Source organism: Pangasianodon hypophthalmus, chromosome 5 (assembly GCF_027358585.1).
Source record: "Pangasianodon hypophthalmus isolate fPanHyp1 chromosome 5, fPanHyp1.pri, whole genome shotgun sequence".
In the NCBI taxonomy this organism is placed as follows: Eukaryota; Metazoa; Chordata; class Actinopteri; order Siluriformes; family Pangasiidae; genus Pangasianodon; species Pangasianodon hypophthalmus.
This window is the reverse complement of record NC_069714.1, coordinates 21,543,934-21,688,112: the sequence shown is the minus strand read 5'-3', so window position 1 is coordinate 21,688,112 and position 144,179 is coordinate 21,543,934. Positions and strand designations below refer to the sequence as shown.

The following is a 144,179-nucleotide window of genomic DNA, read 5'->3' as shown; positions in this document are numbered from 1 at the left end:
ATACCCATTACAAAATAACTTTGTGATTCAATTTTAGGATAATTTCAAAGAACTGAACTATAAAGTGCTTTGTTTGTACAGAATGGCCAATAAAACATTTTAAATAGCATAACTATTTAAATAACTGGCTAATATGGGAAATTGTAAAATGTCTGTATACAGTATATACAGCAAAATAACTTTTTCTTTCCTCTTTCTCATTTCTTTCCTCCTCTTTCTTTTTCTTTCCAGCCTGGAAAAGATAGGCCTTCTTTTGTTCATTAAAATCTTTTAAACATCTGGGAATTTACTTATACATGTCATTATTTGTAAACATACAAATTGCAAAGGCACTTTGTCAGTGCTTCAGATCAAGCTAGTTTTGACTGTATAAGGTTTGATAATCTATAAAATATACATTCAGTGTGATTTCCAAGAACCTGACATATAAAGTACCTTTACGTTTTACAGTTGGAAATAAATACAGATTTAGCACTTCTGATTTGTCCCAATGCCCATGTTTCCTTCAGTCATTAAAATAATTTCTACGGCATTTTTTAACCTAACACCAATAATATTATTGGTAATAATACCTAACCGATAATATTTTAGTCATTTTATCAGATAAATAAGTCAAAATTCTTGTCAGTGGTAAAAGTTTATGTACTACACGTGGTGGTTAAAGATCAAGCTTGACACATTTACTACTTAATATTACTGATAAAAATGAAAGCTACAGTGCAAAGATTTTTTTTTTTTTGTTAAAATAAAAAAAAGGAAATGTTGCTTGGGTAAAGCAGTAATAGTGATTAACAGACCTGTTTCGGGCGGCTCAGATTGGATTGGCCATTTTCAAGGTTTTCAGACACCCATTTCAGTTCAGCTTCATGCACAGGCTTATAAGGAGGGCCCTAAAGGGACTCCAGCACAAAAAGTAGGCACACTCTTAGTGGGCAGCTCTCGGAGACAAAGTGTGTGCCCATTTCCAGAGCTTGCTCGTCCACCTCAATGTCACTCACAGTTCTGTGAGGCTGACGGAAAACCTCCACAGTACTGTCCATAGTATTGTCTGCCTAGACTAGTACATATGACCCCCTTAAGGGTTCCTAGAAATGTTGCAGCTTTAGCTACACAGTTGTCTTTTTGAAAACAATGATTTGCGGATACTGAGGCCCTTTCATTTATCTTCCTTTTGTTTTCATTTTTTTTTCCATACACCCCAACTCTCTACTGAACTACTAAAGTGCCTTTTCATTGTGTCTCATCTTTGATTAGATCAAAGTATGCTAATAAGATGTTCAGGTTGCATGTTACCCTTTTTCATTCCAGCATAATGTAAAATCTCAGCTGAGGCAATATATTTTTATATTGTCCTTTATATACTATAAATGTGAGGTAAATCTGTACTATGGCATCACAGGTAACCAGTAGGTGTGAGGCACAAACCTAAAGAACAATTTAAAGGAGACAAGGGTGGGGATTACAATCATATCAAAATCTTCAGTTTTGTGAGAATAAACAGCATGAAAACAAATGATTCTGTTCAGTTTAAACTGTGGTAAACCATGACATGGAAAATAAACTAGAGTTGCCATTGCGTCTTCCAGTTATTTGCATTGTAAATACAGATGTAATGAAAACTGATACATCAGTTGTTTTCATAGCTCAGGGACATGAGCTACTTTACGTAATCATTCGATTTCATACATTACCATTGCATCCAGAGAAGACAAATGAAAATTGGGGAATCTGCAGAGAGCATAAAAGACACATACCCATTGCAATTTAGAAAGACAATACAAGCAAATCCGCTCTATTTGATGCTCAGAATTTTTTGCAAGTACCTTGATGGCTTCTTTAGATTTTCTGCTATACATTCCTGTCTCCACTGTTACCATTCTTGTAAATATTTTTTTAATCTTCTGTATGTGCTTTCAAGAGCAAGGGACAGAGCATCTGAAACAACCTCTTAATGTTTTACTGGGAACACTTGTTGGGTGCAACATCACTTTTCATGTCTGTATTTTTCTGTTCAGCATTGTTAATCGCTATTCAGGTTTTTTGGTTTATGTTGTTATAGAAGAAATACTCTTTTTAACTATGAAGACCAGTGCAACCTCATCCCTTTGGCTGAATGTCTTCTACTACTATCAGATTGTTCCTGCTCAGTACTCTGTCTTCATCTATTTGAAGAGAAACATCCGATTGTCCATATACTCTTTTATGATAGCAGAGAAAATTTTCTTCCTCTTTGGATTCTCTGAAAATATTGCATTTTGTGCATTTTTTGATCAGCTGTATAACAGCGAATTCTTCACAACACAATGGAATGAAACATCGGCAAAACTTGACAGACTGTATGATTGTATATTGGTAGACACGTGGTTAAGGTGTGGATACTTATTGCTCTGTCTTTGTGTGATGTTGACATCAAGCTGTGCGACTATTCTTTACCTGCGGAAACACGTGAAGAGCATAGAGGGAAGCAGCAGCTCCTTTTCATCTCCTCGCCTCCAGAGACAGATGAGAGTGACACTCACAGGCATCATTCAGACTTTCCTTTTCTTCCTTTGCTTAGTCTGGATGATAGTGAGAGAATTGTTTGAATTGTTGGGTAATCAAAATATTGATTTTTATAGCTATATTGGTTGCACTGTAGTCTGTTTATATTCTTTTGGAACAACCATTAACTTGTGTGTTGGCCAGACAATATTTCGTAATCGTGTTTTTAAAGTTTGGCAAAAGTGCCGTCAAACTGTTACTTTGTTATCTAACTGAAACAGTGATAGCGTCCACCTTTCTTATAGTTGACTATGTTAAATAACTGAACAGTCAAATCTCATAATGAGAAATATTAGTTAAATATATTCAGTATATTACATTATATTCAAGATATTTTCACTTGATGTCTTTTGTTGCAGTGTCCCTGTTATCTACTATAAATGAGCAAAGAATAATTAAAAATAGAAAAGTGCATGTATGAATGTTTATTCTCACAATTAATTTTCACTGACATATTTGTAATTCTGTTTCATTGTATGATTTCATAGAATTATGAACTGTTAAATAGGAAATATTGGGAAATTATAATATCAAGATTGTTTAGAACAATCAACTATCTATTATTTGGTTTGTATTTTGTAATTTTGTAAATAAAGGAATACATATCATATATTTTTAGAAATTCTGGAATTTCCTGGGATCCTGATCTCTTTTTCATGCTTGATTTCTTGGATGATTTGTCCACGAAACTTGTGCATGTGGACTGCCCTCTTCATTTCACATCAAAAATTTTCAGTAGGGTTTAAACCTTGCAACAACGTGTTATCTTGAGGGTGATGTCTAATAGTTTTGACAACTCCAAGAAAAAGGATATATAAGTGTAATATATAAGTTTACTTTAAAAAGAGCAGGGTTTTTCTGCTACTCTTCTTAAAACTTCAGGAAGCAATGAAGTACCGTATAGCCTATACCAGAATTGTAGGCTGTATTACATGTATGAACATTGTCAGGAATGTGGGGATGGTTTCATGTAATGTTAAGAATAATTTTATTTATATAGCAAGTTTAAATTATATAGCACATTTCTCAAGTTCAAAGCTGCTTTACAGAGTCCAATAAGAGTAAACCGATAAATTACAAACAAATAACCATCACACACAAACAGGACATAACAGAGAAAAGAGCAATTGGATAATGATATCTTGAGCTGTAAGAAAACACTCAGTTAAATTAACATCATAAACAGTAGTGAAGATAGTTTTTAGGATTTCACAATAAACCACATGATGTCATGGTCACTCAGCATTGTAACAAAGCTAGAAGTTTGAAAACTGAGCAAAAAAAAAAAAAAACCCAGATATAAAGTTAGAAGCCTTTCTGTACGTACTCCTTACTTCTTTCTCTCTCTCAACATTCAATCCCTCCTTTTCTCCATTCTCCCTTTACAACTACCTTTCTTAATGCTCCATACCTCTGTCTTTTCAAAGATTGTTTGCTAGCGATATTGTTTATGTTCTGCAAATCCATCCCTTATTCTTTTTACTCAATGAGGCACCAAAGCTATTGTGTCTGATTTTTAACTGGAAGATTTATACACTGCTTTACGTAGAGTTTTAACAAAGATATAAAAAAATATCCTCATGTCAAAATAGTAATACAAAGACAAGGTTTTCTCTTTTTTATTTACATGTTTATAATAAAAGAAATTCTCTATGTTTGATTAGATTGAAGTCCTAACTCATACAGGATGCCTCAATTTAGTGTATCAGAAAGAAGAAACCCCCTGACCTCTACTGAAATATTAATTATAGAAAAATAACAGAGTACAGAGTTGTTATTGGGGGTAATTAAGAGAAATCTGCCAGTGATGTCATATATTCCATACTCTGCCTATAATACAATGCTGGACAAATAGAGTGTACTGTGGGGAAAAAAACAGTTCCTCCAGATCAGTGCAAATCCTGTTAGGACATGACTAAACATAAAGGTCTACTTCGTCATTCTACAATATAATTTTTAACTTATGGGTGCGCCTGTAGTAACCAGCTTGTGATAGGCTCCTTTCTTAGCCATAAGCTCTTCATGTGTTCCTTTCTCAATGACAATGCCTTGAGACATCACTGCAATGACATCAGCAGTTTGAATGGTGGAGAGTCTGTGTGCAATCACAATGCAGGTGCGGCCACATCGAGCTTCATCCAGCGCTGCCTGAACTGTCTGCAGGAAGTGAAAGGGTTAATTGTTAACTGTGTTAGAGGGAGTTCAATAATCACTTGTCCTCTGGTGATATGTTTTATCTTCATTAAATAAGTAATGTATTATAGATAAAGCAAAAAATGTCCAAAGAAAAACCCAGTAAGCCAAACAGTTAGTTTGGATATGGTCTTGATACCTTCTCACTTTCTGTGTCTAGGGCAGAGGTAGCCTCATCCAGCAGCAGGATTTTTGGGTTTCTGATAATGGCACGAGCAATCGCAATACGCTGCTTCTGCCCTCTAGAAAGCTGAGAACCCTGTGCTCCAACCTGAGTCTCATATTTCTGTGAATCAACCACAGTGAAGACAAGAGGGTGTCATTTTGTTCATTAGGATGTCATTATTTTATCTACTGTTCAGCACAGATCCATTCAAACTGTCAGTCTAACATGCAGGTTTCAAAATTTCCACCTCAAAATTTCTCCTCACTGTTTAACTTTTAGGTCACGTCACTGCACATGTAGAAGAGCTTTTGTTGTTTATTTATTAACAAATGTTTAAATTATGGCCTAAATTATGATGTGCTTTTATGCATGTGATTAGAATAAAAATGATTTTTGTTGTACTCACATCAGGTAGATTCATCACAAAGTCATGCAGATAAGCCTTCTTGGAAGCCTCTATGACCTCCTCCATGGTGATGGACTGTGAGTTAGCTCCATACTGGATGTTTTCTGCTATTGTACAGTCAAAAAGCACAGGCTCCTGAGATACAATTCCAATCTGAGACCTCAGGAACGGTATATTAATTTCATGGGAAGGGTTTCCATCTATCAGCTGTCAGAGTAAGGAAATATGCATAATTGTCAATTAGGTAATCAGATATTTTGTTGCTAATCTCAACAACCTCAAAAAAAAAATGCTGAAATATTTCAAGCCAAGTCCTGGACTGCCAAAAAGGAATATCCTGTACAAAAGTAGAGCTAGGTGTATGCAAGTCTTGCTGAGCAGTAAGTTTGTGGGTTCTCACCACTTGGCCCTGGTCTGGGTCATAGAATCTTTCCAGGAGTTGAACGCTTGTGCTCTTGCCACAACCGCTACTGCCCACAAAGGCAAGAGTCTGGCCAGGGTTCACTTCCACCTCCAGTCCCCTCAGCACCTGGATGTTAGGCCGGCTTGGATAAGTAAACCTGCAGTTTTTGAACTCAATCCTACCTTTAAAGTTATCCTGCAACAGACAAGGAGAGGATATTAACTTATATATTACAAAATGGCGTGATGTGACTGGCAAGAAAAAGGTATGTGACTGGAAAGAAAAACGTGATGTGACTGGCAAGAAAAACGTGATGTGACTGGTGTGTTTTTTAGAGGTTGTGGCAGAAAACAAACATTTAGAGACCTTGGAATTATAAGGTTCTCTCTGATGTTTTGTTGTTGTTGTTGTTGTTGTTTTTGTTGTTTTTTTTTGAGCAAAAATGCATGCTACAGAATATATGTGGATATATATATATATATGTATGTATATACTGTATACTATATGGCCAAAGGTTTGTGGACAGCTGTCCATCACACCCATATGTGCTTGTTGAACAGCCCATTCCAGATTTATAAAGTATGTGGACATCTGACCATGACTCCCATATGTGGGCCTTCCCCAAACTTTCACCACAAAGTTGCACATTATTTTCAAGAATGCCTTTCTATGCTATAGCATTACAATTTCACTTCACTGGAACTAAGAGGCTCAAACCTGTTCCAGCATGACAATGCTCCTGTGCACAAAGCAAGGCCCATGAAGACATGGTTTGCCAAGGTTGGTTTGGAAGCACTCAAGTAGCCTGTACAGAGCCCTGACCTTAAAACCATCAAACACCGTTGGGGTGAATTGGAATGGTGATTGCACTCCAGGCCTCCTTTCCCGACATCAGTGCCTGAACTCACTAATGCCTTTGTGGCTGAATGGACCAATCCCCACAGCCACACTCTAAAATCTGGAAAGCCTTCCCAGAAGAGTGGAGGTTATTATAACAGCAAAGGGGGGGACCAACATTAATGCCATGCCTTTGGTATAGGCATATACACTACATATATCCAAAGGTATATACAGTATTTTATATTTAGTAATATAAATTTAAAAAAAAATCTCAATTAGTTATTAACCTATAAACACACAGAGTATATAAAGAAGACTCTGTATATCTATATAAAAATATACAACATCTCTTTATTTCTTACCCATCTTCTTCCCTCCATCTGACTAGTGCTGATTTTAGGGACTCTGTCAAGTAATTTGAAGAACTGGGCAGCAGCAATTTTGGCTTTGGCATAGTCTGGAGTAAAAGATGAAGCTCTTCCAAGAGCTGTGCCACTGATTACAAGGGCAGTGATTACTCTAGGAGATTAAACACATGGGCTTAATAAACATGATTGACAATACATATTTTATACCTTTGATTATATAAAGTACAATATTTCAGTGCACGTAACCTATACCAACTACCTAAGTTACAATAACAGTAACACTATGAACAGGTTATAGTGTACATTGTTAATATTTATTAGAACTCACCTGAAAACAACCACATAGTGCAGACCCTCAAAATTAACCAAATAGCCACCATATCTAAATGAGGCTGCATATGCCATGAAGATAACACACTGGGCAAAGGCAAAGCAGATGGCATAGACGTTAGCCTTCTTCTTGGCTGCTTTGTAAGGTGCATCCAGCTGCTGCTCATACAGAGCCACAAACTGTTTCTCTTTAGCTAGTCCTGCAACGGTCCTGATGTTGGCCATAGCTTCACTGGACACCTGTAGTATCAGATAGACCCACAGTCATTATATACTATTAGTCAAAAAATTTTAACACACCTGAAGCATTTTCTTCATTTTTACTATGTTACTATTCTAGAATAAAAATAAAGACATTAATACTATGAACAAGTCAAATGAGTTTGTGCAGTGACCAAGAAAACGGTGAAACAAATCAAAAATATTTTGTATTTTAGATTTTTAACAGTTATGGATGAAGCTGTTGAAGCTCTGCACACTCTTGTTAAGGCTAAATGCTAAGTAAGTGCTACACATTATTATTGGTACTTTACCTGTCCTGCCATCTCCATTGCTTTCTTATCCTCATTAGCGAAGCCAGTCAGCATTTTAGCTTGGAAGACACCAGAGAGGCCAATAAGAGGAAGGAAGCATGTCACCACCAAACTTAGCTTCCAGCTGAAGTAGTATGCAATAATAAATGAGGCTCCAACGTTTGTCAGAGAGTTCACAATCATGCCGATCTGAGAACCAGTAGCCTGAAACAGATAGGATATTGTAATTCATTCATTTTTTGCATTCTGTGTAACCTGCAATATGTTGTATTGGGTTGTATCCATTGTGGTGACATCCCTTCTTAATAAAAAATAATGCATGGCTACAACTCATTCATGTGTGGGAATGGGATCCTAATGTGTGGCCATGACTTAGTAAGGCATGAGAACGATCAATAAGTCTAGGAAATTATAAGTTGTGACCACACACTATTTTTATTAAAAAGGGATGTCACCAGTGGGGCTCTGTTGTGCTGCAAAAATGTTATTGAGTTATGCACAAAGCAGGTCCAGCTAACCTAGCCCAGGCTTTACAGGGTTTCTAGGCTTTCGCAGGCATACTAACCCCTTGCACCATGGATGCATCAGTAGCCAGTCTAGTAGTAAGAGCTCCAGGGCTGTTAGTAGGATCATCAAACCATCCGATTTCCTGTCTGAGCATAGCCTGGAAACCAATCTTCCTTAGCCTACGAGTCAGTAGCTCACCAGACTTAGCAAAAGAATACCCCTGCAAAATATACATACACTTTAGCTCAGAAAAGTAGATTTCATTTATAATGTAATAAAAATATTATATGATTCTCATATGACCAGACATAGTATCTTTTATATTTATTTTTTATTTATTTTTTTTAAAGCATAAAGGGTTCAATAAGTGTGTATACAATAAATAATATGTACATAAATAATAAAGACAGAAGAACCATACTTGCAGGAACTGTGAGAAGAAACTCATAACTCCCACAGAGACAAAGAGAACACAAATCCCATTAATTTGTTCTCTTTGTTCATCCAGGTCTCTTATACCAAATGTCTGCATAAAAATGAACGGTATTATTTACATGAACACAAAAGTTTACAACCTCAAAATGTTCTTTCCAAGCATTTAAATAGTCTCTCACCCCTATAATCTGGCTGAATAAGAGGGCGTACATGGGGTTGACAGATCCATTTATGGCTGCTGCTAAAGAGCCGAGCAACATATACGGCCATTCAGGCTGGTTGTACTTCAGAATTCGAGCCACTGATGCTGATTTAGTCCGCTTGTCCACAGCATCATCAATTTTCTATAATAATAATAATAATAATAATAATAACAATGTAGTGCAGAACTTCTTGCAAAATATACAACTCCTTGACAAATTTATTTCATTATAGTTTTCATTACATACCTTTTCTTCTCTCAGTGCCTTCATTTCAAGGCTGTTAGAATCAAGTTTAATTGCTCCAGATATAGCATCAATGAAGTGGTTTGACATTTGAGACTGTGATCTCATTCGCAAGGATTGCCTGCAGACATTTGGATTATTTTTTTTAAATTAAATACACAGAATTACTACTACAAGGAAGCTAAACAAATATTTTTGCCATTTAAAATTCTGAGAAAAGATTATGTTTGATTGTTTTGTACCTTAAACTTGACTCATAGCCTTCTCTGCTGAAACTTGTTATCTGCTCAATCCTATCATCCTCAAGATTGCTGGCTTCAGATGCTAAATGGAGTATCAAGAGAACCAACAGGACTTATACCACCACCACCACCACCAACAACAACAACAACAACAACATATAAAATATAATCACAGATTAGGAATCACATATATAATCTACTCACTTTTGTCTGTTTGGGGATTGGATGCTTCACTTTTTTGCTCCTGGAGTGTAACAAGAGTGAAATAGACTCCCTGTCTGTCTATTAATTCTTTGTGTGTGCCCCTCTCCACTGCACGGCCATGTTCAAAACCCACAATAACATCAGCATTACGGATTGTAGACAGACGATGAGCAATAGTGATGGTGGTTCTGCCTATGCGGGCCTGATGAACAAAAATGTGTCAATATCAAAACAACATTCCTTTGCAACAAAAGAACTGCCTAAACCACAGATACCACTGAAAACGTGTTGCTACCTTGTCCAGTGCCTCCTGCACTACAGCTTCACTCTCATTGTCCAGGGCTGAGGTGGCCATGTCCAGCAGAAGGATTTTGGGGTTTCTGACCAGTGCTCGAGCAATTGCAATCCTCTGCTTCTGCCCACCACTCATCTGACCTCCACCCTCTCCAACCAGTGTATCAAAAGTCTGCATCATGAAATCAGCAAGTCATGAAAAAAATGCTATGTATCCTATTTCCTTACGAACCAGAATTAAATCTATTTTATAACAAATAATAATTTACTACTGTAAAGCTGAAGAAGGTTTTAATTGTAGTTTCAACAATACACATTGAAAACTGTGACTGTTTACAATAAGTCTACAAAAAAATCAAAGACTGGCATTTCTGCGTTAGCTTACTAATGTAAGATAAAGCTATCAGAGAAATGCACGTGGAATAGTCTTAACTAGCCATTATCTCACTATCCATTAGTTCTTTTGCACACAAACTGCTATACTACTAACTTGGAAATTATCATGTGTGATTGTTTAGGTACCTGTGGCAGGTCCATGATAAAGTTATAAGCATTGGCCTCTTTAGAAGCCTGTATAATCTCCTCCATGCTGACACCTGGTCGGCCATAACGGATGTTCTCTGCAATAGTTGTGGCAAAGAGAACCGGTTCCTGCTCTACAATGCCTATCAGAGAACGCAGCCACTGGATATTCAAACTTCTAAGGTCATGGCCATCCAGGGTGACCTAAGTGTGATGACAGTTCAGCTCACAAACACCTAGCTTGTCTACATACTTATGGAAATAATCACTCATATAAATGTATCCATTAAACAGGTGTGAATTACCTTTCCTTGTTGAGGGTCATAAAATCTCTGAATGAGTTGGACTGCTGAACTTTTTCCAGATCCACTAGGTCCAACAAATGCTGTAGTCTCCCCAGCTTTAACCAGTAAGTGTAAATCATCTAAAATCTACAAAAATAGAAATGCAATGTAATATAAAGACTGTAATTTATATATCAACTGATCATTTTTAATAGCTGAGAAAGCGATATTTAAAAAAAAGGGCAAAAATTGAGGTGTCTGACCTTTACTTCAGGCCTGGAGGGATAGTTGAACTGAACACTATGGAATTCAATGTCACCTTTCACTCTCTCTAACTTGTGCCCTTCTTCAGAGAAACAATCAATTTTTGGGACCTGGGTGAGCAGAAAAGTTGGCAGTCTCATCATCCTATATAGCCATAAGATTGTATCTTATTCCTTTTGTGAACAGGAGTTAGCTGTTTGTGTCCCTGTGTCTTTTACCCTGTCAATGGTATCAAAGATGCTCTTGGCTGCAGCACGACCAGAAGCGAAGGCCTCTAGACATGGAGAGGCTTGACCCAGGTTCATGGCTCCCATAAGGACACCAAAGAACACCTGAAAATACAATATATGCAGACCTTTTGCCAAGTTTTTACGTAAAAAGTATTGAAGTTAATGAAGGTGGCACAGCAGCGCAGTGCCGCTAAACAGCTCTAGGTTTCCCAGTTTGATCCTGTTTGTGTGGTATTGCAGAGGCAGTGGTAGCTTAGTGGTTAAGACATTGGGCTACTGAATGGAAGGTCATGAGTCCAATCCCCAGCACCACCATGCTGCCACTGCTGGACCCTTGAGCAAGGCCTGGATAAGGGCATCTGCCAAATACCATAAATGTAAATGTATTTTGCATGTTCTCTCTGGGTCTGCAGGGGACTCCTTTGGGTTATCCGGTTTCCTCCCACCTCCGAAATACATGCAGTTTGCCCTATGCCCAGGCTCTGGATCCACTGCAACCCTGACCAGGATAAAGCCATTGCTTAAGATGAATGAATGAATTAATAGAATAAATAAATAAACAATCATATGTACAGCAAAAAAGCCAGTGTTTCACCCTACACGCATGCAAACAACAGTGGGTCAAGGTGGTTTGATATATGAAGGAATCGTTAATAAAATGTAAAACTCCTGTACTATGATTTGGCAATATAATACATTTTTGTGAATTGCTCATACCTGGATGAGGGTTCCAGGTGTGAGCTCCTTAGTATCAATGACAAGCTTGGATCCATACCAGAAGGCAAGAGCATAACAGAGGAAGATGATGCACCACAGATAACCCTGAAATACACCAATGATCGTTCCTTTCTTCACCCCCCAGGTCTGAGCCTCCTCAAGGTTTTTGTCATATCTGAAGATAACACAAACTACTCATACCACGTGATATGCTTATTGATATGCTTCATTGAGTGGTTTATTAGTGTAGGGATAATTGTAAACTAGCACAGGCTAGTCATTTGAACATTTGAAATTTGTCATTTGAAAGACAGTGAGATACTATACCTTTCTGTCTCCTTGTCCTCTCCTCCAAATGCTGCGACTGTTCTGATGGCAGAGAGGACTTCATCAGCTATAGCTCCTGCTTTAGCATAGGCCTGCAACTCACGACCTGTCAGCCTTGCAACTGCCTGCAAACACACAGTTTATGAATATTACAATGATAAGAAATGCATAATCAAAACTGTCCTGTGTTTAGACTGTGTTGAATGAATAATAACTGACCATGGCCATGAGTCCTGCTGCCAATCCAATCAGAGGGCTTACTGCAATCACCACCAGTGTTAGCTTCCATCCTCCAACAAAGCCCACCAGAAAACCAAAGATAAATGTAGAAATCCTCTCAGTAAAGATGGCCACTTGATCTGCTATAGCATTGTTGACTTTGTTAATATCACTGAAACAAAATACACAGAGAGAATAAGTGTAATTATACCTATGGCGGCAACAGGTACATATTACAATCTAGATGTTAAATGATTAAAAAGTTTTGGTGACTGGCTAGGCCTTAAGTTCATGAAGACATGACACCTCTCACCCATAAGGGCCTCATCATTTCTGATGTATGCTGGGAAATCTGGGCTGTGCAATCATTGTGACACCATGAAATAAACATGATGAGTGAATTGTGCCAAAACTATTGGATTGGTAAGCAGGCACTAGATGGTATCTATGTTCTCTCATCCCTATACGTGGTTCATAGATAGTTGTTCCATTTTTGTTTCTCTGTCCAGAATGCAAAGTTGTTTCTCAAAGTAGTTTCCCTTGTCCCTTTAGGTGCAGTTGGACACTTGAGGTCTAACCTGAAATATTTACCCTCTGGTTTCTCTAAGGTACAAATCTGTTCAATCAGTTGAATCTTGGTGCTGGATTTACAAAATCTCAACTCATGTAGCTATAAGCATGTGACACTTTTCCCAGATGTCTGCACTCCTTGCCTCTGGACTCAGAGCTGGTGAGCACATTTTAGCCTGGATTTGTTGTCCTCTAATCACTCCTATCTTGCATTCATATGAGTGGTGGGAGTCAAATAGCAAATACTGATCTGTGTGAGTTGGTGTCCTGTAAACTTTAGTGTCTAAAGTCATTCACTGGAATAAAATGTTTCATTTACAAAATTTAAACAAAAATCTATAATACTCAGATATTCTTGTGTTCAGCTCTCCAACAGAATTGCAGTCAAACCATCCGATTTCCATGCTCATGATCTTCCTGAAGTATGTTTTTCGGATTCTCTGTGTTTGCCTTGCAGCTGCAGTGACCCACAGAGCAATCTGAAATGGGCAGAAGATGCATACTGTTGACTTGAAGGTACCATGCTTAAAGGTATTTATCATAACAACAACTACAATATTATTATTATTATTATTATTATTATTATTATTATTATTATTATTATTATCCTCGTAATGTGGATATGTTTCCTTTTGTACCTGAAAATAACTAAGAATTAGCACACCCACTCCAATGCCGACATAATAATAAGCAAACATGGTCATCTGTGCCTCAATATCTACACTGAAAGAAATAAAAAGAAATATTTATAATTAGATTAATCTGTCATTCATTCATTTATTATTATTATTATTATTATTATTATTATTTACTCTTATTATTATATTATTATCAACTTGCTTGCTTGCGTGAGTCAAACAATACTGTAGCCCGGTATATACCACTTACCCACAATACACAGTGGTATTATCTCCCTGCTCCACTACAGTCCCATTAGTCCAGGTGACAGTGTTATTGATGCAGATTTTGTTGGGATCAGCTAGTTCCTGAATCTCCAGCTCATAGGCTACAAAGGTGTTAGTCATCTTGCTGTAGATTAGCAGCATGAGAGGGGAGGCGGCACCATGGACAAGCGCACACAATCCTCCAAATACCATCATCACAACATCTAGCCATGTAGCAAAGCGAAACAGTTGGAAAAAGCCAACTCTCAGGGCCTTCTCTTCTTTTTTGTCACCACCAGTTCTTGAAATGTGAAGATTACAACTATTAATACTTTTGCTAGCACTGCTCAGCTATACACTCTCAAACATCTGAACTCTTAAGTGTTCTTCAGCTGACTCTGGGGGAACATTTAATGGTCCTACAGAACCCTACAACAAATCTCTTCCTAATAGAAATGATTCCTAGTAGCTAAGAAACTTTAATTATCCAATGAACCCTTAAAGAATTTTTTTCTAAGAGTGTATATACTGGCATCATGTATAGGAAAAGCTTCATACTCACCTACTTTCAGTGGCTGCCATATATCAAGAAAAAGAGATTACATGCATTAATATTATATAATATTATATTAATATTATATAATAATATTGAAAGAGAAATATAGTTTTGGAAATGTGGAAGCGTTACCTTTATCATGACATTTTTCTGTATGTTCCTGATCGGTGCTCAGATTAGTGTTCTTCATGTTCAGTGATCAATATCCCTTATGCATATCAGTCTGATCAATATTCCTACTGATACAAAGACCAGCATCATACATACAGTTAAATCAACAGTTAAATCATTTTGTGTATCCATGCTAAATATGTAAAACTGTTCTTGTGTCAAAAGTGCTGGTCAGAGATAATGACACAAAACACCAAACACAAAATATACATTATACACAACCCCAAGGCCAAAGCTGTAAGAAAAGATATATAAGAAAAGAAATATAGCTTTGCTGAAAAAGATTTTAGAGACTACAGTATGTAGGTCTTAATTGTGTGCAGTACAATCCCATATTTTGCCAGTAGATGTCAGCATTCCATAAAAATGGATTTGGTACCACTGATCATTCTAATTGGTGTTAGTCAGCATTGCACTTTTTTTTAAAGACTTTTTGTTACAATGTCATAAAGTCTTAAAAAAAGACTTTATGAAAGTGAACAGTAAATGGTGGGAAGATTTTTAAATGATATACTTGCCTAGATTTCTTTGTGTTTGCCAAATATATTTTACCTTCTCTACCAGAAAATAAAATGTCCCATAGCCCCCTATAAAATTTACAGTAATCTCCAAATGACTTTAGTCTTGGAGACATTAATATTTGTTTGATTTTTTTTTCCCAATAAGGTCATAAATACGGAAAACACTTCTTTGTTGACCCCTAGAGAGTGAAAATTGATTAACAGCAGTAACCTCAGTCATATTTCAAGGAATCATATATTTTTATACATTTAAAAATATTGCAAGCAAACAATGTGGATTCACTTTGTTTCATAATAATTGGTCTATGTCTCATACTCTTATAGTAACTTTATGTATTAATATTACATAAATTACACATTGAAAAGTGCCTCATAGAAAATTGAATAAGTTAAAGCATTGTATAAGTTAAACCAACCTCTCTATGGTAATTAACATTACTAAGACGACAACAAATAAATTACCACTGACTTTCTATGGATCTCTGTTGTGTTAACATACACCACTCAAAAGCAAACAATACTGATTTATGTATACTGGTCGAATCAAGATACCAGGAGCAATACTATAATCTGTTATATGTAACAGTGTGATGAGATAGATGAGAAGAAAAATATTCACCTGTTTTTGTATTTCCTCTGAAGTCCTCAGCAGTGTCTGTACAGACTATGGTCACTATCAGTGACTACAACTCCTTAAGACTGATTTGTGCAATCAGTGTCCTATAGACACCTCCCTGACTATCTACCCCACTATTAGAGTGATAACAGATTACCTCTGTTAAGCTATAGATAAGACCAAAGAGTTAACTTAATGAAAGTTTAAATGGGGTGAAGTACAGACCGTATAAATATACTGTATATTACACTTACATTTACTAGGGATTTGCACTGGGATTATATACTGGGATATAGTTCTTTCCAGTTACTTCCCTCTGGTAGACGGTATAAAGTGCCTTTAGTGAAAAGGGCCAAGTATAAGAAGACCTTTATCCCAACTGCGATTGGTATTTTAAATAGGATCTTAAAATGAATTTTTTATGTATTATTATAGTTCTGGTGTATGTAATGTAAAGTGTTGTTGTGATGATTATTTGTATTGTTTGTGTGTTGAGCCTTTTGTCTAAAGACAATTTTCTACCCTATTTGGGATAGACAATAAAGCTTTTGAATTAAATTGAATTGAATTAATTTATCTTACCATGTCTTACTTGAGAAAGATTATATGCTTTATAGTGGCTTATATTTGTCTGTAAATGATTTTGGGAAAGAGAAGCTCATCCTTCCAAACTTACATACATATAGTATGTATATATGTGGTTTCTGTTCTACTACAAGTGTCAGTTACTGTAGTGGAGGTGTGATAACACAGAGTTATCACACCCTTTGAGGTTGTGGCGTCAGTGAAGATTTGAAGAACTGATAGTTTTAGATGGACTTTGACCTGATGTTCTTAGGAAAAGCATTAGTTTAGTTTGTGTAGCATAGCCTTAATATTGATTTTATCTCCAAAGGATGAAAAATAGGGTAATTTTTGCTTTATTTTGGTGTTTATTACACATACTAAGTATAGAGACCATGAATGGCTTTTCGACTTGTAAACTTCCGTTGGAGGACAACAATGGTCTTATTTGTGTTAATCACCAAAGATAAAACATCCTAATATGAGTTTAAACTGGCTGTATGATGTCATATGGCCATAAAAAGCTGCAAACATCAAATAGTACAGGGTGAGGCATCATGTGAACAAACTGCATACAAAAAGGACTTTTTGAATGTAACTTTAAAGATATTTAGAGTTAATTGGGGTAAATTAGATATGCTAACATTTATAAAACATGAAATTGTGGTATGGCTAAAGAATGAAATTTTATGACTAAAATTGTAATCATGTATTTTATGTTACCACGTAAATATTCCTATTCAGCAATGATCTAAACTAATGGCCTTTAGGTTACTGAACTCATTTTATGATGCCCCACTTTAATAACAATGTTTAAAAGGAGGGTCAAATTAATAGCTAATCCAGCATGACCACATTCTACTGGTATTTACAAATGTGTGATCTGTGCTGTAGGATTAGTCTACAGACAAAGTAATGAAACCAAATGCCACCAAAACAGAACAAGAACCAGGGCCATATCTACAGACTCAAAAGAATAATAATGCAATATTACACAGTGTTCTATTATTAATATTCTATATATTATATAAATGTACACATGGTGGATGATTATTCACATGGTGGACCTATAATGCTATCCACTGCAATGTTACACGAGATACATGATTATTTTTGCCCTGCTCTACATGGGGAGATCAGAAATGGTTTAAAACAATGAATTAAAGATTCAACTCTGTGAGAAAAATGTTTTACAGACTGACATGTTGACAAATACCTTGGGGTCAATGCTCGCGTGGTCAAAGAATATCTGCTCATTTGTCAGTTATTATCATTATCAGTTATTAATCTGCTCTGCACTTAAACTGATACAAGGACATCTTGATTTTCTCATCATAAATTGCGTCATACTGGCTTGGCCAACTGCTTAAAGCTTCCCGCAGTTCTTTGTATTAGAGAATAAAACTTTGTTTAGGTTATACACTATATGTAGAGAGAGATGGAGTTTGTATGTGAAAATTGCAGAGCAGTACACAAGTTTCTTGAAAAATAGGACAACCTCTGATTCAATATGATACAATATGTTTCACATTATACAACGTCTGTACATTGGCCTAAAGAAAGTTTCATATTATTTAAAAAAAATACTTCTATAAATCTATAGTGCGTAAGATATTTTTTGTTAAGACACATGACAGAATAATGTTAATCAGCATTATCCACATCAGTATCTTTTTCATCACCCGGGGTAAAAGTCACTCAAGATATTGTAACACGAGCCATATAGGTAAAATATATGTGTGCTTTCTAAAAGGAGAAATACAGTTGGGGTCATAAGTTTATACGCAAAATTTGCAAAATGTTAATAATTTTTTTTTTTAAATGAAGGCTCCAAAAAATTATATTTTGTTTTTTATTTAGTACTGCCCTGAGTAAGCTATTTCACATAACAGATGTTTACATGTAGTCCACAAGACACAATAATAACTGAATTTACACAAATAAACCAGCTCAAAACTGTACATACGCTTGATTCTTAATACTGTGTGTTGATACCTGCATGATCAGTGACTGTTTTTATGTTTTGTGATAGTTGTTCATGAGTCCCTTGTTAGTCCTGAGAAGTTAAACTGCCCACTGTTCTTAAGAAAAACCCTCCAGGTCCTGCACGTTCTTTGCTATTCCAACATCTTCTGCATATTTGACCCCTTTCCAACAGTGGCACTGTGATTTTGAGATCCATCTTCTCACACTGAGGACAACTGAGGGACTCATACACAACTATTACAAAAGTTGCAAACATTCACTGATACTCAGGAAAGCAGCACACGGCATTAAAAGCCAGGGGGATGTAAACTTTTGGACAGGATGATCGGTTTAAATTGTTATTATTTTGATTAAATATCTTATTTTTTCATTTAGTACTGCCCTTCAGAAGCTACATAAGATATTTACATGTTTCCCAGAAGATAAAAAATAATGAAAACCATTATTGGGATGGAAAGCAAATGCATAATAAAAGTTATGTGAAGAATTGATCTTTTTTTTTATTAGTTTTAAAGTTAGGTCACATTTTGTGGGCACTGTTGTGGGCGCCCCCTGTGGTCTTTTTAGTCCAATACACACGCACACTGCAAAGCTCCATGTGAAACTTTTACTGCCAGAGAGAGAGAGAGAAACCTGGTGGAAAGGCGCGTGAGAGGCAAGTTAATGCAACCTTGCTGAAAAAAATAATAATAGAAACTCTCATAGAATTTGTAATGGTTTGAATGGTTATAATGGCAATTGTAGAGCTTTTAATGCAAACTCTAATGGCCCCTGTAGGTCTCTACTGGTAATTTGTTGCCTTTTATTGGGGACATGTTATGTCCTTAATACGTCCTAGTACGTAATGGAAACCATTTGTTCATTTTTTTCTCAGAATACCTCTAGATGTCGCATCTGGCACATTTCAGAGTCTGAGGATGGGCAGGGTGGAGAGTAGAGAGAGGAAATCCTGCTCTTTTCAGTGACTCAGCGCTGAATACTTAACCCTAATGAACCTCTGCAAAAAGAACCGACTCTTTCGGCTCCTTGCCTGCCATCAGCAGCAGTTAACCCCACATTATTCACTGGAATCTTACTGGAATCTCCACCAGCCGACAAAACAGCATGATATTTAGCATTCTGCTTGTTATGAAATATATGCAAATAAATGTAAAACTAAAAAAAAAAAAATTCTTAAATTCAGCATAAGCATTAATAAAAGCATTAACATGTTGTTCTTCTGGGACTGCATTAAACTTTCACTAGAAGCAGAATTCAATGTCACATCTTTATTTATAAAAATGTATTATATATTTTATTATTATTTATGATTATAAAATCTGAATTTCACTTAAGCAAATGCTCAGATGTCCATAACCAGATTAACTATGTCACATCTTTATTTATAAACATTTATTATATATTTTATTATTATTTATTATAAAATCGGAATTTCACTTAAAATGAGTATCGCCACATTATTACAGTATGTTCGAGTCCAGAGTTGTATCGAGAGCTGTATCGAGTCTAGCGCGCCGTTATTTGTTGCATAGTGACGGGTTTGTTCAAGTAAGCCACATATGCGCACATTTTGCGCAATAATGCTGTATTTAGTACCGTATACCGGCATACGAGTTGAGTATTTGCGCTAAAACTGCGCAGATTTGGCTTACATGAGCTTTACCAGGAAATTAACGAGTGAACATTATTTATAAAAAGTAACCCGCCAGATTGGCTAGTGATTTGACAACTTTACCCCCCACAGCTGATTTTTCTGTGTTAATTTCAAACCCTGTATATATATTACATTACATTACACTCATGATGAATTCTAGGCACGCGAGCAGGCTCGTAGTTCACTTAAGAAAACCGACTCAAAGAATCGACTCATTCGCAAACAACTCTATAGAGCCGTCTGATGGATCAGGTCAGTCGCAAAAGAGCCCACAGGAAGGTGAAGAGAAGTGAGTGAACATTGCTGCAAATCGTAAACAGATCGTGGGGAAACAGCTCGTTTAAATAAGGACACGGTGGAACGGAGGCAAGTTCATCTGTAAAGCTCTCCCTGCAATTAAAGTAAGTCATTTCTATTTTCTACCAAATCATAGTACCACACCTCAGCCTTCACTGTCTGCTTCTAAAGCATAAGACTTCTACCTGGAAGCACATGGTCACCTGCTCAAGTCAGGTAATTGTTGACTGGTGTGTGCTTAACAAGGGGTACCCCAATATTACAAATATTATTAAAATGTACCATGTATTATATACAACACCACAGCTGCAAAAAGGCACATGAGGAAAGGAAAAACAAATGTTGAAATTTAAGCTCACACATCACACACAAAGTGCAGTGCAACTGTTGCTCAAAGTAAAAATAGCAACAGAATTGAGGATGTAGTTATTGCTTTCACATGTTTTGTGTGACCTTTATATCAGATCTCTTTTTCATGTTTAACAGAATGTATCCTGCACTTTTCTCTTCTTTTATCTTCCTCTTATCTCAGTTTAGATTTTTCTTTGCTTAAACTCAATTGTTTTTATCAATTTCTTTTGGTTTGTTTTGGCTGTTTTTTGTCCATCAGTCTTACCTCTTGACCATCAAGTGTTATTACCATTATAATTAGTAGCCACAGAAACTTAATGTAGAAGAAAAAATATCATTGGATACTAAGGATACTTCTACTGATGTAGGGTGGCAGACAGTAAGTGTCACAAACTCCCATCTACTGTGTTCTGGGTTCCTATCCAGGGTTCTCGGGATAGGCTCTGGATCTACCATGACCAATGATATTTATATATTCTATACTACAAACAAAACCACATAGCTTAACATTCTTATAAAAGGGACAAAAATAGTAAGCATGCAATATATGGACATTTTATACATAACAATGAAAATTTCTTTAATATATAGACAACTGAAAAAAGGTGAGGCCACCATCAGTTTGCTACTTACGTGAATACAGACACGCATGGTGACAACTTTTGTTTTGATTTCTGTTTTTGGTCCTGTCTACATGCCCATCTTGTTATTAGATTATTTTCCTGGTTGTGTTCGCCTGTTTCTTTTTCCACCTCAGTTAGTTTGAATATTTATTTTGTGTTACCCTGTTCGTGTCTAACTGAAAATGGCTTTGAATTTTTTCCTACGCCTTGCTTACATTTAGCCAGTTTGTTTGAATCTGAGGTCTGCCTTTTTGCCTGTATTTTTCGTATAACTAGAAGGTTTGGTGCAGAAAGGGGTAATGAATCTGAAGTATGCAAAGCAGTTGTGGAGTAAGAGAGACTGCCTGGAGCATTCAATTCAATTCCATTTTATTTATATAGCACTTTTAACAATGGATAGTAATCCAGATCTAAAATTTAAATAAAAATTTTATCAGAGAGAACTGCTTTGTGGTGGTTCAACCATAGAGAAAGTACTTAAGGTCTTTCGACAGTTCCCTGGCTCCTCACAACCTGATCCTTTGCTTCTTCACCCAAGACTGAATTTTGGCTAAGTCCTAGGGTTTTGGGCAAATAGCCAGCTTGCTCATGTTTTGAGCTCTGCCTGTTTGACTACTGCACCCATCTGCTATTATCAGTCTCATATTTCCACAACTATAATTAAAAAAGTGAAAACATGTTTTTTTTTTTCTAAAATTACTTTCTTTTACTCCTCTACACAGATGTTTCTATATATCTTAGGGCTGATGGCCTTATTCTATGTCTACCAGTGGTTTAGAGAGCTGAAGCAAGTGCCAAACAAATCAGAGAAATATGTCTATATTACGGGGTGTGACACAGGCTTTGGAAACCTTCTGGCCAAACATCTGGACAAAGATGGTTTCTGTGTTATTGCTGGCTGCTACACAGAGAAAGGAGAAGTTGAGCTGAAGAAGGCCTGCTCAGCCAGACTCTCTACTGTTCAATTAAATGTTACTGATAATGATAGCATCAAGAAGGCTGCAGGCATCATTAAAACCCTGGTGGGAGACAAAGGTAAGGGATTACATCTGTTTTATTTCCCTACTACAGTAAACTATGACTATTTTACAATTTAAACTACCGGGTATAAACCAAATTTTTTCTTATGCTGGGCTCAATCTAGTGCCTGCATCTTCTGACTAATGAGATTGAGCTGTCATACATATCTAAAACTAGACAAGTCAACTGCCAAATCTTGAAATGGCTTGCATTAGTCTTGTTTAATCAGATATTGTCTTTTTGATTAGGAACAATTTAACATATTCATTTGTACAGACATTATTATCATTCACTCAGCAAATACAACAGTGTGCTTCTTGTGTGTGTGTCTGTGTGTGTGTGTGTGTGTTTGTGTATGTGCATGTGACATTTAGGTCTCTGGGCTGTTGTAAACAATGCAGGAATATCTCAGCCATCAGGGCCCATTGACTGGATGGTTATTGATGACTTTAAAAACATGATCAATGTGAACCTATTAGGGGTCATTGCTGTGGCTATGAGTGTGTTACCCTTCATTAAGAAAGCTAAGGGCCGTGTTGTCAATATCTCCAGTGTGCTTGGAAGAATAACTTTATCTTCAGGACCATACTGTGTCTCAAAATATGGAGTGGAGGCTTTCAATGACTGCCTGAGGTGAGTCATCATCTGTCATGTCAACGCACTTATAAAATTAATGCATCACACTGACACTAAACCAGTACAGAATCATGCTAAGTCTGTGGTTATTTGATTGTCTGGGTGGCTCATTTAGATTGTCAACATTACCTGCATGAACACCTTCAAAGTTGTCAGGTTTTTCTTGTTCTTGAGGCAGGAAACTTCAGTCAAGTTTTAACAACCCTCCATAAAAAGAAGCACTTGCCCTTAAGGTTGAAAAATATAGACATAGAAATGACATGGCTATAGAAAATACAGACAGATGAAGACAATCATGCTTTATGGTTGAGATATACTCCCAGGTGTAAAATGATGCATCATAAAAACAATCAGAACAACACTAGTCATAGCCAATAATGGGCTCATGTATAAGGCATAAGCACTTTCTACCAAGAGTCAACTGCACTGAGTAGTATGATGCAGTGGCTGGCTTCACGTTTCTCAGAGGAAGTGCATGCCACCCTCCCTGTTAGCTGTCATGTGATAGCTTGAAGATAGACAAATTACCAGAATTGGGAGACGTTTTGAGAATATATTGATGCTGATTGTCATGAATAGTCCTAGTCTTAATCATTTGCAATTTCTGAAAATTTATTTCACTTTAGGAATTGAGGTAATTTGGTACCTACAGCAACAGAAATCATGATCTGAGAATCTGAAGAGTGAAAAGTGCTGTTGGATATTGTGATTCATACGAATATCCCATGGTGTCATACCTTTATGTAATGTTGACCTCAAATAGCATTCCAATGTTTTATGTGAATTTACATGAATTTTGGGTTAAATATTTTTGTTACAACAAATTGTCAAATGGTGATGCTGAATGATTTAATTCAGCTCATTTCTTGGATATATCACAAGAAAATAACACTTGCATGCAATGCTTAAGTCTATAGTTAATGCTTAACATCTCTGAATACAAATGATCTATTGTAAATTGTAATGTTATCATTTTAACTGCTGTCCAAACCAATAATTCAGATAACTTATGTTGTCCGCTTTTAACAGGTTGAACATGATACCATTTGGAGTTAAGGTAGTGTGCATTGAACCAGGATTCTTCAAAACAAGCATGTCAAACACTAGTGTTTTACAGGACAGCTTTCAGAAATTATGGGACAGACTGCCACAAGATGTCAGGGATGACTATGGAAGTGACTACATTGATCAAGGTTAGCTGAACACACACTGTAATAGAGAAATCATTAATATCTTGCGTTCAAATAGACTGAGCGATTACAGACTACTAATGAATATTTTTAACTCTTTATGACTTGGTACCTATAATGAGCAACATAATCTAAAGGAAAAGTGAAGTGTATTCTTGTTTTACTAAAATATAAGCTGGAGTGTGACTGTCATATAAAAGCCTTTTACTACAACCTGTTTATCTGTATTTTTAATATCTTTTTCTTGTTAAAGCAAACCATATATTTAATCAGACAGATTTGGCTGCACCTGAAAAAAATATGGACGACACAATGTAGGAAAAATTGAAAATTGAAACTGACATACTTACTCTATATGCAAAGTATACTTATAATCATTTGGGGGGAAAAAAAACATACAGTGAACTGCAGTATAATAGGAACCTATTAACAATTTACCAAATGCTTAAGAGAAATAATACAATAAGTCTCATACAGCATGTCTCACCTATTTTAGTGAAAGTAAAGCTGTCGGAGGAGATGGAGAAGAAGGTGGATGGAGATCTGATGAAAGCGGTGAGCTGTATGGCACATGCTGTCTCTGCTGTCCATCCTCGCACCCGCTACTCTGCCGGCTGGGACGCAAAATTCTTCTGGCTGCCTCTGTCCTACATGCCATCCTTTATCTCTGATGCCATACTATTAAAACACAGTATCAAACCTAAGGCTTTCATTTAATATGCCACATAAGTCTTGTACAGAGATTGTATTCCTTTTCTAATGTCACAAGACGTTAATCACTAAAATCTACAAAATAATCAAATGTAATATTACATGTCAGTAATTCTAATACTTATTAGTAATAAATAATTAGGATAGTTTGGTTCGAGAGTGAGACGGCGCCTGAGGGGCAGAGCAGCAAGAACATAAACTGACTGGATGAAAAAATTTGTAAAAATTATTCTTTCCTGTTAACGGGTTGTTGGTAATTATTGATTGTATCTACTAACTTACAGTATACATACAGTAATGAGACCATGTAATCAATTATTTTATACAAATACCATTGTCATATGACTCGGAATGACATGTAAACATGACTGTTTATAGAATCACAGTTGCACATGTAACTAGCATTTTTCACCCCTTCAAAATGTTCCATTGACTAGTGAGAGCACCTGTGGCCTCGGTGGCAGGAGATTGATTGAGGAATTGCTGCAATGTGGGCAGAATCAGTATTAGAGGTGGGAATAGAGTAGCCTGTGAGGCCAGTTATGGGCAATTGTCATCTGCTCTAGAGGACTGTCCAGCTCCATCAGATTGAACCACATTGATGTGTTCTACTCTCACACTGGGGCTCCACATGCCTACTGTGCCTCTTGGGCATCACTCTGCTCCTAGAACTTGAAGTAGGCATCCATGGGGACTATCTCTCTCCAAAGTGACACCTTTTCATGAGACAAGCCTTGTTCTCCAGTGAGTTACAGCTGAAGACCCACCTGCTGAGATGTGGACATGTCTCTGTCTCTGGCGTTTAGTGTTTGGTTGCACCCTTAGTTATTTGTGGCAGCAGTTAACAGTTCTAGCACAGAATATATCAACCTGGTCAAATGTGATTGGTGAATGCTATAATTGTCTGTCACACATTAGGTTGACATTGAGCATTCTCAAGTATTCAAGCTTCCTGCCGATGTGGCAGGTGTCACAGAGGGCTGTAATATGCCTGAGGACAGTGGTCTTGTCTCCGATTGTCTACTCCTTGATGGGAGCCAGTCATCTAAATACTGCGTATCTGGCCATCAGAGGCAACAGGGCTGCCTGTATGCATCTTGAAAATACTGTGGTGCTAGAAATTGCCTGAAGGGTAGGACATGAATGAATCAGAATGCCTGTTCTTGTCAAGCAAACCTAAAAAAGCATTTCTATTCTATATAAATATGCATTGCCCAGGTCCACTGACATGAAACTGAGGTGATGTTTTGTGGCTACCCAGCATGAATAACATGATAGCTTTAATATACAGAACAAGAAGGATTTTAGGAGCTAGTTCCCTCTCATATCTAGAATACAAGAGGCAACAAACTTCTTAGAACAAGGCACTGAGTCCCAGTGTGTGGGAGTGCTGTTTACAAATGGGGTGGGGCACTCTAGTGCCTGTTAGGGACCTGAGAGCATGACTCTTGCAATGAACAATGAGCCGAGGGGGAAAATCGCAAATATGTATGAGAAATGATATCAAGATACTAAAGGATGATTTTAAGTGTCATTGAGCAAGAAGGTAATGGCCTAAAACAATAAGAATATGTATCCCAAATTCCCACATATATAGAATATGATATAAATATTTCCTTAACATGTTGATAGTAATTAGCTTGAGGATTTCAAAAATGTACAACGTGTTGGGGTATTTTGTTTTATTAACGGCAAGAAAGAGGTTGAATTTCAAAAAAAAGATTCTAAATTTATCTGAATTCAGAAATTCTGAATGATTTCTTATGGTCGCAGACTTGTATTTGACATTTCCCCTAGACTACAGCATGTTTCATACAGAATGATCCTGCTTTAGCACTTAATGGGTATTCTGATTCTGTGGCTGATTTTTCTCAAGCTCAGCAACAGGTCTTGATCACTAGCGTGGTTGCAGCAAAGAAGATTATTCTTAATTGGAAATGAATTTAAAATCAGCACTGTTTTGTTTTAAAAGATGTTTGTCTAGGCTGACATGTAGTGCAGATAGAAAGACTGAGACGTTTTGTAATGAAGGCACAGTGGCATTTCTGCTCATTTTTTTTGGGCGGGGGGTGGGGAGTGTGGTTATTCTTCTTGTGTTTGTGTTTATAAAATATCAAAAAAAGGCATTTCAGATATTTCTATAAGTCTGATGGTTTGATTTCAGTTTGTATCCATACACCTTTCCTGGAGCATTCCCTCTGAATGTAGATTTTTAAGACAAATATTTGATTGCAGTAGCCTATTCTGGATGAGTTATATGTACAGGAATTGTATGGAAGATTGAATAAATTTTAGGGAAGCTGGAAAACTGTGACAAAGAATTTTTTGTTTTGTTTTTTTAGAATAAAAAAAAAATTAGAACAAAAGCTGTATTGAGAAAGAAGTAATTGCAGAAATAGTAGGCATAATGCTGATAACTATTATGGCATTATAAAATTGAAGTGAAATTATATTTGCAATTAGCAATACAAATATAGAGGAAATATATAAACATTTTTATGTGGTATTATCAGTTCCTGACATGTGACCTGGTAAGAGAGCAGGGGATAATGGGAATATATATTCTAGGTTCTAGTATTATATGGGTTTTATTTTTACAGATATTTTGGGGATATTTGATATGAATACATATGACATACATATGAATACATGATATATGAAAATTGCAATGATCTATATTAAAATCTTTAACTAGCTAGCTGTCACAGTGATGTGTTAGTTGTCAGGAGGTTGGGGGTTCAAGCCCCAACACCACCAAGCTGTCACTGTTGGGCCCTCGAGGAAGGCCCTTAACCCTATCCATTCCAGGGGTGCCATATTGCTGACCCTGGAGAGAGCGCTAGTCATTCACTCCCTCCACCCACAATCCCTGCCGGACCTGAGACTCGAACCTACAACCTTCAGGTTCACCTTCGGGTTGCAAGTCCGACTCTCTATCCATTAGGGAAGCACTGCAAGACCATTCTAAAGTCATGAAATAATTATCTGTGTCCTTCCTGAATGACTACTATCTTGTGACGCTTATACCAATCATAATATAGTCTTTGAGATGCTAGTCTTAGGCACATAAAGATCAAACTCCCTACACTGATGAATGCCCTGCAGCTTACATATCAGTTAACTGATGGCTCCATATGCTTCCTCTTGGCAAAACTTCAGTTAAGCGTTCAACACAATTCCCACAGGTGGTTTACTCATCTTTGCAAAAATTTGTTGATGATCCTGCTGATCCTGTTTTTTAGTGTTAACTCCCTTGTCCTATTTTTATTTTATTATGCTGCATGTCAGTTGTTTTCTGGAACTAGTTAAACATGTATAGGCATGTATGTGGATAAGTGTATATGGATGGAATGACAATAAAAATCCACTTTACTGCACAATTTCGAACAGGCCTATAGTACTACCTCTAATCAAAGAAATATGAAGCTGAATTAATGCATTGGAAATAATACAGCTCACAGCGTTTATGGCACAGTTTGAATGGCAGTGCTCTATGATACTTGATACTTTGATACTTTTCAGTAGTGTAGTAGTAGTAGTGTGGCTGTGGTTTTTTTCTCTATGGAAAAACACTGGGCTCAGACAGTGGGATAGCTGAATAAGATGGTAGATTACAGATTACTGTGCATGTGTTAAGTTTATTTTTTTATTTGCAATACATTTCATGATCACTGTAGCCACAATGGACAGAACTTGTTAAATGATTGATAAGTTGTGCTTGTGTCTGGAGCTTACCATGAACACTATATCACATCTAGGGACAATTTATAGCAGGCAATTCACCTACTGGCATATTAATGGGAGGTGGGGGGAAAACCAAGAATTCTGATAAAAAAAATAAATAAATAAAAAACAAACAAACAACGAAAAAACTCCACACGAAAGGTCAGGATTGAGCTGGAGACCCTGGAGCTGTAATGTGGACCTGCCTGATCCTTCCTGACTCCCTACATCTGTTTGGAGTTCTCATCACATGAAAATCACTCACTGCTGCCTAAAGATATCTATGATTGATAGATAGATAGATAGATAGATAGATAGATAGATAGATAGATAGATAGATAGATAGATGGGCAGTCTAAAGATCACCATATTACGGTGGATGGAACTATTAGAAACCATAAAGATGACTGTGGATGTGCCTCCATTGATAGCCTTAGGACTGCAATTACTACAAACAGTTTTGCACTCGAGTCTCCATCGTTGAACAGTTGATAACTTCAACACAGTAGACTTCAAGCTAAAACTATAATGAATTCAGAAATGACTCTGATGCTCATACTCATCAGTTGCTCATAAAGCTCATACGTTCCTGTTTACACAACTGCACTTTTTGACTATATAGTTTATAGTTATAGAAGGGACTTATTTATAATCCAATTCTTCTCAAGGGTTCTTCGTCAGGGAGATTTTCCTTGCCACTGTCACCTCTGGCTTGCTCATTAGGGATAAATTTATAAATTTTACATTATATATTATTACATTATATAAAATTATATATAATAAATTATAAATTATATAAAAAATAATATATAATTATTTATATAGCCGCTGTGTGACAATGTCCATTAAAAGTGCAATACAAAATTTTTTTTTGCATTTCAGGTACAAAAAAATTGTCAGTAGTTAACGATGTCAATTCAACAGCCGAAACTGTCATACACAGTCCTGAGTAGGGATGTAACTGAATATGTATACGCTATTCGGACTGAACAGATAATGTGTTCTAAATAAAATAATGTGTTCTACATAGTCTCACTTTGGTCAAAATCAACAAACACAACAGGTGATGGACTAGGGCTGAGTTAAATGTAAGTATATATTGACTAAAGTTCACTATAAATAGACATTCACTATAGATGTATAGACAAATAGATGTAAGGGCATTTTTTCTTTATATAACATTCTTTAGTGTTACCATTTGCCTTTTAAAAAATAGTGATTTAAAAGCACTGAAATGCACAGCTTTGTTAGGAACCTCAAAAGGTTCCGTTTAAGGCCAGACACACTTCCGGTTTAAATCCAAAAACAGACACACCACTGTTTTATTACACCCATAGTCCTGAGACACTAGAGTTAGTTTAGCTGCCTCCGTGATGAACCTTTAGTAGGCCTAATTATTTGACAACTGCACTCTAAAAATAATCTATTCAAAAAATATTATTTATAGTACTGAGTAAGTTCATTTAAACTTAATGATTGTGGAACACCAGGTTTCAACCGAAACGAGTAAAAAAAAATGGCAATGTAATTTTGTAATATTTACGTAAATAACAGTGGCAAGGATGCAATGTGTTGTTAACTAGAAGGAAATGAATAAACATAGTTTTCAACTTGTAATTGAATTCTAGTAAGGTAAGTGTAACTTATTCTGTTATTACAAAGCACATATTAAGTCTACATAAATGCTAAGGTATATTCAATGCTCAGTAATATATTGATCTCACAAAGGTTGTCGGGAAAACTACATCCGAACCACTGTTTTCTGGATTTTATTTGTGTGTGTGTGTGTTGATTGAAAGCATTTCTACTAAACTAGAATGATTTAGATTTATGTACAAGGTGGGTATTCCACGAAATGGGCTAACTCACTAAGGCAGGGGGGTATTCCATGCTTCATGAAGTAGATTTCTATTGCTGAGCAGCTGCTAGATCTGCAAGATCACCGTGTGAAATGCTAAGCATCAGCTGGAGTGGTGTAAAGCATGTTGCCTCTGGACTGGAGCAGTGGAAACAAGTTCTGTGGAGTCATGAATCATGCTTCACTATCTGGCAAAAAAGACAAATCTTGGTTTGGCGGATTCCAGGAGAATGCTATGTTCTGGACAACATAGTGGTAATGTTTGGTGGAGGAAGGATTATGGTCTGGGGCTGTTTTTCAGGGTTTGGTCTAGGCCTCTTAGTTCCAGTCAAGGGTAATGTTAATGCTACCGCATGCCAAGACATTTTAGATAATTGTATGCTTCCAACTATGTAGCAACAATTTGGGGAAGGCATGATTCTCATTCTGTTCCAGCATGATGACGCTTTGCCCCTGTGCGCAAAGCGAGGTCCATAAAGGCATGATTTGATGAGTTTGGTTTGGAAGAACTTGAGAGGCCTGCATAGAGTAATGACCTCAACCCCAGTGAACACCTTCGGGATGAACTGAAATGTCAATTGTGAGCCAGGACTTCTCGTCCAACATCAGGGCCTGACCTCAGAAATGCTCTTTTGACTGACTGCACAAAGTTCTATAGACACACTTGAAAATCTTGTAGAAGGCCTGTGGAGTCTGTTATAACACACACACACACATATATATATATATATATATATATATATATATATATATATATATATATATATATATATATATATATATATATATATATATGCCAGTTTAAGGCTGTATTCTATTCAAATTCACAACCCGTGCAAATACCACCACCAGATGGTGCTCGTAGAACACAATCTCTACGAAGGTGTGTTTACATCAGAGCAGATTGAATAGAAATATCATGTCCTTTATTGCACAAATGAAGAAGCTAGTGCTTCTTGAAGGTTTCCTTGAAGCATGAGCATTAACTCTAGTAGTGGCTTCCAGCCTGGTGTTTTTTTTTTCCCCTTCTATAACACACACCTGATCTAGTGAATCTCCTAATTAGCAGTTAAGTGGCCTGTATAAGGCAGGGTGGGCAGGGGTTCTCCACCACCAGGAGGGATTCTACCAGGAGGGGATTCTACCAGGAAGGGATTCCCTCATTCTTTCCTGTGCTTAAATAAGTGGTGGTGGTGTGTACAGCTTTTAGACATGAAGTTGAAATGGGGCGCAAAAGCAAACTGAGAGGTGGGACCACCTAATTATCTAAAGGATTATCATATTTCCTTTCTTGGTGCAAAATGAATGACCAGTTACTACATTACTGTACTGATTTAAATAAACAAAAGCTATATCCTATGCACAGATGAAATACATACACACACACACACACACACACACACATATATATATATATGGAATGGAATATACCTAACTTAAGAGATGTGATTTGACGTCAGAGGTAAACAGGGTGCCAGAGCTAATTTGCATGGGAACCTGTATTCTTATTAATAAACATATCATTTGATGTCTAGTTTGATCTCTTCCTGTTTATTAATTTCTAGTAAAGGCTATATAATTTATAAGTTTATTGTACACATGTACAAAGCTCAGCCTGTGTGCATGTACTTTCCAGGGGAAATCACAGCAGGGTTTGCGCAAGCAGTGAGAATAGCCGAGCTTGGACTTAGCAGAGCCGGTGACGGAGCGCTGGAGATGCAGCGGCGTGAGCCGGGGAGAGCGGGGAGACGGACCGGTCAGGGAAGGGGTGTGTGTGGGTGTGTGTGGGTGTGGGTGTGTGTGAGGGGTGAGGGTGTGGGTAGGGTGGGGGGATATAGGGAGGAAGTGCCAGCTCGAGTCAAGCACAGCGAAAGATAACGTGGAGATACGACCATGCTTTGACCACCACACGGCACTCACACCACCAAGCCATAAATCTGCATTTTTTAAAACCCTGCATAGACAGTGAGCATTATAGACCCAGAGGAATATTTCACTGAGCCTTAACGGTGCATCCTAAGAGCCAGGTATCATATGTATATAAACACATATAAATACATAGATACTCTATATATTATATAAAAATGGGTACATACATATATATATACTACTATACAAGTGTATGTGGACACCTGACCATCACTCCCATATGTGGGTCTTCTCCAAACTGTTGCCACAAAGTTGGAAGCATACAGTTACATAGAATGTCTCTGTATGCTGGAGCATTACAATTTTACCATCACTGGAACTAAAAGGCCCAAACATATTCCTGCATGACAATGTCCCTGTGCACAAACCGAGCTCCATGAAAACATGGTTTGCCAAGGTTGGTGTGGAGGAACTCAAGTGGCCTGCATCTCAACCCCACTGAACACCACTGGGATGAGGTAGAGCGCAGACCGTACCCCCAGGTCTCCTCACCCGACATCACTGCCTGACCTCACTAATGCTCATGTGGCTGAATGAGCAAATCCCCACAGCCATGCTCCAAAATCTAGTGGAAAGCCTTCCTAAGAGAGTGGAGGTTATTACAAGAGCAAAGGGGAGCTAAATCTGAAATGGGATGTTCAAAAAGCAAATATGAATGTGATGCTCAGGTGTCTGCAAACTTATGGCCATATAGTGTGTGTATGTGTGTGTGTGTGTGTGCGTGTGTACATATATATATATATATATATATATATATATATATATATATATATATATATATATATATATTTATATATATATATACAATTTGTATTACTTGTTCTACTTCTTTGTAAATGCCCTATTCTATAAATATACAGTATGATCTGATGTTTAGCTCTAAAAATTGCCATTTAGAACTAGTATTTAATATACATAGGACAAAAATAGCATTTTAGGCAAAAGACATTATAAAACAATACATTTATTTTAATTTTCTCAGCAGCATTTGACAAATTTGTTTTCCAGTTCAAATATGTTCATTTCCTTTCATTAACATACAAAATCATTCAGTAATATAGAATTTATATCTTTATTAGGTTAGCCAATAGTGAAATTATTGGCCAAAACCAAAGAGTATACATACTACATGCTACACCACAAAAGTCACAGTTTAATTTATTTCAGAATTTTGAAAACAGTGTGTGATATTAGATACCATTGAAAATCCTAAATATAAATCATTAATGATAAAGTGTTATTGTCTGTTTTGATATCAGTCCCTTTCTCCTAAATAACAGGAATCCTCTCCAGGTACTACTGAGACATTTCCATATTCACCTACCATAACAAAACAACGAATAGATAATGGCAAGTCATTTACATGACAGACCGGTTTAATGATCTTTTAAGCATGTGAAATATCCTCAGTTGTTTTAATACAAAATCATACCTATAATTAAGTCAGGTATGCTTGGACCAATCTTCTTTAGCAGTTCATAAATCTATAAATGACAGGATTTGTAATATTCATGTAGGTTGATGTAATATTTATATGAACAAAGATACTGCTGAGGAACAAATTGTGAACAATGGACCAAACCAGAAATTGGCTCTTTTTCACTGTGTTGGCCAGTCCACAGATGAGGTATATAAATATGCAGGATGAAATTTTTTGATTCCACTGGCAAATATTAAGTAAAATTTTTATGCAAAGAAGCATCAAAGCCCTGGTAATAAATCACAGTGCAGCGTGCATTATCTACACACTACTATGTTCTTCTGTCACTTTGTTTATCTATAAGAGAAAGCATAATCTGCTGCACAATACTCTATCAGATATCACCAAAAATCTTTAAAAAATTTACAAATGTACAACATATTCATAACATTTTTTTTCTTTACCATCAGTAGTATCAGTGCAAAGATATACATATAGTACATCACAATAAAAAAAAATCATAAACATGAATTGGCATAAGAAACAGCAGAAGGCATAGTCTCCATAGACTTTAATTCTCTGTCATAAAAACATCTTATCTAGTGTTCTCAAAATAATCTTAAGTTTCATTTTTGTACACAGTCTGCATATAAAAATAGATTCTGTGCAAAGAGGGACAGAGTGTGTCTTTTTCCCCTTGTATCTGTGTTTGCGTGTGTAAGAGAGAGAGAGAGCGAGATGAGGGACGGTTATATGTCACTGTCCTCTTTGACCAGGTTGGCCGTGTCTTGGAAGGAGTCTTCTGTGGGTGAGTACATGCTAGATTTCTCTCGCTTCACAGGCTTTGGCGGCAGCATTCCAGGAGGCGGTTGGCTGGTTGAAGTGTCCTCTGTACTCAAAGCAGTCTGTTTGTCCTGCATCTAAAATCATACAAAAAAACTTTTGTCAACTTCATAATTATTGGCACCCTTCACGATAATGAGCAGTGATGAATACATATGGGCATGCTGTATAGTTAGTAGGTAGTGCAAATTTCCACCTGGTCCAGACTTGAATCCTGTTATTATGACCCTGATTGTGTTTAATATTGTTTTTGACTACTTAAGTCTTTCTTAATGTATTTTAGTTTGTTCATTTAATACAATCATGTATGCTCATCCCTCTCTCAGAAGGTGAAATTAATTTTAGAGTTGACTGTGAATTGCTGATAGGAAATGTTTTTAAATCCCTGTCCCCATTTAGATTAGTACTGGAACTCTTATGATTATTATCTGCAGTGTGTTGTGAAAATGGCTTACCTCTGAGTATGTTGGGTTTTCAAATGTTGTACCTGGTTTTAGTTTTTTCTTGAAGAAGTTCCACTTGGACTCCTAAAACATAAATAAGCAATAATAAAAGATACAGGCTACAGCCTTGAAATGTTTAGCTACTTTGGATCTGCTCTTACCTGTGTTACCTTGGGGTCTGTTGGAATATTTTTCACCTCCACTGCCTGCTGCTGTTCATTGTACATGGGATTCGCAAATACATTCTCTGTTGAATCGCCACTTATATTCACAGTCACCTGTTCGAAAGTAGAAGTAAAGCAGCTTCTGTACCATCTGTCTTTGCTTTGAAAATGCAGGCCACTGTGTTGTATTAAAGGGACAAGCTTTATACATGAGGTGGTATGAGTCCTGTCCTGCTTTACCTGTGTGGCGTGTATGACTGCAGCATCACCAGCTGTGCCTGTTGCAGTGGAATAGAGAGGATTCTCAAATGTGACAGGTTCCCTTCCAGCATCTGCAAAGTTCTCATTCTGATAACACAGAAGAGTTAGAAATCAGAACAAACTCACTAATTCAACATACAAATACATAAATTACATTATTTACATCTAATTCTTTATTTAAGGATACATTCATTCTGCTTTCATAATACATTTCATAAAACATTTATAAAGCAATGCTGGAGGATTTATGAAAAAACCTATGTCAAAACCTGTCATCTGACATGGGAAGTTTTATATATGTCTTCATCTTTAGAGAGAAGAGAGAAGAATTCTCAGTTATCACTATGGCTAGATTGTTCATGCTTACTGTAACTGCACATTTTCTTTAATTTATCCTTACAGCACATTCACAAAGCTCTGAGACTCCTATTAAGTACACATTGTCATTCAACTTATATATATTTTGAGTAGGTAGACATTAGTTCTTCAGATATATGTGCTTCTTAGATAAGTGAAGTTGTAAAAGCTATACACTACATTGCAGTGGTTCTTCACAATAGTTTTTAATCCAACTAGATTAATGCAACTTGGGCAGGCTGCTAAACAGGAGAGAGTGAGATACCAGCTGAAATGATAATTATTGCCTTAATAATGATAATTAAAGTCTTCTCATATATAATATAACTAATAAACAAAGTCCTATACTACATAAAATCTCTAATCCCATCTCAGGAGTTTTGACATAAGCCTTTCATAAATCCTCCAGCATTTCTTTAGAAAACATTCATGCAATGTTAATAAATGTGAAATGAAAGCCTGTTGTAGGTACCTTTTGAAGAAAATTCTCCATTTGGAATAAATGCAAGGAGGATTGAATACTATAGTTCCCTTGAAATAACCCAGTAAACTTGGTGAAAGACTAATTCATGTGGACCTCTCAGTCATGTCAAAAATGTGCTTGTAACATTAAAACTCAAGTCAAACTGGAGGTTAACCTGGGAATTAACAGCTCATCCTTATGACCTAAATGTGCTGACTGTGCATTTAAGAGCTGACGCTCCAACACATAGTGTTAAATTAGGACAGAGAGTTTAAGGTTTACCAGCTGCATGGCTCTATCGATGAACGATACCCCCACAGTCTGAGGATCCATGGTGACATTGTCCCCTGAGCGGAAGGAGACGCCGTTTCCTGTGTCACTTGACTTGGCCAGGCTGCTCAAGCTAAACAACATAGAGACAGAAAGAGAGAGAAATAGAGACAGTAACAGAAAGACACACACACACACACAGAGAGAGAGAGAGAGAGAGAGAGAGAGCAGGTTTGCTATAATAATTAATGCGTTGCTGTTAGCATTACCAATAGCACTTGAATTACCATTCTGTTCTGCCACAACTCAAATGATTTGTTTGTTCATGAGTGACAAAGGCTTACCAATGCAGCAGTAACTCTACTCACAACACTAATAGAGGATGAAAGCAAGCTTGTTCTTTGTATATATCTCCTCCAGGTCAAAGAAAGCTGAGGAGTTTGAGTGCTGATAAATGAGTGTAATGGAGTACCTGGGTAGCTTGGGCATTGAAGGGATGAGTGAGCCTGTGCGTTTGTAGTTCAGGAAAAGCCCAATGCCGAGAGCTCCACTTAGGAGAATAATAATCACTGCCAGCAGCACAGCGACTGCTAAATCGAGAACAGGAGAGATATGTGTGAGACACTGGATATCTGTGTCTCAGGACTACACTCAGTTGAACAAAATGTTAATGCTAATCCTGTATTTTATTCACCTGTGCTGAGTAATACAGTATCAATAATACAGTAGGAACATGGGATTAGTTAGGACATTCAGTTAGAGCCACTGAACTGTGACAGTAAGTAAAAAATAATATGAAGGAACCAAGATGTTAATGAATAATCAATCATGCGTTCAGCAGCTTTAACCGAAATCAGCTAAACACACACTTTGTGTATGTCATTAACTTGTTTCATTAATGAGTAAGGCAATGGATAAAGACACTACATGGCTAGTCTTAACTTGTTGGGGAAGTGAGAATAATCTTGTCACCTGTTCCAGCAGGTGCTCCTCGGGACTTTCCTATTTCACAGTGCCTTCCTGAATAACCATACGGACACCTGTAGGGGGCAGAATAGCATCAGATTGTAATAGGTAGCAAACATATTTGATATTTGACCCTGATTTACTCCATTACTCAATCCTTCATCCATTAAAAGTACTCTTTACTGGAATTAGGTTTGATAATGTTTATTGCTGCATTCCTCCTGTTAGACTCACTTGCATTTTGGCAGGCCCGGCTTGTCAGAGGAGCATGTTCCACCGTTAATGCATCCGCATTCAAGTGGCATGGCTACCTCTGGCTGGCTGGCTGTAAGGGCAAGAGTCAAACACAATATTACAAAAACGCTGAAGCCACAACAGTATCAGTGTAGAGTGAATACAATAATAATGCTCCAAAAACAAACACCACCACCAATAATAAAATTATCAATAACAATAAAATATCAGTAACAGCAGCAACTACAACAACAACCACAACAATAATAATAATAATAATAATAATAATAATAATAATAATAATAGCTGGGTCACATTATTCAATTTTGTCACAGTGTCAGCAGAAGCACGAATCATGTATTTGGTTGACATGTAATGCAGACTAACATCATTATCTAATATTAAAACAAAATAATGTATTTTATTTACAAAAGTATATATATAAAAAGAAAGAAACCTAATACATGGTAAGCAAACATGAATAGTATTTTAAATCAAGAACTTCCTACAGATAAACATACAACAAAGTAGGAGTACACTATAACTATCAAAAGGCTGATATTTAAAAATAAAATAACTGAGTTTGTTTGATGATATATAATTCTCATGGTGATGTTTGTATGCTATCCAAATAGTATAGTTAAAGTGTGTCATGATTTTTTGGAAGTTGTTATATTGAATGACATTTCAAGGAGTGAATTTCCTGAATCCCATTTTTTAAACATTTCTTAAGTATAATAACAAAATTACACAGAACATCTCAATGGATAGATCAAATTAATTTATACTGCTTTTTCATATTTGAACTGTATTAGCTTGTAGAGTAAAGTGTCTCGCACCTGCATCACACTCATTCTCACTGAAGCTGATCGGGAAGGAGCCTTGTGGACAGGCACAGGTGTATCCACCAGGTCGAAGCAGACACAGATGACTACACACATCTTTACAGGGGTTCAACACTGAAACAAAAGAATTACTGTGATTATTATATGAAACAGTGGTGCAACATGTTATCATGAATTATTAATTAACATACTAGCTGTAATCACTGGGTTAGCAACTGCTTCTCACCTGAGCGGTTATATCTGTGCTCATGATAGATGCGGACCTGAGTCAGCCAGGGGTTTATGGTCAACACCTTCACTTTTTCCCCCTTCCCAAACTTGTTAGCCTTCCACACTTCACCCCTGACCTTTGTCGTCCAGTACACATGGCCTTCAAACACATCCAAACTGTAGGGGTTTCCAATATCTGCAAACAAGACCAGTGTGATCAACTCTAAAACAAAAGTCCTAAAGAACATTATATCTAAAATACCTGATATAGGCATAAATTTCACTTTAAATATCAGATTTGTATATGTGGGAAATTAAATTAAGCCAAGGAAACAAAACGTAAGGCACGAAATTGATCGCTGCAATAACTCTATATAATTTGAATATGTTAAACTATGGTGTCCAACCTCCTGACATGACGATCTTCCTGTCTGTTCCATCTGGCTTCATCGACTCAATAATGTTCTCTTTGGAGTCACAAAAGTAAATCCTGTTTCCATTAAGGTAATCTAGAGTGAGTCCTGTCGGCCAGCCCAGATCCTCGTCCAGCAGCACCTGTCTGTGCTGGCCATCCATCCACGCTGCCTCAATCTTTGGCCTTCTACCCCAATCAGTCCAGTACATCATACTGAGTGACAACAAAAAACAAAAACATACACAAGATGTTTAGTCAGAAGCACATCTGGACCATAGAAACGGGACTTAGAGCCTGAAATTTGTATATATGTATATATATGTGTGTGTGTGTGTGCATACGTACATATTGTTTATACATATGTGTACATATGTATGAACAATATTTTTGTATTCTACTATAAATACAGGGCAATTAAAATGGTAAGGTTGTTACCCAAGAGCTGGGTTGACAACTATTGCAGCTGGTTGATCTAGATCAGAATGGATTAGCCACTTCCTGTACCGACCATCCAGCTTTGCCACTTCAATACGATTGGTGCCAGCATCTGTCCAATAAATGTGTCTAAAATATAAAACAAAGTAGGCTTAATCCAGGTAAGCAAAGCTATCATTTCAAAAGGAATATCAGAGAGAATGTTGAACAATACATGCAAAATAACTGAATACACAAGACGTAATTTTACGTACCGCCCAACCCAGTCCACAGCAATTCCATCAGGACTGGAGATGTATCTAAGGTTGAGATCTACATCCTTCATTTGGTTACTGCCATGGTCATCAAATGTGGTCATATATGCCCTCTTTATGGAGCCAAACTGACCACCATGACTCAAAACGGTCCAGTACACAATACCTAAGAGTAGATAAGTATTTAGCAATACAGGGAAATGTCCATTAAACATGCACTCTGCTAATTATAAGATCGGTCATGAAAACAGTAAGTAATCCCTCAAGAATAGAAATATGGCATATAAAATATTTGCTTTAAAGATACACTAAGATATGATGGGGTTTCATTAAACAACTAAAATGAGCTAAACTCAGATAAATACATTCCCCAATGCACTGTTTGACTATAGTTTCTAGTTAGTATATGGTCTTACTGAGCCCTTGGTCCTCTGGGTCCCAGATGTAGTCCAGAGCTTGAATGTGTTCAGCATTATCAACATAGTCTGAGTACTGCTTAGACGACAGGTTGTAGCGACGGATACGCACATTATCAGGCAACAGCAGCACTGGAGGATTGCCTGAGACAAAGAATGGACACTTTGCATCACAGAGACTGTAAAAGTCAGACAAAACACTGACAAGGGTAAAAATAGTTAATATTATATTATATAATTGCTATTTAAAAAATAAGTACATCCACCTAAAGCAGTGTCTTATTTTAGCACACCTGAATGAATGTATTTATTCATTCATTCATTCATTCTTCTTCTGCAATCACTTTATACTGCTCAGACTGGTTGTGTGGCAAGAACACACAATGGATGAGACGTATGCCCATCACAGGGGGTGAATATGTTGTTGTTGTTGTTGTTCCCCTTTAGGCTGCTCCCGTTGGGGGTTGCCACAGCGGATCATTGGTCAGCATATTTGATTTGGCACAGTTTTTAAGGCCAGATGCCCTTCCTGATGCAACCCTCCCCAGTTTTATCCAGGTTTGGGACCGGCACTGAGAGCACACTGTTGTGCACAACCCCAGTAGCTGGGGTTGGTTCCCTGGCCAGAAATCAACCCCGGACCGCAGCAGTGAGAGCGCTGTGGCCTAACCACTAGTCCTCCAGGGACCCATCACAGGGGGTAAATATAACTTAGCAAAAATAAGTCAGACTCTGAGGTTGCCTTTTGTGCTTCAGGTTTAAGCAGAACACAACACTGAGACATCCACATTCCAGAATGACAACTGTAATGTGCATAGAGCCAAATCTGTGTGTGACTTGTTCAACAAGCATGACGGAGCACTGGGACCCTTTGAGCAAAATCACAGACACAAACAGCAGCAGGGATGACATCTTAATCTCAAGAAACTGGTGGAATCCTTACCTGACGGGACTGCTGATGTTAGTAAGCTGAGGGAAGGTGAAACCAAGTATTAGGAAAGAAAGGACATGTGACTAATTTTTGCCCAGGAAGCTAGCACTAAAGTTCATTTAGATTTTTAGGTGAATATTTGGTGTTTCATCTGCTGTTCTAATCCCACTAATGTCTATAGGATTGCAGTCCAGTGATTTTGCAGGTGAGCCAGTGGTCCATCATGCTTGGCAAACAGGTCACACACAGATTTGGCCGTATTCACTCGACATTTGTCTTCATGAAATATGGGAGTTTCAGTGCTGTGTTTGGACGTGAAGCACAAAATGCAACCTCAGAGTCTGTCCAACAACTGACGATCCTATTGTATGCTAAGTTAATATTCATGTAGGTGTGCAACCCATTGACATTGTACAATAAGGCTGCTATTGGTGAATGTCACCAACTTTTTCCATATTCAACATAGAGGAAATATAAATTAAGAACAGATATGGAAAGAGAAACAGAGTGAAAACAATGACGAGTGATGTTAACTAAACAAGTAGTTATCAGCTCCATTGCTCACCTTCAGCAGCGCATTCAGTCCCATGTTGCGGTCCCACAGAGCGGAATCCATCAGCACAGAAACACTCATAACTGCCCTTAGTGTTTTTGCACAGCTGGGGACAAGTGCCATAGAGCTCACACTCATTCACATCTGTAGAGAGACAGATGGAGACAAAGCATCTTAGAATTCAGAGAAACTATTGCATTGACTATGATGGATGCTGCCGTGTTTGGGAAGCATTTCCTACAAACTTCTACAAACTAAATCACCAAAGAATATTATAACAAAATATCACTGCCTTTATGCCCTATTTCCAGTTATACCACACTGCTGGTATCTCAATTCTGATTGGTCAGAAGGTGGGGATTAATCTTCTTTAACAGCAGCTCTGACAGTAGTACCAGTTGCAATTCAAACAACGGGTTTATATTAATGCACTCGTTCTAATATGTTATCATTTCTATAGTAACAGCTAATTCATAGGGACTTTGACAAAATCTAAGACTATGTGTTTAGATGTGTTTTCACATTTTTAAAAAAGTAAATTGTATAATTGTTGATATGGTGAAGTTTTCTGTAAGGAGATGTTTATTTAAGATTTATGGAAGGAGTCTCCTGTGTCAGTGCTTTGTTCCTTTAGGTTTTCTGCCACAGGAGCGTCTTCAGGCGGATGGATTTGCAGTTGCGCCAATTTTTTGTTTTTTGTTTTTTTGCTTTCAAGAGAGAGGAAAAAAGAGAGGCTGGTGCAGGAATGACTGTATATAGCTATAATAACTTATTTTGAGGATGTTCCACAACATTAAACATTTAAGTGTTCCACCTTTTTGCCACATTCCAATATGAGACCAGAAGATAATAACACTAAATAGTACATTTTTGTTGAACTCAGGCAACCTGTAAAAGGCACCTGCTTTACTGCTTCAATACTTCCACTTATGTGGTGTTAGCTTTGGGATTTGTACAGGTTGTACAGCTTTCCAGCTCTCCGAGACTTTTTACAGTATCAACACTGAGGCATGAGCAACATTTAATGAAAAAGGCAGTTACATTTTTAACTAGAATAAACTAAATAACATTAACTGCTAACTCAACAGTATTATCATAACCTGTGGGCTCATAATACACACAAGAATAACTAAACTAAAATAATGCAGTTTTGAACTGTTTTTTAAACCAAATGATCTGTTGTCCACTCAAAATGGAAAAATCAAGCACTATTTAGCAGTTTATTCAAAATTAGGTACATTTCAAACGTTTCAATTCATTTTGAAAGCATTTTTAAGACTTTCAAGCATCTGTTCAAACCCTGTACATGTACTTCATCATTCTGCACTGCGCTGAGCTGTTAATTTCATGACCATTAACTTTAAACCCTAAGATCAACATTTGGTAAGCTATTATCTGGGCTTTAATAAACCTATTACAATTGATTGATCAACATACTTTGCTGTTTAAGCTGTAAATAAGCACTTTATACAAGGTTTAGAAATATGAATATGAAACAATGAATAATACAGCCAGTCAAATTATTTACACTGTTTACATGGACTTCATGCTTCTCTCAGTTTTTACAAATATTCTGTCAGGATAGACCCTCGAACACCAAGGATCTGTCATTTACCATACCATACCATGGTGGACAAATACTTACAGGTGAGAATGACTCTCACAGTAATTTTAGAAATAGATGTTCTGCCGTGAGTGCTGTTGTTGTTATGTGTATGGATAAATTTACACACCCTCACAAGAGTTCCTGTTGTCCTCTCTGGCTTTGTAGCCTTGCCTGCAAGAGCAGATAAAGCCTCCACCTGTCAACTCAGTACAGTTATGTTCACACAGATTCTCACTGCAAGAGCGCCCACTCCCACTGTCTAACACAGGGAAAAACAGAAAAACATATACCTTAGTATTTACCATATGACAATGATATAGTATTTGATAAAAGGTCACTGGGATTCTTGCCACTTAACATAATGTGTTAACCAAACAGACATCATGATTGAGGATTGAGTGTGATGCAAAGGCTGGTTTGTAGCATGTGTATATGTGTGTATGTGTGTATGTGTGAGTGTGGTTGGGGTGGGAGGTTGGGGGGGTTGATGGTAATGTTACGCACTACAGCCCAACTCATCAGTCTGGTCTCCACAGTCATCATAATCATCACAGACGTACTGCAGAGGAATGCACTGGCTATTCCCACATTTAAACTCATCAGAAGTACAGGGCCCGTGAGTGGGAGTCACGCCTGAAAGCAGAAGAGGAAATCATGATGACCCATTACAGACATCTCTACTGCATGGAAGCATGTAGGAAATATAGGGCCAGATTTACGGAGTTGTAGCATTACATGCCATTGTCTAAAACATAGAAGAGTCAACCTGCTATAAATAAAATGATCTTCCATAAAATAATTCAACATCAGAAAAGGTTTATGTAGATTATTAGATCATATGATGTGTGTTTTGCAGACAGAGACCCCTTTAACTGTAGAATAATTCCATGGACCCTCTCAGTACAGATTCATCTTAAGTCATAGTCCAATATTCAAATATTTTACGTATATATAGGTCCATAAGTATTTGGACAGTGACACAATTTTGGTAATTTTGCCTCTGTACTCCACCACAATGGATTTGAAATGAAACAATCAAGGTGTGACTGAAGTGTAGACTTTCAGCTTTTCAACTTTTCAAGAGGTTTAACAAAAATATTGCATTAACCGTTTTGGAATTACAGCCTTTTTTTTTTACAGAGTCCCTCCATTCTCCCAGGCTCAAAAGTAATTGGACAATTGACTGATAAGCAGTTTCATGGCCAGCTGTGGCCTGTTTCCTCCTTATATCATGATAAATTAAGGAGATAAAAGGTCAGGAGCTGATTCCAAGTGTTGAATTTGCATTTGGGAGCTGTTCATGGGAACTCTCACTATTGCAGTCCAAAAAGGTGTTGATGCAAGTGAAGGAGGCCATCATTAGGCTGAAAAACCAAAACAGACCTATCAGAGAGATAGCAGCAACTTTAGGAGGGCCATATCAACAATTTGGTACATTGGAAATGCACTGGCGAGCTCAGCAACACCAAAAAGCCTGGAAGACCACAGAAAACAACTAAAGTGGATGATCACAGAATTCTTTCCTTGGTGAAGAAAACCCCTTCACAACATCTAGCCAAGTCAAGAACACTCTTGAAGAGGTAGGCGTATATATATATATATTCCAATACCACGAAACATTTTCGACCACTAAAAACTATGTTGAAAACAAAATTTAACAGTAGCCAATCCTTTTTTAGATCCTGTTTTGATTCACTAGTTACCATGTTGTTTTACTAAAAGTTTTGTCTACTAAAAAGTCTTTGCCCCTCTGTACTTAGTCTGTACTCACAGTGCTCCTGTTTTTCGTCTGTTCCATCTCCACAGTCATCCACTGAGTTGCAGAGTTCGTGGCTGTAGATACAGCGGTTATTGTCACAGCGGAAGCGGAAAGGGGGTTCACACGGGATATCCACTGAAGAAAAATTCATTCATTTATCTTAGTTACTATTTTCACTTCTTGAACACATTAGTTCATGCTGAAATCAGAAACTCTGTAAGGTCTGTAAGGTCGATATATATGGTCTCTCACAGCAGAGATGCAGCTCTTCATCTGATCCGTCTCCACAGTCGTTGTCCCCATCACACCTCCAGTGCTGCTGAACACATACATGATTCTTACACTCGAACAGGAAGGGAGGACAGTACGTGCCATTCGGGTAACGGGTTGCTGCAAAGGGCACAGACAATATCATTATATTTACAGACTTGAACTGTTTATTTAACTCTTTATGATATATATGTGTTTTATTGAAAAAAGAGGCCTTTGATGTTTCAGATCATAGGTTCTAATTTTAGTTGCTAGTTAGTTCTAATTTAAAGTTTTTTTTTGCCTAAATATGCCTTGTCACTTGATATAGGAAAAGGGATCTGAATAATGTAATTTTTTATTAAAAATCATTCCAGTTCATTTCCTTGACTGAATTTCATATGCTCTTGTGAGTATACAATTGCACCAACTTCTAGCACACCATTATGCATGTCATGCAGTGAGCATATATAGTAAATAGGAAGCTATTTGGGATCCAGCAATATTACTGTGTAAATAAAAAATAATAAATCTAAATAGTTTATTATACAATGATGACATTGCCAGAATATAGAAGAAAGCATCACAGTCTTCACCTTCTGTGGCTTATGGTATAAGAATATACAGTGGAGAAATACATTGTAAAAGTTTGTTCTGGCTGTGATAGTATAAAATAATTAGAAATTAATATTTGAAGTAATCACCATTCAAATGGATTTTTTAAAAGAAATACTCACTAAGTGAGATTAATGGGAAAGGAACATATTTGCATGAATCATGTCAAAACAGCACTGCTATTACTTATAAAAAAAAATTGTATTAGATACGGAAATGTTGGGATGGATATTTTCACAAGAGTGTGTGTCAAAACTACACATTAATAACTCAGTGGTATCTGTTTGACTAGGGCTTCCAGCCAGGATTTGTGTATGCATAAAAGAAAGAGGAGGAACTCACGGCAGGACGTCTCATCAGTGAAGTCCAAGCAGTCTGGACTGCCATCACATTTGAAGCGCTCAGAGATGCAGTGACCACTATCACATTGGAAGTATCCAGGATGGCAGGTCCGCAACTCTAAAGCACAGTTACAGCAAGAAACATTACACTTCACACACCAGTCTCCGGTCCATACAAACAGGATAAAAACACTGCTTAGGCAAGCAGGAATGGATCACACAGTCTGTGCCATTTGCCTTGCCCTGTTAGACAATGTTCTCATTGGGATAGAAAGCTGGCAGCGTCCTTCTCTCTCTCGCAGGAAGTGTGCGAGACCCGTGTGGCAGAGCTGAGCACTTAGCATTCTTCTTCAAGTAAAATGAGACGCTCAGCAATGCTGTGGAAAGCCCTGCTGTAACACTGGCCTGGCTAAATAACTAAACTCTGGAAACATCACAATTCTGATTTTGTTATCAATCAAGTAAAATTCTGAAGTATATTTGTGAAGTTTTATATTTCAGTAACATATTTGTTTATTACCTTTACAGCAATATTCAAAATGCACAAATAGTGGCAAGTTTTTAGCTGAATAATGGGCTCTTTTGTATAATTCCCGGTGAATGCCTCATGGTTAATGCATTATCATCACCCAAACTGCGTTCCTTTGTAAACCCAGAATTCAAAAGTGCTCAAGCATGATGCAACATGATTCGTAAGTAAATAATTATTCAGCCATTAATTATATGGCACGTAAAACCACTAAAAAAACTGATAAAAGATGGTTCTGCATCAGCAGTTCAGGAGAAAGTTTGAGAATGAGGCTGCTACGCCCCCCACTGTATACTCCCTCCAGGCAAACAAAGAGGCTCTGCTCACCACAGTCCCTTTCATCCGAGTTATCCTCACAGTCGTTGTCATGGTCACACACCCAGCGTTCAGGAATGCAGCGCAGGTTGTCACAGCGATACTCGCTCTCTGTGCATGCTCGAGGGCCTGCGGATGCACAAAACTGTGTCAGTCTCCCTCTCTCTCTCTCCCAAACACACACATACTCACACAAATACTACAACAAGCTCATTTTTTTCTCTGTTTATGCTATAGTTCAATGTAAAACTACAAATAAAGTGTAACTTTCTGAGTTACAATTCAGTATACAATTCAGGCATGTTCATTAGTAATTCAAGTTTTGAAATTTAAATTTTTTCTGTTTCTCTTTATCATTTTACTAAATCATGCTTAAATCTTGTATTGTTTCCTTTACACAGTACAGGCTATAACAGTATCTCCTGATTGGCTGCACAATATATGGAAATTATTGAAGTATCGCATATGTAAATATCACGATATGCATGTCACAAGGGCTTGCGATAACTGAATGATTTTAATACTTCAAAAAGGTTTAGGGTGATGCAGATAGCAGAGAATGCTTTCTTTTCCTCCAAAGAACATGAAACATGTATGTTGGTTATGTCATTTTCAGTTTTTAAATATATATATATAAAAATAATGTACATTGATTTTACACAGTTATAGCATTATCGTACTGCATATCGCATTATTTAACAAGTTATCGCATATCGCATTTTTCTTCAATATTGTGCAGCCCTACTGAGGATATAAAATAACAAAAAAAAAAAAAAAAAACCAATTTGATCAGTATTTACGCACTCAACGTGCACCCATAACCACAGAATGCAATTTAATACAGGCAATAAAAAAAGAGTCCACACAAAGTCCTAATCTCCATTTACACATGCACTTTTTTCAGCATTTAAACAAGTAGAGGTGAACTATGAACGCAAGCCAGGGTTGAAATTCCAGGAAAATGTAGGTAATAATATGTTTATTAGCCTCCTGATAATTTCCCAGGACTAGAACTGGGACAAGGCCTAGTAAATAATCAGGAAGCTCATCTGAGAACAGAAGCCATGCTGACACACTTTCAGGTGACTGATTTACCTCCTTAAACTCCCAGTTTATTATTCATTTACTCCTAAAGCACAGTATTCAGCATAATACTATGGATTATCCAGCAACTACAGCGAAACTAATAGAAACAGTCGTGTGGTTATAAGAGTGAGGGATAGGTCTACACCCGCTGACATGTCCTGGGAGCTGAGAGATTAACAAGGAAGTCCATGAAAGCAGTACAGCAGGTGATGCAGTCATTCATAAGCCAATCAAGATGAGGGTGAGCTCAAGTATTTGAAATTAAATCCTGTGTAATGGGACTTCATTGTTGTAAATGTGAATGCAAGCATCCCAGCTTGAATGCCAGAAAGTTTAAAAGACAAATCCTGAACATCACCAATAAAGATATGCTGGTAACGTCCCCTGTTTTGAACGTGAAAACATTATAACAGATATGAGGTATTATTCTAAGACAGTAATTAACACACACAGCAAATAACCAGTAAGTATTTAAATGTTAAATACAGTTTAAGGGCAAAAACCACAAAAAAATTGCTGCAGTAAATCTCTACACACAACAGCCAAACATTTAACACCGATAACAGAGTTGGTTATGTTGTGTTTTGCTATGTTACAGGATTAAAGGGTTATCTAATGAGCCACAGGTTGTTTTTCACAGCCTGCCACAGTTATAAAGAACCCCCCTCTGTTCTGAGGGCCATTTTTATGAGGTGAGTTCATAGATGAATTCATTAGGAGGAGTGAAGCTGTGCACTGCAACACGGCAGCTCCTGTGTGGGGGGAGAGACAAGTGCTGAAAAAATCAGCACCCCTTTCAGTGTAAAAACTCAGTGATTTAGCGCAGGCTCCCATCATCCTTTCACCCAACTCACAACCCTCATCATAGAGCTTCATCTCTTCCTGCTTGTGCTCCATTTTTTCTGCTTCTCACTGTCTAACCTCCCTTCACTCTCCCCTCCTGTTTCTCCACAGGTTTTTTTCTGTAAAGCTGACACATTCACACACAGAGCTGAGAACAAGGTAAATGTGGTTAGGGTAGGTACATGTTTATTACATATTCAGCTATGATCCTGCCACAGATTAACTATGGTATCTTATGGTAACTCTGGTTGTTATACCCTTCACTGCGACGTCACCATGGCTTTACTTAGGTTAAGTCATTGTTAAATACTGGGTTTTTATGTAATATGGTAGAAGAAACCATAGTTCACTATTTTCCCCAACTTGCCATGGTTAAGCCTTACTCAATAAAAGAAAAAACTATTCAACTATGTAACCATGGTAAGATCTTGATCATTTGGGGCCATATTCAGAGTTGAGTTACGCATTTGTAGGGAGTAGTTAATACCAAAAGTGTGCACACTAGTATTCAGACATCGCATGTAACTACAGAATTAATCACTGTTACAATTTCATGACTTTTTTTGTTTTTAGTGGCTTTATATTAAGTTATGTACACAATTAACTGTCAGTGTGCAATCTAAGAAATAAAATGCAAAATAATAGGATGTGCCGGATCAAGCACTATTTTATAAGCTGCTGAATAATGAAGGTCAATGTCATGTTGATAAATTAAACCAAATTTGCAGTGACTAGTGTAATAATTACTATAGTACTACTCATGTAGCAATATACTGGCATTATACCAGACTTTTATTTGAATGCTTGCCATGATTGCATTCTTATATCATTGTTTGGCCTTTTTAACCCCTTTTCCATTTTTAATTGTCTATTGCTTTTAAGTTACATCGTATTACATTTGAAGGCAAACAAAATATAATTTATCTGCTTCTTTAGTCTGCATTTTCTATCCCCCATTTTTTTTATGTTAAAGGCAAGTGCTTGTGATAAAAGGACACGGTGTAGACACTACTAAAAAACCCTGTCTCTGACAATTCTACTTGAGAAAAGTCTGGCCGTCTTAGAGGCATGAATTACATGTAGCTGATTTGTGCAATCTGAATTCGACTCACAGAAAATTGACTTTTACAGTGAGTAACCCATCTCTGAATACAAGTAACTTTCCCTAGACACCAACCTTATTATATGATGCCATTTTGTTAAAAACAAAAAAAGCCTACAAAAGCCTAATTGGTGTGGCATAAGCAACTGCAATATGTGATATAGTGAAGTAAGTGTAAGTGTAATTGTACACTGCATTTATATGTCACACAGTAAACTGTGCTGTTATTAAATATTTCTGCAAGTGCACTTATATATATCCTTAGCTTAATCTGTGTAAATGGGTATCATGTATTTTGCAACAGTTAAAGTGCAGGGCTTGACTGAATTTAAATCAGGTCTATTGAAACTTTTTAGAGAAAAACACTTGACCTCACTGACATATCATGGTCAAAGAAACTATTTTCTGAGACACAAGATAGAATTCTGAGATGCAAGCTACTCACTGCAGTTGCGTTCATCTGATCCATCTCCACAGTCATTGTCTCCATCGCACTTCCAGCGCAGAGGGATACACTTGTGGTTATCACAGCGGAAATCTCCAGCGGGTTCACAGGTCAGCTCCTCTATAAACATGACACAGAGGTCAAGTTTTAATACACACTTACTCACAAAAAGGGTCATACGTTCATTAACTATATTTAATCAGATAGGTTAATGGAGGGCACATCCTATTTTAATGACCAGGTCAGCCCTTTTACAAAATAAATAAATAAAGAGCTAAATGATACCTAGATACACAGAGTCTTATTTATGCAGTAAAACACACACACACACACATTGAACACACTAGAGAAAAGGGTAAAGAATATATTGTTTGTTAATCATGATCACAGTTCTGAACTTAATATAGAAACCTGCAATATGCGAATGAGCCCACGAAAAATGTATATTTATATTGTGTTCTGTGAACATTCTGAAGACACAGCGTTTAAAACATGACACTGAACAAGCAACATCTCTCACTTGTCCAAATTTATTATCTGGACTAATTTTACAATCCGAGTCTGCAGACACAAGAGATAACTAAGACATTATTTAGCACCTTGTGGCATGCTGTTTAATAAAGACATGATGATAAATGCAGCACTGAACTTTGAAGGGAGAGAAAATACTGGATTTAATTACAGCTAGGATGAAAGTAGTAAAGGGAGTATAGACACCCCCCTCAATACAAACACACACACACATACACACACACGTATGCTGACCAGTGAGTCATAGCAGATACGGCACAGCAGAGATCTGAGAAGTGAGGAGAGGAGAAGAGCAGACACTGCTAAACATACAGATGCGCGCACACAAACGCACACACACACACACACACACACACACACACACATGATCCAAGAGGTGCCCCACCTGGCATTCTTACGCTCAGATTAGGGAGATCTCTCCTCTCTGTGCAGGATGGCACTAATGGAGTGGGGGGATGCTGATAACACTTGGGAGGACTGGAGTTGTGTATTTGTGTGTATGTGCGTGTGCGTGTCAGGGTCAGACCACAGAACACAGAGCTCAATCTACACTGACAGCTTGCATAAGAATTTTTATATATACATGCATACTGTATTTGCATAAACACACTTAGATATATACGTACATATGAATAGTGCTGGGAGCTAATCAGATATATATATTTAACAGATATTGCACTTGAGTTAAATCTGAAAATTCAATATTAATGATAGTTTTACTGCAGTTGCATCACTAGTGTTCTCATTGAGTGCAGCAACCAGTGGAGACAGAGAGAAGGCACGGGTAACAACATCTTAAAAAAAAGTAGTGGCCTAGTCTTGTTATTAGAAATTAACTGAAACCATTCGATTTACTGATGAATTACTTATCCAACTGCTGGTCTTTAATTTCTCTGCATATTATTCTCTTTAATAAACTTATTGCATTTAATTATTCACTTACTGTGTCAGCATCAGAACAAATTCTTACATATTATCATCATACAATTAGGATATTATGAGATTTTGCTAAAATATTTTTTTATAATCGCACAGCTCTACATATGGTGACACAAAACACATATAATATATTGCTCCTATTCCATTTAAAGACGCACACGTAGGATTAAACTGGTGCCTGACACAGAACTAGACACACAAAGACCATAAATCTATGGTGTGTCTCAGACTGGGGGGGGGGGGGGGGGGGGGGGGGTGTTAAAGGGAGAGGTCAGAAGGAGCCATTCATCAGAGCAGGCTCTTCTCTTGCTAATGTACAACTGAAGTGTGAAGGGATGAAAACATAATCATCTCCAACATCACCACACACATACTTCACACACTACATGAAATTAATTCTCCTAAATTAAAACACCTATTCCCGTTATATTAGCATATTCTCACTCTAATCTCTGCACAAATTAAGCTCACAATATTTACACTGGTTTAAGCTACTCCAATGTGTCTGGAAAGTTATCTTAAAATTTAGCTCATGAAAGGATCACTTGTAAAGGAGATTTTGTGTACAACTGGTGCTTTAAATTAGACACATCATTTTCACTTATTCATCTGATAGGTGGTTTTATCCACAGTGACTGAAAGGTGAGGCAGGATGTAATCCAAGTACATGGCTGACCAGTTGAGCGTTAAAGGCCTTGTTCAAGTGCACAGCAATGACTCTAGCAGATTTAAACTCACAACCTTTCAGTTACTAGTGACGAAGCTTGCTGTGTGTTGCACTCACCACAGTTCTGCTCATCACTGTTGTCCCTGCAGTCGTTTTGTCCATTGCAAACGGCCCACAGGGGTACACAGCGGTAGTTTGTAATGCAGTCAAACTCAGTGTGGTTATCACATCGATATGCCGGACCCACTATAAACATAACACAAAGCAACAATCAGCAACACAGTGCAATATACAATCAGATAACTAATTCAAATATGCCAGATCACTATAAAGATAACTCTGACTTCCACCTCACCACATTCTTGTTCTCCAAGCTCTCTCATCACCCATACTACCCATTAAGCAGTACTATAACTAAATGATACACTATTTATTATAAATATTAGCATTACAATTGCTGTGCAATACACACCTGATTTAACATCCACTGACATGTTTTTGCGCTAGGCTTACTTTGCATCTATGGCCTACACCTCACATTGTGTTCCTTCAATGTTTGTCATGTTCTCTTGTAATGCCTGATGTGCCAGTTTATTCTTATGACTTGTACATAAACTTGTGGCATTGTATGAATGTTAGAAATGCACCAATCACACCAAAACATTCCAGTATATGTCTGAGTCTATTCCCATAGGCCCTGATGTACTAAAAGTTTGCATGTGAAAAAATGTGGAAACTCAACACCACCTGCAAAAGCTGACTGACTAACAGGGTCTATGGAGGATTGTGTCTTTCACATAAAGTAAACAGAATGTCTCGTCCATGTAAGCCTGAACAGCAATTGCATGCTCAAATTTTGTCCATGTAATAATTTTGCAGAATCTAATTTTGCAGACAAAATTTACCATTTGCTCTTAATAATGAAAATTTTATTTTAATCTTCTTATTTTCTATCTTTATCTTAATAAACAGAAGGTCTGTCAAATTGATGATGTAATATTACCACGGTAAAGCTAGTTTCATATTAGATCCACTACACATTCTGACAACAACAGCCTCGGAAAGGTTTCACTCACATTTAGCTTATTAACATATTGCACACTCATGTCCACACTCTTTCATTCATTTATTCATAATGTATATTGAACAGTTTTTCAGCATGTCTCACTGCCTGCAGTCAGTGTTTTACTTGAGTTTCAAGATCATTTTAATTCTTCTGGGCGATTCTCCAAACTTGTCGCAGCTACTGGGAATTTTAGCGCATGGTAAAACCTAATTTATAATATTGGTTCTTCCCCTGACTTGGCATGTGATGTAATTCATGTAGTTATTATTTGTAACTCACACCCAATACATGCACATGCAATTTATCCAGTTACACACTCATTATTTTGAATCTTACTAAAACAGAGGCATACTGTTCATTGATTGCTCAATAAATGCAACCTGCTTCAGAAAACTATTGTTTTGGTTCAAAACGCTTTTTACCAGAGGATAAAAAATGGAATTTCCGCCTGTTTTGGGGGTTCCCCTTGATCAGCATTGAATTTATTTGTGATGTCACACTCCACAGTAGTTGTTAATGGGTCAGATGAAATTAGACACACAGGGCTTCAAGAATTTGAACTCTTTACCAATGTTATTATGGAAAGATGTGAATTATTTGCCAGCAGGGGGCTCACACCCCTCCTCTTTCCCATCGCCCTGCTCACCAGCAGGTGAACACAGAGTCACGATACTCTGCACACAGAAACCCAACAGTGTCCTGACTAATCTTATAACAGACTTGCAGCCATAAAATAATTCATTTGTTTATACTGACTGAAAATGTCCGATAAGTTGAATGCCAGTGTACTGCGAGAAAGGGTTGAGAAACCACACTATCTGAAATGAGCAAAATTAAAGTAAATTTTTAATGTTGTTTATAAGCATGTCTATCATGCATGTGAACCCCCTGATCAAAACACTACCTGAAAAAATACAACACAAGCCTAACAGATTTTATACTCACTGCACTCATCGATGGGCTCGTCTGAGTTATCTCCACAGTCATCATCTACATCACATTTCCAGGTCTGAGGGATGCAGCGGCCATTCCTGCACTTAAACTGGCCGGGACGACACGTTCTGCTGGAGCAGTGTGAGGGCTCCTCGTCTGAGCCGTCTCCACAGTCGTTCTCCCCATCGCACTGCCACGCCTCCGGGATACAGCGCTTATTACTGCACTGCCACTGGTGCGACTCACACTGGTGCGTTGCTGAGAGAGGAACAAATCAATTCACAGTGACACTGTGTATGTTTTTACTGAATTTCTATCCAGCACATCTGTAGCATATGAATGATGACCATGAACAACTGTTTCGCTACATTTTCTTAGAAAGCACTGGAAAATCTGTATAATCGAAGTCTAAGGGCAGTCATTGGGGTGGTCAATAAATGTTGATACGAACCACTTATTTTGCTAAAAATGTTTTTGTCAGTGAAAAATAATGGTAAATTAAGCTCTGTGTAATTTGTCCTTTTAGGTTGGAGCTACTTTTCCAAAGAAAAGAAAATGTAAATGTTTCATCTGGTTAGAGCATGGATACATTACACTTTGGGGAAAGTATAGGTAACTAGAATTACTGGTACTCCTCTTGGGTGGCGCAAAACACAGCAGGTAACATTGCTGCCTCACAGCTACAGGGAGCCTGGCTCAAATCCTGTGCATGGGATACTGTCTGTGTGGAGTTCTGCATATTGCAACCCTGACCAGGTTAAAGTGGTTACTGAAAATGAAGAGAAATGAATGAATGTATTGCTCATGTATTGTCAAGATGGATAAAACCATGCTAAGATTTTATCTTGTGTCTGTCTCATCCTAAGACATTTAAAGTTATGGTTGTAGATTAAATTTTTTAATCTACATATTTTATTTATTTTTTACACACTTTAAGTGAGTTTCAAGTAAACTGGTTTTTCATTCTATTCCCAGTAAAGGATGATGTTTCTAAATGACTGCCAGCGATAGTCATGCATATGATAGATAGATATATAGATAGATATATAGATACAGATATAGATATATCCTCAAAAGCTTAAACAAATGGTCCATTACAACTTCAGCATGGTTTAAGTTAAAAGGATGCTCCAAACAAGACCCACAGAAAAACTTCAGATTTAATTAAGTTTTTCCATACCACACAGCACAGTGTCCTCATCAGATCCATCAGGACAGTCGTGGTTTGAGTTACACAGGAAATGTGAGCTGGTGCAGTTTCCATCATTACACTGGAACTGGCCCAGTCTACAGTGGCGTAAGGGGCATGTGGATGGCTCGTCAGAACCGTCCCTGCAATCACGCTGCCCATCACACTTCCACCAGATAGGGATGCAACTACACAGAGACAGACAAAGGACATCACAAGCCCTCAGTTAGGTCTCATAATGAAACAACAAAGAATCACACAAATCACACCGAGGCCAGACAGAGGCAGAGGTCTGAAGCGCTCACCGCTCATTGTCGGCACATCTATACTGCGTGCTGGAGCAGCTGGGCAGGCAGCGGGCCACGCCCCCTATTTGCACAGTCAGGAAGTGGTCAGGGCACTGACAGGTGTATCCCCGCCCTCCAGCTTTTAAGAGACATAGGTGAGAACAGCCGCCGTTGTTCAGTCCACAGGGATTGGTTACTGAGGACCAGGAGAGAAACTGTTACACCACATGCACTTACCACAAAGAAACAGAGGTTGACCTCCCTCCTACAGAGATAAGACAAGGGTATCTAAAGACCTCAATCTGTCTTGGGAAAATACGTGATTGATAAAAGGGATTGTCTTTCCTGGCCAAAGAGGGGGAGGAGAGAAACACTTGCGGCATTGTCTTTGTCTCTGTAAATATTGGCACATACTCGAAAATGGCTTAAGTAGACATTTAAAGGAAGAGATAATGATCAGAGATAATTGGTATAATGGCTCCAAGAGGATGAAAGCCGGCAGTAGAGCTTGTGATTACACCCCGCTTGAGTTCCTCTGTCCCAGGCTCACCTATGGGCTGACGATATGGGTGAAGCACGTGGATATCAAAGGGTCTGTGAGTGGTGTTGACAAGAGCTTGGCGCCCGGTGCCGTTGTACTTATTGCCTTTCTCCACTGTGTGAGTGTTCCAGTCTGTCCAGTACACAGTGTCCTCAAATACAGTTATGGCAAACGGGTGAGGAAGCACACCATCATACACAGCGTGGCGGTGACGGCCATCTAGGTCAGAGTACCTGCAGAACAGATGGCATTTTGAAAGTGGTGAATATATGTTAGAGCTTTGTATAATTAAGAACCTTATATTTATAAGGTGACAGTTAAACACTTAAGAGGAAGTCCATGGTTAATCATTGCACTTACTCAATGTAGTTGAGGTGAGCATCAGCCCAATAGAGCATATCATTGGTGTAGTCAATGGTAAGGCCATTGGGCCACTCGATCTTAGTGGTAATGATGGCAGATTTGTTGTTGCCATCCATCCCAACACGGCCTATGAAAGCTTTATGTCCCCAGTCAGTCCAGTACACATATCTGCAAATAAAAGACAGAATTCATTTGAGATCTTACTGTACTATTTTATAAGACAAGAGCATCTGAAAGTACACATAAGACAAGACTTTTTAAGGCGTAGCAAATTGCATTAGTGACATGCCAACGTTCTCATTTCTCAGTAACTTACACAGTTGTAACATGTCAAATGTGTTACAAAATTACATAATAGTATGTTATGATATTTATGTCTCTGCCTCATAGCAAATTAAGAATAGCCAAAGGAGTCTACAAACTGTTTTCAAACTAAACCCAAATGCTCGAGTTCATATCCAGGATTGACTCTGGGCTTGTTTAGATGAAAATGCAAATCACTGGATGCTTATTTTCATACAGAAGGATGATGCAGATCAATTACTATTTCATATATCATATCTAATTTGTGCAGCCTCTTTACAAAAATTGATTTTTACAAAAAAAAATATTTTTGCCAATATTACATAAAGATACCTCCCTTTATTGGTATTGAGGTATTATATATTTAATTAGTGTTTCTTTATATAGCAATAATTCAGTTTTTGCTGTAGTCACTGTAGTCAGATGTTCAGTTATTTCTTCATTCAATTTATCTACAAGGCAATCTGTTTCTGCAGACCACAAAATTCCTTTCCATGCCATTTTAAAACTCAAAATGGGAATAATGTGAAGGATCACTTTCACACGTGGGACGGCCTGAACCAGAGTTCTCCTTAAAGCAAACCACTGATCACCATTTCCAAAACTGCACACAAATTTGAGTACATCTTTTGAAGTTTGTGGTACCAACTGTACCACACTCAAGGCGCAAACAAGCTCAGGCCCAGGGGAAAAAGTGTGAAAACTCCCAAAGATCGCACAAATTTGGTTTTAACACTTGAATGCATATAGTATTAAGGCCTTTCATTGTAATATATGTAATAACTTAAGACTGTACAAGGACCTGCTGACACTCTGCAAAGAAGACTTTTCTAATATTCTAAAGAGAGAAAGATTAAATACCAGTCACTCACCCAAATTTTGGATGCACCACAATGGCTCTTGGATTCTCAAAGCAGTAAGTGTTGTTAGCATCCACACAGTGCTCAGCCAACTTTCTAACAAAGCGTCCGTCTAGCTCAGACACCTTCAGACAGTCTAGAAAGCTGTCCACCCAATAAAGCTTCCGTCCCACCCAGTCCACAGCCAGGCCTTCTCCATGCATAACGCCATTCAGAACCACCTCTCTGCCTGTGCCGTTGAAGAACATCCTCTCCACCACACGACGGCTCACATCGATCCAGTAGAGACGCTTGTCAACACGGTCGAAGTCCAGAGCCACGACGCTGCTGAGGCCCTGCAGGATGAGTGAGTAGGCCCCTCCATCTGTAGATAGGTTGCGCAGGTAGTAGCGGTTGCTGAAAATCAGGTACGGGCTGATGTTGCTGTTCTGCCGGCAACGGCGTCCATCTGGCTCCCGCAGGAAACCTGGTGCACACTTACACACATATGAGCCCAGTGTGTTCTCGCAGATCTGACTGCATACGCTGGGCGTCTCTGAACACTCGTCTACGTCATCACAGCTCTTCTTATCGGACATAAGGCGGTAGCCAGGACGGCATGTGCACACAAAGCTGGTGGGGGTATCAGTGCACTCGTGGTCACAGTGGTGCACAGATGGGTCTGTACATTCATTAATGCCTGAAAACAATATCAAGTGATTACTACTGCAGCAGCAGACCAACTGAAGTTATAACATATCCTAAATATCCCTTAATGACAAGTCATTAGACATTCATTACCACAAGGAATACTTTAGTGTTCAATCCTGAAAAACAACATTTTCCGTGTGTTAATTGTATTGTTTCTTTTCGTGTCTGCTCACCACAGCCTTTCTCATCACTGTTATCATTGCAGTCATCACTGTGGTCACACACTTGGCTGGACAGCACACAGTTTCCATTGTCACACCTAAACTTCCCAGGAGGGCAGGTAGGGGCTGGAGTGTGGCACAGGTGCGGCAGCTCATCTGATTCATCACCACAGTCATTATCACCATCACACTGGAAGTCCTGTGAGATACAGCGACCGTTCTGACAGGTGAACTGGTGCTGTTGACATGCCTGGTACGTACAGCCCTGCTCATCGCTGCTGTCTCCGCAGTCATTACGCCGGTCACACCTACCACACAGAACAGATGCAAAACACTTGTTTGTAAGTGCGTCTAAATCAGTTATTCTTTACTGTTGGACCTTCCCTTGTTCACTTGTCACAGATGTCCTTACATATGCATACAGTGACATATTTATATATATACAGTAAATATGTTTATTTTCTTCATACATTTATTCATATAAACTACATGACCAAAGCTGCAGTATTAACATCCCTATTTTTCATGGTAAGTATATAAGGACAGAAGTACTAGTTCTGACCTGTATGCGCTGCGGATGCAGAGGCCGTTGCTGCAGGTGAACTCGCTGGCAGAGCAGGACCTGCGTGTGCAGTTCTGGTGCTCATCATACGCATCTGAGCAGTCTGCATCTCCATCACACACCCAGTCCTGGGGGATACACTTCCTTTGTGGGGGTCGATTATTCACACAGGTGAACTCCAGTGGTGAGCAGGTTCGATTAGCTGAGAATTCAAAACCCACCAAACTGATTAGAGAAATACCACTCAAAATCTGCAAATTATTATATTTTATATAACACTTAAATTGATTGAAACACATTGATATCATATTTTATAGCAAAATGGGAATCCATGGCACAGTGCTGTCACTTGTTTACCTTATAGAGCATTAAAAATAGTTTGTTGGCTTGCAGTAAGGAAGCCAACTGTGGCAATTTAGAGAAGACACCCTTTGTCAGCTGATGTTAAAATACAACAAAAGAAAATAAAAGGTCACACTACTCTATCACTTAAAGAGACAATTGCAATTATTAATGATTGCCTTATTAATGCAAGGCTGCCACACTGACAGATGAACTGTATTAGAAAAAAGTCAGCTCTCACCACAGCATATAGGCATGTGGGATTTCCAAATCCTTATCCATTATCCATTTTTATTTGCCAAATGGAAGTATACACATATCAGTTAAAAATTTCCAAAAGAGACTTGCTGGAGTTACTCTTTTCTTGCGGCTGAATTTCACTTGAACTTCTATTGGGCATACAGCGCACTACGCTGCTGAAACACCATTATGTTACACAATAAGAAGACAAACTATATACTGTACAGAAAGCCATTTGGATTTCAGCCTAAAACAGAACCACTGAATATGCCAAATAGCTTTTTTAATTATAATGCTTGAAGTACACCTGCTTTTTTAATTACTTTATTCAGTCCACTTATATTTATTTTGCTTAATCAGAAAAAAAATGCTTCTGTTTTTAAATTATTTAAAATAACCTGACCTACACATCAGATTGTTTAGTCCATATAGCAATGAAGTAATCCCTTACTACAAAATGACTCAGAATTAATGAAATTATTGAAAACAAATGACAGAAATTATCATGTTTCCTCTATAATAATGTTCTGCATGCAATGAAGAATGTGTTTTTACAAACATAGGATAGCATATGCTAAGAAGATTGAATAGAAAAGATTTATTACAATGAAGACATCTGTTTTTAGATTCGGTTCTCCACACATTTCAACATTTTAATGGCATTACAGAATGAGGCATCCCTTTAGGTTCATACTCGCTGGCTTCAACTGACTGAACTTTGGCATCACATTGTTTGGGCTCTGCAGAATCAGGTTGTGTATTGTGACCAGACACACTAGACAGAAAATGCATGGCAGCTGGAATCCAGAGAGAGCCAGGCAACATACACAACCACAATGCAACGAGTCAGGCAGGGGAAATCAGGAATGCAGATTCCTTACTCTAACACTTTAGACATCAGCCACGAGCCAGGCTCTTCTGCATTTCTATTGAGCTGTCTGACTGGTCTCCAATGAATAAGGAAGTACAAAAGAGGAGAATAGAGAATAGAAGAGGACAGCATTGAACTGGATAGCACTGGAGATGAGATGAGAACTTACAGGGGAAAACAGAGACAAGAGCAGGAGAGCTCCAGAAAGAGCAGGAGAGAGGAAACAAGGTGAAGATCACTAACCACAATTGTGCCTCTGGTCCTCATCACTCATGTCCCCACAGTCATTGTCTCCATCACAGATCCAGGAGGATGCGATGCACCTGCCATCATCACAGCGAAACTGGTCTGAGCTACAGGTTCTCACCATGGTGGCTGCAGGATTAACACACATCACAAGCCGTGGCTGAACAAGGAGCAGTGCAATGGCAATGACGAGGAACTTCTTGTGATCTACTCAGATCCTGACTCAAGCTAGCAAGACTTTGGTGGCCGTATGCACTTAGAGTGAGAGAATTCATAGAGCGAACAAGTATTATGGTGCTGCATTCCTCTTTTATTCAAAGGCATGAGAAGTTGTGTGTAGGGCAGACTCGTGCAAAGAAGTGTGAAAGGCAATTGGTGGTTCCACTGACTAGTGCTATAGCAACAACACTACAATAAATAATATATTCATTTTAGACTTCTATTGCTTAAAAACACTTCTCTGTTAAGACTTACATGCAGCAACAATTTAGCCCAGCTGTCTAAACTGACAATTATCACTTCCTAAAACTCAAACATACATTTGTTGCCTGAGGCATATTGTGATTCACAATGTTACATCTGGACGTTAATGAAGTCCTCATATTATACTCAAAACTTAATGAAATGAATGTTCAATTTTATGCCCCAAAAATTAATGTGCTAGAATATACTGTAATTTAAAAGTACATTGGCATTCAGCTTAAATATTAAATTCTTGTCTTATTAGAGAGACAGCATACTATTCAGTAACTACTACAAATAATTCAGTAACTTTAGTGAAATGAATGAGCGTTAGGAATGTGCCATGTCCACGTTTTGACTGCATATAAATGCTATTGACCAAAATATTTAATTGACCAAAATATGTTTCTTCATACCAGCTTTAAAACTTTCCCATAAACTCGCCTATGACATTGCTGGGTCTCATTGTTAAATATACAGAGTATCAGATATTTATATTTTCTGTGTATTGCCTATTGATGTCTGGATATTCAGAAATGTTTTCACCTTTGTTGAAATTTGCTAGTGACCATGGCTCTTTAAATGATCATTCATAAAGGATATACAGTATGAAATGTATGTATGTTATGCAGTAATTCTAATGATGAAAGTATATGCGTTGAACTCACTGCAGGTGGAGGGTTCATCTGACCCGTCTACACAGTCAGTGCCACCATCACAGTACCAGTGTCCTGGTATACAGCGCCCGTTTGAGCAGCGGAACTCATTCTGGGTACACGTAGATGTTGCTAAGGAGGCAGAGCAGACAAGTCACAAGTAGTTTTCAAAAAAGGGCTTGTTTAGGTGACTCAGCACAAACCCTCACTTCTGGGAAAACGAGCTCTTAATAATGGACCTTTTATGAAATCACAGATAAACCCACTGTGGCATTTTGCTAGCAAGGCCTAAGTTAAATTAGAGTTAAACTTTAACTTTAATTCATTTTCCCAGTTACAAAATGATCCACCTGACCCCCAAAAACAAAACCAACCATGATTATTAGTTACTGATGATTATTGCTTAAAATGCTAGGTTTAAACATGACATAAGCTTTTCAGTATGACTATGTCAAAAGACTACAAAGCAAGTTTACAAAGCAAGACTGAAAAAGTGACTCACTGTCAATTCACAATGAATTCATTCAACCTATATTTCAAGCTAACCTTAGATTTATATGTGTCGTACACTGGACGGAGATTATAATCACTCCTGGCCTTAAAATGGAGTGTAACTGAATCCAACACAAACTTGCAAGTTATGACAACATCTAATATTCAGTACTATGGACAAAAATATTGACCACTACTAAAGCAGAAGAACCAATCCATCAATATATGGTCTCTATTCATTGCATGTACACTACACGTTTATTACTTTACACACAGAACTTACCGCAGTGTGTGGGGCTCTCATCACTCATGTCTCCGCAGTCATTATCTCCATCACACAGGTATGAACGTGGGATGCAGATGTTGATGCTCTGGCATTTAGTGTGACCAGGCTGACAAGTCCTCTCAGCTAGAGAGCAAAATATCAAATGACAATCTAATCTAGTAAGCAAGCAGGTCTTTACATCTTATATGTAAAGAATAAAGAAGAGTAAATAAGCGTTGCGTTATAGGAAAAAGATCAACGACAGGGTGGTGTGGTGCCATTACAATGCCAATGTTGTATCTTTTCCTATAACAGAACATCCTGAAGTGAAGTTCCATTCCTCTTATACTGCAGCAATTTGCCAACACTAATAGTTTACAGTTTAAAGAACAGCATGCCATGCTTTTATCCATTTATAGTTACTTTTAATGTTGTGGAATGTTTGCCAAACTAGCTCCTGTTACTACTTATCAGTTATATTATAAGATTATAACAGCTATCAACAGTAGTTCCCTCATCAGCCTCTCTTTTTTCTTAAGGTTAATAGGACAAAAACATGCAGCTTGTCATGTTACTGAGAAACAGCAATGCCCTTCGGCGTAAAGACCCTTTGCTGGAAAACTTACAGGAACAACTATACCTCTGATTGTTACAAAGTGCTAAGACTGGGCACTCCTTCCAAAAATGCTAAATAAGCATCTCCTAAAAATTTCCTTATCAACAATTACACACATTTTAAAAAATTCATTAATGTGGAGCATCTATCCTACAAGCCCCTGTAAATTAGCTGTTGCTATAGAAATTATAACATATTAAAATTAGATATAAATTGATATAAACACAGCCATGCTGTTACAGAAAATTAATCAATATCTTCTGACTAAGCAGAATTGAGAATTCAACATTGCTGTGGTATAATTAAACATAATGGAATTATTAATTATTATATTAAGAGTAATATCTGTGGGATCTTGTATAATAGAAAAAAAACTACAGATTTTTAAAAAGCTACTTTTCTTCTCATTAAACTCTATTTCCACAGGGGATCAGGCATCATTGCATCACATGCATACCACAGTTGCGCTCATCCGAGGTTCCGTTGTCGAAGCAGTTGTTGATGCCATTGCACACGTACTCCCGAGCGATGCAGCGGCCATTGTTGCAGGCAAACTCTGTGTCTGGGTCACAGGGCCGAAACAAGCAGCCTTCCTCATCACTGTTATCACCACAGTCGTTATAGTGATCACAGCGGTAGTGGTACGGCACACACCGGCCACTTCCACAGGTATACAAGGTGGGCTCACAGGTGTGAAAAGCTGCCAGTCACAATCAAAAGAATATGAAGTGCTTTTTTTGAATACCATAAGCAACAATGAAACAGATCTACATGATATTCTAGAGCTGTGATATTGTACTGACTCTAGTAGCTTCCAATCCAAGACTCTTTATTAGTGAAGCAGTTACAAGCAGACATTCTAGATTTTCCAAGAAGGTACTTGACTAACTTGGCACTACTGTCAGTGGATAAACAAGTTAGTTTGCAAACACTAGATATTACCTGAGAGAGAAATAAATGCCGCCATTTGTGGGACTGCATGCAAAAAGAGCAGTGCATTTTCTAATGATTAGTCATTTCTAATGGAAGGTTATTAAATGCAGGCAAATCTACATTTATTCTAAAACAGATGATCAAAGAAACATAATCATACACACCAAAAGCGAAATCACTCTTGAATCCTGGAGACAGAGACATTATATTGCATTAGGCAGAAAATGGCCGCACATTAGCAAGAAGACAGAGCAGAGACAATAGCAGTAGTACAAGTAAAGACCACCCATGTAAAAAAAAAAAAAATGACACTAAATATCAAGAAAACTAGAAACATATCATTGCAGCATGCCAGATAGAGCATTTTCAAAACAAGAATCACAAATCAACCAAAACAACAATAGGCTGCTTTCACACCAGGCGATTATTCACAACCACCAGTGTACATTTTAAAAAAGTCCTTTTTATGACTATAAATATTTCATGAAATGATATTTCATTGCCAATATTCTAATGTTGCAATATAGCTAAAATTGCAACTATTTTTTGGGATATTCACTGGTACACAATGTGACATCCTATTTTAACACTTTAACATACAGTCAAATCACACAAGCAGCTCATCTTCTATCGACAAGAACATTGTTCTGATTACAGTTTGCAGTTTTTTGGCCATCTGCACAAATGGTGCTCCAGCTAGTACTTTTCTTTTTCTGGAGAAAAAAGCCACCAAGTTTAAAAGCAGTCAAACTCAGGTTCTACAAAGTCATAGCAAGTGCAATTAAAATTAACAAACTCTTAAATACCTCGAAAAGGTGACTGGATAAGAGCATACATGTCAAAAAATAGTAAGAGATTATAAAAGTGTAGGTTAGGTTGACGATTATCTGGCTTGAAACAATGGCACACAAGCCCAGCTTACCACACACTCTCTCCAGTTCGTCACTGCCATCACCACAGTCATCGTCGTTGTCACATTTCCACGTCGCACGGATGCAGCGACCGTTCATGCAGGTGAACTGGCCCGGCTGGCAGCGAGTGCCATTATCAGGGATGCAGTATTTGTTGTCAGCCAGGTACCAGCGACCTTCTGACGGACACTGGCACTCTGCCCCCTGAGGACCTAAGCATAGCAAAACGCCTGTTACTAGGAGAAACAGGTCTAATTATCTACAACTTGAAAAGCTGTTTTGAACTTAAACAGAGATTTATAATATGAATCAAATAAGAAAAACAGTTAAAGGGACACTCTGAACAAAATTTATCTGTGGATACATCTACTGCATTCAAAGGTAAAGGTAGTCTTATGCCAGAATGCTTCTTTAAACAAACAATACTTTTCCTAATGTATTAATGTGACAAACTCTAATAAAAAAAAAAACACAAGTTGTTCATCACCTGGAGTGCAGATATGGCTGCAGCCTCCATTAAATTGTAAGCAAGGGCTGCTGCACTGCTGCTGTTTGCTGTTGGACAGCACATGGATGTCCATAGGCCGGGATGGAAGGTTCTGGATCATAACCCTCTGGTCTGAGCCATCGTGCTTGTTGGCTCTATAGATGCTACGTGTGTTCCAATCTGTCCAGAAAATGTGCTGTCCATACACAGTCATGGCAAATGGGTAAACAGCTGTGCTAACGATGACTTCACGATTAGTGCCCGTCAGGGAACAACGCTCAATCTTCTGTCTGATTACACAGAAATAAACAAACAAACAAAAAATGATTTGTGGATTGTGGATAAAAGCACATGTAACTGATTTATTTGGTAGATCAACTGTACAGAGATGGCACAGAAACTTACAAGCTGGCATCAGCCCAGTAGAGCCTCTGTTCATCATAGTCCAAGGTAAGACCATTAGGCCAAACCAAACTGCTGTTAACAATCTCAGTCCTGAAATTTCCACCCAGAGTTGCACGCTCAATCTTAGCATTGGTACCCCAGTCAGTCCAGTACATGTATCTAAAAACAGAAAAAAAATTCTTAAATAGGAATTGAAAGAAACATGGAACAAGATTAGCACTAGTGATGGATGTGGTAAGTAAAGGGTATTTTATTCACCAGAATCTCAAAATTAACTCTAATGAGACATGTAAGAGGACAATTGTAAGATTATAGATGGTTTCATCATATAGTACCAATAATATTACTATAGTACATTCTGCGAACAGGTGATAGAAACCTACCCACTGCATGGGTCCAGCATGATGGCTCGTGGTCTGGGCACATGAGCTATAAGAGTCCTCTGTGACCCATCCACAGCCATGGAGTTGATGGTCTGATTAACATAGTCACTGTAATAGATCCTCTTATTGATCCAGTCATAGGCAATACCATCAGGAGCACCCAGATCTACATATACAGAAGACATACCATATTACTTAAACATGCTTGTCCAACTACAGCTAGGCAAAAAACCTGCATCTTGGAACGCTAAGCTTTTACCCATTAAATTGCTGAGAGCAAAAAAGAGCAAGACATTTTAGGACCCTGTTCAACAAAGAAATGACTGAATTATTAATATCACTTTAGCGCTAACTGAACCTAAAAATTCTTGGATAAATAATTGCATATACAGTACATTTTTGAATATTTCTGTCGTTACCTAATCAAAATCAAGGGGCTTGTATAATTTCAAGCCTTTGAGACACAAAAGATTTTGTTGCATGCACCATAGCCACACCGTGAAATAATAAAAGAAATAATTACAGAAGTAAATAAAGCATACAGTGTTTTGCTTTACAGTACCTGAAGCCACCACAGTAGCAGGTGAGGTAGGAGATGATAAGCTAATGTAGCTGATCTTGCTCTGTCCTGCTCCAGAGCTTTGGGTGAAATAAACCCTGTTGTCCAACTTGTCATAATCCAGTGCTACAGCGGTCCGGGCCACGTTGACCACAGGGAAAGGCAGGGAATGATCTTCAGGGTCCAGCCGTAGTGAGCGAACCGTACTCTCTGTAGTGTATATGAGGAAATCATCTCGAGACACCACACAGGTCATGCCATCCACAGCCAGGTTCCCAAAGGCACAAGCACACTTCTTGGTCTGAGCGCCAGGCAGCGCAAAGCAGAAATGAGCACAGCCTCCATTAGACACTAAACAGGGATTGTTATTAAGCTCCTGTGCTGACAAGGGCTGCATCCTCTGGTCAAAAATGGTGACGTCTCTCAGCATGTTAATGTTGTCTCTGATCACCACTGGTTGGTCAGTATTTCCTGGTTCTTTACTGACCTGGAAAACTTTTTTCAGGTTCCTATCCACCCAGATAATGTTATTCTCAAACACAGTGATGCCATAGGGAGTTGGGTAGCGGCTTCCGTACCGTACAATCTCTGTCTCACCTCCATCAGGCCGAACCCTTGCAATCATGTCCAGTGAGTCGTCTACCCAGTAGATGTAACCATTCCTGTGGTCCAGAGCAAGCCCCCTGGGTGTGATAATGCCAGATGTGACCAGCACGGTCCGGTTGGTACCATCCAGGAAAGCTCTTTCAATCTTGGGGTTCTGACCATAGTCAGCCCAGAAGAGGAATCTGTTTTTGGGGTCAACCACAATGTGACGAGGCATGTCAACCTGGGTCTTCACGAGGACACGACGAAAAGTGGTGTTAAGCCGAACAACTTCAATGTAGGTCTCTGTCAAGAAGGCATTTGTGAAGTACAGGTTCCCTGTCCGAATACAGAGAAAATCATTTATAGTGTGGTCAACTGTTAATTAATAAATATTAAATAAATATTAATAAATGTGTTAATTAATAAATATTATAACTAACATAATGAATATGTTATCTGTGCTAATAATCAATACAAATACTACAAAAATTATGGAAGGTTGATGGGTCATAGCTTTTGTTTTCTTATCTTTCATTTCTCAGCAACCACTCTGGGGTTTAATTAGGGTGAAGGTGAAATCAGACTGGCACGATCAGATTAACTTTGTCTTTTTTAATTTATGAATTTGTAACCCTTCGGTGTTCAATCATAACAAAATTGTCGACCGAATCTGAGGAATCTTGTCTTTCACATGTTTAAAGGTGGTGATAAAGAAAAGTATATCTTGTCGCATTACAGCTCAGCATTTCTACTCTTACTCCCCTCCAATTCTATCCACAGTGTAGCTATGTTGTAACTATACGGGAGAACCAAAGCCCTGTGTGATAAAAGCTCCCGCAAACAGCAAAGAATTGCACATTGCAACCCTCACAAGGCTTCCTCTTCAACAAGCGTACAGGTTTTATGTTCAGTATGCTGGTAGACATGTACAAACAGGTGACAAATTAAAGGACAAAACAGTGGCTCTGTTATGCTGTGGAGGAATTTTGTTGATATTTTGTTGCTTGGTTCCCTTAGAAGGAAGTTATTCTGACTGATCACATTTATCCTATGATGAAACATTTCTTCTAATGGAAGTGTTCTCTTCAAAGATAACCCCGCCCCATCCACAGGGCACGACAGATCACTGAATGGTTTGATGAGTAAATAAAAATGAAAAATAATGTAAATCATAAGCTATGGCCTTCATAATCACCAGATCACAACCCAATTGAACACCTATGGGAGAATTTGGAGCGACATGTTATACAGCGCTCTCCATCATCATTAAAACACAAACTGGGAGATATCTTGGAAGAATGGTGTTCATCGCTCCAGTACGCTTCCAGAGACATTAGAGATATTTCTCTTTTAAATTGTCACCATCATAATCAATGCAGTTGTTCGTGATGCTGGTTTTCTGTGCATGTATGGTGTTGAAATATTATGCAATTAGTTAGGCAGAATAGCAATGTAGACAATGGCTGAGAGAAAATCTAATATGGAAATGAAAAGATGAAAATAAAAAATACTAAGTGCACACAGTGAACGTATAATGCCCAAAGTCGGCTGACACTGTAAAACGGATGCACTTTTACTAATTTTCATGCTTGCTAGTGAAAACTCTCATTCAACCATAGTCTCTGTAGTCTGCTGTACTATACCAAGGCCAGACCATAGCACAGCCACCAAAATTCCTCAGTTTACACCATATACCCCAGAGGATTAGATCTTACATGCCATTAGTTGAGTGGTGTAACCCAGCTGAAAAGCTGCTTATGGTCATCTTATACGCCATCAAATGGAAAACCCTAGACACACTTTGACTTCTGAACTCTTCTAACATTTTCCTCACACTCAGGCAGAGAGCAGTAGGTCCTGTAACAGCTTATCTCTTCTGTGAAGGTTATATATTGTGATCGCATTCCACTATCAAACTATAGAGCGAGATTAAGAACAACCACATACCTGCTGCCCAGTCCACAGCGATGCCTCGGATCCCGTTGCGTCCAATCCCAGAAGTTACAATGCTGCGGAATCCAGATCCGTCAGGCTTTATCCGACGGATACCATTCTGAGAGGCGACAGTGCTGCTAAAGTCACACCAGTACAGGAACCCGGACGGCATGTGCACATCCACATGCAGAACATTTCGACCTGTGGGACACACACATGCATACTACTGCACTGGCTGAATGTACAAATTGGTAGCATACACTTAGTGGCCACTTCGGTACTCCTAGCTTGTATCTACACACACTGGCAATTTAATCAGGTAAATCTACCATATGGCAATTACTGACTGTATCCCATCTGCTAAACACAATTTGTCATCCCTCCTCTACCTTGTCCATTGGTACACTGGGACGATCAGTAGGTAGGTGGACTAGGTGGAATAACAAGTTAGGTGTAATTAATACAGTGGCCAATAAGAATACACAATGCTAGGTAAATAAAAATAAAACACCACATAAGGGCCAAATAAGATACAGTTAAGGCACAAGGGCAGTGATGGCAAGGAAAAGTGGATTGTCGGCCAAAAGTGGCACCGCCACATTTAAAAATGTTGAACAAATATCACCCAAATGTAAAAAATGTTTGTGCCGCATTTGAATTTTGGGGTGAATGTGGCTCAGCTGGTACCATCAAAGGTGAGCTGTAGTTGTGGTTGAGTTAATCGCTATCATTCCACAGCAATGTGTGAACATGATGAATGTGGGCCATCAATGAGCCATTACTCATCTGCTATCAGTGGAGCAACCCTTCTGTCCCTGATACACACATACCAGTGCAACACCCACCAAAACACCACTACCATATCAGTGTCACTGCAGGGCTGAAAATGGTCTAATATCAAATTAATATCTCGTCAGTGGTGGGTCCATGGTGGTTTCCAAAGATAGACAAATTAGGAGGGTACTAAAAAACTGTGTACATAAACAGATGGAATACAATCAGTAATTATATAACTACTAAGAGACCTAATAATGCTCCTAATAATGAAATGACAGCATCTCAGGGCTCAGAGGATGCAATATTGCAAGCATCTGCATTTTCTTTAAACATTTACATGAATTCTTGAGTAATATACACACATACACTCAAAAGCGAATATGTGTACTCAACATTTTTCTGTAGCACACAATATAGCATTATAAAAAATTGTAATTGTAATTGTATAAACTTTCAGCTAATATTCTCTTTATACAACTTAACTCTTGTATGCTACATATACTGATGTACACTCAGCTATGTAAAATACCCACCTCTCCCTGCCACAGGCACCATGGCCTCAGAATGATCTACTCCCTCCAGACTGAATCCCTTGATGGCAGTGAGCATTGAGATGACCACATAGGACTGGTACGGAGCACAGGTCCTGTTATCAGCGTTGAGTCTGAAGCCTGTAGCACAGGCACAGGAGAACAGGCCTCCAGGTCGAGGCAGACACAGCTGCTCACACGCGCCAACATTATTACTACAGCCATTAGAGGAGCCGGCAGAGGCTAGAGAGAGAAGAAACAAGAGACAGATTGTGCATTTCTGCAAATATTACAGAAAACCTCCTCTTTTAAAACGTTTAAAGCAGTATTAATTCAAATAAATTCAAATCACTTCAAACCCCGGATTCATCCATTTTGAACTGGACCATGCTACACAACAAAATCACTGTTCAGTACCTGCCCATCTACACTGCCCAATACCTGAGTTTACCCCAATATCTCAAAATGTTTATTCAAATTAAGACCTAAATAACCCCAAAAAACTGCCACTAGTTGCAGTAATAATAAAAATGAAGCTAGGTGTTGAATAACTGTTACTCACTATCTCTGTAGTGCACTTTGAGAACTCTGAGGCCAGGCACGTTGTTCCTCAGCACAACTCTGCTGGATCCTGTGGCTTTATCCACACGTTCAATCACCTCAAAGTCCCTATCAGTGAAGTAGAGGAAGGGCCCATGCACAGCCACACCCCATGGGTGAGACAAGCCATTAACCACTGTGATGCGGTTTGAACCATTTGGATCTCCTCTCTCAATCTGTTTTGGGTTTTAAAAGAGTAATAGAAGGTATGTATACTTGTTTTTTTAAATGTGTCGTTCATCATTAATGTAAAAGGGTGCATCAGATACTGAAAGGAGTAGACGCAGCTCACCACTCCAGTCCCTGTGACGGCCCAGTAAAGTTTGTTCTCTTTAATGTCTATAGTGATAAACTCCACATGGTCCAGGTTGTTGGTGAAGAGTACAACTGAATTGGACCCGTCCATGTCTGCGCATGCCACCTTGGCTGGAATGCCGCTCTCTGTCCCTTGATCTGTCCAGTACAGTTTCCTGAAACACAGCACATAGAGCAGATATGGAGTACCTATTGACTATATGCATTATAATGACTCAATATACTAAAATAAGGTTTAGTACTAAGTTTTAGTTAGCACCAAGCATATTATTTCTTGGTGTCATTTCACTGTTACACTGACTGCACTAAGTGCTGGTTGGGATTTCTAGCAGCCTCTGTGTACTGGGTGTGTTGCTGAGCAGATGGCATGAAATCAGACTGACTTGGCAGACTTCATGGCAAGGTGCTGCTAAACTGGGCCTTACCCACGTGCCGGGTCCACTGCTATGCCAACTGGTGAACCTGCACCAGTCGGGGTGCCGTTATTGGTGATGAGAGTTTTCCTGTACTGCACCTCTCCTTTCAGCCTCAGAACCTAAATAAACAAATATTAAAGTGAAATGATGATCCACAAAAAATAATTGTTTTTCAGATAAGCAATTCGTTTCTTATTTTTTAAACTATCTTTTAATGCAAGGCTGTAAGATGTAGAACCTCTATGGACTGCGAGGATGGGTTGGTGTAGTATAGGTTTTGACTCATCCAGTCAAGAGCCAAACCCACTGGAGATCCCAAAATGGCTGCTGGGGCAAATTCAGTCCTGTTAGTGCCATCTGACTTCACCCTGTGGATCTCACCCTGCATTGACGAAAGAATATTCACCTTATTTTATTTTGTGTGTCAGATAATAGAAATCACATCAATCAATGATTATTTAGAATGATTTCTTAGGCTTAAAGGTGATTTCCGAGTGCTTAAGGGTGCTTTCACACTAGGCATTGAAATGCTTGGGCCGGCGGAACCTTAACATGGACACCGTAACCATAACAAAACTAGTCCTAGCTAGTATAGGCTAACTAGCTTAGCTTGCTATCTAGCTTAGATTTCTAGATGAGAAAGCTGTTTGCCTTCACTGTGACTTTGGAAGCAGAAAATCAAGAGAAGGGAGTGTGTGTGGCTTTACAGTGTGTAGTTACAGTTAAATTGAGACACAGGTGAAGGTCCCAAAATACCGGCGATGGAATATTTCAGTTCAACATGTCATAAATTTCCTTATATTCATTCACGATTAAGATTTTTTTTTTCACAGGTATGCTGTCATCCATGTTTTTCTCTCTTGGCCTCCAATGTGCAACCTGGTGGCAGTGCTTTTTAAAAGGAGCTGCATTCTAGCTGTCTTGCTGCTGCTTTCTATAAGATAACTTGCAAAACCTGCACTGGTGGATAAAAAAATGTGTGAAAGCACCCTAAGGCTGTAAAACAAAATTATTAAAGGAATGTCAGGACTCCATCAACTTGAATCATTAACAATAGAAGGTAGATGCCTAGGGAAATAAATTTTCTCTCAGACTTACAGGGTGTTCAACCCAGTAGATCATCTGCTCAGAATCATCAAAATCAACATCGTATCCATTCCGCAGGCCAGCGATTGGCACCATGGCATCGTTGCTCTTTTCATCAGGGTTGAGAGAAATACCATAAATTATGCTGTCCCTAACAACCACCAGGAAAGGATCGTCCACTGTAAAATAATATTATGCAAGTACCATATCATATAGCAATTGATTCAAATGTAAAGTTATTTACACACAATGACAGATCTGTTGATGGCTTTATGACTTAAATTTGGCCCGGTCAAAAAATATACAACTTGCACACCCAAAGATTGGATAAAATCATAACGTCATCCGGATAAGATTGATAGACACTGTAGTATTGTCAGAATGACTTGGCTAGCATGAATTTGTTGAAAGTTGTGCTCTGAGAACACATTCTGCTGTATCATCAGAGATTACGATCAGTGGGCACTCGCTCATTCCTCATCTGAGCTAATCATTCATCTCTTAGGGCAAAATGTGCTTGACATTACCGACACAACCTGAAACCTGAGAGTGGATGGATCATTGCCATAAAGAGAAACTACTGGGTTTAAGATTAAAGTTCTCTTGTCTTTGCTCAACCTTAAATATAAGCTAAGATAAGAGCTTTTACAATTACAAATATTTGCCCGCAGAGAGGCAGAGCATGTTGAAAATGGGATGCTGTTGACAAGATCTGCGCCTCATGAAATACATATCCAGTGTCACTGATGACTACTACTTTGTTCCATACGGGAGGAGGAGATTAACTGGAACAAGGCCAAAGTGAAAGAGACAGACACCATTCTCAAAAAAAAGAAAAAGTCACATCGTTAGTAGAATATCACCGGGCTCAGAGATCTCAAGCTGGACCCTAAGGACAGGTAAGCTCACTGATACGCATGCTCAGAAGCGTAGAAACTACAACGAGACCATGCATTACTTCTCATTACTTTCCATATATATTGTCTAAGTACAACAAAACTCCATGGTATTCAGAGAATGAATAAAAAAAGACTACCAGGCAAGTAAAACAACACATGGTTGTTTGTTGAGCAAATGGGGATTATACTAGTACTCTTCCTATCATATTTTCTGAAGGACAGTATTTCTTAGAAAAGGTAAAATCTAATTCCTATATATGAGGTGCTCTGAAATACCAGCATAAAGCAAAAGCATTTTGTTGCTAGTTGCATTAATGGGCAGGTGGCTTCCTTATTGCTCGTGTGAAATACCTCTAGTACAGGTGAGCTGGTCATTAGCCAGTATCCAGCCTGAAGGACAAGCACAGGAGTAAAACCTTGGGCCAACCACAGACAGAAGACAGATATGTGTGCAGGGGTTCACTGCACATGGATTATCACCTAGGCAAAGAGGAAGCACAACCAGGTGAAGTTATATGGAAAATTATACAGGTCATTATACAAATAATACATGCCTATTTGTCACAAGCCTGTGGAACAAAAATGTTTAAAATATTCTATTATGTTAGTAATGTACCTGCCGGCTGTCTGACTGGGTGCATTGCCACCAGACCCATGGGCTGAGGCACATTATATAGCATCACTGTCTGGTTCTCTCCGTGCCACTTGTTGGCCCGGATCACACGACTGATGTATCTGTCAGTCCAATACACATAATCCTCAAAAATGGTAATTGCATGCGGATGTTGCAGTACCTTTTTATTGAGAGATAAGGGGCAAATTTTAATCACATGTTTTAAGGTCTAAAATAGTTACATAGAAGCAAATAGCAGCAAAGGATTTCTTACCAGATCACTGGCTAGAACTTGTTTGCGGTTGTTACCATCGTAATCACAGTAGTCAATGAAATCCAGGTAGGCATCAGCAAAGTAGAGTAGATTATTGGGATAGTCTATGGTCAGGCCATTGGGCCAGTAAAGCTTGTTGGTGATGATGGTGGTCCTCTGTTTGCCGTCCATGCTGGCTCTCTCAATGCGAGGGTTTCTTCCCCAGTCTGTCCAGAACATAAGGTGAAAACTGAAACACACAGAAATGCTGAGAATTAATTTTCACTAACACTTGTTTAATTAAACGTTGCTGTCCTTTAAGTAATGTAAATAATTTAAATGTAGTATAAAATGAATAAAACACTTTGGGATGTGCTGTTATAGGAAAATAATCAACTTCAGGGTGGTAATAATGGTAGAAATCACACCACTACTTTGTTGATTATTTTCCTGTAACAGCATCAGTTGTGTTTTATTCCTTACATGTTCTTACTGTAGGTTTCTTAGGTATGTGTATCAGTGCACTTACCCATTCCTGGGGTCCAGCACCAGGCCTCTGGGATTAGTGACATTCTCACTGAGGAGCACTGCTCTATGGGAGCCGTCCAGTTTGGCCACCTCTATGGTCTCTAGGATGTAGTCTGTCCAGTACAAGTTTCTACCCACCCAGTCAACTGCAATACTCTCAGTGACTGTCACGCCACTATCAAAGATCTGCAAGTGTGAAAAGAGGCTGTCAGTGATATAATGGTTTGTGAGATAAACTTCTCCAAAAAAATACAGAGAATTTGTTTATATCATATCTTGGTGCTTTTTGCAATAGAAGCCTTTTCAGCTTTACTGAAGAAGAACTGAGTCATTACCACAGTCCTATCGCTGCCGTTTTTATGTGCGCTCCATATCTTGTCCTGAGTAGTATCAGACCAATACACACGGTCTGTCACAGAGTCAAAATCCACTGCCACAATGTTCCGACCGTCTCGAACAAGGGACCGCACGACATTCGGCTGTGAGATGATGTCATCAGTTATTATCTGATTACGACTGGCCACCAGCAGAATGGCCTCCCGGGATCCTGTCAGATTGGGAAAAGAATACCGGTGTAATGCCAAAAAATGCAAATCCACATTTTCAGCATGCTCCTTCTATCAGTCCAAGATTAGATTAAAAAGTTATAAACCCTTAGACAGCTTAAGAGTAGCACAGAAAGGAGCTCTGTGGTAGAATAATGTCTAGAAAAAAAAAACTATATCAAATGTCAGCATTCTTCAGCAGGTTATCTCTCTGCTGGATGGTTCTATGTCAGAAGCACAGCTCATAAACAAGCCTTTGTCTTGTGATTTAGACCTAATTACCCCATCTGAACGTTTTTGACTGACATATATGTTATTTGTCTTATCTGCAGTAATCCGATCAGAGGCCAGTGAGAAGGAGGCAGGAGCAGACGGCAGCACACACGGCTCCATTCCACCAATTCCAGTCCTACTATCATCCCTAATCCTGAAGCTACAAGTGTGTCAATTTAATTTTGGTAGGGGTTATTTCATGTCAAGGAAATGGAGAAATACAAAAGGGTGCAGCTGCCTTTACATTTGTAGTTTGGGTACACAGAATAAATTCGTCTCTTTTTCTGTCCTGTAGAGATACATACCTGAGGCCTTGCAGGTGCGCCCATCCCCTTCGAGTGTGTATCCTTCTTGGCAGTGACAGCGGAAAGAGCCTCGCTCGTTAAAACAATGCTGGCTACACAGGCCAGGGGGATCACACTCATCTATGTCCCCACATGTCTTTGAGTCGTTGCTTAACTGATAGCCCACTGGACATGTGCATTGTGCCCCGAACGGACCTTGGATACAGCCATGTGTACAGCCTGCATTGTTGTCTGAGCAGCTCTCTTGGTCTAAAGAAAGAGTGCAACAACAAAAAAATGCTTAAGAAATGTCAGTGCTACAATAGTTCTATCTACTGATTGTCTTTTTCAACATTTTCAACAATATTATTATAGCTTGACATACAATATATTTCACATGCATTTTAATACATCTATATAAAGTGCTTTATTACAGTATTAGACACTACTGGAATTAGTGTTACACACGGCACTACACATTTTTACTACATACAATTCCATATTTAGTTACACGCTATAATTGATCTATAATCGGATAATTAGTAAGCACAGCGAAACAGACACTGGGGTAAATCAGAGTTACATGCAGGGGATTGTGGATTATTAAGGATTTGGCCTACCTGGTAAATGCTCATCTGAAAGCAATGAGGGGAACATGGAAAAGGGATATCACTGATCACTTTAAATTACCAGATCAGAGCCACACATGCATGATTTGACACATATGATTTCTCATATCAAAGCCTTATTTCACAACCATATTATATAACACATATAAGAATAGCAAATCTTAACCACAATTACCCAAAAATCATTAATTTAAACTTTTTTTACACCAAAAAAAACCCAAAACATAATACTTATACATTTCAAGCCTATCATAGATTTCAAACTTTAAAAAATGTATTATTTGCAATACATTGCATAAGTAAACTGCATAATGTAGGCTGTTAGACAACTCTATAACTGCAGCCAACAGCATTTCTGTGACTTAATAACTACTTTTAATAAAGAAGAAACTACTCTTTAACCCCTTAAACTTCCAGCTTCATAGTTAGATATCCATCTTAAAGCTTATTATTCAGTTACTACTGTACTATAAATGATCCCATAACTACAGTAGAACTACAGTGGGTCCAGAATGGAACGCCACAACAGGTCCTGAGAGTTTAAAGAGTTAAAAGCACATGGTATGGTGAGTACACCAGCATAAACAGTTAAACAGGTAAACAGCATTTTGGAAAAAGCTGTACAATGTCTTTAACTAATCATGCTATTTTGGCTAAACTGGCCCTACTGAATATCTTAAAGCATTCGTCCTTAGAGGTCAGAGAGCAAAAAAATAATGACTTACTGCAGAGTGGGGACTCATCAGCTCCGTTTGGGCAGTCAGGTATATTATCACACACTTTGCTGGTATTGACACACACTGTGTGGCCAGGGCACTGCCACTGCCAGCTGGGGCAGCGGAATGGTGGAGTAGGGCAGTCACGCTCGTCACTGCCATCACGGCAGTCATTGTCCCCATCACACAGCCAGCTGCGAAACACACAGTTGCCATTGTCGCAGCGGAAGAGTGAGGTAGGGCATGTACGTGGGGGACACCCGTGGTGCTCATCTGAGCCGTCCTCACAGTCCGCGTGACCATCACACTCCCACGCAGAGGGCAAACAGGTACCGTCCGACTGGCACTGGAACTCGCTCTCATGGTGGCACATGCCCGGTGGTCTGGTGGCTACAAGGTCAAAGATTGGAATAGGAATCTTGTTCTACTGAACTTAAAGGCTATGTCTTTTTTCTGATAACCTTAGTGATATGAGCATGTTAAACTTACGGCAGCCAGATTCATCGGAGCGATCGTTGCAATCAAAAACCCCATCACAGCGGTAGTAGGAGTTTACACACTGGTGTCCATTGGCACACTTGAACTCATAGCCAGTACAGTTGTAAACTGCAGCAGTAAATACAGCAAGTTTGCAAAGTAAGAGAGTATAATTCAGGTCATACTACAGTGAATGAGTTATACTTTGCTTGGCTGCACTGCTCCTTTAAGAGAGAAAGTCTAAGCGAAAGCCAGATTTTAGAATATTATGTGTAGCAGAATCACTCTTACCACAGCCCTGCTCATCTGCTCCATCCACACAGTCTCTGTCTCCGTCACATACATAGGCAGGATCAATACAGCGGTGATCAGGACACTGGAACTGACCTGGGTGGCATGTGCCTATAGTATCTACCAATCAGAAAGAAACATGATCATGAACAGGAAGAAATATGAAATGTTCCAGAATAAGCATGAACCAAACAAACATGAAACACTCAGAAGTTTCTTACCACAGTTGGTTTCATCAGAGCCATCACCACAGTCATTATCTGTGTCACAAAGCCAAGTGCGCGGGATGCACCGGTGGTTGGCACAGCTGAACTGGTCAGGCTGGCATGTGCCTGGGGTCTGGGTAGGACAGTCTCTTTCATCACTGCCATCAAAACAGTCATTGTGCCCATCGCAGCGCCAATTCCTGGGCACACAGCGCTGGTTGGCACAGGTGTAGGCAGAGGGGGAGCAGGTATTGTCTGAAGAGTAGATTTTTTTTTTTTGTTAAACCAGAAACCAGACAAAAAAAATATAAAATATCTTGTCTCATTTTCAGAAGAGTGGTTTCACTGCTCAGCTTATAAATGTATAGAAAACTGAATAAATATATTACTGTTAGTTCCACAGTTGGCCTCGTCACTGTTGTCATAGCAGTCGTCTACACCATCACATTGGTAGCTGGTAGGGACACACTTCCCATTGGAGCAGGAGAAAGAGTTGGAGCCACACTGCAGTGTGGGTGGCTCACTGGATGGATCATCTAAGCAGGTCTGCTGATTGGGTGCAAGCTTCATGCCGTAAGGGCAGCCACACACGCGCTGGGAGTACGGTGCAGGGAAGCAGAAGTGACTGCAGTCTCCATTAGGATTTGATGGCCTGTTGCAGAAGTTGGAACCTAATTGAGAAAACAACGGAAATGCAGAACACAATCTTTCAGTACTATAGGTGTGAATTGTCATATGTCCATATCAGCTTTGAATATGAGATGATGAAGAAGGTCAGAAGCATACTTTGAAGAAAATGGAGTCTAGTAAGGCATGGATATACTGCACTTCCCTATCCCCCAAACCCTTCAGGATAGGGCAGAGAAAGAAAGAACAAGAGAGAGCGAGATATGGAGGTGATAGAAGGAAGGATGACAGGCCCCTCACCAGTCTGCAAGTCGGCATTGAAAGATTTGACATGCATAATGTGGCTGATTCCTCGCCGGATAACCATCATCTCTCCACCGTCTGTCTTCCGAACACGGACTATTCCTCCAAGACGCCAGTCTGTGAAGTATGCATAACCTACAGCAGAAACACAGAGTACAAGTGAATGACCTTTGACCCATGATTCTTTACTTCTCTCCCATTCCATATACTGGATATTATGTCCTTAGTCGTGATGTAAATTAATCAAGAGTGATACAACTAGGAAGTAAATATAACAAATATAACAAAATATATTTATAAAACATAATAATAGATTATATAATAATACAATTATTTTTTTTGCTTACTATTTCTAAAAGTATCTTAATCCTATGCCAAAGGTGTTATTTATATTTTATTATTTTATATTTTACCTTACAGTCCACTTATTTTCAATGAATATTTCAATCTCACTGGCTAGTGGAATACATAATAAAGTGATTTTGTAGAGTTGCTGACTAATGCATACAGTGACCCAATCAAAAACGTGTTTGGATTCCACAGATTTGGAGGTGTGTAAGCTAACACTACTCATAGGGAAATATTTAGGCTCATGTCTTTCCATTAAAGCCCTAGATAACTGTTGCTTTTGATAATAAAATGACAAGCTTTAACAATATGAGATAGGAATTCCAGGTTCCTTGTAGGTCCCGGAGGGTTCATTAAAAAAAAAAAAAAAAAAAAAAAACACACACAAAGTATAACTAAATAAAATATGTACAGCTATAACATGTTTTCGTATTATGATTATAAATATGATGACCCACCTCCATAAATAGTAAGTCCAAATGGATGAGATATCTGTGTAATTCGATCCAGTGACAATCTGTTCTGCCCATCAAAAGTACTGTGCTCAATCTTATCAAAGAAAGCATCAACCCAATACAAACGCATGGAGCTAGGGAGTAAAAATAGAACAGGGAGAGGGAATAGGAACAGATTGAGAGACAGCTTTCATATAAAGTTCAGATAAGTAGGATTAGGGCAGCTCATGTTTCTGGGGAGATTAGCTAGCTTTCAGTTGAGTTAACATTAAAAGTCCAACCTGCCACATATTAAACATTTAAGGCTTTGAATGACAGTGAAGACTCATAGTTATGCATAAAAAAAGAGAAATAGAGCTTTTGTAGTCTGGTTTTTAGTCTTACTGCCATGCCTGGCACACTAATGGTTTATTTCTTTTATTTCTCAAGTCATTAGGTATTAGGATGTTTGGCTTACCTCCAGTCGATAGCGAGGCCATTAGGCCAGCCCAGTGTGGTGTTAACAATCGGCTGGGCATGAGACCCATCACACCAGGACCGCATAATTTTCGCCGGACGGTACCAGTCTGTCCAGAAAATAAAGCTGGCAAAAACACATGCATACACACAGGCTTAAATCACAGTCTGAATCCTCCACCTTTGCCCAGCAACAGTCTGCCTGTAAAGGAAGCTTCTTAAAACTCTCACCTAGATTTCTGTATATAAACTAAAAGGTATCGACAGTTTATTCAAGAACCCTGTAGGGTCATATCTCTTGAGCCAAGTTCTTAAAAGGCACCACAATACCAGCCTTCATGCAGCACTAATCTAGTCTCCTGGGCCCAGAGGACTTATGACTTTGAAGCTATTGGAAATGTCCCACTAGCAGTGCATAAAGACTCCCTTTATCTGCTCTGGGTTCAAAGTAGGAACAGTGTGTGAATGGGTGAGCAACTCCTGCATTATGGTAGGTGTGACTGGATAAAAGTGGCCAGCTTGCTAATGCTTTTCATGGTCTTAAGGAAACAGAGACCTGAGGTGAAAGTGAGGCCCCCTGAGCCTTGTTCCAGGCTTGGTCCTGCTCAATGACTCGTGTTTTCACTCGACGTTACAAACATGACTGTGATTTCTCACCCAAGTTTACAATCCTGTTTTTAATCAAGGACATTTCTGAGGATACAGGTGTACGTCAATATTAAAACTGCAATAGCACTGCAAACACAATGAATAAAGTTTTTTTTTTTTCATAAAATGATATAGTCATGCAGAAAAGCCATTCAGTACCACCTGTTAGTTAACTCATTTTAACTCACCCAACTATTGGATGCACCACTATAGATCTGGGGTTGTTCAGGTTGCGGATGATGGCTCTCCTGGATTTGTCTGCTACTTTCATAACTGATATACTCCGATAGCGTGGGTCTGTCCAGTATAGGTTCTTTGATATCCAGTCATAAGCCAGATCCTCCACACCCTCTACCCGATTGGCTGCAAGTACCTCCCTCTCTGTTGGGATAAAAAAGAAGACAAAGTACACAACAGTGAAACATATTAAGCTCAACAACTTGATAAATATATGTTCAATTTTAATAAAGCAAACACTGTAATTAGATGGCCTGAGGTATAAATTCCTCACCTCATCTAAATCCTAAAAAGATGATAAGAATAACAGATACAAAATAAATAAGAATACTTAAATTAAAAATGGGCACAAATAAAACCTTGGTAACAAAGATTAAATTGTTCTTCAATTTCCTTTAAACAAGACTATATTAGATTAGTTAATAAGTAGAATCTTGTAAGACTACAACATTAAAGCATGTGATGATATACATGTTCAATAATGTTTATAGTATTGTTAATTTAGTGAGTAATCACACCTTGCTGTGTATAGACAAATGCTCAGCGACATCCGATATAGCTAAGCCATGAGTCACTGCTTTATAGTGGTACCTTAGTGAGCAAAGACAACTAATTTTACAATACATTTGGCATAGCCACAACATGAAGAAACAGAAGCAGTGGGAAGCAAGAAAAGAAATGTGAAAGGCCAATTAACAAAGGGAAGGGTACCTTGTGTTTTGTATACTATATACTTCCTGATTTTCCCAGCTCCTGCTTCACATCTGCACTGTTCTTACCTGCTGTTATTTCTTTACTCTTATTTGGTCTCATTACTTAGTGTATAGGGGTGTAATGCAATGCCACTATCTCTTCAGATATCTGTTTATCTGTTTTTAATTAAATATGGAAAAAAAACAGAGGCAGAAATGTCAGCACTATCAGCATGTCATAAATAAACACTGTAAATGCATCGCACAATGTGGTCACTGTTTGTCCCACGAGCTTCTTATCTGACGCTCCCTCACTCCCGCATCAAAGTCAAAACTTCCCACTTGCGCGACTTTCTTGTTGCATCCCATGGGATCCCAGTCCTGATGCACCACTCTAGTCTCAACCAGATGACCAGTGAACCTTTCTGGCAAGCTTTCCATAAAACTGTGCACCTCCAATATTAGTATCTGTATTTGTATCCGTTTAGCACACATCATTTGTTTAAACAAAATAATGTGCTCATATTCGGTTACACTCTAGTGTGTATAATTCTCTTTTTGTCCATTGCCCTTGTAAAGTCTTACATGTAATATGATTGTAGTTATTCACTATGTTCCTTGAACCCTCCCTCTTTTCCATAGTTAACTGAATTTGGATTTGCCTTTATTAAACATTGCCTCTATTAAACATTTATTAAACTGTAACCATGATTCTCACAGAGAAGACTCTGGCTGTTAAACTGCCTGCTGTCAAAATTTGATTCACGACTAGAACAATATTTCATTACAAGTGAACTAATTTAAGGGCATCACTCCCATCCCACTCCTGTACCACAACACTCCAGTGGACCCTCCTAAGCCTCCTAACTCTGCCTGATCACTACAGCTACAGGTCTGTGCACACATTTTAATAAAATGTTAATGATATTAATTAAACCAATTGAAGAAGTGAAACCAAAATGAAATCTTTTTGGAAAATCATAACCATAAGGATCATGATCTTCAGAGAAGGACAGAGCAATAGAAAAATAGAAGTTTTGAAATGGTCCTTATAATAGAGTGTAGCTGAAACTTCACAGCTTGTAAGGTGTAGGTGAAACGTCACAGATTGCAAACCATTAAAATGTATATCCATACAAAAGCGAAATGCTGCTGGTCATCAATTTTGAACCAACGCTCAGCCGTCTTACCGGTCCCATCTACTTTCTGCTTGAAAATAATGTCCTTGGCAGTATCAGAGAAAAAGATTGAATTGTCCTCTGCACTGAAGTCCACTCCGACAAAGAACGATGGTGTGCCAGTAATGGGAAGGATGATGTCCTCCTGAGACGAGAGGTTAAACGGGATCCCTCTCACTGCCAGCTGACTGGAGAAGAGCAAGAACTTCCTCACAGCTGCAACATAAAGCACAGAGCGATGTGTTTAGATCTAAAAGGTACAGTATCAGCCTTCATCTGACATTAACATCAGTTCTCCCAAAGCACTAATCTAACCATTCAATGCCAACGCCCTTATGATTTTTTTTTCAGTCACTGGAAATACCATATCACAATGGCATTCTGTATATGATAAAACCATGAAATGCATGCTAAAATTAAAACATTAAAGATTAGAAGCACAGGGAAAGGCAGTAAGTCATTCTTCACTCTCTCTTACCCACACATCTCTTGCCGTCAGGGTGCAGGTCGTAGCCCATGCGGCAACGGCAGCGATATCCCAGACCGCCGTTATCTGTCCTGTGACTCAGCACACAGATCTGCTCACAGCCCCCTCGGTCCGTCCCACATGGGTTACTTACTGTCAGCAACATACACACCAAATATCACACACATAACACAAAGAATTTCTCTAGCATAACTGTTGAATCTAAAGTCAATTTTAAAGATATTTGTGTCTGTAAATCTTAACACTAAAGCTCCTAAACTAATGGATACAATCAATAAAAAACAGCAACAATTAACTGTAGCAACTTAATATTAGATCTGTGAGACAATAATAATTGGCTTACTATAGGGCTGCCTGAAGGGATGTACCACAGCCACACCATATGGTGTATGAGCGGTTGAGTAGAGCACTTGTGGGTTGTTTTCAATGAATTTGTTGGCTTTCATGATGGCCATCTTGGTCCAATCAGTGTAGTACACAGAGTGTTCAAACAGACTTACGCCAAAGGGGTGAGGGATCAATGAGCCTCCATGCACCACCGTTTTCCTTCAAAGCAGTTACATAATGACTTATTCTACTTCATTCATTAACCATGTTTTAAGTACAAAAGACAAACATGGCTGGCAAACGATGGATATTATATTATGTCCCTGATAGCTTTAGTATTACTAACAGTTCAGTTACCATACAGCAGGATCCAAAAGTCTGAGAGCACATTGAAAATCTGGGATTATTTTTCATCCACATTGGAAATAAACAGAAGGAAAGAAAGCAAATGTTCAATATCATGAATATTTAATATTCAAGATTCCGCACTATTTCTGGGTCCCTATTTAAATGTAAGCAAATTTGTGATATTGGCCATGTTAACTGCTTTGTACAAATGATCAGATTTTCCTCATGTCCAAGCTCTTCTACTGAAGCATGTGTTCAGAAAGATTCTGCTTTTCACTCCAGCTGTTGTCAATAATATAATTTGTAATGAAACTTGTTGTATTAAATCAGAACAGAATGCAAAATAGGAGCATTTTCACCAGCAGTCTCAGACTTGTGGAGCCACCTGTATGTTAGTGATAGTTAAGACTAGAGCATAAGTCATCAACTGGCGGACAGCAGTCTACATGCAGACCAAGCGAAGTATTTCAGTGGATGAAACAGATCACTCAAAAAAAATAAAAAATACTGTAGCAGCACAGATCAAAAAAAGTAGTTCAGCAACTCTAGTTTTTCAAACATGAATCATCGCTGCTTCTGTAGCAGATCCTCTGTTTCCTAGAATTTTATTTCATTTACCCTCTCTGGTTACTGAAGTAAAGACATGGCTTTGTAAAAAACCAGAATGTTCAAATATGAATTGGACAGAGAATTATGCTTCGTTTAAGTTCAAATCAGATGACTCTCATCTGTTCTGAGTCTTTAAAAGGTAACTGCTGTCACCATTCAGTCATGTTAGTTGCCTATCCACACCTTTGAAATCAATGAATAAAACAATCGTGGTGTCAAAAGTATAACAACTACAGTTACCATCAAATGCTATAGTAAACTCAGTCATTATTATAGCTAAATATGCAATAAAAACAATAAGCCTGTAACATAAAACCATGGCAATATTATGGTCTATGGTGTTATGAAATAACAAAATCATGCTAGAGTCATGTTTCAGAGGTTGATAACCATAGTTACCATAAAGTAATAAAGTACCATAGTAAAACATAGTGTATTTTAGCAAAACCATAGTACATTTCTGTGAATTTTCATAAGGGTATATTCTTATCTAAGAGCTCTGCATCACTACATGAGGACAAGACTACATGAGATAACCTTTTTTACATACCTGTGGAGCCCATCATAAGTGGTGGTTTCTATGTAGTCATAGCGACTGTCCACCCAGTACACCCTCTTGGCATCGATGTCCAGTGTGATTCCAGCAGGCCAGCCTAGCTTGGACCTGATGATACCGTAGCGGTTGGTGCCGTCCATGTAGGCTCTCTCCAGACCAGGTTCTCCATTCAGAGTGTCCCAGTCAGAAAAGAAAAGATATCTAAACCACAATATAAGAAACATAATTTTAGGATCCTTTTCAGGATTATACATTACAGCTTAAACAAACAAACAAACAAACAAACAAACAAGCAAACACCTGAACATGAGCCTCACTATGGGACAGAATTGAACTACGACTAGCCATACTTTATCTTTTACTTTTCAAAGAGTCAATTTTCTGCAAAAGTTAAAAAAAATCATACATTTTAAATAAAATCACTTAGCACTTTCTTCAGAACGAAACAGCTGTCACTTGCTAATTTAGCTCGATTTGTCCTGGCTTGATTCCATATTAAGTTTCAGTGAATGTCTTTTCTTATTACTTCCAGCTAATCCTTTACTGTATTATATATAAATAGCTATCCTGCTTTAATTACTTTGTCCTGCTTAAGAAAGAAGATGATAGTGTCAGTGATAGATGCCCTTATAAGCTGATTTGGGGTCAGTTTTGTGGTTTCATTTACAAATACTAAGGTTTGAATTTTGTAGGCGCTAGGCCCAAGTAATTAAAAAAAGAAGAAGAAGCTTATTGCAAAAAAGGTTGTGGCATCTGTTCTTTTCCGTCATCGCGTTTTTATTTAAGCTCTGTGCAACCCGTTAGATGGCAGTGCTTTGGAAGCATTTTTTAGATGGCAATGCTTTTCAAAGCTAGTTGAAGACAAGACTCTGTAGGTCAAGAATGATCTGTCTATAGATCGCATACCGGCGGACTTATATGAACTCGAAGACACACACTTCGAACATAGTTTGAACATAGAGGTTTTCTAAAATATCCTACCAAATTACCTCATGTGAACCATGTAGTTAATCTTAGCAGTGAAGATTAGAAATATTTATGAATTAATTAAAATCCTCTCAGAAGAAATTCTATCAGATTAGGCCATTTTAGCTAGCTGAAGATTATGAATGTTTTTGAATAGAACTGAGAAAAAAAAAAAACATCTCAGAAATTGAATATGAACTTTTTATGAATAAGGTTTAAAAATCCACCCCGAAATCCTGTCAGATTAGCTCATGTCAGCTGCTTACATGAAGACTTCTATATACAGAGTCAATAATATGCCCTCATTTGCATTTATGGTCTTAAAGGTCCACTCACTTAGAACCACTCTCCTTTCCATATATGGACAAACTGGGTAATGTCAGAGTATATTTTAATTTATTTAACTACTCACCCAACAGTTGGATCTAGTGCCAGTCCTCTTGGATTTCCTAGGTTCTCTGCAATGAGTGTGACGCGATTATTCCCGTCTAAGTCCACCATGTCAATTCTGTTAACACTGGCCTCCACCACATAAAGTTTATTGTTCACCCAGTCCACCGCCAGGTTTTCAGGATAGTCAACTGATACATTTAGGATCACCCGCAAATGTGACCCATCCATGTCCACGGAAAACACCTAGCCCACAAACAGAATGATTACAGTAAATCAAGTAGCTGGTGCTTAGACTTCTAATATATAGAATAACTATATACGTAAATGATAAGATAAGAAAAAAATATATAATTTCAAACCATGACTATGTTAAGATATACGGCATATCCTCTCATTTAATAATCGTGTGTAATACAGCCTGGTTTCTGATTACACATGCATCATCCAGCTAGCTTATCTGTTCGGTAGCATTTAAGTGGAGCCACAGGAACCGTACTGTGAAACCACTGCCCTACTGATTTCAAGATGGCACTGGTTTCTCAGGGTGGACCACTTGGCATTGTAACAGAAGCCAAGGCACCACTGCTCTTTGCAGTGGAAACCAAACCCGTCCTAGAGAGTAGGATTCTCGGCTGACCCGTTTACCGGAAACATAAGCTGTGGAAGAAGTCGCTGTTTTGGCTTGTGCACAGACCCCCTGCCTGGAGCCCGCCACGATTCTGTGGGGTTGGGGGTACTAATCGCAGATCCCCACCTCTTGGTATGCCCTCGCTTTTCAGCTCTATGGCTGGGGTTAAAACCTGAGAGCAGCCAAGAGCTCAAACAAAGCCCTCTGAGTCAGCCAAGGAATGCATAAAACAGGCTGGATGCAAACAAATACTGCACAGCCACTTGCTACGCTCTTAGGTTACATAAAATTGAGCAGAAATATGCAGATTAGAGCATATTAGAAACCTTGTGGAGATTAGGAAGAGGTGGACTTTGCTGAAGATCAGATCCAGTCACTCTGGCTGGAGCCAAGCAGCTCTGCCATCATTACAGTATTAGTAGTGGCTACAGGAATCAGTCAAAGAATCGCTGTCATGTGGCCAACTGCTGTCACAACAACATACATGGACAAACATCAAGCGTGCGGATCCTGAAGAGGGGGTTACATGGGGTACTTTCTCTAAAACCGCCTTGTTCCAGTAGCCTCAGTGGGGGGGCAGAAATCACATTACCACACACATACAGTTTGATGGACTGGTCTTACATTGGAGTTTGGCCAAACAGTGGAGTCTGGCGGTGTGAGGTAAGATCAGTGTTTGTGTGTGCGTGTGTGTGTGTTTTTGAGAGAGAGAGAGAGAGAGAGAGAGAAAGCAAATATGTACGTCTGATACAGAAATATTGGATCAGACATACAGGCAGAAATATTGGAACATAAGTGCATATCCAAGGAAGAACAATATAATGAAAAGCTTTGTTGTCATCAACAAATGTAACAGCAATAGCACTTAGCCTGTAAAGGTTAGCACCTCAGGTATCTATTAAATACCACTCATTAAAATGTGCAAACTGAGAAACCCTGTCAGATGCCAGAACTTTAAATGGATTTTCATGAGATATACAGTGAGATGCATAGCTGCCAACAACGCCGTCTTTGTTAAAGACAACAGCACCATGAGCAACACGGCCTACAGTGTGAAAGGTTCTACCTCAGGAAATTAAAAAGTTTTAAAGAACATTAGGTACTAAAAGCTTATTTGATTATGGCATTAGTTACCTTGTTTTGGATGGTGTCAGTCCAGAAGACCCTTTGCAGCTGGTAATGAAAATCCACTCCCACAACCACTCCTCTGTTCTCAGAGTGAACCAGGACACGAGAGCTGTGACCATGGATATCTCCAATCAGCAAGTCTCGTCCATTAGAAAAGAGTAAAGATGCCACTCCAGCTGTACGGGTGCAATTTGAAAACATGTTATCTCATTGTTTCTGTTTTCTTTTTTCACACGGAAAGGATGAAGAAACTATTTCCATTTGAAATGGGTATATCTGCAATGGCCTGGGACAGGATTTTGCCCAAAGCCATGATACAACACAATAAAAAAATTGAAAATTGATGTAGCCAAACAGTTTGAGGGATTTTGATATTGTTTTCAGATGTAAGCTCAGTGGAGCACTAAGAACATATGTAGTAAAGGAAATTAAAAAATTCCAGTACAAACATAAATGGGTTAAAATGGAGTTGAAATTCAGTAGAACAAGCCTAGCTTATTAAAATGGAACAGTGTATCTCTACTCTCTCGTCAGACTTTCACCAGTCTCTTACTTTTTGTCTCAAAACGAGACCAAGTAATACCTTTTCAAGTCAGAATGCTATGGTTCTATATGGTATAATGTTCAATAGTTTGTTTTCTCACTGGAATCTAGTGTATGCGGATAAAAACAGCCAATGAGATTGAAACCCCCAAGATCCTGAACCTTGCAGCCAGAAACATGTACAACATGGAACCTGAAGCTGAGACTAATTGGAAATATAGTATAGAATGGTAGAAGAATTCAATTTTTTGAGTGCCTGACATGAAAATTGGTGAAATTGGTAGGAATTAGACATTTCACACAATTATAGTCAGAGAGAGACACTGCAATGTATAAACCATTTCTAAAGCAATATCAATAAAACATTCAGTCAACTGACAGACAGATAAGCAAAGTAAATAAGCAAACAGCATTGAGACTGCCTCTGTCTGGGTGAACAGATGCATTAGGCATGGCTGGTCATGATGCCAAAACAGCAAGGATTCAGTAAGGGCTTGCCAGGGTTGTGTTGTTTACTTGCTTCTATTACTTGAAACAGACTTTCCACTCTCTAAACTGGCTGCATATTCCACAGGAGCATAGGAATAAAAAATAGCTATGGCAGTAAACACATAATCTGACGTACATGTTGGACTTGCTTATTATATTTCAAGTATATGCCTCTAAATATATCTCTAAATACATAATGAGAATGAAACTTTGTTATGATGGATGTGAAGTAAAAAGCACTGGCTCCTGGTCAGCTGCCATTCAGCGCACTATATAAGCAAGACTGGCTGAGAAAACAGTCGGCTGCAACAAAGCACCCAGGAGAGGTTGAAGAGGAGCGCAGGGCAGAGTGCAGGGGGAGGGGTGCTTACTAATTAGATTTAGACTGAAAGAAAGAAGTACATACTGTGCAACATTTCACTATCAAAAATCCATAAACACCTATATATTTCATATCTACACAAACTTCACTCCAGTGGAACCAGGTCGTTATTCAAGAAGAATGTGTTTTCTGTGAACAGGTTAAATAGATACCATGAATACATGAATGCAAAGTTTTCCGATAAGTAATGCTGTTTTCAAACCTAGGTAAGATGTCATGACCCTGAACTTCAAAAGTATTCTCCAACTTCATCCACTTAATGTGCTATTTTAAGCCTTTTCCAACTTTTCCAACAAGCATATAAGCAAGTATATAGTCACACTCCCTCTCTCTTCATAGTTTACTGTATATTCCACATTCAGTTTCGGGTTCAGAGTGACTCACAGGATGTGTTGGCTCTGCAGTATCTGTGCTGCTCTAAAACGTAGCCCTCCTTACAGCTGCAGCGATGCGTACCAATCCGATCTTCACACAGCTGATCACACACACCCCACAACTGGCAGTCATCAAAGTCTATTCCATGAAGTAGCATGAAAAAGTCACAAGACACAATCAGGATTAGGTTTCAACAAGATTCACAACAACACATCGTAAGAAGTTTAGGTTTATGACTGGAATATTAATTAAAAAGTGTTCAGTCTCATGATACTGAGAACTTAAGCTATAGGTACTTGGGAAATATTATAAAATTTTACCGATGCAGGAGCGGCTGTTATTAATGCTAACCACATAGCCAGACGGACAGGAGCAGGTACCACCCTCAGGAGACGCCACACACCGATGCTCACAGCTCAGGGATGCACAGCGCCAGATACCTGGAAATCACAGGAATTCACATTATCTCCATAATAATCTGGCAAACCAGAAACTACACATCTGAGTCACGTCTTAAAAATCAGCTATTCATCTTAAAGCATGTTATTCTGAAACTAATATGAAAAGCATCTGTAGGTAGCTGCAAGAGTGATTACGGTAATTCTTGACTACATTTGAGTCTTAAATGTTGGTCGCTAAAAAAACAATGTTATAAAATATTCTGGCAATAATCTTAATATAAAATTTTTAAAAGGCCCAGAATTGAAGGTAGCGGTGGTTCTTTCTATTTATTATGAAAAGGTACTGACTGCAGTTGTGTCCAGCAGTAGAGTTGGTCTCGTCTTCCCCATCGGGACAGTGTGGTGTGCCATCACAGAGCTGCTCAATGTGGATACAGACACCAGACGAGGGACACGGCCATTCACCAGGGTAACACTCATGCTGGACATTATCTACAGACATACATGATAAAGTATATCTAGTCATTTACCAGTGGAAGTGATATCAAGTGAAATGCTGAACTTGTACACTGTGTAATGGAATATATATGAAATATATATGAAAATATAAGTCATTTTTTATAGATTATTTTTTTCTTCAAGCCAAAGCTGAAAGCCCTGAGCCAAGAGCAGTAAAATGAAACCCAAAGAAAACACTGAAAAGGTGACACAATTTTGCATGATAACTACTAAAACAATGTGTGAGGTTTGAAAAAAGCCCAGCAGCCTTATCTACAGTGGAATAAGGAGCAGCTTGGCATAGTCTCTACTGCCTGGGAAAACACTGTCACTTTAAATCATGTGAAGTATCCACACTCTGAAAGGGTCACATGGGAGTTGTGGGTGCTTAACCCAGCCACTCAAAGCACAAGGCCTTCAGTGCAAACTGGAGACGTCCTAAAGAGCTCTGGATGGTGGTCTGGAGTATAAACGGCCAAGAAAGGCCCACGCTGTACAAAACAGCCATCTTAGTCTAAAGCCGAGGGTCTGCAGGTTAACACAACACAATTTCTGTGACAGTCATGTTGTATATATCCCACTTCTTTTTGTTTATCCATAGTTATGTTTTCTTGTTGCTGATATCTAGTTATACTGATTATTTCATAGCTGACCCAGGATTCACACAAAGTTCAAAACACAACGCTATTATTCAGCCATAGAGTATATTCCAGTATGTGCCTGTTGGAAGCTAATAGCTATTGTTAGCTTTAAAGATATTCCCACTATCTGGTGTCACCCAAAGAGGATGAGTTCCCTTTTGATTCTGGTTCCCCTCAAGATTTCTTCCTCATGTAATCTCAGGTTTTTCCTTGCGACCATCGCCTCTGGCTTGCTCATTATGGATCTAAATCTACATACAGATTTCTGTAAAACTGATTCGTGACAATGGTAAAGTTTAGAAAACGTGTTTGGGAAGAATTGTATTGAGTGATTCAAAGAAAAACACTGGAATGTTAATTTTTTTGCCTTTAAATATGTGAATATTATAAAATCTCCAACAGTATAGAATTATAAAAAGCTCACAAGACACCCTGGTGTTGTTATCCTGAATTCCCAAACAATCTTAGGGAAAAAAGCATTGTTTTTCTTTCAAGAAAATCACCTACCACATCCTCGCTCGTCAGCATTGTCTCCACAGTCGTCCTCTCCATCGCACAACCAGACCTGATGTATACAGCGACCACTGGGGCAAGTAAAGTAAGTTCCTCTACATGTAGGGTAAGCTGGAGTGAACGGCCATCACAAAAGAGTCAGTAAATAAAGATAAACTTTCATCCTCAGTCAGGCATGCCATTAATGTTACAGTGATGTACTTACTGCAGTTCTGTTCATCACTCTGGTCTCCACAGTCATCATCGTGGTCACAGAGGTATCCACGTGGAATACACTCTCCGTTATTGCATTGAAACTGGCCACTACTGCATCGCTGAGCTGCACAAAACACAGCAGTGCACTTTGCATTAGGTTCTCTACCATAATTTTAGATAGTATAATGTCTGTGAGTGTTCTGATTATACATTATGCAAATATTAAATTACAATGGAACTATAAGAAGCAGCATAGCGAGTATATTAAGCCAAAAGTGTTGAAATATTGGGGAGAGATTTAGAGAGTGTATGTGGAGTGTGTTTTTCCTGCCAAGGAAGGACACTCACTGCAGTTGGCCTCGTCAGAGCTGTCTCGGCAGTTGAGCACCTGGTCACAGCGCTGGCTCGTGTTATAACATGCCCCACTGGCACACCTCAACTCTGGGCACTCTGGATAGTCTGGAAGAGAGAGAAAGGGAGTCCAGTTCCAGCCATCACTCATTTGTTCCATTAAATATAATTAGTCTGTAATACAATACAGCTACTTATGGTGGATAGTGACAAGCCTGCATGGTCCTCCAAAGGAACGCTCTCAAGATCAGATGTTGGAAACATAACAATACACCCCTAAATTGTATGTTTGAAAGTATTTTGCATGATATGCACTGCTATAAATATATAGCATATGGTGGTGGGTGGCAAGAGTTTTGGACTAGTGTCTGAACATTCTCACTAATCCACCAAGGAATCTGAAATTAATTTCTGAGAACAAAAAGCACATAGTGGCTATTTCTGTCCGTCATCAAGCCTCTTAATCTTACAAATTGATTAAAATGCAACAGGAGCTTAGGATGGTGGAGATGTATCTATCCTCCACAACACACATGGACACAGATAGTGGACTTACGGCAGTTTCTCTCATCCGCCCCGTCTGAACAGTCGGGCAGATGGTCACACCTGTACTCCGCTGGGATGCATGCCCCATTTGTGCAGCTGAATTGTGTACTGGAACAGGTCCTGCCAGCTAAGAGAAGAACAAGCATCACATTTTTTAATATATATGTTCCAGGTGGTCCTCAGCTTAGATAACTCAAGGTTTCCATTCTTTAATATACACATGCATGACCACTTGTTTGCCCTTTTGCTTCTATAGCCCACACACTGAGGTTATCATGTTTCACAGGGATGGAGGAAATTACATTCTTTTACATTAATGAGAAGGTGAGGAAGGGGAGGACATACGGCAGTGCTGTCTCTCGTCTGAGCCATCTTCACAGTCTTCCTCGTCATCGCATACCCAGTGAACCGAAATACACTCGCCGTCGCTCAGACACTGGAACTGGCCCGCCTCACAGGTCGATTGGGCTGAGAGAACACAGTAAAGCTGCTTAATTAACTCATGGACGGAGGTGTAGACAAACCTGCACACTGAGCTTTCACTTCAGGAATGTCATATGAAAAGGTAGCTTCTTCAGCGTCTTTCCAAAAAAACTGCCCAGTTTTTCTGTATATAAGAAAAACTAGTGTTGTGGTTGAGCAGCCTATGAAGGTCCCGGACTCAATTAAACCAACCCGGTCTTTCAGCTAAATTATTCCATTGAAGATAAGATACATTTGCTATTGTATCCCATCCTTATACCACAGCGCTGTGGAATTCTCAGATCTGATTGGTCAGCATGACTCTGACACTAGTGTCAGTTGGTATGCTAAACACAGCACATAATCACATACTTTGTAACCCTCAGTAAGTCAGTAAGAGTCTTTAAGACAGAGGACTTTTCTGACTTTCTCTTTTCTCAGTAACTCGACAAGCTTCATCTTCAAGAGACAGAAAAAGAGAGGCTTGTGATGGATCAACTTTTTATAGCAGCTATTACATAAGTGATAAAAACAAACTTGTTTAAAGGACATTCCACACCATTAAATGTAACTATAAACTGATAAAAAGTACAATGTGTCATTCTTTAATAACTAAAAATAATTTAGTATAGGTAAATTGCTGTGGTAAAAGAGGAATAAAACACTTTCAGGTGTTCTGTTATTGGAAGAAAAACAACAACTTTGGGGTGGTAACAGTAACTCTGCTTTGCATCAGGCCACATCACAGCACCTTGCTGCTGATGATTTTCCTATACTAGCACACCCATTGTGTTTTATTCCTTACTTATCACCTTTATGTAAGACCCAGATACTGTATATGTACTGCGTCACTTGTTACACTGACTGCTTGCAATAAAATAAAAGGAGTATGTGTGAGAGAGTTACTCACGGCAGCCACTCTCATCTGAATCATCTGCGCAATCTGCAGTGCCATCGCAGCGCCAGCCTGCTGGGATGCATCTGCCTGTGCCACAGCGGAACTGACCAACTTCACAACTTGAACCTGCACAGACATTAAAACACACATCAGTTCCAACACTGATTTCTATTATCGATTTGAAAAAAAAAAGAAATTAGACTGACTCACTGTGAATAGACTAAGATGCAAAAACCAAAACAATTCTGTGTTGTGCTCTGCATACAAGCCAACCTAAATCAGCACACCCCTAAATCAAGACCCTTCCCATTATCATACATTCACAAAATGGATAGCACTCTTCACTCCTCTAATAAAAACACAGAAATGCTCTTTAAGTGGACGTAGAGGTGAAGGTTGCTATTGATGAAGCATGCAGTTAAGAGCATTGACAGGCAGCGGAGCAAAGCGTGCCAGCCAAACAGCCGACACTCACACAGCCCGCGCTGTTCTCTTCCCAATCCCTCCTTTTGATCTCTGTCTGTGAGTGGCATCCCGAGAGATAAGGTACCACCCTTCTACCTTCCCTGCTGGGCTCTGCGAGATATCGACTGGGGCAGCATAGTTCAGCCGAGGAGGCCTCCATCAGAGCCGCTGGAAAAACGCATTGCATGATTTTGATTGTCTCTCACTGACACTCTGATTAATGGTGCATGCTGTTCCTTGTCAGGAACGTAATTGGGATAAATAGTGGTACCGGGTGGTACCACAGCCCTTACACCCAAATTCCAAACGCTGAAGGGAGATCTTAGTTGAAGAAAGGTGGGTAAAGGCAGGGGCTGGTGTGTGAATGTGTTTTATCACTGGCTACCTTTAAAGACGCTCTTTCTGCCTCTGATCAGAAAACTGAATATTCATTTAGGGTTTTCAAAAGCTTTATCTCAATTCTTTGAGTTGACAATTTGTATACTGGGAGAGAGAAATCTTTTTGTCTCATGAATTAAATCGCCCAGTGTCCATTCCCTATAGCCAAGACCGAATAATTTTCTATAACAGCACAGTTCTGACAATAGTGTTGGCTGTCATTCAAATAAAAGGTTTATATTAATGCGCTCATTCTAATATGTTACTGTTTCTAATAGTAACAACTCATTCACAGCGACTTGCATGCCAAATGATCTATTTAATCTATTATTTAACGTTTATACAAGAAGTCTCGAGTGTCAGCAAGTTTTCTGCCTTGGGAAAGTCTTGAGGAAAGAGGACTTTGTGCTTTCTGGTTTCTTGGTAACATGACAAGCAACATTTATTTTTTGTCTTATTAACTTCAAGGGAGAAAAAAGAGAGGCTGCTGAGGGGACAACTGTTTATAGCTATTATAATGTAAGCAATAACAGGAACTAACTTGTCTCATGGACGTTCCAATGGACGTTAAATGGAATAATAAAAGGTCAAAAAGCAATAAGATTGTAATTATTTGCAAATCACTGTGGTATAAGTGGAATAAAACACTTCGGGACATGCTGTTATTGGAAAATAACTTCGTATCCGCTTTGTGTCTGGCCACATCATACCACTCCGTTGCTGGTTATTTTCTAATGACAGCATGTCCTGTTCTGTTTTATTCCTTGCATGGTGTCTGATCGCATATTAGAGAGTCTGCAGAACACATTTAAGTAGCTTTCAGTAAAAAAAAAAACTTACAAGTTATTTAAACTTTACTGACCAGTGGTGCCACTACTCATTTGTAAGCATGATGTCATCATGTTTAGAAGGTTAACTTCTCTGCTCTGACTCCTCCATACTTATAAATTAAGCTCAATTTCAGTAAAAGATGCAACAAATTATGAAGTTTCATTTTATTGATGAACCATGACAATTTTAAAGCATGCATTAATTTTTTCATCTAAATCAACGAGTTTGTTATTCGATGTGTGCAATAACGTCGGTTAAGCCTGGAAAAACTCTGAAACATTTTGAAAAGAACGACACTGAAACCTGCTGTTCACTGAACTGAGAAAACACAAGAAGCTTGAGTGTGTTAAGAGCGGCCAAAGAGCAACACTCAGAAAAAGGCTACGCTGTGAGGTCAGCATTTGACATTTAGCCTCCCGGCAACTTAGCCGAAAAATCCCCTGCAAAAGTCGATCCATTCAGCTGACACAGCTTACCGCTTCCTTGTTGTAATACAGTGATATACAGAGAACTGGGAGAAGGACATGTAATAATACGTACTTTACAAAGCATTTTACAAAACTACCATGGGGATTGTGTACCAACTCTATATATCATGTCTATCACACATAACTGAGAGGTTTTTCATCTCGTTTTCATAAAGACAGGTACCATCCTGCAGGATCCGTTCCCAGACCACCTCACAAAAAATAACGGTGAAGTATTTCTCATATCTAGAGGTCCTGACTTGCATTAACAAGGCCACAGCAAACCCGGCACTCGTAAAGCGTGTCAGCCAAATGGATTTCCAATTAACTCCTCCAGCAGCCAATTGGGAAGCCAGCCTTTTTCCTGCTCAGTTTACTAATGATAAAATTGCTCCTCTGCTCGCTCAAAGGCAGGCTTTGTTCAGAGGACACGATCCCGGAGGTTTCAGCAGCGTCTGTAACACACAGGTAGACAACTGGCACACACGGCACTGGCAGAGCAGGACAGCTCACTGACACAAGTCACACAACTGGAGTTAATCATCTTGCCAGCACTGGTGGAATATGAACCTTACACAGTATAAGACTGAAGAAAAAGATCTAGAGAGATGTTTCACATTTTAGTCATAGATAATGCCCTGGAGAAAATCCAGTGTATTCCTGATATAAAGTATTAGTTTCATTCAGCTATTTCAAATGTTAAACTCCAAACCCAGCAGCGGTTTTCCTGACCCCAACTAGCAATTATAGGCTTATGTCTAAGCTCAGCATCTATACATTAGGTTAACAGCTTCAATGTGACTTTGCCAAGACAGAAATGTATCTGCTGCTGCCTTTAAAATAACGCCAGTGTTTTCTGACCGTATCGGTGCTGGGAAAGGTGACAGGCAAAGTGTAATGTGCTTTTTAAACAGCAACATCCTGTGTGGAACTGCTCAGGAAAATGAACCCTTTACTTAACAGTCATTCTAGTAATTTCTCAAGAGGGGCCACGGCAGATTTTATTTCAATGTCTTAATTTAGGATTAAAAATGGAACTGTCCCTTATTGTGAATGGCAACAATAAGAGAGAAGAGTAACATGATTGTCTCCGTGGTCAATGTGTGGAGAGGGGCTTGTATTATGCAAATGAATTTGCCCCGTTGAAGGGGTATATGCTTTTTTTCTTCCTTCATTATTGCCTTTGCTTAGACTGTTTTGTTGGTTTAGTGTTCTTTTTTTTTTTTTGCTCCCCTCTTCCTTCTTTTGGACCATGTCTTTTCTAATTAGCCAACTTAAACCCACAGCAGGCGAGAATCCCCAACATTATCTGAGGGGAAAGATAAGGGGGACACCCTACCACCAGTCCACAAAGGGCAGCAGCAGAGGAATTTTCATTAGAATGAAGCCTCCCAAAGGCTTAGACCCCACTGGGTGATAACAATAGCACAATGGGCTGGCTGGCTGGCCTGTAGCCCCATAACCGAAAGTGTCAGTACACTAAAGGAGCCCACAGAGATGGATAGTGAAATGGAGGAATACAGTAGAGCTTCCTGCAAAAGGAAAGCCAGATAGAGACCCCCTTGGCCCATCTTTCTGTCCCTCCTCCCAAAAAAAAAAAAAAAAAAAAAAAAAAAAAAAAAAAAAAACCCTAAATGGCACTTGCCAGCCACAACATCTCTTTCTAGGCTCGTGGAGGCCATGGGAGAGGTTCTGCCTCTTTCATCAAAGCCGCCTTGTTTTGGTGCGTCGCAGGAGGCTGGGTGAACGTGGTGGGGGGGAAGACGGGCAGCAAGTGCCTGGGCCAGCCTTTGCTGTCAGAGCAGAGGACTGTTGCCCGTTTCATATGGAAATGTATGTGGCCGAATGAAGTCAATTGCTTAACAACTGACTTTGGCCCTCGCAGCTAGACTGAAAAGACCCAGCGATACACAGAAGGGCTCTGGCATAAATGGAAAGCAAAGAGGAGCAATGTTGATCAGTGGAGCTGCCTATTAAGTCATTCTGTTCAGCACTGCTGATTTTCAAACTTTTAGCAAAGAATTTATAGGAAGTGTTAAATTGTGAATTGTATTGTTGCCTTAAATAAATAAAAATAAAATAAATCGATAAAAATATAAGCAAGTGAACTATCTTAAATAAACTCTTATGAAAGTTTTCTAATGTCATTTTTTTGGTATTTTTTAAACCGTGAATGCACAGCCATTTTGCCAAACATCTATAGACACATCGGGACATTATCAGGCTGGCACTCACATCTAACAGAAAGTAACCCACAAACTACTATGATAATATAGAAACTATTGTTAAAATATCTTTCTTTATATAGCAATTGAATTTAAAAATTCATTTGCTGTTAATACTGCTGCTAAGTGTACTGTTTACAGTCAGGGGATAAGAAGCTTTTGTTATTGCCAACTGTGTTAACTTTTGTTCGTATTTCTAATATAGCAGCCCTCTTGCGCAACGATTTGCACCAGAAAAGGTTTGCCACATTCTTCTACAATCCAGAATTGGTACGGATTATGCACTGCGGAAAATGACGCACAGTGAAATCAAATATCAGCAAGCTTTTACTCCAATAAAGTTAATAAGACATTCATGTATCATGTGCCTGGTTATGATAGTCATAGTGGGTCATAGTGAACCAAAGGTCCAGATCAAGGACCAGTAGCAGAGACTGACTACTCAGGATCTGCAAGTCTTTACTGTGTAGAAGAAATGCTTACAAGTGCAAAAAAAGCATAACTATTAAGTTGAACCATTAACAGCTTATATATTTAACACTTTCATAATCTTGTTTTTAAGTACAAACAACAGTCTCAGTTATAAAATGCCTCCATCATCACATTTTCCATGAATGTTCAACTAACCATAACAGTGAATTATAAGCAACAAGCAGCCTTCACATAAACCAGTCACTTATCAACTCTAAATAACTTCTTAGGTGCATGTGACCCAGGTGTATGTGCAAACACAGGCACGTTCGAAACACCTTGAAACAACCTGAAAACCATGCACAACCCGACTGCGACAGATAACTCATTAATATCAATGATCAAACCAGTACTGTCACCTTTAACCCACAGCAGAAACCAGATCTGAAACAGGGGCCCTAAGGGCCCAGGCGGAAGCATCGCTCAGTGTGTTAGAAAATGCATCCTGACCTTCTCCACTGAGGCCTTTTGGTCATTTCCTCTCAAACACATGCTGAATAAAGCTGGATTAAGAAAGCCCATTCCTGGCTCGCATTTCTGAGGAGATCAAGTATGGTTGCAAGTTTAAGTTTGAGGCAAACACAAGAATACAGATTCGTGTTTGTTTCAAATTGTATCAACCTGCAGTTCCTGAAGTGAATGTGACAGCACTAATCCAAGAGTTAGTGAAGGGAGACTTGCTTTCAAGGTCATAACTATCTGAGTAGCTCAAAGCAATGTCTTCTGAATGTCTTCAAATCAATGTTAAAGCTATGTATCCAGTACCACTTGACAACTATGACACATGTTCCTAACTCTAGCCCCCCCACAGTGTACCCTATGTCCTGCACATTGTAGTGTTCTCCTGGTTTAACACACCCATTTCAACTCAGGAAAGACTTTTAATTAGCTGATTAGTTCAGTTGGGTGTGTTACGGGCAGGGAGAGCACTAAAATGTGCAGGACAGTGGTACTTTAGTGCCAGAGCTGAGGAAAATCATGCTGAAATGCTAAATCACTTAAATAAACCTGCCTATTGACTGGTGTAAATTACAAGCAACATTCAGCACCAGGTTCAAAACGTGTGTTTTGCCCCATAGGCTCTGTGATCACTTTTAAGCAACATCTACAGCAGTAATTAGCAGCCTGATGCACAGTAAGGAGCTTAGACACACTGAGAGCTAAGCAAAAACAAAGCAGATTACAATGTGAGAGCCTCGGTGAGCTTTAGCAGCACTTTACATTGCAATGTTTAGGGGGCTCAGGTCGATAATAAACCTTAAAACAGCTAAAAACAGGCTTCACAGTTCTGTAGAAACAACCCAAATAAGTTATTTGGCTCTTTAAAACTAAGCACTGCGGTTTGAATTAGCGTTGTAGCAGCAGTAGCGTCTGGAAGTCAGTCACATGCTCTCCTCTGTTACCTAGCAACGGCAAAGCACAGGCAAAAGTTCTCGAGGAGAAGTTTAGAGGCGCGCGAGGCGAGGTGGCTTTGTGCACCTCAGGACTGGGTTTTGTTGCAAAAGAAATGACGTAAGCGAAGGAACCTGTTAAATAACTACGGCTGGTTTTAAAGGAAGTCAAACCGACACATGTATATGTGTGGAAATACAGTCTGACAGGCATGCACGCGCTACAGATACCGTGTGTTAAACGCTACGCCTGTGTATGACCTCATTAGCCGTGTTTAGTAACTCCGGGATTGTAATGGTGTAATCAGGCGACCTAACGGTCCTGTGCAAGCAAGTGCAATCATCTCTCAGACTTCTAACGTTATATCCCGCCTTATTTACTCAACAGGTGCATTTATATAATACACATGGTCTGTTATTATATGCGACTGATTACTTCTTGCTTCTTTCCTCGTGAAGAAAAATAAGTAATCCGACTTTTTATTCCAGGTCTGAATTTGCTAAAAATGATCTTGCTATTTTATAAAATTATTAAAAGTTCAAATGTGATATAAATCAGGGATAGAAAAATAAAGGGCATGTCTAAAGATAACGGATTTAAAACATAGTGTTGCGTCACAATATCAACACATTTTCATTTTCCCCCAAACTTTCGGATTCTCACTCTTTTCCCAGACCTGCACAAGAGCTCTGCAGAAGAACAGAGATCGGAGCTGCCGTGTCGTGTCGCCCAGGATGACAATCCCTTCTAAACAGTACAAGTTATTAGGCTCCACTTCGCACTCTCTGTTTTGGTGATCCCTCATAACACCATTAAATCACCGATTTAGCCTGCAGGCAACCGAAATATGTAGATATGAGGAAGGAAGAAAAAAAATGCTCCGACTCACCCTGACAGCTGCACTGAAGGCAGTATAAAGTGAGCAGAGTCGCAGTTTGGAGCAGTAGTGCTCGGTGCATGGTGATGCGCGCGCGGCTGCTCCTCGTCAAGCCAAGCACACGGAGCTCCGCGGACTGAGGTGATGCTGCGCGCGCGCCTCTCCCTCACTCGTCCCGGGCTGATGAAAAAGGGCGTGCACTAAAAAGCTTAGACACGACCCCCCACCCCCAAGCACACACACACACACACACACACACACACGCACGGACGCATACGCGCGCGCGCACACACACACACGCACGGACGCACGCGCACACGGATGCACGCACACGTACGCACTCGTACTGGGCCAAATCCTTTAACCGCAATATGCAAGCACTAGGCCTACAGGTCATGCACTACGCCGATTCTCTTTTGCTCTTTCGCTCTCTCTTTCTCTCTCTCTCTCTCTGCTTGCCAAGCCTGTTACTTATTTGTTTGTATACGTCCATCTCTGTCAACAGGTAACCACGAAGTCCTCATTTTGGGACAGTTTCTTGATTATAAATTTGAAACACACTGCATGTTGTAGAAGCAGAATTTTGGAGCAGTCTGGAGTGTAACTTCAGTAAGAGGCTGTACTGCCTGCTCTACTCTATGTGCTGAAGAACTACTGACAGTAAAAATGACAGGGTAGTGGTCATATGTCTGTGTAAATCACAGAGCAAGTGTACATTCAGAAAGGTAATTAGTATCCCACCAAGGATGAAAAATAAGAAGAAACCCTGTTACGTCTCAGATTATGTTTTTCCACACGTGATGTATAAAATGTGATCACGTGAAAAACATGTGAAGGTGCAAGTCAGCTTGTTATAGCATGAAATTGTACATGGGAACTGAACACACCATGTCTACAGTGTGAAAAAGAATTGCTAATGTGAAAAAACCTCCATGTGATAAATGAAACCACGTGCACTATACTGTATATGAAAAATGAACACGTGAAAAATCAAACGTGGATATAAAATGCACTCCATGTGAAAAGTCCACAATACATGACATTGTGTGAAACAAGATGAGAAGTGTCCAGAAACCACAATTATTATTTTATTACAGTGGTGGAAATCACAACCAACTCTTATCAAAGCTGTTATGTTTATTATTGAATTCCTAATAGGCTGTTATTAGGTTCTTTGACTGGTCACTTGAACTGAATGAATGACTCTAATGCAAACTCAGAAATAATAAATATAATGTCAGCATGGACCTGTTGGTGTAGAGTACAGGAAGTTGAATGGCTCCAATGAATAGCCAGAATATTATTGTATATATCTGAGCAATGAGTCTAATATTTAAATAAAGCTGGATTGTGTTCATGAAGTATGTTGAAGTCATGTTTATTTATTTTTATTTATTTATTTTTAAGTTAAAAGTGTTGAATAATTAGTCTAATCGGCCCTCTTGCATTACACTCAGTTGTTAATACACTAGGATGTAGCTTGTATTATTCAATGTGAAATGCAGTATTTTCTCTCCGGAGAAGCAGTGGCTCCATCTAGAGGCCTAGATAAAAATTGACAATCAGCTGTAATTTTTTACTAAAGTTTTGAAGCTGAACAGTGGGTGAAAGCACTGAGATTACTGTTTCTTTCGCACATTTTCATTCTGACACAGCTGCACAAGTACTGCCACCTTCAAAGCCCAAAACACTACAGAGACTTGAACAGAACAGAGTGTTGTGCCCATACTGCGACACTACAGAGCGTTTCCTAAGCCAGTGCCCCTCCTTCCAGAAATTCAGTCCTATAAATAATGTCAGCATGGACCTAACGTTCAGTTGGTGTGAAGTTCAGGACGTTGAATGGCTCCAATGAATAGCCAGAATGCTGGAAATGTGGGCGGTCACACTCAGTGAAACATTGCACCCTGAAAAAGCCCTGTCGCCTTTGCAATGGGAAACACCTTCAAATCCATCATGAGATTAATGACCAATCACAGAAAGAGGGTACCTGCCTGGTGAGTTCCACAAGTGAGTCCTTGTACCTAGACAGACCTGAAGATTCTAGGCTGAAAGTGATTCCTGTTGTCTTACAGCACAAACACCGTACCCTAAAGACCTATGCAGTGCTCGATGATGGACCTAGCATTAAGAGCAATTAGACAACATGTCAAGAAACTTCATGGAGTCTACATTTCCTTTAGGGTACGCTCAACATCCCAGCCATGAAGGAGCTTCCAAATCCAGAAAGCCTTTACCTCTGAGCACTTACGTTTGGCTGAGCACTGTTACCCCATTGCAATGAAATATCAACACCTGAAAGGCATCCCTTTGTAGCCTATTCACAAAGCATGTCCCCTACTCCTAATAGGGGCAGATCATCCCCATCTGATCACATCCATTGAGCCTGTAAGTTTTGGCCCACCTGGAGGTCCAGCAGCAATCAGAACTAGACTAGGTTTGGTGCTACAAGGCCCAACACGCCTTCTACAGCAACAGCTCCAGCCTCAGTTACGCCTGCATGTCTCTGTCACCCCTCAAATTGAAGACCTTTTTCGGAATGTCGAGAGGCTTTGCTAAGAAGATACCATTCCATATAAAAAGGAAAGATTGGTCATATGATCAAAACAAGATCAGAATGCAATGGACTTGCTACAAGCCAAAGCCACCAGAGCAATAATAGATGGAGTAAACCACTATGCCACACCACTGCTACCGAAGGCTGACATGCCTCACCGATATGCCTCCAAAGACGCATGCTGAACCTGAGAAGTACAGAGAGGCAGCTGGCTAGAGATCCTGTGAAGGCAGCTATATACAATGAGCTTCTATGTAGACAACTGCCTAAAGAGCATAATGTTCTCTGATGATGCCAAAAAGTTAGTGGATGGTTTGCGAGAACTCCTAACCAGTGGTGGGATTGAGATCCGTCCATGGGCTTGCAATATGCCTAATGTCATTGATCATCCACCTAAAGAGGCTTGATCAGACAGCACTGAGCTTTGGCTGTTCCATGACAAAGTTGAACCACAAGAACCCACTCTTGGATTGAGCTGGAACTATGACTCAGACATCCTTGGATACAAAAACTGTCCAGTGCCAAAACCCATAGCCACTATGCAGCACATTTACAATGTGAAAGCAAGCCAGTATGACCCCCTGGGCTTTATTTTCCCTTTCACCACCCATGGTAAAATCCTGATCCAGGAGCTGTTGGACAAACAAAGAGACTGGGATGACTCCAAGTTGCCAACAGAACTATTGTAAGCCTGGAATGATTGGGAAAATAAGCTTCCCACCCTTTCTGAAGTTATCCTTCCACAACACTATGTTTCAGCAGTCATGGACAAACCCAGTGTTACAAGAGAAATTCATATTTTCTGCAATTCCTCAGAACAGGCATACAGATCTGTGTCATATCCGAGAACTGAGGGCAAAATTCAGCTTGCTTTCCTGATCACCAGATCTAAAGTTGCCCCCAAATGCAAACAAACAATCCCTAGACTAGAGCTATGTGCAGCTCTTATTGGTGCTCAACTCACCACGGTAATCAGCCAAGCAGCCTTGTGGTCTGATTCCACCACTGTACTTTCACGGCTGAAATCTGAGTCAGGCAGCTTCAAAGTCTTCATAGGGACCAGGATAGCAGAAATTCAAGACCTAACTGACCAGCATGAATGGTGATACATAGATTCACCTAGAAACCCTGCAGATGACCTCACAAGGGGTCACAGCCTAATAGAGCTTGCATCACCACACAGATGGGGTCAAGGCCCACCATTCCTACTGCAGGCTGAATCAGAGTGGCCAGTTATGCCAATCCTTAAAACCCCTGAGGATCAAATGGAGAGGAGAAAGAGTGTATTCTGTAGTGTCACCAGAGTGTCAAATCCTTTAAACTCCAGTGAGTACAGTACCTGGAAAGACCTTGTTGAAGCTACATCCAGCACATTCAAAATGACTCAAACCAATCCAGTTCACCTACAGCCAAAGACTACGTAATGACAGAACTTCTCATCTTCCAAAATATCCAACAAGTCTTACTCACTTACTCACTTGTGTATGTATATGTATATATACATGCATACACACATACAATTTCTGTACCGCTTATCCTACACAGTGTCGCACAATCCCACACTCACATACCCATTCACACACTATCCTGGAAACCAGAATATACAGTCAGGTCCATAAATATTGGGACAGTGACACAGTTTTGGTAATTTTGCCTCTGTACACCACCACAGTGGATTTGAAATGAAGCAGTCAAGATGTGACTGAAGCGTAGACTTTCAGCTTTAATTCAAGGGGTTTAACAAAAATATTGCATTAACCGTTTAGGAATTACAGCCATTTTTTACAGAGTTCCTCCATTTTCACAGGCTCAAAAGTAATGGGACAATTGACTGATAAGCAGTTTCATGGCCAGCTGTGGCCTGTTTCCTCCTTATATCATGATAAATTAAGGAGATAAAAGGTCTGGAGCTGATTCCAAGTGTTGAATTTGCATTTGGTAGCTGTTCATGGGAACTCTCAATATGCCGTCCAAAGAGGTGTTGATGCAAGTGAAGGAGGCCATCATTAGGCTGAAAAACCAAAACAGACCGATCAGAGAGATAGCAGAAACTTTAGGAGGGCCAAATCAACAATTTGGTACATTCTTAAAAAGAAGGAATGCACTGGCGAGCTCAGCAACACCAAAAGGCCTGGGAGACCACAGAAAACAACTAAAGTGGATGATTGCAGACTTCTTTTCTTATTGAAGAACAACCCCTTCACAACATCTAGCCAAGTCAGGAACACTCTGGAGGAGGTAGGCCTATCATTGTCAAAGTCTACAATCAAGAGCCACCTTCATGAATGTAAATACAGACGGTTTACCTCAAGATGCAAACCGCTGGTAACACTCAAGAACACAAAGACCAGATTAGACTTTGCTAAAAAACCTCTAAAAAAAGCCTGACCAGTTCTGATGCAAGATTAACTTGTACCAGAATGATGGGAAGAGAAAAGTATGGAGAAGGAAAGGAAGGGCTCATGATCCAAAGCATACCACATCATCCGTCAAACATGTGGAGGCAGTGTTATGGCATGGGCATGTTTGGCTGCCAATGGAACTGGGTCACTGGTGTTTATTGATAATGTGACTGTTGATAGAAGTAGCAGGATGAATTCTGAAGTGTACAGAGCTGTACTTTCTGCTCAGATTCAGTCAAATGCTGCAAAACTGATAGGACAGCGCTTCACAGTACAGATGGATAACAACCCAAAACATACTGTGAAAGCAGCCCAAGAGCTTGAAAATTAAATGTTCTTAAATGGCCGAGTCAGTCACCTGACCTCAACCCAACTGAGCTGCTTTTCACTTACTGAAGACAAATCTGAAGGCGGAATGACCCACAAACAAGCAGCAACTGAAGATGGCTGCAGTAAAGACCTGACAAATCATCTCAAGGGAGGAAACTCAGCATTTGGTGATGTCCATGGGGTCCAGACTTCAGGTAGTCATTGACTGCAAAGGATTTACCTCCAAGTAATAAAAATAATCCTAATATTTATGATTATATTAGTTTGTCCCATTACTTTTGAGCCTGTGAAAATGGAGGAACTCTAAAAAATGGCCGTAATTCCTAAACGGTTAATGCAATATTTTTGTTAAACCCCTTGAATTAAAGCTGAAAGTCTACGCTTCAGTCACATCTTGACTGCTTCATTTCAAATCCACTGTGGTGGTGTACAGAGGCAAAATTACCAAAACTGTGTCACTGTCCCAATATTTATGGACCTGACTGTATATATATATATATATATATATATATATATATATATATATATATTTTTTTTTTTTTTTTTTTAGTAAATCAGAGGTTTGAGCGCGCGCACAGTCCAGCATGCGCGTGCACAGCAGCAACGTGGACGCGTTACCATGACAGCAGCAATAAAGCCGAACTCTCCGTTACCAACCACAGAGCGCTTTGGCCACTACATGGTAACTGATTAAATAAATAAATAAAAAAAGCAGCGAAAACAAAAACTAGAAACATTTAATTTCAGTTTTTTCCCTCAAAGACATGACATCTTCGCAGAGAAACCAGAAAGACGTCAAGCCGGTAATTATAGACACCAAACAGGTAAGGTGCATGGGCTCAGGAAGCGAATCATTCCGCGCTGTTAGCAAGAGAGTTTACAGTAACATCAGTCACTTCATACTGAAGGAGTGACCACAAATCCAAGCTGTGGAGGACTTACAGTCACTGCAGCTGAATAATGCAGATCTGTTTAAGCATAGTGTCTGTATTTTCATATAACATCTACAGCAAAGATTCTTTTTCACTCACTTTCACCATTCTTATGCAGAATTCTTTCTTTCTTTCTTTCTTTCTTTCTTTCTAAGCTTGAATAAGACTAGTGGGTTTCTTCTTGCAATAACAAACAATGCTCTATTTTCTATTATTTTGGATTTATTTAGCAAACTAGTCTGTAGTTGGAACTGGCATCATAAAGACAAATGATTATAGGAAGTAAAAGCTTTGCAGAAATTCACAGCCATAAATACAGCAACTCTAGATGCCTCATTCGCTGCTTAACCAGTAAAACACAGTAAAGTCTCCTGGCCAGCCTGCCTTATCTGCTACATAAAGTCCCTCATAAAATAAAAATACATATTCTCTGAGCTTTCCTCTGTGAAAATTAAAACTTTATTCTCTCTATTCTTTATTTGTAGTGTCTATGATTCTTATAACCAAAGGTAAAAATGTTTGTGGATATTTTGAATTCAATTCAATTTTATTTTATTTGTATAGCACCATTAATATTGTCACAATGCAGCTTTACAGAACTCTGGATGTAGTTTTAGATCCCTAATGAGCAAGGAAAAACTCTCTCAGATGACATGAGGGCAAAACTTTGAGCGGAACCAGACACTAGAGGGAACCCATCGTTCTCTGGGTGACTGAATAGAGGGATTATAAGTAGTGAGAATATAAATTGTGGGATTATAAAGTCACGCCCACCAAGAAGGCAGTGCCATAGACCTGTGAAATGTGAAAGTGTGGAAACAGCACAGCCTTACTGACCATAAATTTTTTTAAAAAGTATCTCAGCTGACAAACCTGTTGTGATTTTGAGGTTATGTTTGAAAATAAGAATCTTTCATAAACTCAGTATTCTATACTCATATATCAATCTGTTGGTAAAAGTGTTTTCAAAAGCCCAATTTCTACTGTTCTGATGAAATGCTGCATCTAAGGATATGGATGATGTCCACCAAGCGCTAGAAAAGCTGAGGGGACTGTCTCAGGAGGAGCGGACCGAGGCAGGGATGCTGCGCTCCAGAATAGATGAGCAGTCCAGCCTGATCTGCTTGCTGAAGCAGCGGGCCGATGAGATGCTACTTCGCTGTCAGGCTCTGGAGCGGGTCAACACCGAGCTGCAGAACCTGCGAGTCAGCATGCAGACGGAGCTGCAGAACGAACGGGAGAAATCAGAGCAGCTGGAGCAGAGGTTCATGGACCTCGCCTCCAATCACAGAGAGCTGATCAACTTCAAGGATGAATACAAGCGGAAGAATGTCGAGCTGATGAAGGAGAACAAGAGACTACGAGAGGAGAATGAAAAGTTGTTCAGCAAAGAGCTGCAGGAGAAAGAGGAGACCATTCGCAAACTCTCCCAAGAGTTGATTGACCTTAATGAAAAACACAGACACTCAGAAAAAGAATACCAGTAAGCAAATCAGTGCCAGATGTCATTTCCAGGAAAGGTTATAATTTATATGACCTCGTATAATGAAAGCATCTTTCACACTAAAAAATGGTCTTCACTATTTTTATAATCTTTTTATAAACAGGGACAAAGCTACGGTTTTCCAGCTGAAATGTAAGGAGTTGATGGATCTCCATCAGACCAAAGAGGCTTCTTTGCAAGATAAACTGCACAACACTCAGAAAGAGCTAAAGAATACAGTAGACATGCATGCAGGTAGAGCTGCCTTTGACTCAGTTTCATATATCTGCATTTCTTCAGCTTTTCTCAGTTTATATTCTGTTGCTGTTTTTCAGATGTGGTTTTAAAACTTAGGCAAAGTCAGGAAAGAGCGACACTGAAAGAAACAGAGGCAGAAGAGAGGTTTGAAGCACTTACGAAGGAGAAGGATGAGCTACTGGAGCTATCCATGCAAAGAGGGAAAATTATACAGGCAAGTCACTACATATGAATATATACGAATGTATATATTAGTGTTCATATATTGATCATTAAATGATTATATAAATATGAATGAAAAAATTAATTCTTGACACTTTTACTTTAAGAAACCATAAAAATATTTCACCAAAACAACTTTTATTTATTTTTACTCTTGCCTACACTATCTTTCTGCAAAAATGATGTAAAATATGATACATGCATATTTCCGTTCAGGAAACCCTGTAGTTTATTGGTAGAAAATTTCAGAATTTCACCATGTGGAAGGTTCTCCCAGGTTACCAATCATCAGGGTCCAAGCAACTTTTGTAAGCAGGGACAAATTTGCAATTACTTCTACAAAGCCTCCTATTTATGAATGTCCTCCAGCTTCAAAAAGCGTATCATTCCATCATAGTTTGAGTTTTAGCTATTCCAGCCCGACAGACCCCACAATTGACAGAGACATTGCATTCAAATTGCAGCATTAAAATAATATACTATCATTATACTAACTTTCAGACACTTTAGATTGTGGTGAGCTAAAGGAAAATGAAATGTACACAATAAACTTGCACCCAAGGGGCAAATCTCATTACAAATGTCGTAACAAATCAAAAGGCTTGACAGCACCAAATATTTTCAGGGCTGTTACAACGGTAACAGTAACTGTCAAAGCAAAAGGTAGGCCGAATCCCAAAGTGCTTATTACTTTGTAAATATACATTCTCTACATATAGTCGGGTGTAACATAATTGCTTTGCAGTTTAGCACCCTATGTAGTGCATTAAGTGACTAATATGAAACAGTTTAGGATTCACCTATTTTGCCTTGTCAGATGTACCAACCATTTCTGTTTTAAGGATTTATAGTAATTATTTTTTCCAGATTTATATTCTATTTTCTGGTTTATTATTTAGTTTTATTATTATTATTATTATTATTATTATTATTATTATTATTATTATTATTATTGTCTTTTGATTTGCTGTTTTGTTTTTTATTTGTTTTTATGTCTTAAATTTTTATGTTTTGATTTCTAAAATTGCTTTTGTGGTTTGATTTCTAAAATTGTTTTTTAAATTGAAAATATCGGTTAAAAAACCTGTAGGAGGCTCTTGTAGGACAATTTAGTGTTAGGTTCTAACACTAGAAACTAATGTTAGCTTTATTCTACAGAAATAAAATGCTATTAAATTTAGTTACACTGTTTTACAGGATAAACAAGAGGAAATTCAAGAGTTAGAAAAGAAGAAGAAGGAGGCAGAAAATGCTAGACAGGAAGCAGAGGACAGGTATGACTTCAATACATAAACATTTCATTCGGTCATGTATCAGTACCACCAGTGCAGTAATGTTTTCAGTCATAACCTTTAGTGTAACATGCGTTTTGCATTTTTTCAGGTTTGAAAGAGAAGCTGCTGCAGTGAATGCAGAACTGAGAGTAAAGCAGCTTCAGCATGCTCTCGAGAAAGCAGAGCAGACGTGCAGTGATCTGAAGAAGGTCAGCTACTTTCACAAGAGTGAAACACCTGTGAATAGTTTTATCTCTTGATCTGTCAGAAGGGAAAAAAATATTCTCTGTCAGAATGGTACATGTGTCGTTACATGTTCTCTGTTGTAAATTTGTATCATGTTACACTTTTTTCAGGAGTTCGAGGCATATAAAAAGTACAGCAGTGACTTGCTGGCACAGGAAAAGGAGTTAAACGCCAAACTTCGTCACATGATCAACTGAGCTCTCTACACATATTTCTAAGCTTATCCATTTCTTCTGTCATGAAAGTGTGTGTGTGTGTGTGTGTGTGTGTGAGAGAGAGAGAGAGAGAGAGAGAGAGAGGATGATAAAAGAGGAGGATCTCTGTAAAAGCAGTATTAACATTGATGAGTCCTGATGAAAGAAGACTAACTGTTAACCTCCACTAGAGGGCAATAACACTGTTTGTTCAACAGTTATGTGTTTAGGTAACAGTTTAGTTAAAACCTTGTATGTGTGTATAAGCTACCAAATAATAAGCCTAACATCAGTTTGCTATTTAGAAAAGTCATATGGTGCAGATCAAATGACAAACCCACACACTGACTAAACTTCAGGCAAAGTCTGATGAAAAGTTAGAAAAGGGAAAATAAAAGGAGAGTAGGTAGCTCGCTTTATTAATACAGTAAACTGTGTTTTTCAGATGGGGGCAGAGGTTTTTTTTTTATCGGTGGTTATATTTTCTGGACAGTCATAGCAAAAAAATTAATTCATTAATTCATGTTCAGTAACTGGTCATCTGGAACCTATCCCAGAAACACTGGGCACAAGGCAGGAATTCACCTTAGATTGGATACTAGTCAATCATAGGGCATCATGCATACGCCCACCCACACACACACACACACACACACACACACACACACACACACACACTCTGTCACACATAGGGGCAATTTAGAGTAGCCATTCCAGCTACTAGCATGTTTGTTAGGAGGTGGGATGAAACCAGACAACCCAGAGTAAACTGATTACGGGGAAGACACGTGAAACAGATCATATTGGGAACACTAGAGTTGGTTGCAACGCTACCTGTTGAAGTGCATAAAATATATTAAATAAAATGTGTTAAAATCTTTTATGTCTTAGAGCTGCACCTGGGAATACAATGCAACACGCAATACTGTATTTTCACATTCACTAATTAGTATTAATCATATTTATTATAATTATACTCTTCATGGAAAACAGCCATACTTATGTCAGCCTTTGGTCAGGTATGTTTAGCAGAAACCACTGAACGTGTTTAAACAGATGATAACAGTACTCTCCTGCTGTATGGAAAAATGCATTGTTTAAAGACTGTAGTCCAGCTTAGTAATTTCAGGGTCATTTCCAGTCTAATACCTAGGCTGGTAACTCAAATGACAGAAAACCGCACCGTGCTCATTTTGTCCTAAAGTTTGTGTTTTATGATGTGGAACATCTGGATGCATTCACAGCCTTCAAACTTTTGCTCAGCATCCCAATAAGGATTATATTGCCTTCTTGTTATTCATACACATTAATTTTGAACTTTTTTTGGAAGTTTTTTGTGATCTTAGTGTTTTATTTTTTATGACCCCAACAGAAATAGTATTGTCTAATGTCAAAATGGGCAAAAAAAGAGAAACTATATGTATGTGTCAGTCATTATTCATTGTTTTTAGTAAGTACTGCATTTGTCTTATGTCTATATACCACTTCCTATGCTATCATCATTTTTGACTACCTCCTGCTTTAGTTTTTTTTTTTCTGTGTTAGTGACTGGCACACCTGCAGCTTAGTTATTTACTACCAGACCCCTTTCAAAGTGTTTTCTCAGTATTCCAACAATGTGTTGAAAAGCCACCAGCAAGGTGTGTAATCCTGTGCTTTCTTAGGAGCATAAGTGTGCAGCAGTTGTTGCTGTTGAATATATTGCCTCAAGTTCAGGCAGGTTTGTCTCTGCAGCATGATTGGCTTTGCAGCCTGCCCTTTACACCCTTGACCTCTCACTGGTCACTCTGAATCATCAACTCCACCTAACCTCTGTGGCCATCTGTTCCTCAAAAATCCTAAGAATTGCATAGATTTCTCCTATATATGAATTAGTGAAACTGTTTAGACTTTCTTTAATTGATAATGCACATGGCATGAATACATTTCTCCTGTTTTTGATGATGTGTGGTTCTCCTGTTTTTGGTATAACAGCTTGTATTGTAATAGATAATACAGTAGTATAATAGATTATATTCATAGATTATATTATATTCAAAAAAAAAAGAAAAGAGCAATGATCAAGCTCAAAAATAAAAGAAGGATTTGCATTCCTTAAGCTATAAATGCCTTGATATGATATGGTACACTGGTAGGCATTTCACGTCTGAGTTGTGGTTATGCTGGGCCTTTGTCAATGCATGGATTATCAGCATGAAGTGCTGACAGCTGAGTTATGGTCTGTTTGTCTCTGATCATATAATATTATAAATGCAGATTCCAAGGAAAACCTTTATATTTCACATGCCTTGCAGCGTCTTCATAACTGCTCTGTCTCAACTGCATGATGTGATGCTGTTGAAGAAGTAGCTTACATTCCAGTACCTGTGTCTGTTGTACTTCAAAAGCTAGCATGGTATGTACCTGTGTACTAATGCAATTAAAAGGCAGATATGATTGATAATAAAAATATAGCAGATTTCTTGTGATTAAAGCATGCATAAAACAGATGGTTACCTGAGAAACAAATATTCGATAGGAAAAAAAGATATGGGGAAAATGCAGTGTGGAAAATGTACATAATATTCTCTGATAGACAATGAGAAGTATGAGTGCAGGAGCATGGAGTGGGTTCATGTCTATACTTGACTTAAGAGTAAATTTCCTGATGCTAAAGGGCTGGGCTGTGTATGATTCATCTGGTTTACACTGAGCACTGAGGTTATAGAGGTTCTCTAGTATGTCAATATATTCTTTGTAATTTTCACTGAAAATCTCTTCTAAAATTGCAGTTGCAACCTTTGCAAAGTAACATCTTAGGATGCATCTCTGGAATGTGACAAAAAATAAGGTCCCTCCTTTCTTAGGATTTTTGGCTCGCGTGATTCAGGGAGGAGCATTCCATAGTGTCAGCTCTGCACGTCTGTACCCTGCAGGGATTAGAGCATACAGCTTGGTCTCCTGGCGCAGCAGGGTCTGGTTGCCTCCGCAGTTTTCCCCAGACATGCAACTACTTGTATCATACCTGCACACAGATCACAAGTCAGCCACACACACACACACACACACACACACACTCAGTCACGTTTTCTTTGTGCGCAGCAGAATATCATTACTGTGCCAAGAACAGGTGACCTTTCAGAAGCCTCAGTCTAGAGAACTGCATTGGGTTCCATAAGTCTGAGACCACAGTGAAAATGCTTCTGTAAAAAAATATTTCAGTCTCTTCTAGTTTAATACAACAATTTGTCACTACAATACAAATCATGTTATAAGCACAACCTGAGTGAAAAGTAGAATCTTTGAAATATTTATATGAATTTCAGAATTTCTCAGTATTTGGTATGTCCCCCTCTTGCGTATATGACAATGGAGCTGGCATGGACTCCACTAGTTTGTCTAAAACCTGAAGATCCAGTCAGATCCAGAGTATTCCCATATGGAGCCCCTAAAGGGACATGGTGATGGAAAAAATATGGGATGAGAGGAAATTTATATTTCAACTTTTGCGTTCCCCGAGAAACTTTGCGGTCGCTCGCAAAACTTTCACGTTCCCCCAGAGAAACTATGTGTTCTCTCACAATTTTTTTTGTGTTATGGTCTGTTTGTCTCTGATCATATAATATTATAAATGCAGATTCCAAGGAAAACCTTTATATTTCAGCTTTGTGAGAGAATGCAAAAAAATTGTGAGAGAACGCAAATATCTTTGCGAGAGAACACAAAATAATTGCGAGAGAACGCAAAGTTTTTCAGGGGAACGTGAAAGTTTTGTGAGCAAACACAAAGTTTTTCGGGGAACACAAAAGTTTTGTTAGCGAACTCAAAAGCATTGAAATATAAATTTTCCTCCCATCACATATTTTTTTCCATCACCTTGTGGAAAACCCCTTAGGGGCTCCGTATTCACATGTTTTAGTGGAAGCGAAAATGTCAAGGAAAATCTGACCTCTTTTAGGACTTAACATGGTCAATATTACAAATTAGTTAAAAGTGGAATATTGAATATTCAAAATATCGAATATTGTCTTTTGTTTTACAAATTTTAAAATATTCAGTTCATTTTCGCTTTTTTTAAAGTGGTCTCAGACTTTTGTGAATAAATTTTTTTATTGGTTTCCCATGAACAATAACAACCAATAGCGACAGGAACACAAAAAACAAACAACAACAAAAAATTAACTATTTAAATACTATTAAACCTATTTACATAATTAAATTTCAAATACAAAACAAATTAAGCCAAAGACACAACAGTCATTAATGTACGAGGTTCCTAACTAAGCTAACAGCAACTGTACAGTTATGAATTGTAGATGGTTTGGCCTTATGAAACTTGGATTTAGCCCATTCCACGATAAGCACATTAAAAAAATAAGAACGCCAGCTTGATAAAAGGGAAATATCTGGTTCAAACCAGCCTTTCAAAATTGACTTCTTTGCAGCTGTCAAAGCTGCTAATAACACTTTTTTTGGTAGAAGTTAAGATTAATATTAGAATCAATAAAATCAGACTCGGGCATGAAGGAATATCCACCATGAAAAGTTCAGAGAGTAGTCTCGGACTTTGTCACCCACTGTATATACACTGTATGGCCAAACATATGTGGACATCTGACCATCACACCCATATGTAGGTTTTCCTCCAAACTGTTGCCACAAAGTTTAAAGCACACAATTGTCGAGAATATCGTTGTATGCTGTAGCTTTAACAATTTCCTTTCACTGGAACTGAGGCGCCCCAAATGGTTCCAGCACGACAGTACCACTGTGCACACAGCAAGGTCCATAAAGACATGCTTTGTCAAGGTTGGAGTGGAAGACCTCGAGTGGCCTGTACAGAGAAGAACTGTGCCTGAGCAGAGCCCTGACCTCAATGCCACTGAACACCTTCGGGATGAACTGGAATGCCAACTGCACCCCAGGCCTCCTCGCCTGACATCAGTGTCTGACCTCATTATTGCCTCACTAAATCAGGAGTGGGATGTTCAGAAGGCACATATGGGTGTCATGGTCACATTTCCACATACTTTGGCCACACAGTGTATGTTAATCTAGAACTATCCATAGAATTAAATTATATTTATAAAATGTTATTCATGTAATTGCATACTACAGTGCTAATTTTTCCTCTTCTTATCCATCCAGCTCAATGTACTTACAGTTTTAATTCATTTTCAAATGCACTTCAATTAAAATCCTGAACCAAATTCTATCTATCTATCTATCTATTTGGGGGCAGTTGTAGCCTAAAGGTTAGAGTCTCGGATTTGCAACCTGAAGGTTGTGGGTTTGAGTCTCGCGTCCAGCAGGGATTGTAGGTGGGGGGAGTGAATGACCAGCGCTCTCTCCCACCCTCAATACCACCACTGAGGTGAGACCCTTGAGCAAGGCACCGAACCCCAACTGCTCCCCGGGTGCCGCAGCAAAAAAAAAAAAAAAAAAAAAAAAAAAAAAGGCTGCCCACTGCTCCGGGTGTGTGTTCACGGTGTGTGTGTGCACTTGGATGGGTTAAATGCAGAGCACAAATTCTGAGTATGGGTCACCATACTTGGCTACACTTCACTTCAAAAATAATCAGACCATGAAACAAGCATAAACACCCACATGTAGTAAGATTAACTGCTCCTGGCCTTCAGACCAAACCAGAACATTCAAATTATCATTGTAATAAAACTTTCTATTTGTGTTCAAAACCATAAATTAATCAGAGTTTAGAACAGAACGAGGTCCAGGTCCAGGTATTTACCCCTATAAAGATCAACATAGTCTAACATTTGCAAATTCATGGGTCTTGATTCATATGAAGAGTGATGATAGTTAAGGTTACAGCTTTGCACAAGGTTACAATTTCTACCTTTTCTCCTATGTGAAATAGAAATAAAGCCATATTACCCTTGCCTGTTTGAATTCATATATATTTTTTCAAGCGATCAGGTCAGAAAAGATTAATCTAGAGAAAGAATACTACACAACGAAATATGAAAATATGACTGCACTCTTACAAAATATATTTGTTCCAGTAAACACTTTAAATGTCAATATACTACTGTAGTGTTCATTCAACACTGGGGATTTTGTGGTGTTTAGATTAGAGCTATTACATAAAGATTAACCAGGAAAATGAGCTCATTTTATAATATGATATAATTTAATGTTCTACCATAGTGTCATTTTCAAGAGTTTAAGTCTCCTACAAATAAACGTCATGACATCAATTGCAGATTATGTACCAAACCCTGCAGTATCCCATTCTACACTCCAGAAAGGCTTCATAAATACAAAATGTGATTTCCCCTTCCCTTCCTAAATGACCTGAATACATATAAATGACATACTGTATATCATCTACGCATTTGAAGTTGAAGAAACATTGTCTACTGTGCAAAACTATAGTCAAAGTCCATTTTTCAGCCTCTCCTCTTCTCCCCTCCTCCATAGCCAGGGGCTGAGTGGGAGTTCTGAAAGAGCCAATGTGGAGATCCCTCCTCTCTTTAAAAGAAGGACAGAAAGCAGCAGGATCTTATTCACCAGCCCAGCTTTAGGATGCCCACTACTGCAGCACACTCACAACAGTGACTGGAACTGATGCTGGAGTTGATCTACACACACGTGGCTTTGACACAGGGACACTAAACACACCTGGACAGATAATCCTGTTCAAGGAGTTTTGCAGGCAAGACAAAGTGGGTAACTGCATTTACAATAATACTATAATAATAATAATAATAATAATAATAATAATACAAGTGCTTATCATATCATAATTGTTAAGTGTTTTGCTCAGAGCTTATGTTGATTCGGAAGTTTAAGTGTAGAACTTTTTCTCTTTTATTGTAGAGATTGTTGTACTTTACACTCTTTATTACAGTGCTATGTGTCTTGCCTTGAATGCCAAAGTGATACCATAGAAACCCATGTCAAGACAATGAGAGATGTTTGTGCAGCATTTTCTCCCTTTTTTCTGTATTTGTGTACTGTGCCTGTACTCTATACTGTTTCCCTAACATAATAATAATAATAATAATAATAATAAGAAGAAGAAGAAGAAGAAGATTTATTTACATAGCTCTACTTCCTGTTGATTTTACATATAAAATATTAAACTTCAACTATAAATACTATAAATCTGTGAGAATTACTAAAAGTCTTTAAATTTTTTTTTTTAAATTAACATATTTAATGTATTTAACTTTATTTAACATATTTAACTATCAGTAGCACAGGTTAAGCAAGAACATTGATAATCTGATTTTAACATTGGGAACATTGTTTTCACTCAGCTGAGCTGCAAGTGATTCTGAGGATTAACTGTAGGCCTGCATCAGTTGAGTGAAGTTTTCAGGATAGGCTATATTGCTTGTAGAAATTAACAAAATATATCAGAGTTAAAAGATTTAGAGCTTTAAGCATCATAAGCAGGATGTTGGAGTCAGTGCTGAACTTAGTATCCATTGAATAAGACTGGCATAAGACATGCTTTCTAAGGATAAGGTAAGGATGCAAGCTGCCGCATTAAAAAAGCATATACTAATGTGGAGTCAAGTGGATTTTCTTGTCATTGCTGCATATATTCTGGAATGAATACATTGGAATGAAATGCTATTTCTTTAGGGCTATGAGGCAACACCCATTAATACAGCAGCATGGTGTACAAGACAACATAAAGTGCAAATACACAACAGTGTAAGATGAGCACAGGAAATACAATAAATACATAAAAGAATGCAGAACAGCACAATATCAAATGAGTTTATTATTGTTTAGATTGGTTAATTAATGGTTAGAATGATCTCAATAGCCATGATACACTAGGAGACCTGCCCCAGTAGCAGTAGGATGGGGAGAAAGTGTCCACTAGCAGCAAATTTGATGGAAAAGTGTCCCATAGCAGCATAATAAGCATTTTCTCTAAGGATGTAAAACAGTCCACACGATAATACAGTACATTTAAAATACATTTAAAAGTGCAGGTATGCAGTGATGGTCAAAGGGGTGTGACATCATTCTCAGATGGATGTTGGGAAAGGATCAGATTAGTCTCAGTAACATGTAGGGTTAGTCTGTCTTATCTTGCTTATGATAGTAATGATATGTTGTTTTAGACAACTTGTACATCGAAACAAGGATAAACCAGTCTCTGGGGTTACACTGATTCTACACCATTCTGTGTAACTTTCCGTTTCACAGAATGGCAATCATGCTGAATGGTGAAAACATCAAACTGATTGCAGGCAGATTTAGTACGCAAAAGGGATTTTCTATTCCTACAGACATTTATGTTTTGACAGTCATTAATCATAGATAGCCATGTTAAACCTAGCTAATAAATAAAATTGGGTATTATCAGCAGAGAAGTGAAAAACAACATTATGATTGCAAAATTATATGTTCAAGGGGTTTGTATAGAGAAATAATAATACGGGGCGATGTGTGACACCATATTTCACTTTTATAGGCTAAGAAGAATCTCTATTAGTACTAAAAAAAAAGAAAAAACTAGTAGTAGTCTGTAAAGTAAGATCTAAACAAGGCAAAAACCTGTGTGTCTAAACTGACCATGTTTTCTTGCCTGCCTTAAAATATTTTGGCCACTTAGGCCATATATTTAATTTACTATATATAATATGTTCAAAATATGTGAAAGGAGGCTTGGTTAAAGTTTTGAGATGATTCTATGCTATCCACAAGTAAATATTCCCTTAATGATTCAGTATGATTTTGAAACTGATTAATGTATGGACTGAACACTTTATGCTGTTGCAGGAGTGTGAGCCATGGGTCAGTGGCTGAGCTGGCTCCTCTTGCTGACAGGACTGCTGGGGGTCTGCACACAGGATTATTACGAGGAAAGGACAGGAGAGAAGAGAACCAGGGTTAATGGTCAAATGACAAACATCCTGAAATATAATGGAGGTAAGACATATGATAAAAGCATAGACATGCCTTCTGTTGTGTAATATGTTTGTCTTTTCAATGTGGGTATAGCTATTAGATTGCCAACTGAAATTATTTAAGAGGAAGTACTAATTATATTTTAAAACATATTGTCAAAGACTGACAGTAGTGCACTCTTCCTTATGTATTTGACCATGTTAATTATTTTTGTCATTCAAAAGAAATCTGTAAAACATAAAAAAATGAAAGATCTGCACATCCAGTTTTATGTATAAAATATCCATCCAGTCATGCCAATTTTTTTGAGGTCCACAATCTATTTTATCAGGTTATTGTAAATTATAGAAGTGAGAAGTTAATTATTTTGTGTATTATATTTACTTAAAAATCAGTTGTTCTTGAAATATATGCAGAATTAACAATTTATTCTAGGAAAAGGTGTTACATATAGTAATTAATAACATAGGTTTTCGAGTGTCTACAATTTAACTAAAAAAGATGAGCAGCAGCTTCTTTCCTCAAACATCTGGTGGTCTTTCCCCAAACATCTGGTGGTTACCCTAAAACCCTGCATATATACATGCTCCAGTTTCTACTGTGGCTGGCTTGACCATGCTTGTAGAGTCCTGTGAGAGGTAAACATAATGGGTGATTAAGTCCATGTGCAAACCAGAAGTGTTCTCCTCATCTGCTCTGAGGTCAGAACCAATAAAGACAACCAGATAAACACTGTTGATTGGGTCTTGGAATGCAAATTTTTGCATTTTGCCACTACATTGTCAGGAGGTCACTGTTTCCTATATAATTTGACAACTGGAGATGCTATGTAAGAAGTGAAAAAAAAAAATGAAACCTACCAAGGCCCAGACCTCTGTGTCCTCATAGTCATGCTAGTTATGGTCATGTATTTGCCTATCCATAATGGGTTTCTCTGCTTTACTGAATGGTAAAGCTTTACCTTGGGGTGATTTTTGACTCAGAGCTGAAATTTGATAGACAAATCAATGCTGTCGTTAAAGGTAGTTTCTTTCAACTGAGGGACATTGCCAAATTGAAGAGTTTCTTGAATTTTAAAGATTTGGAGACTGTGATTCATGCTTTTATTTCATCCAGACTGGATTATTGCAATTCTTTATATCTGGGGCTCTCCAAGAATCTGCTTGCTCAGCTGCAGTTAGTGCAAAATGCAGTGGCCAGACTGTTGATTGGCACGAGGAAGTGCAATATAAGGTCTTGCTAATGGTTTTTAAAGGGTTACATGGTCTTGCCCTGAGTATATCTCTAGCCTGTTACAATGGCACTGTACTGCTAGACTGCTAAGATCGTCTCAGAGTCTCATTCTGAATGTTCCGAAATCAAGATTAAAGACTAAAGGTGATCGTGCCTTCTCTGTGGCAGCTCCACGTCTCTGGAACAGCCTCCCACCTCATATTAGATCCTGCAACTCGTTGGCATGTTTTAAATCATTGTTGAAAATGCATCTCTACTCTATTGCCTACAACTGTCCTTAGGGGAGGAATCTGAGTAGTGTACTGTATTGAGTGTGTTCTTAATTTGTGTTTGTTTTTTGTGGTAATGTTGAGAATGTAAAGCACTTTGGTCAACATGTGTGGTTTTTTAAACGTGCTATAGAAATAAATGTTGATTGATTGATTGATTGATTGATTGGTCACCTGGCAAGTGTTAAATCACGGTAAGTGCAAAGCTAAGAGTTAAAAAATGTCACTGTTAGAGTAATCCAAAATTTGGGATTGCCCATGATCTGCAAAGTTTCATTTAGGTAACAGGTGAGGGAACAAGAGAGAATAATGTACTCTATCTATTGTTACAGCAGCCATCTTGGATGAAGACTGTGGTCTTGAACTGGCCTTCCTTGTGGACAGCTCAGAGAGTGCCAAGGGCCATCACCAGCAGGAGAAGAAGTTTGCTATGGACATTGTGGACGGTCTGCAGAGCATTCGTTTGAACACTGGGCGCAAAGTGAGCTGGAGAGTGTCATTACTCCAGTACAGCAGTCATGTCATCATTGAGCAAACGTTCAAACAATGGAGGGGCACTGAGAACTTCAAAAGCAGCATCGCTCCCATGGGCTATATTGGCCATGGCACCTATACTACCTACGCTATTACCAACATGACAAAGATCTTTTCCGAGGAATCCAAAGCAGATGGCATCAAAATCGCACTGCTTCTTACAGATGGAGTCTCCCATCCAAGGAATCCTGACATCTTCTCAGCCGTAGCTGATGCCAAGAACCAGGGAGTGAAGTTTTTCACCATCGGCATCACGCACACTGCCAATGAGCCTACCAACATTGCCCGTCTGAGGCTGCTAGCCAGCACACCCCCCTCCCGCTTCCTACATAACCTTCAGGATATACACATCACTGAGAAGATCCTTACTGAGATTGTACGTATGATGTCACTTTTCAAACCTTTCTTTCTTTTCAGTCAGGACTGTTAAAGAAGAATAACAGAATGCCTTGTAGTAATGTGTATGACAGTGTTTGATGGAGTGCATTACAGACAATGTAATGTGATATTTCAGAAGACATTGTCATCAAATGTCATCAAGAGTAGACATATGCATGGTGTGTGCTACATTTCACATTAATCTTTAAAGTTTACAAAGAGTAAAAGAACACTAGGAGGTCTTTAAGCCCAGGAATTAGCCATACCTGCTTAATTTTCTTCAAAAGTGTTCCTACAACAAATTTTTCAGAACTTTATTTCTACTATATTCAGTAGGCTGTCAACATATACGTTTAGTATGAATAAGCTCTAACGTTAAACTCATTAAACTCAAATGTGTCATTTTAGCCTGGCAGAATTCGGAACACCCTCAGACACAATGTGTCTGCAGTTTGCATTTGATTTGATACAGATGCACAAAATGTTAGCTATCCTTGTGTTTGCAGTAAACAGTTCTCCTGTCATTCTTTCTTCTTTGGAATTCCCCCAAATCATACTTAAACTGTCAGCACTTGTTATAAAGCTGTTGTGATCCCCTTGGCATTCCTCTTTGTTGGATTACCCTGCAGATGTTTGGTGTATTCACTTTTTTTCACGTGCGTTTTTTCACGTACGTAATTGCAGTTTCTTCTTAAAGAAAAAAACAGGATAAATCAGAGCTTTGAATGGCATGGCCTGATGCACAAATGCAACGGGGCCATACCAGTTAAAGCATTTTAATGTAGTTTCACTATCCAGTCTTTTGTCAGTGTGATGTGAGCTGAAACCAGAGTAATACGTTGGATAGGGATATGTTATTAGATATAATATTTTGGGCTTCTAACATTGTCTGTAACCTTGCAATGGTAGAAATACGTCTTACACTGTACATACTGTTACAAGATAGTAGTGCTAGTAGGAGCTTCTGGAATTTACATTGGCATTAATCACCTGCTGAAATTGTTTGGATTATTTTCTGTTGTCTTTTGGACTGTATCATAACTCAAAGCATGTTTTATGTAATTGAGATACTTTCTTGTTTTCCTTTGCCTCCTCATAGGCTCAACTAGCAGAAGATGGGGTACGTAACACTTTGCCTATTTTTGAATGATTCTCTTTTGACGTACTGTTTAATTTATATATTTTACACATTTTCAAACCACATTTTTTTCTCTTTTAAAGTGCCCTGTGTCTCAGAAATGTACATGTGAGAAGGGTGAGAGAGGACCTAGTGGCCCAGCAGTGAGTATTTTCACTTCTAAACTCAGGAACAAAGTATAGACTGTAAGGCAAGGTTCAAACAATTGAAATAATAATTTCTTGCTTTGTGAGAATGGGGATAATTTTTTGTTCTGCTGTTACTTCCATTTAGCTTCCTTAGAACCAGAACATAAACTATTGCACACTATTACAAAAGAGAATGTATTTGTATGAATGTATTTAATTTTTTTTTTCCAATATGTAGAATCCTTTCCAAGCTGCTAGTGGAAGGTCATTCAAAGCAGCAAACATTATTTATACAAAACATAAATGAGAGACATATCCATATCCTGGCATTCGTATAGCTCACAGTCATTTAACATTGTACAGAAAAAAAAAGATTTTATTTTTTGCAAAAAACATTTTTGCTCTATACCTATAGGTAAGACTTCAAATCTAACAGGAAGAACCTAACTTTTTGAACTACCTATAGAAATATAGTTTAAAGAATCTTTGTGATGAGGATGCATCATAATACCAAAAAGGATGTGTTGAAGATCCTGGAAGTCAAGATTTCATTGGTTCTGTACAAGCAGTTGTAAGCAAGTTATTCTCAAAACAGTATGGACACTGGTGAGGGTCCTATTAAACATCCCCCACTCCTTTAAACTGCCCTTTTGTTCAGTCATAAACAACACCAAGAACTATCATTCCCCAGTTTTTATTCCCTGACCACAGTCACAGAGTGAGGTAGGTATTTGCATGAAGCTTTCAATATAGTGGAGGTTGAAAATGATCCATTCCCCTTGAAGTGACAGGAGATCACAGGGTGGGTAATGTGTGAGTTGTAGATGTCTGCCAGCAAACTCCTCATCATTATCCAGGTGCTTTCACTTCATGAAGATTCCAAACATTCTAACCTCAGTAATTGCTCTCATTAGTTTAAAGGCTACAGATCAACCTTCTGCCAAAAGACACACCTTGAGTGGGATATGTAGCCTACACACACACACACATACACACACACACACACAACCACAGAGTCAACTCTATGAATCATTGCTTTTATTCTCTCTCTTTTTACTGCCCACAGGGACAGTATGTGTCAGTTTCCCATTCTTTTCTTTAGCTGTCCATAGCTATACAACTGTACAATATCTCTTCTCTCTGCTTCTGGCATTATTTCAGTCAGACAGATGAGGTCACTGGCTTTTTCACTCATTTAGCAGAAACATATGTAATGTCTGCACTGCCTTCCACTAACACAGATCTTCTAAATAATTTCACAGGGAAAGAAAGGTCGCCCTGGTGATGATGGAGCCTCCGGGCCTAAAGGTCAAAAGGTCAGAACCCCCCCTATCAACATACGTCTCATATGTGTCATATTTGTTGATGTACGTGTATGCATGTAATGGCAAAAGGACTATTTCATTAAATCGATGCATAGCTTGCATTCCTCAGGATAGAAGTGACGCAAATTGTGTCAAAAAAAAAAATTCTCATGTAATATATGGATTGCTGCTGGATCTAACAGACAAGTCAACTCAAGTCAATTTTTGTCATCCAATTCATACTCACGTAACATAGAGTAAAGATATTTAGGAACATGTTACACTATAGAGTACTGTGCAAAAGTCTTAGGCACATGAAAAGAAATGCTGTAGAACAAAGATGCCATCACAAAAATGCAATTAAATGTTTCTACATTAAAAAATACTGTAAAGAGGTAAAGAGCAGTAAACAGTAATAAATGAAACAAAGTCAATATTTGGTGTGATGATCTTTTGCTTTAAAAAAAAATTAGTAGTCTCAGGTACAGTGTGTGCAGTTTTATAAGGAAATGAGCTGTAAGTGTTACTGAGCATCTTGCAGAAGCAGCCACAGTTCTTCTGGAGACTTTGACTGTCACACTTGCTTCTTATTTTTGCAGCAAAACCCAGCAGCCTTCATTATGTTTTCTGTCTGAAAAGTGTCTCTTATGTAATATGCTGCTTTCTTTACTTGCATACAAACATTTATCTGTAACATTTAATTTTGTGCTGGTAAACTAATGTTTGGAAATGTAAAATGTTTTTGTACTGACTTGATAATGTAGAAGTTATAAAATAAAAATCTATAACAAAGTTTGTACTAAAAAAAATAGGGTGCCTAGGACTTTTGCACAGTACTGTACAAGACAGTGGCTTTGTGCACAGGGCTACATGAATGTAAGACAAATGTAAGTCTTAAAAATCTTAAAATCTTAATTTTAGTAAGTGAATAACTTATTATCCTGTCCTTCCAGGGTGAAGGTGGGTTGAGTGGACTTCCTGGTCGTGATGGCTCAGAAGTGAGTACGCAAAAAAGTGTCAGGATGAGTCTGAACTGGCTGAGAAAACACTTCTGCCAAGCAGCACAGTCTCATTGATTTTCATCAGCATTTTCATTAGCTGATGTAATGTAGCGTTTATAAGAAGCCAACTAGCTAATCCAAAATATTGGCTATTAAACATCTTTCTTTCTTTCTTTCTTTCTTTCTTTCTTGATTGTAGGGTAAACCTGGCGACAAAGGAGAAAAGGTATGCCTGTTGTTTTAATTTTATTTTTATTGACCCCTTATTCTCTCAGGACAGGTCAGGATTCACATTCCTCTCTCTTGTAACAGTTTATCTTTGATACTGGTTTCAATGTAGTTACAGAACAATTAATAATACTTACTGAGTAATAAGGTCTAAGATGAATGTTATAACATTAACCTGAGACTTTAAGGGTTTAATGTTATATGTTTATATACAACAGTTTCACATAGTCTCATCTGTCTGCAGGGAGACAGAGGTGAATGTGGCACACCAGGAATCAAGGGTGACAGGGTGGGTATAAATATGGAGGTTTATTTTGTTAATTTTTCATAGTATTATACATTTTGAAATTACTGTTTTAGTACAGTCTGTCACTTGTTTCTTAATCTGTTATTAAATGACCTCCTAGGGTCCTGAGGGTCCTGTTGGTATAAGAGGTTCCAGAGGGTTGCAGGTGGGTGAAAGCAAAGCTATAATGACATATAGGGCCAATTGCATGTGAGATACCAAATAGTAAATTATAGTAAAGTGTACGTGCATGGTTTAGTGCACTAAATCATGGCCACACAACAACTCTGGCATCATGAATGAATTATGCTATGATTATGTTATTTTCATAATTGAATTTTCAGTTATAGAACACTATAATATTAAAGCACACCTGCTTGTGTTTCACCTGCAGGGTTTACCAGGACCACAGGGTGACATCGGACCAGAGGGCCCTCCAGGCAAGAAGGTTTGTATCTTCTAATCACCAACAGCTGCCTACAACATACAGATGTTACTTTAACACGCACACCTGGGGAAAGCTCATAGATGACACAGGAAACCAACAGGAATCACCATATTTTACATGCTTGCACCAGGTATCTTTCAAAAGTTATGTGTTGAGCAGTCTGGCTTTGTGTTTAACTGCCGGAAGTATCCCGAGAGGTCCTGTAGACATGCCCAGTAGGGATTCTCTGTCTCTCGCACACAAAAGACCTGCCTATATTTTTCATTGCTGTCTTTTTAACAGCCACTCTAAATGACAGCCGTGACAGTTAATAACATCAGTAAGGTGTTTCTCACAAAAGGGAAAATTCAAATGGCTCCTGTCCATGTAGCAGCACGCAGGCCCCATTAGAAAAGAGAAGGTGAGACACTTCAGATGTACAGTAGTCGAAGATAAACCTACTTATTTAAGGATCACTGACTGATAGTAGTGCACTTTGTATACCAAACAAGCTAAAACAGGAATACACTGAAAGAAAAAAAAATGCATGCTTCTCATCATGGACCTCGTCAGAGGGAGGCGCAACTATATAAATATCTCCACAGGATTAGGAATGAGGATTAGAGCCATGTTGGAGCAACGCTCTTGTAAAATTAGTGACAAATGCATTTTTCTTAGCTAACTGCAACCTAAACTTCAGGGTAAAATGCAAATGAAAAAGACATCAAGACAGGCCCACAAGTAAGCAGACAGGATGAAAAATCACAGAGAAAACCTCCAGAAAACCAATTTGAATAATTTTACTGAAAACTCTTCTTAAAGCTTTCTGTACAGCTTTAACTTTGCAATTGTAATGCGCAGATTTCCTTTGTTTTATGTTTATGTTAGCTCCAAGGCATCATGTTTGACAGAGATAAGCTATAACTTGTTCAGATCTAGAAAGCCAAATACTTTACCACTGTATAGACACTGGGCAGACATTTTTGAACTGATTTAAGACATGACTTTGAGTAATTACATTCCTTTGAAGCTTTACACTGGTAAAGTCAGATTTTCCACTTTATATTTTAGAACAATTTACGTTTATAGGGCTATAGTCAGATGGGCTGCAGATGTCATACTGCATGAAATCAGTTGCAAAGTATTACTGCATCTCAGTTAGAGTATGTAAAATGACATAATTTAAAACTCATTTCATCGTACTTGACCAAAAAAGCGAAAGTGCAACAATGATCATGTGTTAGCACTCATTTCCAATGTATTTTCATTCTTGTGCTGTGACAGGGAGAGCGTGGTTTACCTGGTCCACCTGGCCTTCAGGGCGAGACTGGGATTGGACTTCCAGGGCCAAAGGTCAGTGACTTTCACACCCACTTCTTCACCAGGATTATGATTTCATACCCAAGTCCTCAACACTCCTCTCTCTAACAGGTTATTATATAGGATAAACCGCAGAACTTACTGTAGGCTATAATGGCCTGTCACTATCAGTTACTACAAAATGCATAATAGTACAAAACCTGGATTCAAGTCATGGACACATGATAACCATGTCATTCTGTACTTTTATCCACAGGGTGATATGGGATTTCAGGGCAGACCTGGTCCTCCTGGCCCAACAGGAATTGGAGAACCAGGACCACCTGTGAGTATACAATGATCTATTACCAAATACATTTTCCTGTCTTTCTTGAGATGTTATAAGGGATCTTTTATTAATAAATGCATATCTGTTGTCAGCAAATAACATGCTTGCACATGCGTAGCAGGGAACAGTAAGATATGATTTACCCTAAAAATGTGAAAATGTAATTTTCTAATATCACTTTCCCTAATGTAAAACTCAAAATATACTTTATAATCAGGGACCTCAAGGTCCACAGGGTGTTCAAGGAGAAAAAGGACCACAGGGAGAAGGATATCCAGGACCTAAGGTAATCATGACCATTTTCACTGAATAAAAGCACATAAACATAAAGCATTGACTTTATTTCACCTATTATTTGTTATGCACAACCTTTCATGAAAACAGGCTTTTTAATTGCAAAAGGCAATATAAGGTAATAAAGGCAAACAAACTTTGTTGTGAATGATAATTATATCCATAATCCTTCCAGCTGAAACTGAGAAAAAATGATTTATAAACTAATTCATAAACTCTGTGCCTATATAAAATCATTGCAACATGGTGAGCAGATATACAGAGCCAAGTTGAGATTAGAGTCATTCCAGGTCATGCATGTGAAACATCTGTAGACTTCATGTCTGCACTGCAATTAACCTTCCTGACTATAGTTCTTATTTATCCACTGTAAATGCACTGTTATTCTCCATGCTGGATCATGCAAGGTGAATTAAAAGCAGTTTTTTCCCAATGTTTCCGTCTACTTCAAAAGCTGAGGAATGTGTATGGATGATTGGAATCATACAAAACAAATAAGAACAAGATAAGACTCTTTTATAACCTTTGTTTGCAGCCTTAGCCTTAGAAATCTGTTTGATTTTTCAACAAGCAATGATAATTAACAATAATTTATGATTGAATTAAATTGCAACAGCAACAACTAACTTGCTCACTATGTAAAGCTTAAACAGTACTGATAGGCTTTATATACTCGCCTACATTCTTAGAAAAAAAGGTTCTTCAAGAGTTCTCTGAGGATTCATTGGATAATTACAGATTCTTAGCTTCCAAAAAAAGGGGTTGTATTTGGTGCTCTTTCTGATCGGGATACGCTCTGTTGTTATTCTCTTCATAGAGCCTTTAGGGGTTTCTAGAGAAATACAACTGAAGAGCCCTTAAGGATTTTAAATTTTCAAGTGTGTATTCATTCATTCATTCATTCATTCTTCATTCTCAATCTAACAGCCATATACTGATCAGGGTCATGGTGGATCCAGAGCCTATCTGGTGAACACTGGGTGTAAGGCTGGGATACAACCTGGATGGGATGTAATTCCATCACAGAGCATCATGCACACACATTCACCCCTAGGGGCAATTTAGTGTAGTCAATCTGCCTACAGGCATGTTTTTGGGAGGTGGGGAGAACTTGCAAAACTCCAGTCAGTCACCCAAGCTCAGGATTGAATTAGGAACCCCGGAGCACCACTGTAATGCCCCAGTAAGAGTGTAGAAAATGTGTAATATGATGAACTCACCTATTCCTTATCCTGCCCAGCAATATTTTTTGAAGCACTAGTTTATTATCCCCCACCCACCAAAATCAGTTCAGTTCAGTAGTAAAGGAATGTTGGACTGCTAACAGCCTTCCATCTGTGGGTGTCAAAAACACATCACTGAGAGTTTAGGCAGCACATGTTTTGAAAATAGAGTGCCACAATTAGCAAGAACTAGGAGAACGTTCCAAAAGAAGGAATTGGTGTTTGCTTACCCTGAAATTGTGGTGAACTCTGAAGCACAATACCAGCTATGCAGTGAATTAGGCCTAATGGTGGTGGTGGGGGAGGGGCATTTGAAGGTCAAAAGGGCTGATGACATTGCTTTTGTCTGGCAGGGAGACCGGGGGCCGGATGGACCGAGGGGGCCAAGGGGACAACCAGGCGCTGGAATCAAAGGAGAAAAGGTGGGCTGTAAATATATCAGCTAATGAATGGTGTTCACACAAACACACCATGCTTGCCACACAAAAGGCGTAATGAAGAACATAAAGGATGGGTAAAGATCCTTTGAGTAGGCATTAGCCGTGCTGGGGGCAGGGGAGTGAGACATAACAGATGGGATGGTAAAAAAAAAAATCTTTAGTTCCTGTGGGAAAGGCTTAAATGATCTCTAATATGCATTATTATTTCATAATATCATAATAAGACTTAAGGTATACTCATGTAGTGAATGTGCATTAAGACTGAGGCACCTATTCTTTACACTGCACAGCATTTACTTTCAGTTAACTCATTAAGGTAATCTATAAAATTAGTAGCCGCATGATATCAAGCATAGTCAGTGTGTTTTTGTGTCTCCTGCAGTTGAATCTGATTTATTCTTCTCTGTCTTGTGGTGTTTAGGGTGAGCTTGGGCCTGCAGGGCCTCCTGGACCAGTTGGGCTTCCTGGGATTGGCATTCAGGGCGAGAAGGTACCATGATTTAAGTAATGATGAATATACTAATGCTGCTTCATCCACTATGATTCACTACAGCCACTTCCAGTTCACAAATTCAAAATCATGAGGTCCACCTGTATTAATTGACAGCCAGCCTAGGAAATAGTACTTTGACACCACATAAGAAGCGTTCCACATGAGGATAGCCCAATTATTTGCATAATGAACTAGAAACTTGCCACTGCGTTCTTCAGTAAGCATTACCAGTATCACTAAAAAGCATGAAGCTTAAGGGCTGCTAATGGGAGTCACAGAACCATGGTTGATTCGTATGATAATTTATTCCATAATGTCATTTTGAGATATTTACTATTGCCCTGTGTAATGGTAGTCCACAGATTTGTATGTATTTACACTGACCAAAACAGGAATTTCAGGGTGAAATATTCCAGTTACAACAAATCACAGTAGTGCTGGAGTTGATACAGGACATCCCCGGAGTAGATGTTCAAAGTATAAGTCCGAATAGTGGATAACTGAGACTCGTTTCTGTGTATCTATCTGAGCAATGCTGCAATGTGTACAATTTCAGCATTTACTACAAAGAATAAAGTCTTTAAGACATAATAACAATTTAATTCATAAACAGGGTGTGGAGGGTCCAAGAGGGCCTCCAGGAGGAAGAGGGCCACCAGGGGAGGGTCTGCCTGGACCAAAGGTTAGTGTTATTAAATACACAATGTCCAAAGAAAACATATTGCTTATGTTACAAATACTAATCTGCATTTAATATGTATTAAATAGTATTTTTAATATCAATCTGCACTATGTTTTAGGGTGAACAAGGATTACCGGGAGAGATTGGAAGCCCCGGAGAGAGAGGAATTGGAGAACCTGGACCAAAGGTTCCACTATGTGGATTTTTCTTTTTGTTAAGTGAATGTGATCAAACTTATACTTAGATGAAGCAATTGCACTCAAGTACACACCAGACAAACAATACTGATGTTGGAGCTTGTTCTTGTTGAATGGTGAGAAACGGAGCATACAAACATTTTTTTTCCTTTCACAAGGGTGAGCCTGGTGCTTCAGGACTAGCAGGTCTACCCGGACTTCCTGGAGAGGATGGCGCACCAGGCCAAAAGGTGGAACTGACAATGTGAATGTAGTTTAACACATTAAGATACTAGGCATATCCCACTCCTGATTAAGTAATGTACTCTTTACCTATCTCTGTCTTCATTAGGGAGAGCCTGGAGTACCAGGCCTGAGGGGACCTGAAGGAGCAGCAGGAATTGGCACACAAGGAGAAAAGGTTAATCATTTGACAATACTTCTTGGTGCCATAGATTTTATGAACCTTCAACAATATGTATCACAAAATCTTGAGTAACCCCTTATATTGTTCTATCAAGATGGTTTAGGAGTAAAATAATATTTATTCCTTTTCTACCAGGGAGACCAGGGCCAGAGGGGTGTCAGAGGATTACCAGGCCCACCTGGCATTTCTGGCCCTTCAGGTGCCAAGGTGAGAACCATCCATGAAGATGTCAGCATACATAGTCATCAATGTCTAAAAATGTTTCCCTACTCAGCTTCTGTTTATTTCCAAAACAGGCCTTTAATCTTCATCCTATGACAACATGGTGTGAATAATAGCCTGTAACCACTAATCTTGTTGGATTACGATGGTGTTGTATTTCAGATTTACCTGTTGTTTTTGTAGGGAGAACCTGGAACACCAGGACGATTGGGCATGCCAGGACTTCCTGGGCGAGCTATTGCAGGACCAAAGGTAACAAATGCAAGATGCCAAATCATGCCACATGTTCTGGCAAGCCTTTATTGCACAGGCCCATTGCTAATGAAAAGAAACATTGTTCCAGTTTTCAGTACAATGTGGTATAGTTGATCACACCCAGCTATGAAGTACATTGGAGGAATGATGCTATGACTTCATCTCTCTGTTCCTTTAGGGTGATGTTGGACCTGCTGGTCCTCCTGGACCAATTGGAGAAACAGGTTATGGGCTTCCAGGTCCAAAGGTATGTATTATACTCTTAACTCCATAAAAGAAAAACAGAAAAAGCACACAATTTTTTATGTTTGCTGTATTCTGATTTGATCCTTTAGGGTGACCGTGGCAATCCTGGTCCTCCTGGGCCATTTGGGCCAAAAGGTGAAGGTTATCCTGGACCAGTGGTGGGTATATTAGTACAGGAACACAGAACACCACAAATTTTACACATCTATCACCCATGTTAAAATTGTTTGTCTTTTGCAGGGTCCTCCTGGTCTCCCAGGTTTGCCTGGAGAGCCCGGACCCGAGGGCATCGGCTTCCCTGGACCAAAGGTAGACCACAGCTAATTTAATACGTTATTCTAGAGAGAAGTGCATGATGTTCGTTTAAAATTCAGCTTAACATACTTGTTACAGGGTGATGTTGGTTTCCGAGGTTTACCAGGTTTGCCAGGCCCACCGGGTGAAGGAATTCAAGGACCACCGGTAAGCACACAATCATGTTTACATTTTAATTGCGCACACCTCAATAGAAATGAACCAGGTTTCTACTGCAAACTAAGCTACCAGAACAAAAAATTAGTCACGTGTCTTCTCTTGCCTTAATAACAGCACCAATCCAGTCAGATAAGAATGGTGCCAATGTCTTGAGACTGTTCCTGTCAATTTTAGACCACTCTTTCATTGACTTAATGTTCAATTCAGCTAGAGTTTGTTGTGTTTCAGCTGCTATACTAAATAATCCAATAAATTTTCCATGCCATTGCAGTCTAGTGATTTTTGAAGGTAGTCAAAGTCCCAGTATTCCATCAAGTCACACAGATTTGGTCCTATGCACCCTATAGTACTCATCTTGGAAGGTGAGAGTGTCAGTGTTGCCATCTGGCCAACAATTTACTATTTTGTGTTATGCTAAGTATATAGTCATTCAGATACACAACCTAGTCACATTACACAGTAAGGCCCCTCTACTGGTATGTGGCTAATCTTTTTTGTCCAGGCAGCTTATGAGGGCTTATGAAGACACTGATGCTAACAAGAATATAACTCATATCTAGATGAGTTTTCTAACAATACCATTTGTGTCACACTCCAAAAAGGATCACAACACGGATTGTTTAACAGCACAGTTGTAGCTCAGTTTAATAGCCTTTACTTCTACTCCATGGTAATCAACAGTAATGAGACTCGGAGCCCACAACTCTTGCTTCATCCCACATGTCCAGACAATAATTTATATCTGTGAAGTGAATGTGTGGGTAAGGTTGCTTAGTTGCTATGGAGGTTGAGAAAGACAAACTGTCTTTCTCTAATTAACCCTGTTCTCCTGCTGGTTAAGGGCAACACAGGAAGGCCAGGACTACCAGGACCAACTGGGCCCCCAGGAGAGGGCATTCAAGGCCACAAAGCAAGTTAATCACATTTTCTCTCTTGAAATATTGCTATATCTAACAATGATTAAAATGATTCATCCCAGTGAATCAGGGAGTTAAATATTTTGTCATGCGATTCATTCAGGGAGATCAGGGGCCACCAGGTGTCTCTGGACCAAGAGGACCACCAGGGGAAGGACTCACAGGTGCTAAGGTGAAGTGTCTATTTCTCTAGTTGTTTATGTATATATTGATAGACTAAATTTGTTACGCTAATGTAATCAAACAAAATGTGCCATTTTGTTTTGCTTGACTGCTGACTGCATCCCTTTCTCTTACAGGGTGATAGAGGCTTGCAGGGTGAGAGAGGAATGAAGGGAGTTAAAGGTGAAATGGGTGACCCTGGACTCCCTGGACAATCTGTGAGTCAAGAAATTAAATATTGAACATTAACTTAAATTAGCTTTAGACCAAGATACTGTATTAACCCACCACATCATATACTATTTAGAGCACTTGGAATTAATGAACATAATGTGAACATATTGTGAACTATAAAGTGCTGTTCCTTAGCTGATAAAGGTTTCCATTTCTGTAACTTTTATAGGGAAGACCTGGAGAAAAAGGCGAGATGGGCCTCACAGTAAGTTTTTGAATGTATCCACTAATAAACTCTGATAAGTGGTTAAATATTTAAATTGTAGAGGGGTGTAATTTAAGAAGGATGAAAAAAGAAAAATATATATATATATATATTTCTGTCATGATATTTGAGACTTTGTAACAAGTACTTGGGAGGTCAAAATGAAAATGTAAATAAAAAAAAAAACACTTTTTTTGTAATTGAGTACAAGTACTATTATGCGACTGTAAATCCCCTAAAATAATATTTAAATATGAAGTACAATTACTTAAATAGTTTCATCCTCTGAATACCTGAAATTACTTTCCAGAGAGAGGACATCATTAAACTGATCAAAGAGATCTGTGGTAAGTAAAGGAACTCAAGTGAAACAAGATATGTTGCACAAAGAATGTCTTTGCAGTATCTGACTTGTGCTAAATATGTGCTAACTATGCATTACTCCTATGTCTAGGTTGTGGCATTAAATGTAAGGAGAGGCCTATGGAGCTGGTGTTTGTAATTGACAGCTCTGAAAGTGTCGGTCCTGAAAACTTTGAAATCATAAAAGACTTCGTCATAGCACTAGTGGATCGCGTCACAGTAGGCCGCAACGCCACACGCATCGGCCTCGTCCTATACAGCCTGGATGTCCATCTGGAGTTCAACCTGGCACGCTACATGACCAAGCAGGATGTCAAGCAGGCTATCAGGAAGATGCCTTACATGGGAGAGGGGACGTACACTGGTACTGCTATTCGCAAGGCTACACAAGAGGCTTTTTACAGCGCCCGCAATGGAGTCAGCAAAGTGGCCATCGTCATCACTGATGGACAGGCAGATAAGAGAGAGCCTGTGAAGCTGGACATGGCAGTGCGGGAGGCCCACGCTGCTAACATTGAAATGTATGCTCTAGGGATCGTTAACACATCAGACCCCACGCAGGCTGAGTTTCTCAGGGAGCTTAACCTCATTGCTTCAGACCCAGACAGCGAGCACATGTACCTCATTGATGACTTTAACACCTTGCCTGGTGAGTCTGAGTAGCACTTTATAAATGTTATTTTCAACCATAGGGCTTAAAGAATTAAAAAAAATTTTCACTGACAAAAGATAAAGATAAAATTCAGATTTTTAGTACTACCATTAAATTAACGAATCAACCCAGTTTTAACTGACTAACAAGATGTAAAGAGAACAACTAATAGGTAGTACAAAAGTGTAGATAGAATTGTAGCTTATCATTTTGAGATGTACAATATTGTCTCCTCTGCAGCTTTGGAGTCTAAGCTTGTAAGTCAGTTTTGTGAGGATGAGAATGGAGCACTCATCTACAATCGCATCACCAACGGTGGCAACGGATACAACGGACACAGGCATAACAGCTACAATAACCACAACAATGTCTTATATGGGAATAACGGCTATGGGAGTCATCATGTAGAAGAATTTGACAGGAGGGTTAATGTTCAGAGTGGAACCTACTCTGAACGAATCAACCCTGCTCCTTTCAGTGCTAAGGTTTGTACACTGGCTAGACTTATTGAGAAATATGACTTGCTGTAAAATGGAAATGTGAACTTGATGATCGAGAAACTGTCCCTATTTAAATAAAACAATAAGAAAGAATCTGAAATAAAGAAAGAAAAATCATTTAAAAAAAGAAATTAATATAATTGTTGTTGATAACTTTTTACTTGGTCTATGAGACCATGATAGTTCTGGTAGGTCCTTGGATTAAAAGGCGTTTCTAACTCTGATGTGTTTTTTCATCTCCAGATTGATTTAGACTTAAGGAGTCATGTCCAAGGTGGCCACAAAGTAACTGATGTCAACACCGATGTCCCACCTGTACAGCCTGTGCATGAGAACAGCAGAACGTCTCACACAAGCATCATATCATCATCACTGCCATCATCATCATCTTCTTCTTCTTCATCATCATTGCCGTCATCATCGTCATCATCAACATTGTCCTCTTCTTCCTCATCGGGATCTGTTATATCTACTTCAGTGAGCGTAAAGCCCCAGCCCCGTCCTGTTGTAGTTTCAGGTAATAATGAAATAACTAAATGCCATCATATAGTACATATGTATGAATATATACATGCAAACATTTTATTGGCAGCTTTAAAGGGGTTAGCTAAACCATGTTAGAACTCTGTGGCATGCATTCCAATCATATGTATTATATGTGCTGATGTCATACAAACCAAGACCACTAGTTGGGTAATGTTTGTTTATACCCAAGTGCGATTGTTGTGTTCATACCAAACAGTCTGCACTGAGGGTGGGAAATGTGGCAGGATTCATTTTAAACAGACTAAATATTGAATATGTGAAGAAACGTTTTAACACATTGAATTGACTTTGGCTCCCTCTACATGATCTGTGATGCTTTGTGTGCAGCTCCTCTGGACCCTCGTTGCTCCCTTGCCCTGAGCCAGGGGACCTGCCGAGACTACATCATCCGCTGGTACTACGACAAACAGGCAAACGCTTGTGCCCAGTTCTGGTATGGAGGATGTGAGGGCAACGAGAACCGTTTTGACACTGAGGATGAATGCAAGAAGACATGTGTTCGTACCAGTATAGGTATATTACAAAAACTACTACATAATCAAACCTAGGAACATTTTCTGAACATTTTAACTGGCTGAATTCAAAATTGTGTTTCAATACTGTTATCGGCGCATCCTACGCCAAACATCTACTGTTTATTTCCTTAGTGTATTCCTTCCATTGTATATATTTGCTAATCTACATTTCCTCTTTCTTCCACAACAGGTTAAACTGGAGCGTGATATTTTTACACTGAAAAAGAACAAAACAAATGGACTAGAGTGATGCTTTTTTTATTCTTCACCATCTGCCCTGAAACTGCCACCAAGACAGTACCCTTCTTTCAGCAAGTTCAGAAAATATGTTGAACAAAAGTGTAAGAAAGAGAAAATAGGATAAAAAAAAGATTACTGTGATTACCTGCTCTGTGCTAGAGCAGTGCTTATGAAGTAACTCTGCCTGTTCTCTTTCCCTGTACTGCACAAATAACTCATTTCCTCATATACCTCATTTTTTTATCCATCTTCTTCTTGTAGGGTTTTCTGCACTGTGTTTCATTAATATTTTTCAGTTGTACAACTGTATTTCTACATTATACACACACACACACACACACACACACACACACACACACACACACATATATATATATATATATATATATATATATATATATATATATACATATATATATTCATATGCAAAGTTACAGTTAAGTCTGAATCACAGGAAAGGCTTTGACATGTAGCATAATTATTCATAATCATGAATAAATAAGAATGGTTAAGTTGCTATATTTTTATAGAAAACTAGGCTTTGTATTCTTTACTTGATATCTTAGGAGTAATATGATGGATAAAGTAATTTTTTAAAATATTGTTTTAAAAATACCATTCATGTTAACTGTAAAATCTTAAATGTGATTAATGTCAGAAACAGCTGTGAGTACAATGTGTTTGACTGATGCTTTTGTACTTTTCTAATAAATGTAAATGTTTTCATTAAGTGTGTCGTAATGTGTGACTTTGTTTAACACACAGGTTATATTGTCTTCTGCAAGTTGTTTAAGGTGGTCTAGACAAGACCTGTATACACTCACCAGCCACTTTATTAGGGACACTTGCACACCTGCTCATTCGTACAATTATCCAGTCAGTCAGTCATCAGTATTCAGTAGCACAGTGGATAAAATCATGCAGATACAAGTCAAGAGCTTCAGGTAATGTTCACGTTAAACATCAGAATGGTGAAAAATATGTGATCTCAGTGACTTTGACTGTGGCATTGATGTTGGTGACAGACAGGCTGGTTTGAGTATTTCAGAAACTGCAGATCTCCTGGGATTTACACACAAACAGTCTCTAGATTTTACACAGAATGTTGCAAAAAACATCCAGTGAATCAACAGTAATGTCAGTAATGTGGGTGGAAACACCTTTTTGATAATAGAGATCAGAGGAGAATGACCAGACTGGAATATGCTGATAGGAAGGCTATGGCAACTTAAACAATTAACTTAACATAACTTAACCGTGGTGTGAAGAAAAGCAGCTCAGAACGCACAACACGTTGAACCTTGAGGTGGATGGGATACAACAGCGGAAGACCACATTCACTCCTGTCAGCCTATTAGGTGTGTTAGGCTTATATATATATATATATACACACACACACACACACACACAAAATCACTGTTTTCTATATTCAGAACCAAAAATAAGTTTCTAGATGAACTGCATTCACAATTTTTTTTATATGTGCATAATAATTAGGAAGATATTACAGAGGAATTTCCTAAAATGTTGAATGTTGTCGAATTCATAGTAGATTTTATAAAAATCACCATAAACTATTTTCATAACAGTGAATGGTATTTTCTTGATTAAACAAGTAGATAACTTTACAAGAAGATTTTCTGTAAAAGTCCTTCTCTTAAAAACAGTAATTCTTCACAGTGAAATAAATCTTCTTTCTAACAACATCAAAAGACTTTTTGGTTTATTAATTATGCAGATATATGCATATTTAATTAGACAAAGCTTCATTTGCATAAATAATTACAACTTTTTTGGGGGAAAGGTTCTAATACCAAAAATACTTATATTAGCAATCAGCTGACGGATTGTGATATCTATTGTTTTTAAATATTACGCTGTTCTGTAGTGTTTTGAGAATGTAAGCGACGGATTGACCCGTCCTGCTTGCCGTATGACGTAGCGCGTATTGTTACCACGGTGACGCAGAGACGCTGAGCTTCGATTCCTCTTATCCGCCAGCTAGCGAGTGTCTTGAGGCGAAAACCCCGGATAGAGACGTGACCTGGTCAGCTGTGTGTCTGCGGCGGGTTACAGGCGGATCATGGCGGGAGTGTTAGATGCGCTTTGGGAGGACAGAGATGTTCGCTTCGACATCACACCACAGTAAGCTCCGGGGCAGACTGAGAGCTAGCGTTAGCCCATTAGCAGCGCTAGCGTTTATTCTATAGAAAGCGAGTTACTCTGAAGATGCATTAGATTAAAGCTTTATCACTGCAGTGTGTCTCAGTGTATTACTGCAGATAGCGCTCTGTGGTTTAGACTGAAGCTCAGCCTTTAACACACTGACTGACTGTTAGCTTTACACTGAGTCTAGTGCAGGGCTTCACTGTGTGTAACATCAACACCACACACCCCTCAGTGCAGCTTTAATTCAGCAACATAAGCCTTCTACTGTTATTATTATTATCATTATTATTATTGCTGTTGGTGTTGTTGTTGTGATAATAATAATAATAATAATAATAATAATCTAAATCTGTACAATAATACAATAATGCTTTTTATTCCTGGACAGATTTATTTTATGAACATAATCCTATTATTATATTATATTATATTATATTATATTATATTATATTATTATCACAACAACAATAATAATAATGTTGTAATAATAATAATAATAGGATTATATTCATAAAATAAATCTGTCCAGGAATAAAAAGCTCTATAGCTTCTCTAATAAATATTATTATTATTATTATTATTATTATTATTATTATTATTATTATTATCGCATCATCACAACAACAATAATAATAATAATAATAATAATAATCTATACAATGATATTCTGAATATTCATAGAGCTTTATATTCCTGGACTTTCCACTGACAGAACACATTAAGTCCAAGTCAACATTATTTTGTAGCCCAAATTGTTTTTATTATTGAGGTTTGGATTAAACCTGTTTAATTCAAGTAAATATAACTGCTTAGATAATGGAGGGTTGTGATTTTATTTTGTTTGTTTGTTTACCACTGTACTAAATAAAAAAAAAAAAAAATCACAGACCCCTGGGACGCCACTTGGAGAACCACTGGTCTAGTCGGGGGTTAAAACCAATGCTATTTGTTCATTTTATTAGCTATTCTTTATTATTTTTTGCTTGATTTCAGACAGATGAAAACCAGGCCGGGTGAGGTGCTCATCGACTGCCTGGATTCAATCGAAGACACTAAAGGAAATAACGGTGATAGAGGTGCTTATCTCATTCAGTTGCTTTGTAAATATGTACGCCTCTGTTTTTATCTTTTCTGCTTTGAACTGTGACTAAAACTATTAAAATAAATAAGCGGCATTGTATGAGCTACACTCAGTGACCACTTTATTAGGTACATCTGACTTGTTGGCCATTTTATCAGGTACACCTGATATCTATCTATCTATCTCGCTATCTATCTATCTATCTATCTATCTATCTATCTATCTGTCTATCTATCTGTTACAATACACAGTTTGTCAGTCCTGCTCTACCTGGATGCTGGACCGCTCTCAGTACAGCGGTAAAACTGTCATGGTAACGTGTGTGTTGCTGGTATGAGTGTATCAGATGCAGAAGCATTGCTGGGGTTTTAAAACTCTGTGATCACTTACTGAATACCTTATTACATTTAACTTTGCAGTATTGTCCACATGCCCTTATCCAGTAGTCTCTATCATATCCTCAGTGAACATATCCGCATGCCAGCACAAAGTGGGAATGGTATATTAATACAAAACTTAAAACAGTTAGAGAGGAATTAGTGTGGGCATTAGTACAGATAGGAAAAGAGAGTATGTTTTTCTCTTTTGTGTAGATTATGTGCTCTCTTTTTTAGCATTAACATTCATTCATTCATCTTTTGTAACAGTTTTATACTGGTCAGGGTTGCAGTGGATCCAGGGCCTGAGTGTGAGGTAGGAATACATTGTGGATTGCAGGACATCATGTGCACACATGTTCACACACTCATTTACACCAGTTAGATTTGCCTGGAGCTTTATCAGTATAGGTTTATTAGAGACATCTAATACGTTCGCATACTGCTAGAGACTAGAGCAACTTTTAAATGCACAGTAGTGCTGCTGGCTGGAGACTTTTGATCATCTGTTTCTCGACCATATAGTGGCATT

At 38.6% G+C, this 144,179-nt stretch overlaps 7 protein-coding genes across 12 annotated transcripts in view; 5 read left to right on the top strand and 2 right to left on the bottom strand.

Moving 5' to 3' along the window:
- Positions 1-1,827: 1,827 nt before the first annotated feature.
- Positions 1,828-2,757, top strand: LOC128318305 (taste receptor type 2 member 114-like). Its single transcript, XM_053233855.1, has one exon. The coding sequence runs from the start codon at positions 1,828-1,830 to the stop codon at positions 2,755-2,757; it is 930 nt and encodes a 309-aa protein (XP_053089830.1).
- Positions 2,758-3,505: 748 nt separating this feature from the next.
- On the bottom strand, positions 3,506-15,921 carry abcb11a (ATP-binding cassette, sub-family B (MDR/TAP), member 11a). Of its 2 annotated transcripts, none has more exons than XM_034304691.2 (27): positions 15,793-15,921; positions 14,614-14,717; positions 14,488-14,500; positions 13,930-14,226; positions 13,680-13,764; positions 13,387-13,520; positions 12,472-12,643; positions 12,253-12,377; positions 11,926-12,100; positions 11,197-11,310; positions 10,978-11,088; positions 10,736-10,861; positions 10,431-10,634; positions 9,910-10,080; positions 9,615-9,816; positions 9,411-9,492; positions 9,172-9,289; positions 8,902-9,066; positions 8,709-8,813; positions 8,346-8,507; positions 7,781-7,984; positions 7,246-7,487; positions 6,912-7,068; positions 5,707-5,904; positions 5,307-5,513; positions 4,874-5,020; positions 3,506-4,698 (listed from the first exon to the last, which is right to left on the bottom strand). In XM_034304691.2, the coding sequence occupies exons 2-27, from the start codon at positions 14,669-14,671 to the stop codon at positions 4,498-4,500; spliced, it is 3,975 nt and encodes a 1,324-aa protein (XP_034160582.2). In that variant the 5' UTR covers positions 14,672-14,717; positions 15,793-15,921; the 3' UTR covers positions 3,506-4,497. The 2 variants fall into 2 exon arrangements, with proteins under 2 accessions (XP_034160582.2, XP_026768338.3); XM_026912537.3 differs by having other exon boundaries at positions 14,614-14,720; positions 15,793-15,889.
- Positions 15,922-20,039: 4,118 nt separating this feature from the next.
- Positions 20,040-28,198, top strand: dhrs9 (dehydrogenase/reductase (SDR family) member 9). The gene is made up of 5 exons (XM_026912539.3): positions 20,040-20,394; positions 21,987-22,299; positions 22,659-22,917; positions 23,950-24,113; positions 24,607-28,198. The coding sequence occupies exons 2-5, from the start codon at positions 21,987-21,989 to the stop codon at positions 24,825-24,827; spliced, it is 957 nt and encodes a 318-aa protein (XP_026768340.1). The 5' UTR covers positions 20,040-20,394; the 3' UTR covers positions 24,828-28,198.
- A 5,077-nt stretch (positions 28,199-33,275) lies between these two features.
- lrp2a (low density lipoprotein receptor-related protein 2a) lies at positions 33,276-103,576 on the bottom strand. Of its 3 annotated transcripts, XM_053234296.1 has the most exons (80): positions 103,421-103,576; positions 96,315-96,428; positions 95,288-95,410; positions 94,953-95,069; positions 94,394-94,504; positions 94,056-94,169; positions 93,845-93,961; positions 92,547-92,690; positions 92,118-92,237; positions 91,807-91,935; positions 90,015-90,184; positions 88,272-88,495; positions 86,888-87,094; positions 85,397-85,599; positions 85,045-85,185; positions 84,579-84,782; positions 82,648-82,840; positions 81,813-81,938; positions 81,359-81,489; positions 80,550-80,687; positions 80,012-80,293; positions 79,638-79,877; positions 79,417-79,536; positions 79,138-79,254; positions 78,658-79,038; positions 77,325-77,573; positions 76,537-76,748; positions 76,203-76,387; positions 75,695-75,923; positions 75,424-75,601; positions 75,159-75,287; positions 73,921-74,087; positions 73,061-73,204; positions 72,832-72,941; positions 72,384-72,561; positions 72,054-72,267; positions 71,495-71,734; positions 70,197-70,385; positions 67,665-68,585; positions 67,103-67,268; positions 66,720-66,878; positions 66,315-66,604; positions 65,839-66,039; positions 65,081-65,104; positions 64,926-64,958; positions 64,441-64,683; positions 63,386-63,511; positions 62,623-62,742; positions 61,490-61,621; positions 59,794-59,995; positions 59,244-59,539; positions 58,393-59,059; positions 57,215-57,385; positions 56,864-57,087; positions 56,332-56,509; positions 56,018-56,214; positions 54,850-55,095; positions 52,956-53,084; positions 50,702-50,821; positions 47,238-47,354; positions 46,383-46,499; positions 45,429-45,566; positions 45,189-45,311; positions 43,922-44,050; positions 43,545-43,676; positions 41,824-41,955; positions 40,328-40,471; positions 39,912-40,077; positions 39,658-39,786; positions 39,215-39,435; positions 38,824-39,003; positions 38,592-38,711; positions 37,753-37,843; positions 37,525-37,592; positions 37,025-37,142; positions 36,565-36,685; positions 35,442-35,549; positions 35,199-35,315; positions 35,050-35,121; positions 33,276-34,671 (listed from the first exon to the last, which is right to left on the bottom strand). In XM_053234296.1, the coding sequence occupies exons 1-80, from the start codon at positions 103,488-103,490 to the stop codon at positions 34,501-34,503; spliced, it is 14,019 nt and encodes a 4,672-aa protein (XP_053090271.1). In that variant the 5' UTR covers positions 103,491-103,576; the 3' UTR covers positions 33,276-34,500. The 3 variants fall into 3 exon arrangements, with proteins under 3 accessions (XP_053090271.1, XP_053090272.1, XP_026768945.3); XM_053234297.1 differs by lacking the exon at positions 64,926-64,958; XM_026913144.3 differs by lacking the exons at positions 64,926-64,958; positions 65,081-65,104.
- Positions 103,577-109,345: 5,769 nt separating this feature from the next.
- On the top strand, positions 109,346-114,187 carry zgc:172182 (coiled-coil domain-containing protein 89). Its single transcript, XM_026913046.3, has 7 exons — positions 109,346-109,521; positions 110,640-111,112; positions 111,237-111,367; positions 111,448-111,584; positions 112,790-112,866; positions 112,976-113,075; positions 113,223-114,187. Exons 1-7 carry the CDS (start codon positions 109,462-109,464, stop codon positions 113,307-113,309), a joined length of 1,065 nt encoding a protein of 354 aa, XP_026768847.2. The 5' UTR covers positions 109,346-109,461; the 3' UTR covers positions 113,310-114,187.
- Positions 114,188-119,799: 5,612 nt separating this feature from the next.
- Positions 119,800-141,137, top strand: col28a2a (collagen, type XXVIII, alpha 2a). Of its 3 annotated transcripts, none has more exons than XM_034304221.2 (36): positions 119,800-119,971; positions 122,052-122,201; positions 124,018-124,592; positions 125,694-125,714; positions 125,816-125,875; positions 127,123-127,176; positions 128,118-128,162; positions 128,365-128,391; positions 128,638-128,682; positions 128,801-128,845; positions 129,074-129,127; positions 130,391-130,459; positions 130,683-130,751; positions 130,972-131,040; positions 132,625-132,693; positions 133,133-133,201; positions 133,818-133,886; positions 134,005-134,073; positions 134,242-134,313; positions 134,415-134,483; positions 134,625-134,696; positions 134,895-134,963; positions 135,145-135,213; positions 135,302-135,370; positions 135,453-135,521; positions 135,606-135,674; positions 136,528-136,596; positions 136,707-136,775; positions 136,903-136,983; positions 137,169-137,204; positions 137,515-137,551; positions 137,659-138,216; positions 138,460-138,704; positions 138,963-139,236; positions 139,593-139,778; positions 139,971-141,137. In XM_034304221.2, the coding sequence occupies exons 2-36, from the start codon at positions 122,063-122,065 to the stop codon at positions 139,973-139,975; spliced, it is 3,666 nt and encodes a 1,221-aa protein (XP_034160112.2). In that variant the 5' UTR covers positions 119,800-119,971; positions 122,052-122,062; the 3' UTR covers positions 139,976-141,137. The 3 variants fall into 3 exon arrangements, with proteins under 3 accessions (XP_034160112.2, XP_026802777.3, XP_034160111.2); XM_026946976.3 differs by having other exon boundaries at positions 124,015-124,592; XM_034304220.2 differs by having other exon boundaries at positions 119,800-119,975; positions 124,015-124,592.
- A 790-nt stretch (positions 141,138-141,927) lies between these two features.
- The window catches only part of bbs5 (Bardet-Biedl syndrome 5), a 7,092-nt gene continuing 4,840 nt past the window's right edge, over positions 141,928-144,179 (top strand). The window contains exons 1-2 of the mRNA XM_026912938.3: positions 141,928-142,165; positions 143,183-143,265. Of these exons, the coding sequence (XP_026768739.1) occupies positions 142,104-142,165; positions 143,183-143,265 (145 nt within the window). The 5' untranslated portion in view covers positions 141,928-142,103. The remainder of the gene's footprint in view (positions 142,166-143,182; positions 143,266-144,179) is intronic.

What these genes read in the sequence shown, in the direction of transcription:
- LOC128318305 (XM_053233855.1), top strand. Translation starts at nt 1,828, where the DNA reads ATGGCTTCTTTAGATTTTCTGCTATACATTCCTGTCTCCACTGTTACC.
- abcb11a (XM_034304691.2), bottom strand. Translation starts at nt 14,671, where the DNA reads ATGAAGAACACTAATCTGAGCACCGATCAGGAACATACAGAAAAATGT. An exon ending in AATACCACTGTGTATTGTGG is followed by an intron (nt 13,765 to 13,929) that starts GTAAGTGGTATA and finishes TATTTCTTTCAG; the next exon opens with TGTAGATATTGAGGCACAGA. An exon ending in AGATGGAGGGAAGAAGATGG is followed by an intron (nt 5,905 to 6,911) that starts GTAAGAAATAAA and finishes TGTCTGTTGCAG; the next exon opens with GATAACTTTAAAGGTAGGAT.
- dhrs9 (XM_026912539.3), top strand. Translation starts at nt 21,987, where the DNA reads ATGTTTCTATATATCTTAGGGCTGATGGCCTTATTCTATGTCTACCAG. An exon ending in AACCCTGGTGGGAGACAAAG is followed by an intron (nt 22,300 to 22,658) that starts GTAAGGGATTAC and finishes TGTGACATTTAG; the next exon opens with GTCTCTGGGCTGTTGTAAAC. An exon ending in AAGTGACTACATTGATCAAG is followed by an intron (nt 24,114 to 24,606) that starts GTTAGCTGAACA and finishes CACCTATTTTAG; the next exon opens with TGAAAGTAAAGCTGTCGGAG.
- lrp2a (XM_053234296.1), bottom strand. Translation starts at nt 103,490, where the DNA reads ATGCACCGAGCACTACTGCTCCAAACTGCGACTCTGCTCACTTTATAC. An exon ending in GTGCTGGACCCCAGGAATGG is followed by an intron (nt 75,924 to 76,202) that starts GTAAGTGCACTG and finishes TGTGTGTTTCAG; the next exon opens with TTTTCACCTTATGTTCTGGA. An exon ending in CAGTCATACACGCCACACAG is followed by an intron (nt 35,316 to 35,441) that starts GTAAAGCAGGAC and finishes ACTTTCGAACAG; the next exon opens with GTGACTGTGAATATAAGTGG.
- zgc:172182 (XM_026913046.3), top strand. Translation starts at nt 109,462, where the DNA reads ATGACATCTTCGCAGAGAAACCAGAAAGACGTCAAGCCGGTAATTATA. An exon ending in TACAGTAGACATGCATGCAG is followed by an intron (nt 111,368 to 111,447) that starts GTAGAGCTGCCT and finishes GCTGTTTTTCAG; the next exon opens with ATGTGGTTTTAAAACTTAGG. An exon ending in AGACAGGAAGCAGAGGACAG is followed by an intron (nt 112,867 to 112,975) that starts GTATGACTTCAA and finishes GCATTTTTTCAG; the next exon opens with GTTTGAAAGAGAAGCTGCTG.
- col28a2a (XM_026946976.3), top strand. Translation starts at nt 122,063, where the DNA reads ATGGGTCAGTGGCTGAGCTGGCTCCTCTTGCTGACAGGACTGCTGGGG. An exon ending in AGGGCCCTCCAGGCAAGAAG is followed by an intron (nt 129,128 to 130,390) that starts GTTTGTATCTTC and finishes GTGCTGTGACAG; the next exon opens with GGAGAGCGTGGTTTACCTGG. An exon ending in AGGGCATTCAAGGCCACAAA is followed by an intron (nt 136,597 to 136,706) that starts GCAAGTTAATCA and finishes CGATTCATTCAG; the next exon opens with GGAGATCAGGGGCCACCAGG.